Below are 144,179 nucleotides of genomic sequence, written 5' to 3' on the forward strand. Positions count from 1 at the left end.
TGCCGATGGGCTGCTGCTGTGGCCAGGGATTGCACAGCCACAGGTGGGGGTCCTGCTACACAGGCCCCACTTACACCTATGGAAAACTTCCTTGCTAACCTTGGGGTACCCACCACACAACAACAGCAGAGTCAAGACACCTACATTGTGGAGGTGGGTGGCACCCAGACAAAAGGTGAGGAGTGTGCAGGTAAGGTCCCAGTGGACATCAGTCTACTAGTGAAGCAGCCATACTGGCATCTGTAGAATATCTAGATATATATGTCAGGTTAAAACACAGTTGTGGGTGGGGTTTTGTAATGCACAAAAGTGCACATCTATGGTGAAGGACAGCAAATTGTTTAGTATTGGAGCTTGTACTGTGCAAGTGCAAAAAAGCAATGCCAGATGTGAGTCTGCTGACAATACCTTTCTTCCACAACTACATAGGTCCTTCTCATCTGGATGTGGGACAACAGCCTGAAGCTGGTGAGTATGGAATTGTCCTGTTGTGGCTCACCAATACCCCAGGCATGTTAATGGCATGCATTTTACGATGCACACAACTGTCACTCTAAGCCATATTGTGATATGTGCATGCTCACTTATGGTGGGGTTAACTGCATTGCATCACAGTGGTCATCACAGGGGCCTATTTGCAGGAGATGTAACATATCTGTAGTTATACCTCACAACCTGTTAGTGCAAGAAATCTGAACAAAGGCTGACAAAATGCGGGGACAAAGGCCCAAAACTAGGGACATATTTTAAATATTACTCTTATACAGTGGGTAGAAAAGGTGTACGCACCCCTGTTAAAATGGCAGTTTTTTGTGATATACAAAAGTGAGACCACAATAAATCATTTCAAAACTCTTCCCACCTTTTATGTGACCTATAACCTGTACAATTCAATTGAAACCAAACAAATCTGTTAGGGGAACAAATATGAAAAATAAAAAACATACAATAAGCTGGATGCATAAGTTTGCACAGCCTTAAACTAATACTTTATTGAAGCACCTTTTGATCTAATTACAGCATTCAGTCTTTTTGGGTACACCCATGCCATCAATTAAAGAGACTCTGATTAACGCCAAATAACGGTCAGCTGTCCTAGTAGGATTTCTCTGACATTTACTCAGTTGCCTGCTACAACAAAAGTCATGAGTCACAAGAGACCTTACAAAGCATCAAAGGGATCTCATTCTTGAAAGATAACAGCTAGGAAAAAGGTACAAAAACATTTCCACAGCATTGCATGTATCATGGAACACAGTGAAGACAGTCATCAAAAAGGGGAGAAAATATGGGACAACAGTGATGTTGCAAAGAACTGGACGTCCCTCCAAATCTGATGAAAAGACAAGACAAAAACTGGTCAGGGAGGCTACCACAGCAACACTGCAGAAATCTCTGTCAAGTACTGGTTGTGTACTACATGTGACAACAATCTCCTGTATTCTCCGTATGTTAGGCCTATGGGGTAGGGTTGGAAGACGAAAGCCTTTTCTCACACAGAACAACATCCAGGCCTGGCTAAAATGTGAAAACAATACGTCAAGTTCCTCCAAAACACATGGAAAAATGTGTTATGGTCTAATGAGACCAAGCTTGAACTGTTTGGCCACAATTCCAAAAGATACATTTGGCATGGTGGTGGCAGTGTCCTGCCTTGGGGTTGCTGTTCATAAGCTGGAACTGGGGCTTTAGTAAAGGTGGAGGGGTTTATGACCAGTTACAAATACCAGTCACTTTTGTCCAAAAACTTTCAGGGGTCTGCTAGAAAGCTGAAGATGAAGAGGACCTTCACCTGTCAACATAACAATGACTCGAAGGGTCTATATTATATCATCGAACGCTTAAAAAAGTGAATGCTGATTGATCGACCTAACTTAAGCGAAAGCTTACAATCTCGAACTGTCAAATCAGCGATTTTTTTCCCAGGGAAAAAAATTGCTGATCCAAAACACATACACACAACACAAGCACACCAAACAAACAGAAATCCACACACATACACCTAAAATCTGATACCTAACCCTACACTAAACTATGCACACACCACTAACTACCCACTTACCTTAACCCAAACCCTAACCCTAAGGTCCATCACTATCGCACACTCACCTCACCCGCTCCCTAACCCTAACTCACTTAAATCCGCCCTAACCCTCATGTCCACTCAATCGCACACACACCTAACCCGAGCCCTAACCCTAACTCACCTAAATCACCCTAACACTCACATCCACAGAATCGCACACTTACCTGAATCCGACCGGTAACTTTCCACCATAACACTGAAAATACCGAAGCAACAGAAACGGACAGCCAAATTCTTTCCTTAGGAAAAAATTCGAGTTTCTGCTGCTTCGATATTTTGCAGTTTCGCAAAAATAAGTTTGATCAATCAGCGTTCGCTTTTTTTAAGTGTTCGAGGATATAATATAGACCCGACTCGAAGCATACATCCAACTCAACAAATGAATGGCTTCACCAGAAGACAGTCAAAGTTTTGGAATGGCCCAGCCAGAGCCCAGACATAAATCCAATAGAAAATCTGTGTGGTGACCTAAAGAGGGCTGCACACAAGAGATGCCCTTGCAATCTGACAGAGTTGGAGGGCGTTAGCAAGGAAGAGTGGGCAAATATTGCCAAGTCAAGATGTGCCAAGCTGATAACACTCCTTCCCAAGAAGACTGAATGCTTTAATTAAATCAAAAGGTGCTTCATCAAAATATTAGTTTAAGGGTGTGCAGACTTAGGCAACCAGCCTATCGTACATATTTCATTTGCTATATTTTAACCCTAACAGATTTGCTTGTTTTTCAATTGGATTGCACAGATTATAGGTCACATTAAAGGTGGGAAGGTTTTGAAATGATTTATTGTGGTCTCATTTTATATCTCACAAAAACCTGGCATGTTAACAGGGGTGTGTACACTTATTATATCCATTGTAAGCTTAGAAAGTTGTTACAGTAACCAGATTTGTTTTAAGATAGATTTATTGCAGGCTTTGAAATCTGAAACTAAAATCGTTGTCATTAATTAGTGACGTCAATCCTTAGATCATCCCAGTAATGTGTCAGACAAACACAGGATTTATGTGGAACAGACCAAAATTATGAGCCAAACATCTAGACATTCTGCAAAAGTCTGTACATTTGAGAGGTATGATCTACAGGAGTTGCCACTGTGCTATATAGGTGAACAGCAATAATGTGTACATGGGTGCAGTGTGTGCTAGGTGAAGGTCCATCACCTACTAATATACTCACATATCTCAGAGGTATATACTAGTAGTAACATTAAGTGGATATGGCTGCACTGAATGATGTTGAGGGCCTCTCCAGAGTGTGTATGTTGTGGTCTGACTGTGTGTCATGCATGTCACCATTTGGATATTGTGAGGTCTGTGTAATGCCTTTGTGCCACCTCACCTGTATGTGTTTGTGTGTGTGTCCGTGTGTGCATGTGTGTCAATGTGTGCATGTGTGTGCGTGTGTGTGTGTGTGTGTGTGTGTGTGTGTGTGTGTGCGTCTGTGTACCAGCACACCTGATAGTGCAGGTATTAATTTAAATATGTTGTCTTCCCCTCACAGGTGGACATGGTGGTCATGGTCCCTCCTGCTCAGAACCTTATGTCAGTGTCTCTGCAGACTCTGACGATGATGGTAGTCATAGTGAGGCACAGGTGGGGTTGTCAGGGGCTGAATCTGTGCCATAGGTTGGCATCCCATTGTTGTCCACAATGTCCCTACACACAGTCACAATGCCCACATATACCCTGTCCCCAGCGGCTGCAGATAATGGACAGTTGCCGGTTGGTGGCATGGAACAGGCTAGTGTTGACTATGGCAAGCGAGATTGTAGACACTAGCCATAGCCAGAGTGCAGTCGAGGTCCCACACAGGTGGATGGACAGGGGTGCTAGAAGGAGGACTGCTGCCTGTCAAGCCCCTGTCTCAAGTGCAACAGGTGTCATCGGACACATGTTTCGGTCTGTCATAGAGGCACAGGCATGTACTGAAAGCAACATCAGACAAATACTCAGGGTCTTGGATACAACTCTTCCTGGCATCTGTGACGACCTTCATGACCTTGTGGAGGCCACACATCACAGTATTGAGGTCATGAATAGATGGTGGGAGTGAGACCTTGGCAATCCTCGACTATGGAATGTCTGTTCTGGAGCGTGTGGTGGGGAATGGGAGTTTGCCACATGGACACAGGTCAGCACCAAGATCAGCTGAGAGTCTACGGAGCCGTGCACCTTCACACTCCTATAGTGGCAGTACCACCAGCACTACCGAAGGGGCAGTGATGTCCACACTCCATCGGAGCAGGCCATGGGCATGTGGTCCTGGCCGGTCCCATCAGGGACACGGATCCAGCAGACAGCAGTCACCATTGGGGAGTAGTACTGTATCTGGCCTTGGGCTTGGTCGTGCCAGTGATTCCCCAGGCAGGACAATTTCCCATGTCTGTGGACAGAGACAGTGAACTGTACATCCTGCCATGTGCAGTCTACAGCTGTCCAACATACCCCTGTGTAGGGCAGCCTCATGGCTTGACTGTGTGCATACAAACACACACATACATCTCTATCACACGCAGGTCACATCCAGACACACACAGCACCTCTGCACAGCCCATTACTAGAACACCCCTCCAAACACACACAGACATGATGTCAATCGTATGGCCCAGCCTAGGCCTCTGGCAAACCCACACCACACCCTCTGCATATGATGATACCTGTGCCACATCCCTGTCATCCATACCATTGATGCAGGGACATGCTAATATGGGTCTGATGCACAGGGTGAATATAGTACAGTGTAGCTATGTAATGCTGTGTAAGGTGCTGTCTGCTTGCATTTGTTATTGGTACACTTCAAAGTGTATGTAACTTATTAGCAATAATGGATTATTAGTGTTAGTACCGCTGACTGAATGTACTCTGACATGCTGCATTTTGTTTGTGTTCCAGGTGTGTGTGTGTGTGTGTGTGTGTGTGTGTGTGTCTGCGGGCTGTGGCCCTGCAGACATCACCAGCATAGAGTGTGGAAGAGTGGAAACATATCACCAAGGTACAGCTGTATATGTACATGTTTACCAGGTGTGTATGCATGCAACAGTGTGTGAAGATTAGTGTTGGCAGACAGTGTGACCTTGCATACATACTCCTTGTCACAGACAGCTAGCCTTCATAGATGTCACCTCAGTGTTCTGTAGTACCACAGGCTCATACATACAGAGGAGGTTACTAGAGTACTGGCACTAGGTTCCTCACAAGCCTAGCCATGATCTTAACCCCAACAGATTCACCTATCTTGTGGCACACAGTAGTCACAGGGCCTTCTCATGTCTACATATTGCACACACATAGGCAACATGCAATGTGTGTGTGACATTAACAGTTGTGGAGTGTGGGACACAAGTTGTAGTAATGTGACAGTTGGCAGCACATAGCATGCCCATGGCAAGTGCAACACCCAGGATGTCATCTGGTATGCTAGTATGACACCTTCTTTGTGTGACATTACCTTCACTTACAGTATTTCTTATGACATTAAGGTGCTTTTGATGTGCAATCACATCTCTATGCAATCAGTACAGAGCTGTATGACATGTTTCTTGCCCCACAGTTCTGGGACCACTTTTAACTGTTTCAGTTGTCAGCACAGGTTGCGCCCTGCCAAACATGGACTGCAACCTACAGGGTGGTTCAGACATACCTCTCAACTGTACAGTTTACACAGACTGTCCTGATGCATGCCACATATCAGTAGTAAAATTTCTCATACACCTGTGTCTGTCTGGCACATTGTTGCCAAAACCATTGCAGGCTGCAGTCATAACATAATGGCAGACATTATGAATTGCGCACTTCATACCATTCAGACCATCTCTGCTAATGCAAATCCTGTTATGCTATCACTGTTATATGTTTGTAGGAGCAATATTTGACAAGTGTCCCTATTATGTGTCTTTTGTCACCCCATTGTATATGGCATTGTGAGCAGTCCTTGCTCCAACAGCTTGGGAGGTATGAGTACAGATGCTGGCCATACATCTGACCTCTGTATATGTGTGCAGATTGTCCAGATCTTTGCCACATGATTTCTTCACACTGGTCATGTACATGTGGTTTTCTGGGCAACATCTGGTAAAACCATGACAGACTGACACTGTAGGTTAATGACAGCTATTGTCATGTAACAACACATACCCTTTGGAAGGTGCATTCAATTGCATGACCTGCTCTGCTATCCATTTCCCATGTGTGTCATAGCAATATGTGCTGGGTGTGCCCATTGTTTGCTGTTTGCCCTAGCTTCACATATGGTGTTCACCTGATGCCTTAATGTAGACTGCTGCAAAGTGATGTGATACAGTGATAGGGTAACAGTCTATTGGCATTATGTTTCTGACAGGTACGAGGTTTCCTGCTGCCATGTCTGGCACTACAGTGACTGTGACAGTTTGACAATATGCCTCATAAATGCCCATTGTTCGGTGTCACAGACAAAATATTGGTTGCAAAAATCAGGGTATTCCATATACATATGTACAGATGGTGGGTATGGGCTGTACAGTTTAACATGTTGCATGTACAGCAGATGTCATTAACTGGCTCTGCAGGTCTATATGAGAAAATTGAATATTTAACAATTTGAATCACTAAAGGTTGACCTTTAGTGATTGAACTGTTAAAACATCGAATGTTCAGAAAAAAAATAAAAACAACAAAAAAAAAAAAACCTAAATGGTGTAGGCAGGGGGGCAAGCCCCCCTGCACCCCCCCACATGGAGGGCTGTACCCTCACACTGCCCCGGTATTTAAATATATCAACTCCGAGACTGCACTACATTGATATAAATGGAAATCTCCCCTTACGGAGATTTCCGTTTACTTGTTTGATGTTCAGCAGTTTCGCTATTCTCATGTCAACAATGTCAGATTCAACATTGTTGGCTTTCAAGAATCTAATATAGACTCAGCTCTGCAAAGTAATGCCATGGTGAGGGAGTCAACAGGCCTTAAAATGGTATACCGTTACACACAATAGTCACAGAGAATATGCTTCTCAGACACACACACACACACACAGTATCCCAGTTGCCAGTATTGAGTTTAGAACCCCTACCAATCAAGTTGTTGGTATTACAGTCTTATGCAGTTATCGCATGAGCCACAGAGGTTATAGGTTTGAAGAGTGTCCCACGGTACTTCTAAGGTATATAACATCACCATCCCTTGTACAGTATGGTAATGGGGAAGTGTACTAGGAGGGAAAGTTCTCAAAATACTGTATCCTACAAATATATACACTTACACCCACACTTACACCCACGCTCGCGCACACACACACACACACACACGCACACACACACACACACACACACGCACACACACACACACAGTATCACAGTTGCCAGTATTGAGTTTTAACCCCCTACCTATCTAGTTGTTGGTACTACAGTGTTATGCAGTTATTGGATGTGCCACGGAGCATATAGGGTTGAAGAGCTGCAAGGTACTTCTAAGGTGTATAACATCATCAGCCATTGTACTGTATGGCAATGGGGAAGTGTACTGGGAGGGAAAGGCCTCAAAATACTGTATCCTACAAACATGTTTCTTTTTTTTACTTGTTAACCAGGAAAGTCCGACTTGGAACAAAGCCAATTTTCATTGGAGGCCTGGGAAAAAATGCTCCAGATGCATGTCTTTGTAACATGGGAGGAAAACAGAGCACCCGGAGGAACCCACACGAACACAGGGAGGAAATGCAGACTCCACACAGAAGGAACCCCAGCTAAGAATCAAACCGGAAAACATCTTACTGTGAGGTGACAACAGCACTGCTACACCACTGCGCCGTCATACACACTTACAAACACTTACACGCACACTTCCATTTGACAGGAATGAGATTAGAACTCCTACCTATCTAGTTATTTGTACTATACTTTTCCATGGTTATTGCACATGCCATAGTGCTTATAGAGCAAAGGGTTGTCCAATAGTACTTTTAAGGTGAATGACATCAACAGCCCTTGTAAAGTAGGGCACTGGGACATGTTGTGGATGGGAAGGTCCGCAAAACACTTTATCCTACAAACCTACACACACACACACACACACACACACACACACACACACACACACACACACACACACACACACACACACACACACATTTGCTAGTACTGAGAGTGGAACCCCTGGCTATCTCGTTATTCTTACTGTAGTGTTATCCAATTATCGCATGCGCCACAGAGCTTATCGGGCTGAGGCCACTCCAAAGGTACTTCTAAGGTGAATGACATCAGCAGATATTGTAAAGTAGGGAAAGCTTTACAGGATTTAAGTGAGAACAAAAATATAACTATAAAGATGGCTGACAAGGGGGGAGCGGTGGTACTGATGGATACCACTTTTTATCAGCATAAGCTTAGTGAGTTACTATCAGATAAAGACACATACATTCCTATCAATCCACTGATTGTTAGACAAACTACAGAAAAGGTACATAATACCCTTACACTACTTTTACATGATATGATTATAGATGAGGATCTTTATACATTTTTAAGGGTAGATGGAGTGGTTACCCCCATTTTCAAAAGCTTACCCAAAATACATAAGTCATTTGTAGACCCACCACTGCGTCCAATAGTCTCTGGGAGGAATTGGGTTACTGAAAACATTTCAATTTGGTTAGAATGTTTACTCAAACCCTATGTGGAGAAGATTGATAACATCTTGATAGATACTGGAGACTTTCTGAAGGCATTGGGTGAAGTTATAAGGACTGGTCTTAGCAATGATTTTTACTTAATGGTAACGCTCGATGTTCAGAACCTGTTCACTGTTATTAATAATAATTATGGCATAGCGGCCATAGGTCAACTGTTGAAGGATATGAATGTTACTTGCCAAAAGGTAGAGTTAGTACAAATTATGCTAACCATGGTTCTGGAAAATAACTTATTTTTGGGCTTACAACAGGTTTACAGACAAGCACAGGGTGTTGCCATGGGCACACCCTGTGCTAATACATACGCTAATTTAGTATTTTATTTTTGGGAAAAGGAATTCATTTTTAACAATACGAGATGGATGTCACATATCAGATTATATAAACAATTTGTGGATGACGTCTTTATTTTATGGAGGGGGAGTGAGCCTGAGCTGACAGAGTTTATTAGTTATTTACACTCCACTACCACATTTTTTAGATTTACTCATAACACTTCTCAAGCCAGGTTGGACTTTTTAGATGTTTGTATAGAGCAAAGCATTGAAGGCTTTTCAACTAGCCTTTATAGAAAACAATGCTGAAAGAACACACTGCTGTCGTATGACAGTATGCATACTCGCTATACTTTTCCTAGTGTGGTGCAGGGACAGTTGGGGAGGATCTCTAGGATTTGTACAGATGAGCCTACTTTTGAATATGAGGTGGATAGGCTAAAAGGCCTCTTTCTTGAGAGAGGCTATCAAGCCAAGATGGTGAATGATGTGATTGATAGTAACAAAAGTAGGAGGAAACATCGTTATAAACCCTGGTTGCATCACAGTGAGGATGACTCTAGTACATCTCATAGTAAGGGTAGTAACAATAATAAACAAAAGGTCATGCTTACTTATAGTAGTAATGTTAAAGATATCAGTGAGATAGTTAGATAAAATTGGAATGTCTTAGTCAGTGATGATAAGATTAAGCACATAGTAGGTTCACACCCCATTTTTGGATACAGGAAAAATAAGAACTTAAAAGACATCTTATGTGCTGGGAACACTGTCACTAAATCAATGCTCAAAACTCAAGTAGGAAGTGTACCTTGTGGAACATGCAAAGCCTGTACCTATGTTAATAAGGATGTCACTTTTGTACATCCTGTTACTGGTAGAACCTTCCTTATGAAAGCTAGGGCCACTTGTAGAACTAAAGACATAGTCTATTTGGCCAACTGTGGATCTTGCAGCTGCTTTTATGTTGGGAAAACTAACAACATGTTCAAAGTAAGGATTTTGCAACATCTTTCTGCCATTAGGAATCAAGATGTACATAATGCTCTTTTTAGACACATAGAGCATAATCCTACTCACAATTTCATGTCTAGGGCAATTGCTAATGCTAAACTCAACACTAGAGGGGGTGATATTAAACAACTCACTGAGTTAATAGAGTCAAAGTGGATCATTGAACTAATGGCCCATAGGGCACCTGGCTTGAATGATGTCATACCTATGAGACCAACACTAAAGAAAAGGCGGGCATTTTACTGATGTTCTATTGGTGGGTTTTTATTTAAATTCATGATGCTTTTATTGTACTTTTATCTGAAGAAGGGTCTAGTACCCGAAAGCGCTTATTTTTCTACATTTTATGTGTTCTATTGGAGAATAAACTTATTTTGGATTTACAGCGGTGTTTCCACCAAGGACTTCTTTGTTTCAAAGTAGAGAAATGGGAAGTGTACTGGGTGGGAAAGGCCTCCTAATATGTAAACCTACAGACACACACATGCACACACACACACACACACACACACACACACACACACACACACACACACACACACACACACAGGTGATGTGATATTACAACCCCCAACTCAGTACTGTCACACAATGGATCTCACCGTCATGCTGGAGCATGTAACCAGTTACAACTGGTATGCAACTGTCTGCAGCAGGACATCACTCTATGCCATTCAGGCTATCCCTGTGTATGACTTACCGTGTGTGTGTGTCTCCCTGTGTGTGTCTCTCTCTCTCTCTCTCTATCACTGTCTGTCTCTCTCTTCCTCATGTCTATGGGTGTGTATGGTTGACATATTGTAATATATTGCCCATAAATATGTGTGTGTGTATCACACACAACAGATGCAGATATACCACATATGAGTCACCTACAGCTGGCTGTGGGTAATCCTGTCTGATGGGTGTGTGTGGAGACAGTTAAAGTGTACATAGCTGTGTGTATGCAAAGACACCTGCACAATACAGATATACAGTCCTATGTGGTTTCCAACATGGGCTTTACTTCTCTAAGTGTAGGAGCGTGCCCAGTATGACCTTCTATAGTAAGTGTGGGACTCCATTCCAGAGATTGTTTTACTCCAGTCTGGGGGTTTGTGTGCTACAGCCATACCTCTCAACCTGTTAGTGCAAGATATCTGGAGATAGCCTGCCAAAATGGGGAGACAATGGTCCAAACATAGGGAGATACTGTTAACTATTTCTCTTATTAATGTATGAGTTGCTAGAGTTACAGGGTTTGTTTTAGCAGACATTTTCTGATATATGAGATGTTTGACATTGTTATGTAGTGTGTCATTACCTACTGACAGGAGTCTTCATATCACAGTGATTTACAGAGAAATACAAGATGGATGATGCACAGACCAATATTACGAACAAAACGCTAGATAGTCTTGCACAATCTGGCTAGTTGAGAGGTGTGGCTACAGCCAATTGACTGATTAAGCTGTGTAAACAGTCCAGCACCTTGGTGATATACTAATTGGGGATCTCCTTCTTGTGTGGTATTCTTCTTACCTGGAAGATCATATCCTGGTGAAGGCATACTTCTCAACTGTACAGGTTTGTTCAGATTGTCCAGATGTTTGTCCATTATTTATCCATGTGTCATATACCTGTGGTTTCCTGGTAGGTTGGTACATATACTTAAAGAGTGAGAATTAGGAAAATAATAATGGAACATTTGTGTTTCAGACTTCATAACTTTCAGCCAATACATGCTAATGCAAAACCTGTTATTCTACCAACTTTCTAAGTTTGTAAGGGCAATATTTAAAACACAAGACTATCACTGGGCCTTTGTCGCACTTTTATTTATGACCTTGTCCAGACTTCTTGCTGTAGAAGGTTGAGAGGCATGGGTGTGGGTACAGAGTCCATTCTACTTGCAGAGATGTCCAGTCTATGTGTGGTATGTTCCACATAGCACTGATTTCCAGGTACATCAGTGGCAGAGCAGTACAGAGTAATGTGGGGAGCCACTGACAGACATCTGTGTATAGGTTGATATGAAGTTAGCAGGCTATTGGCCCTGAAGCCCTTATAACACTCGCAGATGAGAGTGTAGCCCAGGGTAAGACATGTCAGCAAGCAAAGCCCCTGTCCAGCAGGGACACGGGTGGAATCACTGGACTGTATGTTCTGTTTCCCATGCACTTATACAGGGAGCACTGCTGTGCCTACAGGTAGAGCTAGTGGGCCTTGAATTCCAGATGTGCAACAGTTCCATCAAGGCTGGGTCTGGACTGATTTGTATGCCAGACAGGGGTCACCTCTGCAGAGTCTGTATGGAACTGAATAGAGGGACAGTGCTGTTAAAGCCCATCTGTGTACTGTAGGTTTTTGTGATCCTGCATTCTCCCAGTGAGGAACCTATGTGGTCTCTCTGGTTGCTGCATGTGCTTTGTGATGTACATGCCGAAGGGGGCATTGAACAAAATAATTGGCCTTATAATGTTAGCATACATGGATCTTATGACCTCATTGTCTCTGGATGGACAACCCTTAATGTCTGAGTTGTCCCATCTATGAATCTTCCTGTACAATGGAGGCAACATGGTGCTCAGACTTCAGGTTGCTATCCACCTGGGTATCCAAATGCCTCACTACTGATTGTGTATGTAGGACATTGTTGTTAATGTGATACTATGTGGGGCCATCAGTCTCCCCAAAGGGGATGCTGATTCATCTGCAGACATTCAGCTTGAGGCAATGTTTCTGGCATCAGTCATTTGTTTTGCTGAGACCCTGTTGTAGGACATCCACATCACTTTGGGTATTGATGTCTGTTCTCAGCTTGCAGTCATCTGCCTACTTGGTCAGCCATAGGCCATTGTGTTTGGCCTGCACCTCAGGGATGTATATCCCATATACCAAGGCCCCCCAGAACGATCCCTGGGGTATGCCACTCACTACAGCTGTACTGTTTCAGTTGGCTACTCCTATTATAATTATGTGCATTCTATCAATGCTCTGATTTGCTACCCATCCGGTAATATATGGATTGCTGCCTAGTTGACAGAGTTCATGTACTATGGCCAAGTGGGGAATAATGTGCAAGGCTTTGGCCAGGTCAAGGTGGCTAGAGTGCACCATCTTTCCCTCATCCATGCCTTTGTTGGCTGCCTCAGGGAAGTCATCCAGAGTTCACTGACATACTCTCCTGAGAATGGCAGATTGTGTAGGGTAATGTATTTGGATTTTGCCAATATCCCTGTTAATGTGATCCATGATAATCCATTGCATGGCCTTGCAGATCAGACTAGTTAGGCTGATGGGTCTTTCATTTACTGGATCGGTGAACAGTCCACCTTGTTGTGAAGGGATGACAGTGGTTGTCTGCCACTTAGCTGTGACAAAGACAATACTCAGGGTTTGGGTGTGTAGGGTGCATAATGATGGTGCCAGTTCATGCCTGAGTTCCTGTAGGTTGCAGTCTGGGATGTTTTCAGGTCTCATGGAGGCTGTTTTCTTGACTTTGAGAGGGCAGTAATGCCCTGTTCCATAGTGATGAGGGTTGGGCGTTCAGGTACTGGGGATGTCCTGCTTCCATGATGGGGGTACAGGTAAGACATTTCCACTAATTCTGCCAACCAGTGGATTGGCTATTTCTATGACATTTGTGTATGTGGTGTCCTTGACCACCAGTTCTGCACAGATCTGGGAGCTTCCTTTGGGAATGCTGACTTATGTGAGGAAGGCCTCACTATTGTCTGTCTTAGATGTGGGCAACTTGGACTCGGTTTTGCCTTTAGTGGATTTTACTGGTGCTCTTCTTTGTTTGTTCAAGCTAAGGGGTAATTACTTCCAATTGTGCACCTGCTCATTCTTGGTTCTGTTCAGCAATGGTATCCTTGTGTTAGATAGTTCCTTTATTGCAGATGTTTGTGGACAGGTTTACTCTCCCTTGCGGATGGTGATGTTGTCCTGTCAGGTGTTCCTGATTTTGTGCATCTCTAAATATATGCTGGCATAGTCATTTTGTGTACATTTGTAAGTTGGTGCCTGTTCCTCTGGTGGGGTAGTGGGCTGTTCAGCTGTTTATACCATCCCACAGGTGGTTGTGATCAGCTTGTGGGACATCTCCCTTTTACCAAGGCTAGAGGGGGTCAGAGGTGACAGTGATATGACATGTAACCACTTTTCTGTCGGATCTTGCCAGGGGGGATGATACCATAGGGGTGCTGCAGTGGTTGATCATGTTGTTTACTGCCAAGTCTTGACATAGGTATCACAACCTGTGGGGGTATCAAGTGGCTGTCCTAAGGATGTAGCATTGCTAAGATGGGGGAATCTCTGCATTTCTGTTCTGTTATGGTTGGATTTCCAATCCATGGTTGGGTAATGTAAGTTAGGCAGGATTAAGGTGACGGGTGGAATCCTGATAGATTTGTAGAGGGCCAGATATGTGAGGTGGGTGTCTTGAGTCAGATATGTTGGCCTGAAACCGACCTATAATTTGCATAGGGGTCTTGTCAATGGTTGACTACACTTGTAGTGTCTCTTGTGTACCAGACTGCTTGACCAGCCTAGAGGTGTGTGTCTGTCTAAGATATACTTATACTCCACCTCCTTTGGCTTTGCTGCCCAGGTCTGGCTGTGTGATGGGATGAGTGATCAGGTAAGGATGTGTTTCTCTCCATGGCTGTGGGTCAGGTTTCTGTGAGTACAGACATGTCACCATCTTCCAGGGTTACAACTGCCTATAATGAGTGCATTTCCCTGTTTAGACTCCTAGCCGTACCTCTCAATCGTTCAGATTTTCACAGAATGTCCAGATTCATGCCTCATATATCTGATTAGTTTCCCATAATATTGTGGTTTTCAAACAGGTTTATTGTAAATCACTCAGGGTTGAAGTCAGGACATAATGACAGAGACATTTGAGCTTCAGACTTCATAGCCGTTTGAAAATCCATGCTAATACAAACCCTGTTATTCTATCAATTTTCTAACATTATAAGTGCAATATTTAAAAAGTATCCCTATATTTGGGCCTTTATCCCCACATTATTTATGGCTTTGTCCAGATTTCTTGATCTACGAGGTTGAGAGGTATGCTCCTAGCATTTAGCAGCATGGCCTTTCATTTGCGTTTTGTGGACTTTGTTATGTTGATAGTATGGACCCCATGACATTCTGTACAAAGGCACTATGGGTGAGGCATGGGCATTTGCCAGAGGCCTGTAGGCCAGGTGAGACAGATGCAAGGCAGCCCGTTCTGTTGATCATATGTTCCCAGGCTGCCAGGTTGTGGATCCCCCTGGGATGACACCAGTAAGTGAGCCAAGTGTTACTGACATTGCTTTCTGTTTGTATTGAGCCATCACTCTGTGTGATGGCAGGATGCTGTTTAAGGCCAGGGTCATACCTGCATGGGACACATATTCAGCAGGCTGAATCATGTCTGTCTTCCTATAGTCTGGGAGGTACATCTGACATCATTCACACCATCATGGACCAAGCCAGAGTGATACCTGTACTTGTTGTGGGGTGACTTCAGTGCATGTGTGATATGGCAAATTGTGGCACCTGACAAACAAGTAACTGTGACTTTCTCCTTATCCTGCCTGGTGTGTGGCACATCTGTGTGTCTCACAGTGGAGTCTTCCATGAGTAATATGGTGGGTGTATGGTAAGGCCTTAGTGTTTGCAAGAACCTGGTGTGTGGACTATGCGTGGTCTGTGGTGTGTAGGTTTGTGGAGTTCTCATGTATGTTTGCCTCTGAGGTGTCCTTTGCTTGGGGTTTTGAGTTGTTGGGGACCTCCACTTATGTGGGTGTGTGTTGTGTATTTGCAGGTTATGTTTACTGACTCCATACAATGCAGGGCATCTATGTTACTGCAAAACTTGTTCTGGTGTGCACGTTCTCCATTTGTCTGGCCAGTGGTTCCCCTGCCCCTTATGTGTGTCCCTTTGACCTTCTGTAGTCAAGTCACAGGCTTTGGCCACAGTGGCTGCTGTTAGGTATTTGTAATTCTGATGTGAGCGGGGTAAATGCTGTAACATCACACACAGGGTTGTGGACTTCACACCTCTGAGTGTACCTATTTAGCAGGTTGTCCATCATTGCACAACTTTATTTGCTGTGGTCCTTAGATGGTTTGTGCTGCTATATGATATTAGGAGGCTACATGTGGGCCTAGCTGTCACAGGTTGACATTTGGACAGGCCCATATATGACAGTCAGGCAAAGGTCCACATATGGGGACAGGGTGTTCATAATGTTCTGCCAAACATATACAGTTGGGAGACCAGTTTGGTAATTGCTGGCTTTCTCTTATGGGTATGACGTCTGCTTCTCCACTGTCTGCCATCGCTGTTTTGACATGAACCTTTCTTGTTTTGTAAATAGTTGACAGGCGAATGCAATGTTAGGACAAGCAGGGCAGATATACAAGGCATACTTGTGCTCCTTTTGTGACAACCTCTGTCATTCCAGTGACATGTTGTCAGAGCTGACACAGAAAGGTGGCAGGCTTTCATAACCTGGCAGTAGTCAAAGTCAAAGAAAACTTTATTGTCATTCAGAACTACACAGCAGTGTAGCTGAACGAAATTACAATGCTTCATTCTCAATGCAGGAAACAGTTGCACATATAGACAGAGAAAAATTAATAAAATATCACAGCAGAATTTTAATGAGTAGCAATTTGTAAGTAAAGTAGGACAGCAGTGACCCACACTCATCCCAGAACAGGAGACAAGGAAGATAAGGAACAATATAAAGATAATATTGTCAAAGTAAAATTGAAACAATAGCAGCATATCCATGAATAGACTGAATTATTGCACAGTTTGTATATTGCACTTTACAGTCCTTCAGTGTGTAAGTGAGCTACCTTGGTATTGCCCTTAGTTATTGCACATCCATAAAATAAGCTCTCTGACTTATATGGTAAGCAGCTTTAGTGCCATTATGACGTCTTGTGGCACCCTGTTGGTCACCTTCAGCTCTCCTGAAACCGCCCTTAAGCTACTGTCTGCTTCCTGCCTGACAGTAAACACATAGTCACCCCTGACAGTAAACACATAGTCACACCAACACTATTATTACACTAGCTTCTGCAACTACTTTGTGTGTTGCACAGTGCTAAAGGTCTTGCTAAAATACAAGGATACCGTACTTGTGGGTTTTCACTTTCTAATGCAGAAGATCGAAAAAATGAAATAAATGAGTGATTGATGCTGCATGAAGCAGCATTGACACTCATTTCTATAATCACTGCTGTGCAAGAACTCCACAAGTATTTTTTTTTTTTGCAATATCTCCTTTATTTACTGAGAGTGAAGCTGTCTGCCACTTTATAAATGTTTTTTAAGTTTTTTGAAGTAGAACAACAACAAAGTGGTTGAGCTCTTCCAGTCATGTGTCACCATGATTAAGTTAATCCATGCCTTGCATATTAGTGGCTTGTAATTCTATAGATTCTAAGTTCCATTTTTGTGACCACTCTGTTTATTTGTAACTGCTTTGTTCCATCCCATTCCCACATATTGGTCCTCGCACTCCTTTTTTCTGTGAAAACTAAGATATAAAAATTATTACGGATTCGAACTAGATCCTATGCCCCTAATTGATGTAATTCATCTGTTCTTCATCTTTATCTCAGTATTTGACTTAATGTACTCCATTCACCAATAAACAAGAATAAACTGTTCTTCATTTTCCTGTTTCCATTCTCCATTCCTGCTTTCATTTTTTTAAAGGCTCTTCTTTTGCACTGTAATGAGGTTACATTTTTACTTCATCAACATAGCCTGTATCCTAGGGATAATTTCCTCTTTCGTCGTCTTTTGGATATTTGTGTTCATCTCTTTGATCACTCCCTTCCTGATGCATCCAGATTCTCCACTATATCCAATCATTTCTTTCCTTGAATGTTTTCCTTCACTCACTTGGCAGTGTGTCAAAGTCTTCTACTTTGTACTCCAATCCAAGTATCCTTTCTAGTTGTCCTATACTCGTTCATATCTGCATCCTCAAATTACAGCATAGCCTTGCCACTGATGTTCAGTGGCTCCTTCACTGTGGCATCTCTTATTCTGTTTGGTTTTCTCATGACCACATCCATGCTATTTTCTTTCTTGGTTGCATCTGTGACTCAAACTTATTTTTTCTAATCTGGTAAAGCACAACGTGTGACAAAGTGGTAATTCCGAACTAGTAAAACACCAAAACCACTCTGAGACAAAACCCTTCAGCGTAGAATATGTCAAATAATGAATCTTTGTAACACCGATTGTGTAAAAGTTCCTTTTATTCATAAAACCAATGCAAAACATCCATAGATTCCAAGACAGAATTCGGTAAGCGCTTCTGTCTGTCCAAGTACAGACTTTATCAAAACCAATAAAAACTGATAGTAAAACATTTAAAGAGTTCCATCCTTTAAGACATCATTAAAATTAAAGTGATAACTTGCAAATACCTATACCTTCCTAAAGAACTAAGGCTTTTTCTATTAAAATTGGTTTTAAAGAAATATAGGCTAGAGGCTACCCCTTCCACCTGGTCACACAGACAAGAGAAGAGATTTTAGCGGAATGGGGGACAAAATACACACCCTTGTTAGGATTAAGTGAGATTAACCCTCCGTCTAGTGGTACCAATTCAAACAATAAGAACGCTACTTTAGATAATCAAAAAGAAGTGTATACTATGGTTGTCCAATATGGGTCCTTTGGACACAAAGTGAGAGAGATCATAAAGAAGAATTGGGTTATTTTGGAAACCAACAAATAGATCATTGCTAAGTTACGGAAGGGTCCAAATTTCACATTCAAGGTTGGTAACATTAAACATCTATTAGAGCACCCCTTTAGGAAAAACACTGGTAGAGGTACAAAACCGTGTGGTACATGTTCTTATTGTGCTTTTGTCATGGAGAGTAATGAGGTTTGGATAGGGGAACCTGTTAGGAAAATTCAACTTGCAAAAGGTAGTTGTTACAGTAGTGGCTTAGTATATTTGTGTGTGTGTAAAGGGTGCAATGCATTTTATATAGTGAAGACAGAGAGAGCCTTAGAAAAAGAATTTATGAACACACATAGACTATTGACACTCAAAACACTAACAATGCATTGTATAGGCACACTACTACCTGTTCTAACTATTTAGGATTTCATTTTGGCATTTTAGAAATTATTTTAAAGGAAGCAAGTAGGGGTAATTGGTCTAACAGAATTGAAGAGTGAGTTGCAATGGCAACTTCGACTGAATGCCTGTCAAGCCCAAGGCATGAACTATATTTCTTTAAAACCAATTTTAATGGAAAAAGCCTCAGTTCTTTAGGAAGGTATAGGTATTTGCAAGTTGTTATCACTTTAATTTTTAATGATGTCTTAAAAGATGGAACTATTTAAATGTTTTACTATCAGTTTTTATTGGTTTTGATAAAGTCTGCACTTGGACAGACAAAAGCGCTTACCAAATTTTGTCTTGGAATCTATGGATGTTTTATGAATAAAAGGAACTTTTACACAACCGGTGTTACAAAGATTCACTATTTGACATATTCTACGTTCAGGTGTTTTGTCTCAGAGTGGTTTTGGTGTTTTACTATTTTTTCTAATCTGTTTTTATTTGTTTTGTTTTATTTTATTTGATCTCTATATGCTTTTTGTCCCACACCTGCCAATCATTAAGCCTCCCCCATCAAACCTGAGACCATTTGCTCGCCAGTGGTACAGATCACCTCAAGATGCATGCTACAGCAAGAGCCATCCTGGGAGGAGCAGTGTTAGGTAGCAACAAAGATTGCCTTCATCCTTTGTGGCATCCAAGCAATGAGGGCATTTACAAAACTCCTCCACTGAACAGGGGAACATGTGCCCTGCATCACTGTGGAAGCAACAACACTTTATGCAACTGCACACTCTAGAAAACTAGATCAACACAAAGTACTACATTTAATTAGCTTGGTGGATCACATACATGTCCCTAAGTCAGGGTCCACTCCATCCTCCAAAAAACTGCTACAACCTGTGATTGCCTCCATTCCTCTCCCCAGGATAGTTATACCTATCTTCCCTGCCAGCTTCATTAAACAGTAATTGAACTCTGCTCTCCTGTGCCATAGTCAGGGTTGTATCCATATACACCAGTGCAGATGATTTCTGACTTTTAACATCTAATGTGCTTGCATTACTAACCCTTCACCATCTCTTTCTCTCATAATTGATAAAGTGGGAATCCATTATTTCAACCATGGATGATTTGAGTCTCACAATTCTCTTTTACTTCTCCATTTTGCTCAAGCATTAACATTCTTCTGAGGTTATCATCTTTATCCTGTACATCAAGTGATAATTAAATGGAAAGTGGTTAAGTTAATAAGTGGACAAAGCAGTTGTCAGTCAGGGATGATGCCTGACCTAGTGAGCTCTACCCTAAGTGTAAGACTTTTGACATTGCTATAGCTGTGCCTGCAAGATGATTTATTAATATGTCACTTTGCAGTGGTCCTCTTTTCCCACAGTCAAAAGTACTGGGAAGTGCCATCTTCTCCCATTTCGTCTCATATCTAAAGGCATATGTTCTCCTCTACACATAGATTTTGCTATGTTGAAAAGTTTATCAATTTGGGATTTGCTAGCTCTATGGGGGAGGACAATATTTAAACCAATATTCGAAAGCCTAGATGGGACAGGTGCAGACCATTTTTGGCAAAGCACCATTGTTTGTTAACCATGTCCTCCCACAATGGTAAATATTGTGTCTCCCTAAAATGACACCAAAAACTAAGTCAGTTATTAAAGTTAATCACCTTCTTTTCATATTGTGGCATCATCGTTGGAGAAGGTAGAATGCTGCTCAATGACATGTACATACAGGTTGTGACACATAGTCCGAGAGCTCCATAATGGCTCTCTTAATATAGTCTATGGAGGTATGTCTCAGGTAATTTACACCTACATGGACTATGAATTGTACTGGTACTTGTGGTGCAATGCAGTGCATTCATAACTTGACAGATCCTGGCTTGTGATGACAACTAACAGTTATTTTATCCTTGTTCAGCCTGGTGAATAGGGCATCTGTACGTCATTCAATGGAGTCCCGCATGACTAGAGTTCTCCTGAGTAGTGTTGTGGCTTGCCTTATGGGCTTGGTATTTGAGGGTCCACTGGATGTGGCTGTATATGATAGGTGTTATTTCTGTCGAGTGCTTTCATGTAATGCTGAGGATGATTTTTGCAGGTGGTATGTCTGGGAGATTTTTGAGATTTGGGAAGATAGTGTTTAAGTGCCTCAGGATAAGTAGGTCTATGTGTGGGGTGCATACTATTTGTGGTATGTGTAGCATGTGTGTTTTTGACAACCAGATTGTTACTATGAGTGGTTGTAAGCAAGAGCTTTGCCCCAGAGATATTGTGGATATACATCTCTCTTATACTATATTTGTTTCTTAGTGGATTAAGTGGTTGTCAGTGAACATCAGGCAATTATTATGTCTTCGGAATAAACCCATATCCACCAAAATGGTTGCAGAGAAATTGCGAATGTGCATAACCAAGATGTCAGGTGCTTTATTAGATGAGCTACAAGGGTGTGGTACATATGGGGTTGATAGTGGCATGACTAAGGGACTTTTAAAGAGACTAGTTTATATAATGCTAAACTCAAGGAGAAGTGCTCCCCAACATGCAAACTAACTGCTCTGGGCTACTCAACATGCAGAGTAGTTGCTCTACACTCACCAAGTTACTGATACAGTTTTAGAGGTGGTTTTATGGGGAAAATTTGATTTTTCTGTGTCTGTGTCTACGCAAGGCACTAGTAACCATCACTGCATGATGGGCAGCAGATCATAGATGCTACAAATGTATACAGGTACTTATCACACAGGAAACTCGCTTCCAAGTCTTCAGGCCAATAAAACAACTACAATTACATTTTTATGTCTCCCAACTCAGATATACCAGGCTATGGCCTACTGCCACTAAATGGATTATCCCAGTCCTCTTAGTGTAAAAACACAAAAAAGATTGGTTCAGAGTATAATGCTAACACAAAACAGTTTAAACAAACTACCTGGACAAGGCAATTTGCAAGGATTAGGGGCCTTTAAAATGATTTAATGAACAAAATAAACAAAGCAAAAATGAAACAGTAACACTCTAAAGCAGTTAACTGATGTGCAAAATAATAAATAAATCTGTTATCTGTCAGAATTAATTCAGGACCCTCTCAGAGTATGGCAAGGGTACAAAGCACTGGGAGTTCTGGGAAAATGAGCAGCAGACAACATCTAGTAAAAGAGGTTTACTCGACAACAATATTGGTTTGCTGGGTGGGCACGAAGTACTATGGATCTATGGAAAACAATGGGTGGGAAGAGTACATAAAAATACAACAGTCAGTAGCAATGAAAGAGGGGAAGAGGGACTTTAGAAGTCAGATTTTCATAAGGTACAGAGGCCTGAGCCAGAGGCACAACCTTCTAAAACCACAATAGGAAAAGAGTGGTATGGATGTGAAAAAAATTGAAGCTGCAAGAAACTGATCAATTAAAGCCAGTATTGGAGCTCTAGTCCTACGGCTTTGAGCTACAGGTCAATGACTCCAGGTAGGTTAGAATTTCAGAAACTTTAGCTTAATGTCTCAGTTTGTGGGGGTGGCCAAACACAAAGAACATGGGAAGAGAAAGGCACAGATGGAAATGTTTAGCAAGTAAATTATAAGCAGAATATAAGACTCTAGAAGCAAAACTAGAATATAAAGAAATATCAAAGAACTGAAGCACCAGTCCTGGAGCAGAAAATACAATACTCTCACTACTGCAATTCTACTACTGTTTAGGGCACTGGACTAGGCAGAAATTTACCAGTAACACTGTTTATGGACAAATGCAGTAGTAAGTGACTAAATGAGGCTCAAATCTGGCAGTAATTCATAGTTCTGCCACAGCTGCAAATGAATCTAGAAAACTAAGTCCCTAAACATCGTTAAACGTACAAACAGGTAGCTTTTAAAAGTAATTTTACTTAAGGAGATAGAAGTGCAGTATAATGTATAAACACAATCTTCCCACAACTTTAAATGAAACTACAAGGCTAAGATCCTAGAATAAACTAAAAATTGCAAACATATGACTTTTGTCTAAAACATAGAACCCTCCCCCAGAAAAGTACAAAAGTATCACCCCATAGGTCAGTATAAATGCAACTTAAAATATTTAGCAGAAGTGAAATAAAAGCCTTTTGTCTTTCCTTTTTTATGAAAAGCTTGTTTCTCACATTTCAGGACTCTCCACACCTCTCTGAGTATTGCAAACAAGTTAGATAAGGATAGAAAAAAATAACACAGAAAGAAGTGAACATAAGCATGAAATTGAGAATAAAAAAATAAAGGATAAAGAGATCAAAGCATACTTACAGGGAATAATGGAAATCAGAGTAATGGGACAAGAAGGATAAGTGTAATGTTGTGAGCCAGCATTAATGAGATGTACAATGAGACAATAACCTCGAAGGAGGCTTCATAGTGATTTCTGAGAGAATTAAGACCAGTGAAATGAGATGACTAAAATATTTAATTATTCAACATTTGTTGTTGCAGTCAGGAATTGGAGATAAGTGCTGCTTAAGCTCCATGCTGACTGAAGAAGAAGTAGGATGAGTACACATTGTGTGGGGGATGGTATTCCAAGTTGTTGGATTGATGAGGGTGAAGACACTATGATTGGAGGCAATAGATTAATCGTGTACTTTAGTATACTGACTGTTGGAAATGAGGGATCTTCAAGGAAGGTCTAGCGATAAGGAAGTTTTGAGGGACAGGTAGTTGTTTTGGTTACGCATTCTGCAGATGAGAAAGACAAGAATCACGGTACTCACATGGTCAATTGGTAGACAATTTGTGGGTAGTTTTCATAGTCCAGGAGTTTGCAGCTATCTAGGGGTTATTAACAAGGAATGTCACTGTGCATATATGCAAATAAATTAGGCACAGGTTATTCTGTCTGAATAAGGAAAAGTGAAGGTGTTTTGAAAAACATGCCCACTCAGGGCAAAAATGTAAAGTACCTAAATCAAGCATTAAGTGCATATCCAATATTCCATGAAAGCCATAGGCTTTGTATAACTTCTTATGCATTCAGATATTGCAGACAGATGTGGTTATGCTTAGTCATGCTTGAAATACGTACGTCAAGAACTGGACATCACAGCTGTTATTAATATTTAAAAAAAAATAAAGAGGTTTATAGGTTTTATATAGGGGTATCCTTATATTGATGCCCCATTCTTTTTTTTTAAAGAATGGAAACGTGGAGATATGAAAGACTGAAAAAAGGGAGACACAACAAAGAGAGAAACACAGTAGTAATCGGTACTAACCCTAATGATGCCCCTTCCCCCAACACTAACCCTACACCTTAGTGTCATTAAAACCTTCCCATAATACTGCCACTATTCAGACATGTTTAAGGTTAGTGTTACAGGGGCTTTTAGTTTTAATATTGGGAGAGGAAATAGATTTCCTCTGTTGATATTATTGTTTTACATTTTGTTTGTGTTCACTATTGTATATGATCAAACTTATTTTGTCAATGTTTTACATTCAACATTAGGGTAGTTTGGTCATACACAACAAGCTCATATATACTTATTCATGTTTACTAGCATCTTCAACCCGTGTGGTTGTTTGTTTTTCTGCTCTCTCCTGTTATGGAAGATTTCTTTCTCAGCCACAAAGAGAAGACACAAGACAATTTTTACCTGCATTTCATGTTTTTTCCCTAACATTACTTATATGACTATTAGATATTTACAAGACATTCCATTCACTGCTGTATTTGCTTAGTAATACATATTTCAACAAACACATACTATCTGAATTCATATACTTTGCCAATCTTCCCTTTAATGCAAGTTATAAGAACAATGATAGATTTTTGGTGCACTTTTTAAATATTATGCTTTGCATGTAAGAGTGTCTGGATTGTATTCAGCCAGAAGATGTATATGCACAGAAAATTGTAGCAAGTCATGGAAATTTTCAGTTTCTTCGCCATACAAAAATGTGCGCTTTCATAGTTTTGTTCCTTAAGAATTCTAAGTATATAAAGGGATGATTTAAAATGTATACAGAAATAATACAAAAGTAATAATGATGGCCATTTCTCAGTAAAGTATGTGCTGGACATACTGTTGATACTGCAGCTCCACCTCCTCCCTCAATCTCTGGTCTGACTAGGGTGTAGTGCCTGACTGAATTCAGTCATTTTGTAAGTGCAATTAATATTGTGGAACAAATTACTATTTTTTTACCTTAATTATACTAATAAATAATTTTATGTCCAACAGAAACTGTCTGCATATGATTTAACTATTACCCATGGAAATGCAAACATGTTTTTTTTTGTTTTTTTGCATTTTGTATAAATACATAAACTAATAATTGTAACTGTACTCATGCAGATGTGTATGTGTGTGTGTATATATATATATATTGATAGATATATATATATATATTGATAGATATATATATATATATATATATATATATATATGATTTACAGTTTTATATATATATATATATATATATATATATATATATATATATATATTCAGATTATTATTTTACTCACTCATTTTATACATTTGTGCTTATATAATTATGTTAGCACATAAATATTCCATATAATTGTATAGTGATGCTGTCCTGTGTACAGATATGTTTATGCTTCCTTTTGCATTATATTATTAACATTACAGATGCATTTTTGCAGGTACACACATTTCTTCTAGCAAATTATGCAACCTTCTTATAGTTTATTTTTTAACCTATGTTTAATATGAGTTCCCCCCACCAAAAAAAATATTTAATACTTATGATAGATCTCTTACCTTCCTACCACTGCCTAGTCAGTACACATAGCCAGATAGTCAGGTCTACAGTTCTGTAGGTCATCATATCTGTGGTGGCACTTTTGGCCAGAGCGAATGAGCCCTGTCAAGGCTGACAGGTGCTCACCTAACTCCTGCCAGATGTGAATCTTTGTTTTCATTCACTTTTTCTTGTGCACATCTGAATCTTATCCAGATATGACTCCCTAAGAAAGTGGATTATTATCAAAGTCTCCTTGTCTGACTAACTTGGAGGGCTGCTTCATGCTTTTACAGGAACTGTCATCATTCAAAGTGCCAGATGCAGAATGAAGAAAGTATGATCAGGGCTGTCATTCACTGGTTTAGAACCACTCCTTATGGGGTGTGTCACCAACTTAACCAAACCCAGATAACAAGAAGAGACATTACACCAAGTACTGTTATTATTGGCAAGTTTATTCAACCAAAAATGCTTTGTCACATGCATTTTTTAAAGGAATACATTCACATTTTATTTATATGGTGCATAGAAAACAGTATGCAATCATCAATTTTCTTTATATTACTTACAATTGCTACTGCTGCTGTATATTGGTGTCGGTACCTTTTTTCCTTTTTTAAAATGTTATACCTCAGTGTTATTTATTTCTGCAGTAGAGCAGCTGTAGTATATACACACACACACACACACACACACACACACACACACACACACACACACACACACACACACACATACATACTTTTCAGGGGTTGCAAAAATATATATTCCTATGTGCGTGATTATCAACTTTTACTAAGTGTTGAGTGGTTTGAGATAAGAAGATATGCCAGATAACATTAGATGTGCAGAGATTACACTTTATGGTTGTGCAAACTGTCATACATATGACTCCATTTTGTTTTTTGTTTCTATATATATTCAGCTTTGACCATATTTGAGGCTATCTACATACTCCCCTAGCATCATGGGGATTGCTGAGGACTGCTGTGGACTTTGCTTCTTTCTTCAGTGCATTCATATGAACTGAGGCCTCATTCCTGAGCAGCCAAAAATGAATTACATGCATAAGTACTTTTAAAAGTTCAAGTATTAATACAATGCATAACTGGACCAGAATGTAATTGAAATAGTTTAACACCACAATATTAACTTACAATTTTTCTAGTTAGGTGACAGATCAGTTGGCATAATGGTTAAGGTCTTTACCTCCCATGCACAATGTTCAATCCTGACCTCTGGTCATTTCCTGTTTGGAGTTAGCATGTTCTCCCTGTGTCTCTGTGGGGTTCCTGCCACCTCTGAAAAAAACATGCTGAGTGCTTCCATCTCAGACTCACCAATGAATGGAGCTGTGGGCAGCAGCACAGACTCTACATGGTGCCCTATAGGGGGAAGAGTTGTACAGATTAATCACTTTGGGCATCTATTGTGGTGTGTAGTATCCTCAAGATAGGAGAATACAGATCACGGACTGTGCACAGTGGCAGGGCTCATTGATTTGATGGTATAATAGGAGAACACAGATCACAGACTGTGCGCAGTGGCAGGGCTCATTCACTTGATGGTATAATAGGAGAACACAGATCACAGACTGTGCGCAGTGGCAGGACTAATTCACTCAACAGTGTAAAATATGGTGTTGACTAATGTCGCCAAAATGGGTATGGGTAGTTACCAACCAGTGATGAGTGGGTTGAGGACCCAACCTACAGCAGGGACCTATGCTACTGGTGGAAGGGGTGTATGTGCCCCTACTGGCCAGTTTGTGCCTGCCATAAAGCCCAGCACCCCTGGGTCAATAAGCTCTTAGCTGGATGGTGTCTAGTTGCCCAGCCTGGATTACCTGGAATAGCTCTGTTGAGCAAAAGCTGGCCGTAAAACCAAACAATCAACCTGCCAAACATGAAATGAGAATTGCTGCACTTAATGTAGGCACTGACAGGAGCGACATGATGATACGGAAGAGGCTGAACATCCTATGCAGGAGACAAGATGGAAGGGCAGTGCAGCCTCTTGGCTTGGGATCCAGACTCAGGAGGGGACAGGCTAGAAAGCGTGGAAATTGTGGTGAGAGAGGATTCAGAAGGAAGTGAGGATATGATCAGAATTAGTCAGACTCATGACAATCAGACACCAGTGTAATGATAGGGCAGTATTCATAATCTCAGCTATGCCCCACAGCAGAGTTGTGATAGTGAGGAAAGAGAGCATATAAAGCAGTTGCAAGACCTATGAATTGGTGGTGAAAAAAGGCCATTCTAGACTTCGGTCTGACAGTAGCCAAGAGACAGTCACAAGATCTAATACAAGAGTGGCTAACATGAAACTCAGGTAAACTTCCTCCTAATAAGGAAAAGGCAGTGGGTTAGATTCAAGTCATCCTCAGTAAAACAACTGGCCCACAGCATAAACCACTGGTTGCCACAATCAACTGCAGTCAGTGATCACAGAAAGCTTTAAGGTCAACAGAGACCACGAGAAGACCTGGAAGCTGACTGGAGAGAAAAGTACAACAGTTCAAGGTCAGGACTCTAGCACCCAAGAAAGGAAGAAGTAGGTGGAGTTGAAGAAGAAAAAGGCTGGTGGTGGAATGTCCTAAAGTTTAATTAAAATTTATTTTAACGGTTTTTTTTCCCCGAAATTTTTTAAAAGGGACCCCTTTTTTTAAAATGCCCCCTAATTGATGTAATTCATCTGTTCTTCATCTTTATCTCAGTATTTGACTTAATGTACTCCATTCACCAATAAACAAGAATAAAGTGTTCTTCATTTTCCTGTTTCCATTCTCCATTCCTGCTTTCATTTTTTTAAAGGCTCTTCTTTTGCACTGTAATGAGGTTACATTTTTACTTCATCAACATAGCCTGTATCCTAGGGATAATTTCCTCTTTAAATCGTCTTTTGGATATTTGTGTTCATCTCTTTGATCACTCCCTTCCTGATGCATCCAGATTCTCCACTATATCCAATCATTTCTTTCCTTGAATGTTTTCCTTCACTCACTTGGCAGTGTGTCAAAGTCTTCTACTTTGTACTCCAATCCAAGTATCCTTTCTAGTTGTCCTATACTCGTTCATATCTGCATCCTCAAATTACAGCATAGCCTTGCCACTGATGTTCAGTGGCTCCTTCACTGTGGCATCTCTTATTCTGTTTGGTTTTCTCATGACCACATCCATGCTATTTTCTTTCTTGGTTGCATCTGTGACTCAAACTTATTTTTTCTAATCTGGTAAAGCACAACGTGTGACAAAGTGGTAATTCCGAACTAGTAAAACACCAAAACCACTCTGAGACAAAACCCTTCAGCGTAGAATATGTCAAATAATGAATCTTTGTAACACCGATTGTGTAAAAGTTCCTTTTATTCATAAAACCAATGCAAAACATCCATAGATTCCAAGACAGAATTCGGTAAGCGCTTCTGTCTGTCCAAGTACAGACTTTATCAAAACCAATAAAAACTGATAGTAAAACATTTAAAGAGTTCCATCCTTTAAGACATCATTAAAATTAAAGTGATAACTTGCAAATACCTATACCTTCCTAAAGAACTAAGGCTTTTTCTATTAAAATTGGTTTTAAAGAAATATAGGCTAGAGGCTACCCCTTCCACCTGGTCACACAGACAAGAGAAGAGATTTTAGCGGAATGGGGGACAAAATACACACCCTTGTTAGGATTAAGTGAGATTAACCCTCTGTCTAGTGGTACCAATTCAAACAATAAGAACGCTACTTTAGATAATCAAAAAGAAGTGTATACTATGGTTGTCCAATATGGGTCCTTTGGACACAAAGTGAGAGAGATCATAAAGAAGAATTGGGTTATTTTGGAAACCAACAAATAGATCATTGCTAAGTTACGGAAGGGTCCAAATTTCACATTCAAGGTTGGTAACATTAAACATCTATTAGAGCACCCCTTTAGGAAAAACACTGGTAGAGGTACAAAACCGTGTGGTACATGTTCTTATTGTGCTTTTGTCATGGAGAGTAATGAGGTTTGGATAGGGGAACCTGTTAGGAAAATTCAACTTGCAAAAGGTAGTTGTTACAGTAGTGGCTTAGTATATTTGTGTGTGTGTAAAGGGTGCAATGCATTTTATATAGTGAAGACAGAGAGAGCCTTAGAAAAAGAATTTATGAACACACATAGACTATTGACACTCAAAACACTAACAATGCATTGTATAGGCACACTACTACCTGTTCTAACTATTTAGGATTTCATTTTGGCATTTTAGAAATTATTTCAAAGGAAGCAAGTAGGGGTAATTGGTCTAACAGAATTGAAGAGTGAGTTGCAATGGCAACTTCGACTGAATGCCTGTCAAGCCCAAGGCATGAACTATATTTCTTTAAAACCAATTTTAATGGAAAAAGCCTCAGTTCTTTAGGAAGGTATAGGTATTTGCAAGTTGTTATCACTTTAATTTTTAATGATGTCTTAAAAGATGGAACTATTTAAATGTTTTACTATCAGTTTTATTGGTTTTGATAAAGTCTGCACTTGGACAGACAAAAGCGCTTACCAAATTTTGTCTTGGAATCTATGGATGTTTTATGAATAAAAGGAACTTTTACACAACCGGTGTTACAAAGATTCACTATTTGACATATTCTACGTTCAGGTGTTTTGTCTCAGAGTGGTTTTGGTGTTTTACTATTTTTTTCTAATCTGTTTTTATTTGTTTTTGTTTTATTTTATTTGATCTCTATATGCTTTTTGTCCCACACCTGCCAATCATTAAGCCTCCCCCATCAAACCTGAGACCATTTGCTCGCCAGTGGTACAGATCACCTCAAGATGCATGCTACAGCAAGAGCCATCCTGGGAGGAGCAGTGTTAGGTAGCAACAAAGATTGCCTTCATCCTTTGTGGCATCCAAGCAATGAGGGCATTTACAAAACTCCTCCACTGAACAGGGAACATGTGCCCTGCATCACTGTGGAAGCAACAACACTTTATGCAACTGCACACTCTAGAAAACTAGATCAACACAAAGTACTACATTTAATTAGCTTGGTGGATCACATACATGTCCCTAAGTCAGGGTCCACTCCATCCTCCAAAAAACTGCTACAACCTGTGATTGCCTCCATTCCTCTCCCCAGGATAGTTATACCTATCTTCCCTGCCAGCTTCATTAAACAGTAATTGAACTCTGCTCTCCTGTGCCATAGTCAGGGTTGTATCCATATACACCAGTGCAGATGATTTCTGACTTTTAACATCTAATGTGCTTGCATTACTAACCCTTCACCATCTCTTTCTCTCATAATTGATAAAGTGGGAATCCATTATTTCAACCATGGATGATTTGAGTCTCACAATTCTCTTTACTTCTCCATTTTGCTCAAGCATTAACATTCTTCTGAGGTTATCATCTTTATCCTGTACATCAAGTGATAATTAAATGGAAAGTGGTTAAGTTAATAAGTGGACAAAGCAGTTGTCAGTCAGGGATGATGCCTGACCTAGTGAGCTCTACCCTAAATGTTTTAAGACTTTTGACATTGCTATAGCTGTGCCTGCAAGATGATTTATTAATATGTCACTTTGCAGTGGTCCTCTTTTCCCACAGTCAAAAGTACTGGGAAGTGCCATCTTCTCCCATTTCGTCTCATATCTAAAGGCATATGTTCTCCTCTACACATAGATTTTGCTATGTTGAAAAGTTTATCAATTTGGGATTTGCTAGCTCTATGGGGGAGGACAATATTTAAACCAATATTCGAAAGCCTAGATGGGACAGGTGCAGACCATTTTTGGCAAAGCACCATTGTTTGTTAACCATGTCCTCCCACAATGGTAAATATTGTGTCTCCCTAAAATGACACCAAAAACTAAGTCAGTTATTAAAGTTAATCACCTTCTTTTCATATTGTGGCATCATCGTTGGAGAAGGTAGAATGCTGCTCAATGACATGTACATACCAGCTTGTGACACATAGTCCGAGAGCTCCATAATGGCTCTCTTAATATAGTCTATGGAGGTATGTCTCAGGTAATTTACACCTACATGGACTATGAATTGTACTGGTACTTGTGGTGCAATGCAGTGCATTCATAACTTGACAGATCCTGGCTTGTGATGACAACTAACAGTTATTTTATCCTTGTTCAGCCTGGTGAATAGGGCATCTGTACGTCATTCAATGGAGTCCCGCATGACTAGAGTTCTCCTGAGTAGTGTTGTGGCTTGCCTTATGGGCTTGGTATTTGAGGGTCCACTGGATGTGGCTGTATATGATAGGTGTTATTTCTGTCGAGTGCTTTCATGTAATGCTGAGGATGATTTTTGCAGGTGGTATGTCTGGGAGATTTTTGAGATTTGAAGATAGTGTTTAAGTGCCTCAGGATAAGTAGGTCTATGTGTGGGGTGCATACTATTTGTGGTATGTGTAGCATGTGTGTTTCTGACAACCAGATTGTTACTATGAGTGGTTGTAAGCAAGAGCTTTGCCCCAGAGATATTGTGGATATACATCTCTCTTATACTATATTTGTTTCTTAGTGGATTAAGTGGTTGTCAGTGAACATCAGGCAATTATTATGTCTTGGAATAAACCCATATCCACCAAAATGGTTGCAGAGAAATTGCGAATGTGCATAACCAAGATGTCAGGTGCTTTATTAGATGAGCTACAAGGGTGTGGTACATATGGGGTTGATAGTGGCATGACTAAGGGACTTTTAAAGAGACTAGTTTATATAATGCTAAACTCAAGGAGAAGTGCTCCCCAACATGCAAACTAACTGCTCTGGGCTACTCAACATGCAGAGTAGTTGCTCTACACTCACCAAGTTACTGATACAGTTTTAGAGGTGGTTTTATGGGGAAAATTTGATTTTCTGTGTCTGTGTCTCATGAGGCACTAGTAACCATCACTGCATGATGGGCAGCAGATCATAGATGCTACAAATGTATACAGGTACTTATCACACAGGAAACTCGCTTCCAAGTCTTCAGGCCAATAAAACAACTACAATTACATTTTATGTCTCCCAACTCAGATATACCAGGCTATGGCCTACTGCCACTAAATGGATTATCCCAGTCCTCTTAGTGTAAAAACACAAAAAAGATTGGTTCAGAGTATAATGCTAACACAAAACAGTTTAAACAAACTACCTGGACAAGGCAATTTGCAAGGATTAGGGGCCTTTAAAATGATTTAATGAACAAAATAAACAAAGCAAAAATGAAACAGTAACACTCTAAAGCAGTTAACTGATGTGCAAAATAATAAATAAATCTGTTATCTGTCAGAATTAATTCAGGACCCTCTCAGAGTATGGCAAGGGTACAAAGCACTGGGAGTTCTGGGAAAATGAGCAGCAGACAACATCTAGTAAAAGAGGTTTACTCGACAACAATATTGGTTTGCTGGGTGGGCACGAAGTACTATGGATCTATGGAAAACAATGGGTGGGAAGAGTACATAAAAATACAACAGTCAGTAGCAATGAAAGAGGGAAGAGGGACTTTAGAAGTCAGATTTTCATAAGGTACAGAGGCCTGAGCCAGAGGCACAACCTTCTAAAACCACAATAGGAAAAGAGTGGTATGGATGTGAAAAAAATTGAAGCTGCAAGAAACTGATCAATTAAAGCCAGTATTGGAGCTCTAGTCCTACGGCTTTGAGCTACAGGTCAATGACTCCAGGTAGGTTAGAATTTCAGAAACTTTAGCTTAATGTCTCAGTTTGTGGGGGTGGCCAAACACAAAGAACATGGGAAGAAAGGCACAGATGGAAATGTTTAGCAAGTAAATTATAAGCAGAATATAAGACTCTAGAAGCAAAACTAGAATATAAAGAAATATCAAAGAACTGAAGCACCAGTCCTGGAGCAGAAAATACAATACTCTCACTACTGCAATTCTACTACTGTTTAGGGCACTGGACTAGGCAGAAATTTACCAGTAACACTGTTTATGGACAAATGCAGTAGTAAGTGACTAAATGAGGCTCAAATCTGGCAGTAATTCATAGTTCTGCCACAGCTGCAAATGAATCTAGAAAACTAAGTCCCTAAACATCGTTAAACGTACAAACAGGTAGCTTTTAAAAGTAATTTTACTTAAGGAGATAGAAGTGCAGTATAATGTATAAACACAATCTTCCCACAACTTTAAATGAAACTACAAGGCTAAGATCCTAGAATAAACTAAAAATTGCAAACATATGACTTTTTGTCTAAAACATAGAACCCCCCTCCCCCCCAGAAAAGTACAAAGAAGTATCACCCCATAGGTCAGTATAAATGCAACTTAAAATATTTAGCAGAAGTGAAATAAAAGCCTTTTTGTCTTTCCTTTTTTATGAAAAGCTTGTTTCTCACATTTCAGGACTCTCCACACCTCTCTGAGTATTGCAAACAAGTTAGATAAGGATAGAAAAAAATAACACAGAAAGAAGTGAACATAAGCATGAAATTGAGAATAAAAAAATAAAGGATAAAGAGATCAAAGCATACTTACAGGGAATAATGGAAATCAGAGTAATGGGACAAGAAGGATAAGTGTAATGTTGTGAGCCAGCATTAATGAGATGTACAATGAGACAATAACCTCGAAGGAGGCTTCATAGTGATTTCTGAGAGAATTAAGACCAGTGAAATGAGATGACTAAAATATTTAATTATTCAACATTTGTTGTTGCAGTCAGGAATTGGAGATAAGTGCTGCTTAAGCTCCATGCTGACTGAAGAAGAAGTAGGATGAGTACACATTGTGTGGGGGATGGTATTCCAAGTTGTTGGATTGATGAGGGTGAAGACACTATGATTGGAGGCAATAGATTAATCGTGTACTTTAGTATACTGACTGTTGGAAATGAGGGATCTTCAAGGAAGGTCTAGCGATAAGGAAGTTTTGAGGGACAGGTAGTTGTTTTGGTTACGCATTCTGCAGATGAGAAAGACAAGAATCACGGTACTCACATGGTCAATTGGTAGACAATTTGTGGGTAGTTTTCATAGTCCAGGAGTTTGCAGCTATCTAGGGGTTATTAACAAGGAATGTCACTGTGCATATATGCAAATAAATTAGGCACAGGTTATTCTGTCTGAATAAGGAAAAGTGAAGGTGTTTTGAAAAACATGCCCACTCAGGGCAAAAATGTAAAGTACCTAAATCAAGCATTAAGTGCATATCCAATATTCCATGAAAGCCATAGGCTTTGTATAACTTCTTATGCATTCAGATATTGCAGACAGATGTGGTTATGCTTAGTCATGCTTGAAATACGTACGTCAAGAACTGGACATCACAGCTGTTATTAATATTTAAAAAAAAATAAAGAGGTTTATAGGTTTTATATAGGGGTATCCTTATATTGATGCCCCATTCTTTTTTTTTAAAGAATGGAAACGTGGAGATATGAAAGACTGAAAAAAGGGAGACACAACAAAGAGAGAAACACAGTAGTAATCGGTACTAACCCTAATGATGCCCCTTCCCCCAACACTAACCCTACACCTTAGTGTCATTAAAACCTTCCCATAATACTGCCACTATTCAGACATGTTTAAGGTTAGTGTTACAGGGGCTTTTAGTTTTAATATTGGGAGAGGAAATAGATTTCCTCTGTTGATATTATTGTTTTACATTTTGTTTGTGTTCACTATTGTATATGATCAAACTTATTTTGTCAATGTTTTACATTCAACATTAGGGTAGTTTGGTCATACACAACAAGCTCATATATACTTATTCATGTTTACTAGCATCTTCAACCCGTGTGGTTGTTTGTTTTTTCTGCTCTCTCCTGTTATGGAAGATTTCTTTCTCAGCCACAAAGAGAAGACACAAGACAATTTTTTACCTGCATTTCATGTTTTTTCCCTAACATTACTTATATGACTATTAGATATTTACAAGACATTCCATTCACTGCTGTATTTGCTTAGTAATACATATTTCAACAAACACATACTATCTGAATTCATATACTTTGCCAATCTTCCCTTTAATGCAAGTTATAAGAACAATGATAGATTTTTGGTGCACTTTTTAAATATTATGCTTTGCATGTAAGAGTGTCTGGATTGTATTCAGCCAGAAGATGTATATGCACAGAAAATTGTAGCAAGTCATGGAAATTTTCAGTTTCTTCCATACAAAACTGTGTGCTTTAATAGCTTTGTTCCTTAAGAATTCTAATCATATAAAGGGATGATTTAAAATGTATACAGAAATAATACAAAAGTAATAATGATGGCCATTTCTCAGTAAAGTATGTGCTGGACATACTGTTGATACTGCAGCTCCACCTCCTCCCTCAATCTCTGGTCTGACTAGGGTGTAGTGCCTGACTGAATTCAGTCATTTTGTAAGTGCAATTAATATTGTGGAACAAATTACTATTTTTTTACCTTAATTATACTAATAAATAATTTTATGTCCAACAGAAACTGTCTGCATATGATTTAACTATTACCCATGGAAATGCAAACATGTTTTTTTTTGTTTTTTTGCATTTTGTATAAATACATAAACTAATAATTGTAACTGTACTCATGCAGATGTGTATGTGTGTGTATATATATATATATATATATATATATATATATATATATATATATATATATATATATATATATATATATATATGATTTATATATATATATATATATATATATATATATATATATATATATATTCAGATTATTATTTTACTCACTCATTTTATACATTTGTGCTTATATAATTATGTTAGCACATAAATATTCCATATAATTGTATAGTGATGCTGTCCTGTGTACAGATATGTTTATGCTTCCTTTTGCATTATATTATTAACATTACAGATGCATTTTGCAGGTACACACATTTCTTCTAGCAAATTATGCAACCTTCTTATAGTTTATTTTTAACCTATGTTTAATATGAGTTCCCCCACCAAAAAATATTTAATACTTATGATAGATCTCTTACCTTCCTACCACTGCCTAGTCAGTACACATAGCCAGATAGTCAGGTCTACAGTTCTGTAGGTCATCATATCTGTGGTGGCACTTTTGGCCAGAGCGAATGAGCCCTGTCAAGGCTGACAGGTGCTCACCTAACTCCTGCCAGATGTGAATCTTTGTTTTCATTCACTTTTTCTTGTGCACATCTGAATCTTATCCAGATATGACTCCCTAAGAAAGTGGATTATTATCAAAGTCTCCTTGTCTGACTAACTTGGAGGGCTGCTTCATGCTTTTACAGGAACTGTCATCATTCAAAGTGCCAGATGCAGAATGAAGAAAGTATGATCAGGGCTGTCATTCACTGGTTTAGAACCACTCCTTATGGGGTGTGTCACCAACTTAACCAAACCCAGATAACAAGAAGAGACATTACACCAAGTACTGTTATTATTGGCAAGTTTGGTTCAACCAAAAAATGCTTTGTCACATGCATTTTTTAAAGGAATACATTCACATTTTATTTATATGGTGCATAGAAAACAGTATGCAATCATCAATTTTCTTTATATTACTTACAATTGCTACTGCTGCTGTATATTGGTGTCGGTACCTTTTTTCCTTTTTTAAAATGTTATACCTCAGTGTTATTTATTTCTGCAGTAGAGCAGCTGTAGTATATACACACACACACACACACACACACACACACACACACACACACACACACACACACACACACATACATACTTTTCAGGGGTTGCAAAAATATATATTCCTATGTGCGTGATTATCAACTTTTACTAAGTGTTGAGTGGTTTGAGATAAGAAGATATGCCAGATAACATTAGATGTGCAGAGATTACACTTTATGGTTGTGCAAACTGTCATACATATGACTCCATTTTGTTTTTTGTTTCTATATATATTCAGCTTTGACCATATTTGAGGCTATCTACATACTCCCCTAGCATCATGGGGATTGCTGAGGACTGCTGTGGACTTTGCTTCTTTCTTCAGTGCATTCATATGAACTGAGGCCTCATTCCTGAGCAGCCAAAAATGAATTACATGCATAAGTACTTTTAAAAGTTCAAGTATTAATACAATGCATAACTGGACCAGAATGTAATTGAAATAGTTTAACACCACAATATTAACTTACAATTTTCTAGTTAGGTGACAGATCAGTTGGCATAATGGTTAAGGTCTTTACCTCCCATGCACAATGTTCAATCCTGACCTCTGGTCATTTCCTGTTTGGAGTTAGCATGTTCTCCCTGTGTCTCTGTGGGGTTCCTGCCACCTCTGAAAGAAAGATGCTGAGTGCTTCCATCTCAGACTCACCAATGAATGGAGCTGTGGGCAGCAGCACAGACTCTACATGGTGCCCTATAGGGGGAAGAGTTGTACAGATTAATCACTTTGGGCATCTATTGTGGTGTGTAGTATCCTCAAGATAGGAGAATACAGATCACGGACTGTGCACAGTGGCAGGGCTCATTGATTTGATGGTATAATAGGAGAACACAGATCACAGACTGTGCGCAGTGGCAGGGCTCATTCACTTGATGGTATAATAGGAGAACACAGATCACAGACTGTGCGCAGTGGCAGGACTAATTCACTCAACAGTGTAAAATATGGTGTTGACTAATGTCGCCAAAATGGGTATGGGTAGTTACCAACCAGTGATGAGTGGGTTGAGGACCCAACCTACAGCAGGGACCTATGCTACTGGTGGAAGGGGTGTATGTGCCCCTACTGGCCAGTTTGTGCCTGCCATAAAGCCCAGCACCCCTGGGTCAATAAGCTCTTAGCTGGATGGTGTCTAGTTGCCCAGCCTGGATTACCTGGAATAGCTCTGTTGAGCAAAAGCTGGACGTAAAACCAAACAATCAACCTGCCAAACATGAAATGAGAATTGCTGCACTTAATGTAGGCACTGACAGGAGACGACATGATGATACGGAAGAGGCTGAACATCCTATGCAGGAGACAAGATGGAAGGGCAGTGCAGCCTCTTGGCTTGGGATCCAGACTCAGGAGGGGACAGGCTAGAAAGCGTGGAAATTGTGGTGAGAGAGAGGATTCAGAAGGAAGTGAGGGATATGATCAGAATTAGTCAGACTCATGACAATCAGACACCAGTGTAATGATAGGGCAGTATTCATAATCTCAGCTATGCCCCACAGCAGAGTTGTGATAGTGAGGAAAAGAGAGCATATAAAGCAGTTGCAAGACCTATGAATTGGTGTTGAAAAAAGGCCATTCTAGACTTCGGTCTGACAGTAGCCAAGAGACAGTCACAAGATCTAATACAAGAGTGGCTAACATGAAACTCAGGTAAACTTCCTCCTAATAAGGAAAAGGCAGTGGGTTAGATTCAAGTCATCCTCAGTAAAACAGCTGGCCCACAGCATAAACCACTGGTTGCCACAATCAACTGCAGTCAGTGATCACAGAAAGCTTTAAGGTCAACAGAGACCACGCAGAAGACCTGGAAGCTGACTGGAGAGAAAGTACAACAGTTCAAGGTCAGGACTCTAGCACCCCAAGAAAAGGAAGAAGTAGGTGGAGTTGAAGAAGAATGGCAGTATGTGTGAGGACTACAGAACTAATATATGGCTGAACCAGGCTGGTGGTGGAATGCAGAAGTCCAGAAAGTCATCAAAAGAAAGAAGGAGTGCATGAAAAAAGTGCAGACTAGGAAGGAATACTAGTTAGCTAACAAAGAAGGTAAGAAAGGAGTTGCAGTAGCAAAGAAGAGGGCATCAGAGGCACTCTACCACCTTCTGTGCTGCAAAGAAACTATAATCAGGTTGCAAGACAAAGACAGAAAGATAAAGAAGATAGACACCCTTCATAAGGGATACCAGGAACAACCTGCTTACCTGTCCACAGGACATCAAAGATAGATGGAAAGAGTATTTACAGCAATTTCTGAATGAAAAAAAAACCCACCAGAAACAGCCTAAAATCAGAGAAGAAGAGGAGCTCACCCTAGAAGAAGTAAGAATAGCACTAAGAAAAATGAAGTCAGGGAAAGCAGTAGGCTCAGATGAGGTCACAGAAAATATTATACAGATGTTGGGTGGGATAGGGGAGAAATGGCTCCTCAGGATACTCATAGCAGTGCGGAGAAAAAGGCATATCCCAGATGACTGGAGAATAAGCATACTCGTGTCAATGTATAAGAACAAAGGGACATCCACAACTGCGGGCAGTACAGAGGCATCAAACTAATATTACATTGCATGAGAGTTCTGGAGAGGGTGATTGATAAATGGATACGCAGTGTAGTAGAATGTAAGATGGGAGATGAGCAGTTCAGATTCAGATCAGGATGCAGCACAAGTGATCTGATGTTTACAGTGAGACAGATAACTGAGAAAAAGCTTTAGATGAGGAAAGAGTCCAATTGGGCTTTCCTAATCTGGGAGAAAGCATATGACAAGGTCCCAAGAAAGCTGATCTGGGCAGTAATGCAGTAGTTTAAAGTCCCAGAAACAGTGGCAGAATTAGTGCTGGCTATGTACAAGGACTCAAGTATGAACACTGTTTGGCCTCACATAGGGATTCCCAGTGGGAGTAGGTGTACACCAGGGTTCAGATCCGAGCCCACTGCTATTCATACTGGTCATGGACTACATTAGCAAGCAGGTTGGAGAGGACAGATTAACAAAGTTGCTGTATGCAGATGATGTGGCACTACAGGCAGACTCTGAGCAAGAACTTCAACAAAAGATAGGGGAATGGAATGCAAAACTGAAGGCACATGGGATGAAACTAAGCACATATACGACAGTGGTAATTGCAGCAAACTGGGGAGATCAGAAGAAGCTGAGAATTGAGAGAGAAGTGAAGATAATGAAACAGGTAAAAAGATTGAAGTATCTGGTAGGGTTGGTTGGGGAGAAGGGAAGTCTGAATGAAGAGGTCAAAGCTGTGGAATGCAGCCGACTGGCTTAGTGGTGTAGTATATGACAGAAGAATGCCAAAGAAGCTGAAAACTAAGGTGTACAAGACAGTAGTGTGACCAGTACTATTACATATTACAGATACCCGGGCAGTAAAGGAAGACCAGATGAAGAAGCTAGAGGTGATGGAAATGAAGTGCCTGAGAAGAGTGGTAGGATGCACACTATGGGAGAGATGAGGAAACGAGAACATAAGCACAGAAGCCAAAGTAGCTTCAGTTGCTGAAAAGATCAAAGAGAACAGATTACTGCTGTTCAGACAAGTGCAGATAAGCAGAAGACAATTTGGTGAAGATTTGGGACAGACAGGAAGAAGGTAAGGTGAAACAAGGATGCCAAGCAAAGAGGTGGATGGATTGTGTGAAAGAAGATCTGTGACAGTCAGGCATGAGCGTCAAAGAAGGCAAGAGTGTGGCATTGAATCGAGAGATGGTGACAGCATGGTACACCATCCCCATGTAGAAAATGGAAAAAAGGGGGCTAATGATGATGAATTACTCGCGTTAGGTGACAAATGACTTAGGAAACCACAGACTTCATAAAGTAAGACAAAATAATAAAAATATTGAAAATTAACATGAATCACTTCAGAATTATGTAAAATGAGTGAGTTACCATGAAGAAATGTTTATTTTACTGATATGACGGGTGTATTTTCATGGCTTTAGTAAACATTGCAAAAATATCATCTATAAATGGAAAATCATGACAGCAGCAATGGGAAATGATTAGTGATCACTGAGAAAATCATCTACTTTGGTGTCATTTAGTGATTTGTGCATACATATATGTTTTAATTGTGGAATACTAAAGTAAAAAAGATGTGTTGTTGGCTGAACATACATGTGTCCTTACTTGAAGATTTTTCAAGTGTTACTGAAGAATGAAAAATGACAGTATTATGAAAAAAAAGAGTAGTAGGAACATGGAAAAGGATGAATCTGTTTTAAAAAAGTGATTGATTTACTTTTCTGAATGTATTTGTGACACTTCAAATATTAGTATAGTACAGCTTTATTTGGCTGGACTGAGATTTTGCGTGTGTATATAATTACGGGGTTTATGTTAACATTTTTTTATAGGAGTGCATGACTGTGGCCTTTTTTATGTGTGGCAATGATACAAAAGTGATCAAGGCAGAGAAACAACAAATTCAGCTATTTGGAAAATCACATCCTTACAGCAGCCTTTAAGACATATGGGAAACATCTGTTTAGTAAAGAAGGGCCCAAAGAAGCTGAGAGGACAAAAGCCTAAAATCAAGCTGTCCTAGACATTAATGCAATGGGTGGCAAAAACTGCATATCAATACAGTGCAAGAGAAGGGCAGATGATATGGTAGGATGTGCTTGAAGTAAGAAGAGGCAGAATGAAATTGCCCTATAATGGGGGTGGCTCCAACAATTATACCATTAATACTAATTGAGGAATACCTCCTCTCCATCTGTGGGGATGACTGTGACACAGCCAATAATGGCACTGGAATAATCTGAAGTGGTGTAGACACTGGATATTACCTATGTCTGCAGCAGCAATACTCATCTGCTCAGTAAGGTTGGTTTAAAACTATATTATCCATCTATTTATATAGACAATTGAATGCTGACATGTAATGATTACATTGCATACAAAGCATTTACTATTAACAAGTGAACCTTCCTGATCTGAACAGAATGACAATGAAGGCAGACTGTATGGTAAGTATCACCTGCATTTCCTTAATAAGCATACAGTAGTGTATGCTATTTCTTTATTACTAATATTTCAAATCATCTTTTACAAGGCCAGCAGTAGAAACAAACAGTTCCACTATACCAATAAATTTGGGGCATATCAGCTGAGGAATGGCTGTCGAATATGATGATGATGATGATAACACAGTTGTATTTATGAAGCAGCCTGAGAAAAGTGGCCCACTGTCCACAGGTTTAATGTTAGTAACTCTGCAGGAAGTAATAATGCATAACAAAGTCAACCATGTGCTGACATTAAACTCATACTTGTACAGGAATAGGATCCATGCACCCCTACTCCAGTATCTCAAAACCCAGACTTTCAGGATGCTGGTAGCCATTCAGAGGTAACAATGTCCATAGTTACATCTTTACAAAGGGAAGCCAGGTACAAAAATTTGTAACAGCTACCCTAGGAAACATGGAAAGCATTGGCTGCCCAGCAGCATATGTGCCATGATACTGTTCATAGGTTCATAGGTTTATACTAGGCTATCTGCCCTAAGGCATTTATAAGCCTAGCCAAAATTATTGTGGCTTACGCCACCCCTTATATGAAAAAATACTGTGCCCATTAGTTTGTTGTGCCTCTGTCCAGCAGTGACACAGAGATGATTCCTGGGGTAAACCCACGATCTCCCATCCACAGGTCTAGATTTCTCTTGAACAGAGTCAGCGAGGTGCTCTGCCTCACATGGACCGGGATTTTATTCCACAGCATAGGGAGTCTCTGAGTGATAAATCTATCCCTCCAGCACGTCCTATTTATATCCGTGCTAAGGTTTAAGTCGCTTGCTCTAGTGGTTTTGGTGGATTTGGATTTTTTGAGGTGGAGCATGTCCATTAATTCTGGGTTGGACATGGCCTTGTATGTCAGGCACATGTCACCTCTGAGCAGACGGTATGTGACTGAATAGAGCTGGAGTTTCTTCAATCTGGCAGCATATGACAGATTTTGGAGTCCCTTTATCCTTTTGGTGAGGAACTTTTGGGGTCTCTCCAATTGCTGCAGATGTCGGGTGAGATACATCCTGAATGGGGCATTGTACTCGATCATTGGTCTGATAAGTGAAGAGTACAGGGAACAATGACCTCACTAGATCTGGATGTGAATCCCTTCATGATCAGGTGGGCAATGTAGAAGGTCTTTCTAACCACTTTAGCAATGTGAGTGTCAAAAGAAAGGCCACTGTCAACCTGGGTCCCCAGGTCCCTGATAACCTCTTCTGTGCTTAGTGGATTGCCACCTATATGGTAGCTTGGGGTTACCTTGTTTTTCCCGAAGGGTATGACTATACATTTTTGGCGTTTAACTTCAGGCCATGGCTCTGGCACCAGCTATCTGTTTCCGTGAGTCCCTTCTGAAGGATATCCGTGTCCGATGCACTTTCCACTATGGCGCCCAGTTTGCAGTCGTCTGCAAACTTTGTCAGCCAAAGTCCTCCCATGTTGGCCTGTACTTCTGAGAAGTAGATGCCAAACAATAGGGGCCAAGGACCGAGCCCTGTGGGACACCACTTGTGACCGGCTTGGAGTCTGACACAGCGCCAGCAACTCTAACCCTGTGGGTTCTGTCCTTAAGCCAGTTTGCAACCCATCTTGTGACATATGGGTTTACATTTAAGCTGGTACGTTTTTCTACAATACCCGAGTGGGGTATTGTGTCGAAAGCCTTTGCAAGGTCAAGGTAGGCTGTATGGACTGCCTTTCCTCATCAATGGCCTTGGTGACTGTTTCAAGAAGTCAACCAAGTTCAAAAGGCATGATCTTCCCTTGACAAAGCCAAACTGGGTCGGGTCCAATGTCTGCAAGTCCCCTATATCTTTGTTTATGAGCTCCATTATGATCCTCTCCATAGCTTTGCAGACTAGACTTGTTAAGCTTATGGGGCGGTAATTACCAGGGTCCGTGAGGCACCGCCTTTGTGGAGTGGGACCACAGTTGCCGTCGCCACTCCTTGGGCACGTATCCTGTGGTAAGGCTGAGATTAAACAGCTGCCTTATGTGCGGGTTTAATTCCTCATTTAGCTCGTGTAGCACACAGCCGGGGACACCATCCGGTCCCATTGATGCTGTGTTTTTAGCTTTAGAGAGCAGCTTTCACCTGCGCATTTGAGATGTCCGGGAGGCTACACTCGGCTGGGATAGTTATCTCTCCTTTAGGGGAGAGGGGTGAAGTTTGCACTGAACCTGTCTGCCAGTATGTTGGCAATGTCTGTGGGTTCAGTGATTTTTGTATCATTTTGGACTAATTCTGAGCATATCTGGGAGTTTCCACCCAGGTTCCCAACATATCTGAAAAAGGCCTTATGATTGTCCTTTGAATCCATGGCAATTTTTCTCAAAATTGGCCTTAGTTGATTTTATGAGTGCTCGTATTTTTTTACTAATAATGATCAGGGGTGACTTCCCTTTTATGGATTTTGTTCTATCATGTAATAGCTTTCTCCTCTTATTGTAAAGTTTGTTAATGGCTGGGGTCCACCAGACTGGACGTTTGCCCTTTGTGGAAAGAGTCTTGGTTTTATTTGGGATTGCCTGATCCATGCAGTCCTGGAGGTGTTCATAGAAGGCATTTGTAAGGGCTTCCGCAGCTTGGGTTGTGGTTTCCTCTGGCTCAGGGGCCTTGAAAGATACCACACCAGTCTTGAGTAGTGTGAAGTTTGCTTTAGAGAAGTTCTTCACTATGGTCTTTTTTGCTTGGGGTGGGGGCGGATGTGGATTTCCAGTGAGATTAGTTTATGATCAGATCTCACCAATGAGGGATATACTTCGGTGTGGAGCATTTTGTCCCCATGTTTGTGACAATGAGATCTAGTATATTTTCTCCTCTCGTGGGAACAGTGACTAGCTGTTCCATGGCATTTGAATTTATGAACTCCAGGAACCGTTGGGCTAGAAAGTTAGGGCATGAGTAATGTTCCCAGTCTATATTCGGGTAGTTGAAGTCACCCAATATGATGGTGTTTGGAGATACATTTATACCCTCCAGTGTCTTCAGGAAGGCTGTGTGGGGTTCCTGAGTTTGAGAGGGTGGCCTGTAGCATGCTACAATTTGTAGAGCAGTTTTGCCTATGGTTAGTTGCACCTGGATGGTTTCCGAAGCTTGATGCGTTGCCACCAACCTGGAGGTGTGAGTATCCTTTATGAATATGGATACACCCCTCCTTTTGTGGTGTGGTCCGGGTTTTGGGGCCGGAACGCATGATATGAGGTAAAACCTAATAGTGCCGGGTGCTCTAAGGAGCCTTGAACCAGGTTTCAGTTACAGCACAGACATCGATGTTCTCCATACTGAGAAGGGCCTCGAGTGCGTGCATTTTGAGATTTAGACTTCTGGCATTGAGCAGCATTACCCTCAGTTTCTTCCCATTTTTGTTTTCTAGGGTGGTAGGTTTAGAATTTGAGCCTTGCCTAAAAAAGGCACTATGGGGATGGCAAGAGCCTTAGCCAATATCCGGAATCCCAGGGGTGACAGGTGCAAGCTGTCCCTTGTGAAGCAGCATGGCTTGTCAAGCATGTCATCCCAGGCAGACAGACACTGGATCCCCTTTGAATGACACCAGACATTAAGCCAATTGTTAAAGCTGATCATCTTGTCTCTATATTGTGGCATCATTCTTGGTGAAGGAAGGATACTGCTCAGGGTTAGGGTCATACCTGCCTGGGCTACATAATCAGAGAGCTCCTCTATGTCTCTTTTCATGTAGTCCAGGGAGGTACGTCTCAGGTCGTTCACACCAGCATGGACAATGACTGTGTCATATTTGTACTTGCCATGGAGTGACCAGTGCTTGTGTTATGTGGCGGATTCTAGCGCCCGATAGGCAGCTTACTGTGACCCTCTCCTTGTTCAGCCTGGTGAGTGGGACGTCAGTGTGTCTGACTATGGAGTCACCTATGACAAGTATGTTTGGTGTTGTATTTGGCCTTAAGGGCTGTGACTGCTTTGCACACTGCTTTTGTGGTTTATGTGTTGCTTGTGGGGTGTCTTGAGGTAGCAGTTGTTTGGGTGTCTGCTTTGGAGGCCTCTGCTGTTTAGGTAAATTTTACTCAGAGCCTCCGAGTATGTCTTTGTGTGTTTATGTGTTTGATTCAGTGGAGTGGTAGCATTATGTGAGGCTGGTTTTGTGGTGTGTGTAGTTGCCTTCTCCTCCTGTCTGGTCTTGCCAGTCCTGAGTTGAGAGAGCTCAGCCTCCAGTTTGGCTAAATAGCTGCATCTCTCGCAAGTATTTGTGTTATGTGGGAGGAGGAGAGGGTTGTCTGTGTACATGAGGCAGTTATAACATTGCCTCAAGATTCCCAGATTCACCAGCTGGACCGGAGAGGAGATTGACAACTGACCTTTGGACATGCTAGAATAATATTGGGAAATCCTTAATTGAAAACAAGGGCCAGTGGGGAGTGAGGGTGTAGTGCTTTTAATTTTTAGTGCTGACATATAATTGCTTTAGTGAGCAAGTGCCAGGTAACTTGAGTGCAATGTGTTACAAGTAACTAAAATGCAAAAATGACAAACAGTAACTTTCTTTCAAGTGAAACAAGGAAATAAGTACAGTAAGCAATGCAGATATCACTAGTGATCCACAGAAGCGCTGAGAAGTTGCGTATTAGGTGGAATTAGCTTCCAGGGAAATAACAAGCAAACAAACAACAAGCATATAAACAAAGCTAGATTCAGTAGGCCTGGATCTAGTCTATGCTAGAGCAAACAAGGTGAACCAATTTCAGTAAGATACAGTTCAAATATTCAGGCACTATAAACCTTTAACCAGAAAATTCCCAGCTCAGAAGGGCAGAGTCCAGCCTCTTCTCCCACAAGAGTGCAGACCACGAACCTTCTTAATGTAAAATAACTGGCCTGAAGCCCAAGTGCCTAAACCAGAACTAATACACTTGGACACTGGGCTCTCAATCAGCAGTTCCCAACTTAGAAGGATGAAAGCTACCTGTCCTGCCACCACAGTGCTTGCCACAAACCTTCCTAATGTAAAACAACTGTTCTGAAGCCCAAGTGCTTAATCCAAAAGACTTGAATGATAGCTACACTTTAATCAAGTTACAACCAAGCAGTAATAAATACCATTGAATACTTTAGAGAATGTCTGGATTAGTGCTCAAGTTACACAAACAAAGCTAGATCCAGCAGGCCCGAATCCAGTCTATGCCACAGCAAACAAGGCGCACCAACTTCAGTAAGGAACAGTTCAGATATGCATGCACTATAAGCCTTTAACCAGAAATTCCCAGCTCAGAAGGGCAGAGTCCAGCCTCTCCTCCCACAAGAGTGCAGACCACGAACCCTCTTAATGTAAAATAACTGGCTTGAAAGCCCAAGTGCTTAAACCAGAATTAATACACTTTTAGAATAACAGACACTGAGCCCTCAATCAGCAGTTCTCAACCTAGAAGGATGTAAGCTACCTGTTCTGCCACAACAGTGCAGACCACAAACCCTCTCAGTGCAAAACAACTAACTGGTCCGAAGCCCAAGTGTTTAAACCAAAAGGCTTAGAATGAGTTACGCCAAGCAGTAATAAATACAATTGAGTATTTTAAGATGATGCAAAAGTAAAAAGAAGTAGGTAAAAACACAAGTACAGTAAAAGCAGATGAAATTTTTTTTTTTTTTTTTTTTTTCTGAACAAGTGCTGAGATCAAAGAAACAGATTTGAGTGCTGAAACTAGAAAACTGGCTAGTTATAAGAAATAAACAAGCTAGAAGGCTTCCCTCAAACACAGAAGGGCTTGGGGGCTCAGAAGCCTACAAATAGTCTGTACCACTTAACAAGAAGGGCAGGAAATAAGCTTAATTTTTTTTTTTTTTTTTTTTTTTTTTTATTTCCCAGATGCTCTCTTTGTACACAGTAGGAGTGCCTGAAATCAGAATATGATCTCACTGCACTCAGTTGAGTGAGCAAATGAGATGGGCCCAGAGGCAGGCTGAGGGGCGGGCAGTTTCAATGCCACTAAGATTAACACCAAAACAAAAACCGGGTGGGTGGGAATAACTGAAGAGCAGAATAACTTCAGATAAAAATTCCTTCAACACTCCTTCATACACAGTTTAAATCAATTTAAATACTGTATTTTTTGAAAAAAAAGTGCAGAAAAAGGTACTTAAATTCTCTTATACGTCCAGTTGAATATAACCAAGTTTTTAGCTGGCCAAGCTGAAGTTTTAAAGCAGGAATTATTTCACATGCACCAGTTTAAATATGCAAGGACAGGAAATCAAAGAATGTGGCTACCCCCACACCTGTAATTACTAGCAAATAACAAAATTCAGCCAACACTAGCTTTAGTTCAAGTTACTGAAGAGCAGAATAACTTCAGATAAAAATTCCTTCAACACTCCTTCATACACAGTTTAAATCAATTTAAATACTGTATTTTTGAAAAAAAGTGCAGAAAAAGGTACTTAAATTCTCTTATACGTCCAGTTGAATATAACCAAGTTTTTAGCTGGCCAAGCTGAAGTTTTAAAGCAGGAATTATTTCACATGCACCAGTTTAAATATGCAAGGACAGGAAATCAAAGAATGTGGCTACCCCCACACCTGTAATTACTAGCAAATAACAAAATTCAGCCAACACTAGCTTTAGTTCAAGTTACTGAAGAGCAGAATAACTTCAGATAAAAATTCCTTCAACACTCCTTCATACACAGTTTAAATCAATTTAAATACTGTATTTTTTTGAAAAAAGTGCAGAAAAAGGTACTTAAATTCTCTTATACGTCCAGTTGAATATAACCAAGTTTTAGCTGGCCAAGCTGAAGTTTTAAAGCAGGAATTATTTCACATGCACCAGTTTAAATATGCAAGGACAGGAAATCAAAGAATGTGGCTACCCCCACGCCTGTAATTACTAGCAAATAACAAAATTCAGCCAACACTAGCTTTAGTTCAAGTTACTGAAGAGCAGAATAACTTCAGATAAAAATTCCTTCAACACTCCTTCATACACAGTTTAAATCAATTTAAATACTGTATTTTTTGAAAAAAAGTGCAGAAAAAGGTACTTAAATTCTCTTATACGTCCAGTTGAATATAACCAAGTTTTTAGCTGGCCAAGCTGAAGTTTTAAAGCAGGAATTATTTCACATGCACCAGTTTAAATATGCAAGGACAGGAAATCAAAGAATGTGGCTACCCCCACACCTGTAATTACTAGCAAATAACAAAATTCAGCCAACACTAGCTTTAGTTCAAGTTACTGAAGAGCAGAATAACTTCAGATAAAAATTCCTTCAACACTCCTTCATACACAGTTTAAATCAATTTAAATACTGTATTTTTTGAAAAAAAGTGCAGAAAAAGGTACTTAAATTCTCTTATACGTCCAGTTGAATATAACCAAGTTTTTAGCTGGCCAAGCTGAAGTTTTAAAGCAGGAATTATTTCACATGCACCAGTTTAAATATGCAAGGACAGGAAATCAAAGAATGTGGCTACCCCCACGCCTGTAATTACTAGCAAATAACAAAATTCAGCCAACACTAGCTTTAGTTCAAGTTACTGAAGAGCAGAATAACTTCAGATAAAAATTCCTTCAACACTCCTTCATACACAGTTTAAATCAATTTAAATACTGTATTTTTTGAAAAAAGTGCAGAAAAAGGTACTTAAATTCTCTTATACATCCAGTTGAATATAACCAAGTTTTAGCTGGCCAAGCTGAAGTTTTAAAGCAGGAATTATTTCACATGCACCAGTTTAAATATGCAAGGACAGGAAATCAAAGAATGTGGCTACCCCCACACCTGTAATTACTAGCAAATAACAAAATTCAGCCAACACTAGCTTTAGTTCAAGTTACTGAAGAGCAGAATAACTTCAGATAAAAATTCCTTCAACACTCCTTCATACACAGTTTAAATCAATTTAAATACTGTATTTTTGAAAAAAAAGTGCAGAAAAAGGTACTTAAATTCTCTTATACGTCCAGTTGAATATAACCAAGTTTTTAGCTGGCCAAGCTGAAGTTTTAAAGCAGGAATTATTTCACATGCACCAGTTTAAATATGCAAGGACAGGAAATCAAAGAATGTGGCTACCCCCACACCTGTAATTACTAGCAAATAACAAAATTCAGCCAACACTAGCTTTAGTTCAAGTTACTGAAGAGCAGAATAACTTCAGATAAAAATTCCTTCAACACTCCTTCATACACAGTTTAAATCAATTTAAATACTGTATTTTTGAAAAAAAGTGCAGAAAAAGGTACTTAAATTCTCTTATACGTCCAGTTGAATATAACCAAGTTTTTAGCTGGCCAAGCTGAAGTTTTAAAGCAGGAATTATTTCACATGCACCAGTTTAAATATGCAAGGACAGGAAATCAAAGAATGTGGCTACCCCCACACCTGTAATTACTAGCAAATAACAAAATTCAGCCAACACTAGCTTTAGTTCAAGTTACTGAAGAGCAGAATAACTTCAGATAAAAATTCCTTCAACACTCCTTCATACACAGTTTAAATCAATTTAAATACTGTATTTTTTAAGAAAAAAGTGCAGAAAAAGGTACTTAAATTCTCTTATACGTCCAGTTGAATATAACCAAGTTTTTAGCTGGCCAAGCTGAAGTTTTAAAGCAGGAATTATTTCACATGCACCAGTTTAAATATGCAAGGACAGGAAATCAAAGAATGTGGCTACCCCCACACCTGTAATTACTAGCAAATAACAAAATTCAGCCAACACTAGCTTTAGTTCAAGTTACTGAAGAGCAGAATAACTTCAGATAAAAATTCCTTCAACACTCCTTCATACACAGTTTAAATCAATTTAAATACTGTATTTTTTGAAAAAAAAGTGCAGAAAAAGGTACTTAAATTCTCTTATACGTCCAGTTGAATATAACCAAGTTTTTAGCTGGCCAAGCTGAAGTTTTAAAGAAGTACGGCAGCAGAAAACTGGAATTGGTTAGTGTCCTTCAGAGTATGTGTGAGAATTTTCAGTAGTACCTGGAAATGGCACAGAGTAGGGATAATGTCATGATCACACTGATGTGTAGTATGGTGGCACACCAAGCATCTGTAGCCTTTTCCATTTGCCCACTATTTAGGACTTACCAGACTCAAGCAGGAGTCAGTCTTGGAAAGGGAAGAGGAAATAGTACTATTCAAACATGTGGGGGCAGATCACATGACACAATAAGTGCTTCTAAAGAAAGTACTGTAGTTGGGGGGACAAGCACAACAGATTTTATGCAGGCCACATCCCCATTCATCTGCATATATGTCCCGATCATGTTCCCTGAGCTCTGTCAGATCGGTATCTGCAAGATCACCTATATCAAGTAGGTTACAACATTGTACCAACTCACCATTCAGCTCTCATGACAGTTCCTAACCTATCTTTAGGAGATGTGTATGACTCATTTGACCTTAACCTATTGTGATTCAAGTGTGACATTTCTGTTACTTACAATTTGATCTTCACAAACACAGGTCAATGTTTAACTCAAAAAGGAATAAGTTATTAAAACAATGGCAGTAGAGGGTGATTAGGATACTTTCCAACTGTTTGCATTTCACTGATATAATGGTACTGCTTAAAACCTCAGGGAACTATAAAAAATATATCTGTATGTCATAATATAAGACTGTAGTCATTAACACCAATGCTTTATGCATTATCATTCTTACAGCTGGCAGTTACCTACAACTTAAAAGTAGTTATACACAAGTTTTTTATGGAAACACAGTAATAAGAAAATTGCAAATTATAATGAGTATGCTGTCATGTAAATAAACACTGCTGCTACTTCACCCTCACCACTGCACACATGATATTTTTTGTCTCTCAAGCCAGAAATTATTGTGCATAACAAAATAAAATAACCCAATGTGCAGTACCTCAATGAGCATCATACTTTAAAATGAAAATACAGTACATAATATAAATAACAATATGAGATACATTTTCAATCAAATGCAAGGCATGAACTCCTGTTAAATACTGAATTAATCATTTTTACTAATTGTACTACTTGAGGGCATTCGATACTTGCATATGCAGGAAAACCACCTCACTAGAATTTATTGTGCAAAACAGTTAAAAACGTGATTATTGCTTATATAATGCTTTACAACATCACTGAACAGGAATGAGTGAGCACTCAGGCATGACTTTTACAAAAAAAAATAATATGACTACATGGTCTAAAAGAAAAAAATATTATAAATATCAGATGAACATCATAGCCCACAGATATCACCACATGCATCTGTTATGCTCTATGTATTTTTTTACAAGAAATGAAATACTAACCAGAATGTCATAGTCCATATTTCTGTACTAGACTCTGCCTCCATACCTGTGCAGCCATATACTGTGCATGAGCCTGTCACATCGGTCCCTTACTACTCCTGCTGGCTGATTATTATTATCAGTAAATTGACTGGAACTAGGAGCCTGTGTGACAACATGGGTAACTTCACCTCAAGACCTATGCATGATCATGTCGTGCAGAATGCAGATAAAGTAAATATTCTGCATGCAGTAGCTGGGTCATACTTAAGGGTCCCCCAGACTCAGCTAGGCACCTAAACTGACTTGTCAGGAGGCTGAAGATCTTCTTAATAACCGTATGGGTCTGGGACGGGGATGTGTTGTAGGTGTCTTCTGCAGCTGCACTTGGATTTCTCATTGATGTCATCAGCCATGTCTCCAGTGGATAGCTAGCATCACCAGAAAGACAAAGACAGAGTGAGAGAGAGAGAGAAAGAAAAGGAGGGGAAGACAAAACAAAGGAAAAATCATTTAGTATTCAGCAATGCATTTTGCCATGACTAACTAGTTAAATACAACAGAAAAAAAGAACATATTTTTTCACTTACCAACAAGATGACCACTGGGCATCCTATCATGCAGAAACAAGCTTGTGAGCTTGTGTGCCAGATATGAAAATCATAGGCACTGCCAGGATACTGAATATGTTGGTGATGCACTCTCATTCATCATGCATTACCTGGAAGTTGATGGAGTAGTAGCCCTTCCATTTGTGGTACTGCTCTCCAGCAGACCATAAGGGGCCCTAATTGCAACACGGGTGCAGTTTATCTCACCAAGTACCTCAGGGAAATGTGCCACCCATAAAAGGCATGTATAGTCTTGACTCAGTCCTGAGGTGATATCAGGAAATAGTTGTACTGATCTACACATGCCAAGAGTATATCCTGGAAATGCTAGCTGTGGTATCCTAGAGGCAGAAGCCTGTGAGATACCAAACATGTCTCTGAAAGGTCCCTGTGCAAATATAGTGAGGGTTATACATACCTTAGTATCCTTAGGGATGATAGGAAGTCATGCATTCCTCAAATACCGCTATGAGGGTCATACATGCATACTCACTAAGATCCTTATAATGTCTGTGTCCACTCTGAACCTATCAAGTATCTCCTAATTATCAAAGTTATAAAGCATTTTTTTCTGTCTATATCTCTGCCTTCTTGGCTGGGGAGCACTCGGCTAGCAGCAAATGACAGCATTTTTGTGGACTGCAAAGTAGCTAGGTTAAGTGAGACTCGTCTTCGTATAACATACATGCAGACGGTGCTGAAGAGCAGGAAAATTCCACTATAAATTGCAAACAAGTGACTGAAAGCTTCATTAGCATACACTGGGTTACATCATTCCTCATTTACATTTCATTATGAGTTTATTTGCTTATGCTCATTCACAGCCATCTTGTAAATGGAAGTGGCCTCTGAATCACAGCTTAGCTGCACTTATTTGTGGACAGCTCAAATAGCTTTATTAATACATCTACATAATAGCTGTGAATACTACCATGTTTCTTTTAGGACCTGACAGTACTGTTTCATTTGGAGTGCATATAATGTATTATGATTAGAGATGTTTGAAGGTTGATTTCTTAGTGTCTGTTTGGATGAGTAGTGAAAGGCCATATTTCATAACAGGCACGATGGTGCCTTCAGCAAATACTAGTCAAACGCCTTTGGTGATGGGTGTGGTCATGTAGTAACAACTCTTTAGCATGGTAGATATCTTGTTTTGGATATCAGTGTGGGCATTAAACAACAAATAAATCATTTAAAATGATACCAACAAATGTAAAGGTTTTACAATCTCGTTAATAGCTTTTGTCAGATGCTTATTTATGAACCAGGAGAAAATGGAGGATAAGTCTGCTTCTACATCAAATATATCTGAGAATTTGTTGGAACAGCAAGTTCAGATGATGTCACGACAGATATGATTGAGGTGTTGTGGTAGGTAGGGAAGAAATGGCTCCTGAGACTTGAGGGTACTCATATAAGTATGGAGAAAAAGGCATATTTCAAATGACTGGAGAATAAGCATTCTAGTGCCAGGCTACAAGACAAAGGGGCATTCACAACTGTGGACAGTACCAAGGTATCAAACTCCTGTCCTACTGCATGAAAACCCTGGAGAAGGTGACAGATAAAATAGATATGCAGAACAATAGAAAGTAAGATGGGAGATGAGTGGTTTGGATTCAGATCAGGATGCAGCATAACTGATGTGATGTTTGCAGTGAGAGGATAGTGGAGAAGAAGCAGAAGAAGAGGAAAGAGCAGAATTGGGCATCCTTAGACTTGGAGAAAGCATATGACAAGATCCCAACAAAGCTGATTTGGGCAGTACTACAATTGCTTGAAATCTCTGAAACATTTGTAGAATGAGTACAGGCTATGCATAAGGACTCACTAACATAAATACAGACTGGGTTTGGACCCACAGTAGCATTCTTAGAGTGGGTTTGCATCAGTGTTCATCTCTGAGCCCACTGTTGCTCATACTGATGATGGTGATGGACTACACTAGCAAACAGGTGAGAAGCGGCAGATCAACCAAAGCTTCTATATGCAAATGATGTTGCTCTACAAGCAGATTCTAAAAAGGAACTCCAGCAACTGGTAGGATACCATGTATGTAAAACTGAAGGCGCATAGGATGAAACCGAGTACAGACAAGGCAGTTGTCATGTCAGCGAATGGATAGCATAAAAATAAGGTAAACATTGAGGCAGAAGAGAAAATAGTGGAATATGCTGACAGCTTAATGTATCTGGGAGTGACAGCTGAGGAGAAAGGAATTCTGAATGAGGGAGTCAAAGTGAGAATCAGGGGGGCTGCAGTCAATTGGTACAGAGTGTCAGGGGTATGACAGAATGCCAAAGAAGCAGAAATTAGGGTATATAAAACAGTGATGTGACCAGTGCTTCTGTATGACACAGAAATTTGGGCAATGAAGTCAGAGCAACTGAGCAAGTATGAAGTGATGGAGAAGTGCCTGAGACAGTTGATAGGATGTAAGTTGTGGGGCAGACAGTGAACTGAGGGCATCAGAGCTGAAGCCAAAGTACCTCAAATGCAGAGAAGTTCAAGAAGAACAGATTACATTAGTTTGATCACATGTGCAGGAAAGTGGAAGATGATTTGTTGAAGAAATTTGGGAGAGACAGGATGATGGCAAGTGAAAACAAGGACATCCAGCAAAGAAATGGATGAGTTGCATGCAAGAAGACTTGCGACAGTCAGCATGATGGTTGAAGAAGGTTGGAGGGTAGCACTGAATCGAGTGGTGTGGTGTCATAGGTTCATAGGTTCATAGGTTCATACTAGGCTATCTGCCCAAGGGCATTTATAAGCCTAGCCCATAGTTATGTGGCTTTCGCCACCCCTTTAGTTTGAATAAAAACTATGCCTATCATTTTGCTGTGCCTCTGTCAAGCAGTGACACTAAAGTAATCCCTGGGGTATATCTGCGATCTCCCATCCATTGGTCAAGATTCCTCTTGAACAAGGCCAGAGAGGTGCTCTGCCTCACATGTACCGGGATTTTGTTCCACAGCATAGGGAGTCTCTGGGTGATGAATCTGTCCCTCCAGCACGTTCTATTTATAACTGTGTCAAGGTTTAAGTCTCCCGCCCTTGTGGTTCTGAGGGATCTAGATTTTTTGAGGTGAAGCATATTCATCAAATCTGGGTTTGACATGGCCTTATATGTCAGGCACAGGTCACCTCTGAGCAAGCGGTATGAGACTGAATAGAGCTGGAGTTCTTTCAGTCGAGCAGCATAAGACATATTTTTGAGACCCTTTATCCTTTTGGTGAGGAACTTTTGGGGCCTTTCAAGCTGCAGCAGGTGTCTGGTCAGATACATTCCGAACGGGGCATTGTACTCAATCATAGGTCTAATGAGTGATGAGTACAGGGGGACGATGTCCTCCCTTGATCTAGATGTGAATCCCTTCATGATCAGGTGGGCGATATAGAAGGTTTTCCTAACTACTTTAGCAACATGAGTGTCAAACGAAAGGCTACTGTCAACCTGGGTCCTCAGATCCCTGATGACTTTTTCTGTGACACCTCACCCCATGTAGAAAAATGGGCGAAAGGATATGGTAATGATGATGATCTGCTGAAACTTACAAAGACCATGTCATCAGCACAGCAAGTAATGTTTTCCAGTTTGTAGAAGCTAAGCCACTGTTTATTAATATAGTAATGAGGAGTTACCCAAGCATAAAAAGGAGTTGGGCAGAGTTTAGTTAATATAAACCCTCGCTGATATTTTTTATGCAGCTGTTAAACCAGCATAGGCTATTTGTACTAACCTCATGATCACATAACTCATGGAATAAGAGGTGACAGGGCAAAGAATCAAAGGCTTCACTGAATTCTACAAATACTGCTTCAGGAAAACCTCTGTTCTCCATGGGAGCTTTTTTAAACATTGCTGTTAAATCACATTTTAAATGAGAACATAGGCACACAGACATTAATAGAAAACAAACCATAGTAGCATTTTTTTTTCATTTGACAGGAATAGTATAACTAATTAGGTTACAGATCCATATCTTAGGGCAGAAAGTAAGGCAATGCGAAGGAGGTTGGAAGAACTGCTACCATTAGGTGATTTGAAAATTAGGATACAGTGCCCTGATTAAGTGGTGCTTGATGTTTCTTTATGAACCCAGACTCCTGGATTAATATGTGTGTATACCCATATGTGTATCTATATGTGGGTCTATATTATTCCAGTGAAGATGCTTTTGTGCGAATGTGAAAAGGGTGACACAAATGCATCGAAATGCATTTGAGTGTTTTGATGTATTTGTCATAGGACAAGGAGGTAATTGGCCAAATTACCTTGAGTTGCCCTTTCTGTTGCTATAGTGCGATCTCAGAGTTGGTATATTTAGTTGGCGGGGTGTGGGGGGCACAGCTCCCCACATATTTATGCTTTTAATTTAGGTTTTTTTTTTTGTGAACAGCCGCATGAATTTCTCCCCTAGGAAAAAAATTGATTTCGTGGCCGTTCGTGATTTCCAGCATTCGTGCATTATGTGGCGACTTTTATGTAATCGCACATATGCACTTTCACTGCAATAATATAGACCCATATATGTATATCTATCTCTATATCTATCTTGTATGCACATATATATGTATAGTAAAAATATTCTCAAGAAACACTAACTGTTTAAAGTCACAGCTATAATAAAACAAAGCAGATAGTTCACAACAAAGTGAACAATTTAATAGACACAAGTTTTCACGTATAAATTTCACTTTTTAAAACAAATGTGTGTGTATATGTATATATATATATATATATGTATATATATATATATATATATATATATATATATATATATATATATATACATAAAATCTCTCTGTCTGTATATATGTATATATATATATATATATATATCAGCATACAGACATACACACACACACACACACACACACACACACACACACACACACACACACACACACACACAGATATTTATTTTACATTTGTTAACCGGGGGTGTCTCAGCCAAAAAGGCCCTTTTTCAGCAGAGGCCCGGGGAGAAAAACTCCACATAGAAACATTACAGATATATTTAGATATTTAGACATGTTTGTATACACACAAATTACAATAGACATGTTTTTACAGTGGTATGCAGCACATCAACAGTTACAGTGGAGAGAGCAAACAAGAAAATATTAATTTAAAAATAAAGGTAATTAATAGATTTGTTGTGTACAGCTGAAATTGGAACATAGGGCGAATACATACATAGTACACAGGTACAGTACATACATTGTACATTAGCCAATGGTTGTGAGTAAGAGTGAAAACTATTATCAAGTACTCTAGGTTTAGTATGTGTACCTTATCCGCTTTCACTAGCCTGGGGAGCAGTCATGGCACTGCCAACTTTGCTTGAGATGTTGCCTAATGAGATTTTTAAAGGAGGCTTTGGACAATGTGTTTTGTATGCTAGTGGGGAAAGAGTTCCATTTTTTAGCCACTGAACTACTATATAGTGTGTCTCCAAAGCTATTGTAGCTGCTGGTGACTTCTAGTAGTAGTTTGCTTGATGATCTAAGAAGCCTTTTGGCTGAGTGATGTTGTACTGGATTTTTGAGGGCAGGACACTTATTGGGGAGGTAATAGAATGACAGAGGCGGTGCTGATTGTAGGTTAGGTGTTTGGACAGTTCAAGCCAGTGGAGCTGTCTCAAAGCAGTACAGTGATGAGTTCTATATGAGCAATTTTCAGCAAAGCGGGCAATTCTGTTATAGCAGGCTTCCATTTTGCTTAGTTCAGTTTTGTTGAGATTATTCAGAATGGGAGATGCATAGAGTAGGGTGGATAGAAGTTGGGAGAGAGCAATGGCTGATCTTGTGTTGTTGGTAAGAAATGGTTTGATACTGTAGAGTGATCCCAGTTTGGCATGTACATTTTTTTAACAGTTAAGTTGAGATGACTATCAAGTTTTAGGTGGGAGTCTATGGTTATTCACAATAGCTTAGCCTGTGCCACTGGAGTGATTGGAGTAGCATTTGTGGAGTAGATAGTGAATGGACTGTTATCAATGTTTTTGTTAGAACTGGTTATAATCATAAGCTGAGTTTTCTTTGGATTGAGGATACATTGGGCTTTGATAAGGTAGTTTTCAATGTCAGAGAATGCTAGTTGAGTTGTTTGCAGGAGGGTGGGAATGTTTTGTGCAGCACAGATTAAGGTAATATCATCTGCATACTGAATGATAGATGCATGCTGTGTGGAGGTATGGAGGTCATTTGTGAAGATTGTGAATAGTAGTGGTCCTAAGATAGAACCCTGTGGAACTCCTATAGTTATGGGTAGCTCAGAAGAGAGAGTTTTCCCTTTCACAGCTTGGTAAGTGTCCATTTTCAGGACAGACCCGGAAGTACAGAGGGTGGAAAGAATCCATCCCTGAACCCTGGATACAGGGAGCTGCTAAGTAAAAAGTAAGAGCCTTGGTTCTCTGTTGTAACTGTCAGTTTAGTCAGATGCAGCTTTCCTTTGATGTGATTATTTTTTCCCTGCTTTTGCCCCATTCAGAATTTCAGCAGGACAAAGTACCTGAAAGTGACTGCAATTTTTTTTTACATGATAACACAGATGCAGCTTGCATTAAATCCTTTAATTAAATAAAGGTATATAATTTATTGCTTGTCATGACCTCTGACTGTCTGGGACTCCTATTTCCTCATTTTCTGAGTTATCCTTTCCTGCTCCTTCTGGGTTTTGTATGAACTTAATAAAAATCATTAAAGTCATTGCTTGTGAATAATAGCAGGAAAGAATGAATGAATGAATGAATGAATGAATGAATGAATGAATGAATGAATGAATGGATAAATCAGTACAATATCATTCTGAGATAGTGTGTGTATATCTGTGTGTGCTTATGTAAATGTGCATGTGCATGCATGTTTTTGTGTGTTTGTGTATGTGTGTATCCATGTGTTTGTGTGAATGTGCACTTGCGTGCATGTTTGTGTGTGGGGGAGGTGGGTGTGGGTCTGGAGCAATTTGTCTGTGTCTGTATGTGTTGATGTATATCTATGCCTGTGTAGCATGTATTGGGAAATGGGTGTGGGTGAGTGTGTGTGTGTGTGTGTGTGGTTCATTTGTTTGTGTGTATGTGTTCATTTGTTTGTGTGAACGTGGATGTGTGCGCATGATTTTGTATGTTTGTGTGTGTGTGTGTGTGTGTGTGTGTGTGGGTCTGTGACCACGTGTCTGTGTCTCTGTGTGTCAGTCTATGTCCATGCCTGTGTAGCATATTTTGGGTAGTGGGTGTGGCTGTGGATCTGTAGCCACGTGTCTATGTCTCCGTGTGTTGGTGTATGTCTATGCCTTTGTAGCATGTTTTGAGGAGTGGGCGTGTGTCTGTAGCCATGTTTCTGTGCATCTGTGTGTCAGTGTATATCTGTGCCTGTGTAACATGTTTTGGGGAGTGGGTGTAGGTGAGTTTGTGGGAGGATTGTAAACTGGCCATAATCTAGGCTTTACTAATATGTTCTTTTAATGACTGTTACCAACTTGGTCTCACCAGTCTTCAAGGTCTGAAAAGTGCTGCAGTCTAAATCTATAACTGTCAATTTCTTAAAATAAAATCCTGATGGGATCGTAATACTGTCACACTTTGTAATCTTTTGAATGTTCTTAGGAAAATAAGTGCATGCCCTGCAGTCACGTAATGTCAAACCACATCTTTTTGATAACCATAAGCAATCTGTATTGCTTAACAGGGGTATCATCTTTTTTGCTTTTCCACAGCATTATCTTCATAGTACAGCTTTGAAAACAACTATTTTCACTGTTGCCATGTCTCTGCACAGGATGAGATATCAGATTAACCTCCAGTGGTTATCTCCAATGTCTAGTAATGATCAGCCATCCCTTCTTTCTCCCCACCCGCACAGAGAAATGTTTCCTTCAGTATTAAGTGCATGTACCAAACTGTGTAACAATGCAACACTTGTTAAACAAAACCTTAGTGTATATTTTCAGGGCAATTTCTATTCCAACAAAGCTATAACGCATAAAAATCACTACTTTCTATTAACCCAGATAACTGTCTTCAAGTGACTGTTGGGGGTTTTGAACAAAATAGCTAACATTCAGCTGTAAACTAGTTGAACAGTTAGCATAAGTTACCAGGGAATAAGTTCCATCATGCATCAGTACTCTGTAAGCTATTGTCAGCAGTTACCGACTTTTCACTGGAAAAAAAAACATGTAGGTCATCAGAAAATGATTTCTTACGTAAATGAAAACAAAGAACAATGATTCTGAATATTGCATGTGTATTAGTTTAAGCATACCCTCTTATATGCTGAATAATACTTTGCCAGTACTAAATGTAGGCAAGGGTATAGCCAATGTTTTTTTTTTTTTTTTTTTTTGGAACAGTAGAGTAACTTACATAACACAGTATACTGACTTCTGAATGTAGCCTCTCACCTGAAGTGTAGGACATCTGTTCACCCTTGACAGCAAATGTTCCTCAAAACTGTACTTAAGCAGACTATTTTTTTCTAAACAGCACTGCAGTTAATCAACAAATTAAAAATTTGACAGCAGAATCCTTGTTAAATAATTACAGCTACAATTGCTCAGTTAGGATACTAGAAAATGTCTTTGTGACCTATTTTTTGTATGCCAGACTGTGTGTTTGTACTTGTTAGTTCTACATTCCTGAAAGGATTTTATTAAAATAGCAAAAGACAGTACCATTATTGCTGGATTTTTACTAACAACAACATGGAGTGGGACCCTGATCTCTTTATTATTCAAGCTATAAATTATTAATGTTAGGATCCCAGTCTTTTCCTTATTGATGCCCACAATTAATTTATGTGGTATTCTAAATTGCTTGTCTACTGAAATTTCTGAATCAAGCTACTAATTTACTATTTTAAGTTTTATTTTCCTTTACAGAAATGTAAATCGATATTATATTACATTAAAATACAGGAAAAGTCTGTCATCTGAGGAATTAGATGAAGTTAATAAGAATTTCTTGCTGAAGGCATCAGATTTAACAATCGCTTCAACATTTTGGAAGATATTTACTGGGATTCAGAAAGACTTACCTTGAGTGTGAAGTATTAACATGGCCATATCTCCAATTGCAGTAAGCTTTCCTGATTCTTAGACGTCTCTACTGCTGAGGTTTCCCACTGGGAGAGCCTCAACACAGAGGGCAGTCCCTCTGGCAGAGGTGCAAATGAATGTGGCAGTCCAGGAGAGTGGCTAATGCTAGTTGTGTGCTGATGCGTCATTCAGCGAATCACGCAGCTCAGTAAACTTCCACTGCTGGACTGAAAAGTGAATGTCATCTAAAGACAGTCATTCCTATGGAAACAGCTGTGATGCAAGTAAGTTTAACGAAAACATGGGGGTGAGAGGGGTGTTAGTATGTGTGTATTTACATAGAGTGTGTGTGTGTGTGTGTGTGTGTGTGTGTGTATGTGTGCATGTGTATGTTTATAAAGGCATAAATGAAACTGGATTTGTGTGTGTGTGTGTGTGTGTGTGTGTGTGTGTGTGTGTGTGTGTGTGTGCATTTTTTTGTGCACACACATGTGTGTTGGAATGTGGGTATGAATGAATGTGAAAATGTGTCCATGAGTATGATCAGCTATGTGAGGGCTTGTTTAATGATGTGTGGATGTGTGCGTGTGTGTGGGGGTGCATTCATGGTTGTGTGTGTGTGTGTGTGTGTGTGTGTGTGTGTACGCACACGTGCTCACATGTGTGTGTGTGTGTGTGGGGGGGCGTGCCTTTCTCAACGTGATGCATGAGCCACCGGGGTAAACATTACCCCTGTCATGTCTGGCAGCACTAGTGCTAGCTAGCATGAGATTCAGAGATATGTGAATGATCCAGTAATAGCTTAATAATGTTTTTGTTTTTTAACCACTGAGTTAATTTATATGAGCAGTGATTAACTTTCTGAATCCTAAGAATTCTCATGAAAATTTATACATAGGTCATTCCTCATTTTATATGTGTTAGGTGAAATATATAATAGCCAAACATATGACTGGTGGAGATGTGGTGAACAAGTGAGGGATGACAGGAACATGCTTTTTTACAGTTGGGAACATCTTAGAGAGCCTTCGACAAAAATAGAAGATTCTGTGAAAACATTGTAGTCTGAGAACTTTTATGTAAACAAACCATTAATTTTATGTAATGCTCCTATTCCCAAATGTATTTGGAAACATGAATATGTTTTTCTATGGAGTTTATTATTAATAGCTACGAAAATCATTGACAGAAACTGGAAAAGTAGTATAAGATGACCACTTTTAACCACTGATCTGTGTCAAGAATAAATAAGTGAAAAAATGAATTAAAAAAAACGCAGACATTTGATCAGTTAATTTCATTAACCACTAATCTGTACCAGAAAGAAATAAGTGATTCACTCCCTCCCTGATTATTTTTGTTGAAAATCTGAGGGCTGTAATTTTGGTTCTTAGAAGTGCAAAACTTGAAGTGCAAATTAAAGCGAATACATTTTTAGTCCATGATTATGGTAACTTGGAGCATTTTTCTAAGATACGGCAATCTCAGAGTTGATATGTATATAAATAGCTGAGGTATGGCGGTGCAGGAGCCAAACCTTTCCTGTAAAAATGTTAAGCTATAACAGTGAGACTCAGAATTTGCTGTTTTTGCAATTTAATTTTCAAAGTATCAGGATTCACACTGTCTTGTTATGTACGTTATATTAAGCACCATTCCTGATTCATGATTTCCCTTTCGCATAATTCTTTGTCAAAGATCACCATCCCTTGCCTCCTAATCCACATTCAGTCTCTAACCTGAAGTGGGTACACATTCACCTTCATTAACTCTTTTGTGATCCATAACAAGTCTCTCAGAAACTAATACAAACACCAACAGCAAATTCCACAGCAGAGAAACGACAGGCTGCAGCAAACTGAGTTTGAAGACTTTTAATAACCTTTAAAATCCAAAAAAACATCAAATATCTCAAGCGCTTTCGCCTGGTTCCTACCAGGCTTTATCAAGATACAAACATAAAAAAGTAATGTCCTTAAATACAATAACCATTGGTCACATGGTGTTTTTTAATTGCTTCAATTTAAGTTAATTAATCAGTCAGAATTACTTCAATTGAATTCCTTTAAAAAATGAATGTTAAAAACCTCCCCCACATTTTTGCATTGCAAAATGTTTAACAAGCCATATACTTACAAAAAAACAATACAGTAATACCAAAATACTTCCAAACACATTGTTCACTATTAAAAAAACATTCTTTCAACCATATTATGTTAATGTTCTATCTATAAAATTCTAAAATAATATATAATATATATATATATAAAACCATATATAACACTACAGTTTCGCTTTATGTAGTTTGAGCACACTTGAAATACTAATACTGTCATTTAAACCTGGGGACCTAGCTGCGTCTAATTTTAATTGCCATATAAGTTCTCTATATTCCAGGAATGTTTCCCAGTCTCCTCCCCTAGGGTCCTGTGCAACCTGCTCCAGTACCATAAATTTAAGTTTCATGTCAGGGCACTGTATATAGTGCTTATAAAAGGCATTTGTGTCTTTCTTTTTAGAGATGTCATTTACATGTTCATAAATTCTTCGCCTTAAAGGCCTTTGTCTTCCCTATATAAAAACTCCAACATAGAACACAGATCCTCATGTAAACCACACCCTTGGTTGCACAATTATAGTATCCAGTTGTATGGACCTTAAAGTTCCTTGAAGGTATATATACACTACTATCATTAATAATCAGAGAACACTGTCTACAGGCACCACATTTATGTGTGCCTATTTTCGAAACCACAGCAAAATTAGTTGAAAGATGATTTTTACTTTCAAAAAGACCCTTCAAATTCATGTCCCTCTTTTTTACAAAACTTGGTTTCTCTGGAATAATGTCATGAAAATTCTCCTGAAGGGTCAAAACAGGCCAGTATTTAAAAAAATTTGTTCCAACTGCTCAGCGTCCCTAGTATAGGTGTAGACAAAGCTACTATGCCCATTAAACTGTTTTTCCTGCCTACCCTGCACATTGGGTAACAAATCCGTGCCCAGTAGAGGGGAATACATTAACCCTCTGTTAGCCATCACTTCTTTTTGTAGATTATTCACCAGCTTTATAGGGTACCCCCTTTCTGCAAAAAGTTCTTGTAAAAAGTCCACCTCTTTCAAAAACAATTCATCCGTGCTCGACATTCTCGACGCCCGGATGAATTGTCCTTTCACTATTCCTTTCTTTTGGAAAAAGGGATGACCACTCTCAAAGTGTAAATAAGAGTTGGAAAAAGTTGCCTTCCTATAAATCTTTGATTGAAAAATACCCCTTGTAAGATCCTTAACCAGAGTTACATCTAGATAATTAAGAACTTCATCACTCACAGTGTGCGTAAAAGAAAGAAAATGTGTCGAAGCATTAATATAGGACATGAATTCTAAGAAATTTTCATAATTACCTTCCCATAAAATGCAAATATCATCCAAAAATCGTTTATAATGCACAGTATGTTTTGCCCAAGCAGTTGAAAATATAAATTTGTTTTCCCAGTAATGTAACACTATGTTGGCAAAAGCTGAAGCACATGGGGTGCCCATCGCCACGCCCCTTCTTTGTCTGTAGACCTCACCATTAAAATAAATAAAGTTATTTTTGAGAATAACTTCCATAAATTCTACCAATAACATCACTATATTAGCACTCAACCCTGATTGTGTAGCCAGCACTTCATTGAACCATTCAATCCCCGTTAAATGTGGGATACTTGGAAATAATTCCACAATGTCAATAGAAACCATTAGACAAGCGTTTAAAGAAATTCTGATCCAAACCTTTTAAAAATTCCCAGGAGTCTTTGCAGACATGTTCCAAGGACATGACAAATTTTTTAACAGTCTGGTCAATGAATTTCCCTAGTGGCTCTGTAATACTACCGGCCCCTGCCACAACTGGTCTAAATCTTAATGGGTCCAAACCCTTATGGACCTTAGGTATACCGAATATTATCGGTGTCTTAGGTTTATCCACATTCAAAAAGTTATATAATTTTTCATTGATAGCTCCTTGCATTAATAAGTCAAACAAATCATATTTAATTTTGGCATATGCTATGTTGACTTCGTTTCTAGAGACTAACTCATATTGTGCACTATCTTGCAACATGCTAAGAATCTGCGTCTCATACGCACAATTATACATTAAAACTATCCCTCCACCTTTGTCAGGTTTCATTACTCTTATGCCTTCATCCTTGAGCAAATAAATCAGCCGCTGCTGGTCAAAAGATAAATTAGGGGATGTTGAACGTGTATTAATAGCATGCTGCTTCCTTGGGTCGAGTTCCACTAATTCTTCAAATACTTTTAAAATTGGGTGAGTAGAGGGATTGAAGGTACTTGCTCTGTCAAATTGTTCATTCACTGTACCTGGCCTACCTAGTTCCAGAGATAAGTTCAACCATCTAACAAAAAGTTTCAGATCTATTAATGTACTGGGTAAATTAAATGTACGTGAAGGTATGTAATGCAGACCCCTTATGAACAGTTCAAAAAAGTCACCTGTAACATTCATGTCCGTAAAATTGTAAATGTTGAAATTGTTATTAGTTACTACCTCATATTTGTCCTTTGGTAGCCCATCCAAAACGTAACCTATGTCAGCAACTTCTATGCAGTTCAAATCCTTTATCTGCGTGGTCTGTTCCACCCTTGCTGGTAATAGGTTGTGCTTCTCACCCCCGGTCTGCCCTGGGGAAACTGAAAACCCTGCTGGATGTTTCTATTATCTTTTGGGGCTAGACGCTCACTTCTCCTAGGAAGTTCAGGGGTATGCACATCCATATTGTTGTTGTTATTAACATTACCAACTGGGTGAGTACCCGTACCTTCAAGGTTGTTACCCCTTCCCCTGTTTTTACCCGGAGGTGGGTAGGCCACCCCATCCCTGTATTCAACCAAATCCCGTTCAAGTTTTCTAATCTTACGATTAACTATTTTTACACAGTGCAGCTCAACTTCCTCAAACACACCATCATAATCTTTTTTAATACCAAGAAAATGTTTATCTTTAACAATACAGTCATTCAGTTTGTTGACATCATCTAACAAATTTACAGCTTTTGCTTCATAGTCCTTGATTAAAAAATTCAACATCTCTAAACCAGTTTTGTCAAACAATTTTACTAAATCATTGTATAAATCCGTTCCTGGTAGAGCACTGTTGGGAAATTTGAAACAGCATAGCCCTTTTGGTACTCGGCGTACCCTCACACATTCTTTCAAATAGTCAATCTCAAGCTGTAATGTTTTGTAAGCATACAGCTTATCGCTCAGTTTTTTAAATTCTTGGTCTGCACCCCCACTCTGGTTAGAAAAGGCTGAATGTATTAGTTTCTGAGAGACTTGTTAAGGTTTTTATTCATGGCAGAGAGTGCGGACTGTGTTGAGTTTCAGAACACACCTGCTTTACTTCAGGATGTACCAGATGACGCTCCGGTTACCAGGGGGGAATTCAAACAAGTTTTGTCTTTATTAACTCAGTTGAGTAATAATATGCTGAATTTAAGTGCTGCTAATTTATCCTCTACAATTCCTGGTAACCAAATACTAGGTCTGCACAGAAAAGTGCTTCCAGTACCAACACAAATACAGAACGGATGCGACTGGGTGGAACCTCCTGATGAGATTATATTGGTACAATCCGATCTACAGGAGCAGCCTGGGAGAAAACAAGTTGACCGTTGTTACGGACCAAGCTCACAAACGAGTGGTTTTAACTTCAATGCATGGATTGAGCAACAGTTTTCGTTTCAAAAAGGTACTGTTTCAGTCTTTTCTAACCAGAGTGGGGGTGCAGACCAAAAATTTAAAAAAACTGAGCGATAAGCTGTATGCTTACAAAACATTACAGCTTGAGATTGACTATTTGAAAGAATGTGTGAGGGTACGCCGAGTACCAAAAGGGCTACGCTGTTTCAAATTTCCCAACAGTGCTCTACCAGGAATGGATTTATACAATGATTTAGTAAAATTGTTTGACAAAACTGGTTTAGAGATGTTGAATTTTTTAATCAAGGACTATGAAGCAAAAGCTGTAAATTTGTTAGATGATGTCAACAAGTTGAATGACTGTATTGTTAAAGATATAAATTTTCTTGGTATTAAAAAAGATTATGATGGTGTGTTTGAGGAAGTTGACCTGCACTGTGTAAAAATAGTTAATCGTAAGATTAGAAAACTTGAATGGGATTTGGTTGAATACAGGGATGGGGTGGCCTACCCACCTCCGGGTAAAAACAGGGGAAGGGGTAACAACCTTGAAGGTACGGGTACTCACCCAGTTGGTAATGTTAATAACAACAACAATATGGATGTGTATACCCCTGAACTTCCTAGAAGAAGCGAGCGTCTAGCCCAAAAAGATAATAGAAACATCCAGCAGGGTTTTCAGTTTCCCCAGGGCAGACCGGGGGTGAGAAGCACAACCTATTACCAGCAAGGGTGGAACAGACCACGCAGATAAAGGATATGAACTGCATAGAAGTTGCTGACATAGGTTACATTTTGGATGGGCTACCAAAGGACAAATATGAGGTAGTAACTAATAACAATTTCAACATTTACAGTTTTACGGACATGAATGGTACAGGTGACTTTTTTGAACTGTTCATAAGGGGTCTGCATTACATACCTTCATGTACATTTAATTTACCCAGTACATTAATAGATCTGAAACTTTTTGTTAGATGGTTGAACTTATCTCTGGAACTAGGTAGGCCAGGTACAGTGAATGAACAATTTGTCAGAGCAAGTACCTTCAATCCCCCTACTCACCCAATTTTAAAAGTATTTGAAGAATTAGTGGAACTGGACCCAAGGAAGCAGCATGCTATTAATACACGTTCAACATCCCCTAATTTATCTTTTGACCAGCAGCGGCTTATTTATTTGTTCAAGGATGAAGGCATAAGAGTAATGAAACCTGACAAAGGTGGAGGGATAGTTTTAATGTATAATTGTGCGTATGAGACGCAGATTCTTAGCATGTTTCAAGATAGTGCACAATATGAGTTAGTATCTAGAAATAAAGTCAACATAGCATATGCCAAAATTAAATATGATTTGTTTGACTTATTAATGCAAGGAGCTATCAATGAAAAATTATATAACTTTTTGAATGTGGATAAACCTAAGACACCGATAATATTCGATATACCTAAGGTCCATAAGGGTTTGGACCCATTAAGATTTAGACCAATTGTGGCAGGGGCCAGTAGTATTACAGAGCCACTAGGGAAATTCATTGACCAGACTGTTAAAAACTTTGTCATGTCCTTGGAACATGTCTGCAAAGACTCCTGGGAATTTTTAAAAGGTTTGGATCAGAATTTCTTTAAACGTACTTGTCTAATGGTTTCTATTGACATTCTGGAATTATTTCCAAGTATCCCACATTTAACAGGGATTGAATGGTTCAATGAAGTGCTGGCTACACAATCAGGGTTGAGTGCTAATATAGTGATGTTATTGGTAGAATTTATGGAAGTTATTCTCAAAAATAACTTTATTTATTTTAATGGTGAGGTCTACAGACAAAGAAGGGGCGTGGCGATGGGCACCCCATGTGCTTCAGCTTTTGCCAACATAGTGTTACATTACTGGGAAAACAAATTTATATTTTCAGCTGCTTGGGCAAAACATATTGTGCATTATAAATGATTTTTGGATGATATTTGCATTTTATGGGAAGGTAATTATGAACATTTCTTAGAATTCATGTCCTATATTAATGCTTCGACACATTTTCTTTCTTTTACGCACACTGTGAGTGATGAAGTTCTTAATTATCTAGATGTAACTCTGGTTAAGGATCTTACAAGGGGTATTTTTCAATCAAAGATTTATAGGAAGGCAACTTTTTCCAACTCTTATTTACACTTTGAGAGTGGTCATCCCTTTTTCCAAAAGAAAGGAATAGTGAAAGGACAATTCATTCGGGCGTCGAGAATGTCAAGCATGGATGAATTGTTTTTGAAAGAGGTGGACTTTTTACAAGAACTTTTTGCAGAAAGGGGGTACCCTATAAAGCTGGTGAATAATCTACAAAAAGAAGTGATGGCTAACAGAGGGTTAATGTATTCCCCTCTACTGGGCACGGATTTGTTACCCAATGTGCAGGGTAGGCAGGAAAAACAGTTTAATGGGCATAGTAGCTTTGTCTACACCTATACTAGGGACGCTGAGCAGTTGGAACAAATTTTTTTAAATACTGGCCTGTTTTGACCCTTCAGGAGAATTTTCATGACATTATTCCAGAGAAACCAAGTTTTGTAAAAAAGAGGGACATGAATTTGAAGGGTCTTTTTGAAAGTAAAAATCATCTTTCAACTAATTTTGCTGTGGTTTCGAAAATAGGCACACATAAATGTGGTGCCTGTAGACAGTGTTCTCTGATTATTAATGATAGTAGTGTATATATACCTTCAAGGAACTTTAAGGTCCATACAACTGGATACTATAATTGTGCAACCAAGGGTGTGGTTTACATGAGGATCTGTGTTCTATGTTGGAGTTTTTATATAGGGAAGACAAAGGCCTTTAAGGCGAAGAATTTATGAACATGTAAATGACATCTCTAAAAAGAAAGACACAAATGCCTTTTATAAGCACTATATACAGTGCCCTGACATGAAACTTAAATTTATGGTACTGGAGCAGGTTGCACAGGACCCTAGGGGAGGAGACTGGGAAACATTCCTGGAATATAGAGAACTTATATGGCAATTAAAATTAGACGCAGCTAGGTCCCCAGGTTTAAATGACAGTATTAGTATTTCAAGTGTGCTCAAACTACATAAAGCGAAACTGTAGTGTTATATATGGTTATATATATATATATTATATATATTATTTTAGAATTTTATAGATAGAACATTAACATAATATGGTTGAAAGAATGTTTTTTTAATAGTGAACAATGTGTTTGGAAGTATTTTGGTATTAATGTATTGTTTTTTTGTAAGTATATGGCTTGTTAAACATTTTGCAATGCAAAAATGTGGGGGAGGTTTTTAACATTAATTTTTTAAAGGAATTCAACTGAAGTAATTCTGACTGATTAATTAACTTAAATTGAAGCAATTAAAAAACACCATGTGACCAATGGTTATTGTATTTAAGGGCATTACTTTTTTATGTTTGTATCTTGATAAAGCCTGGTAGGAACCAGGCGAAAGCGCTTGAGATATTTGATGTCTTTTGTGATCCACCATATCAGAAGCATGGCTAAAATCTAACAACATAGCATTCACCTCTATCCCTTCACCTATAGTCTCAGACTAATTACAAAGGTTATACTGTTGGATATGGTAGAAGGACAATATACATATGCATGTTGTTTCCAGCGTATAACTACAATCTCTTTACTGAATTATTTATATCATACAATATTAATCATTCCATCTCTTTACAAACACCGCTTATAAATGTGATAGATCTATAATTATTACATTTGTTTTCTACTCCTTTCTCTTTATGTATTTTTTTTACTCCACAAGTAGCTATCCCATTATTAGACAACCTTTGTATAAATTGATTAAGATTAGAACCAGTTCATCACTGAATTATTGCACTGAATGTTTAACAGTTTGTTAAGGTTAAGGTTCTATAATAACTTTCCTGCCATTGTTGTTTTTCAAAACCACCCTATACACCATACGGATGACTTAAGTATTATTCATATAATATTGCTCTTTCTTTGTAATGATGAATTATCTAAAATCATTAAGTCAGCAATAGTAAGATTAACCTTATTGCTTTATCTGTCACCCAAAACAATAATTTCTATTGTTTATTTTTTAATGTAAGTTCTCCTTAAAATGTATAAATGTATAGTAGCTACTGATATTGCTTTTTCCCATTATATGGTATTATAATGTTTCTCTGGCAATCCTTTTAGTCTCTAAATGGATTTGTATGTCCCATCTTAGTGTACCATACTTCTCAAGGAATTGCAATATTTTTCTTTCCTGTTCCTGTATATTTCATTTTTCATTAATATCATCTTTAAGTATCTTATTTATTACAGTGTGTTTTTGTTTACAGAGAAAACACACTTAGTTTTGCTTCTAAATCCTTACTTTTTCTTAATTTCTCCAGTTTGTGCTTCAAGGTTTCATCAGCATGATCCAGATAGTTTCCTTACATCTCTCTAATCACTACTGACTCTTTTAGTTCACCATTCATTTGCACCCCCCCCAACCCAGCTTTGCATAGTAATTCAGCTAACTGTCAGCTTCTTGGTATTGCGTCATCTGTTCCTACCTTAATTGTCAATGATTTTACCCACAGGGCTGTTACAACAGTGGCTGTTAGCACTTGGGAAGGGGGAAAGGAATAGCAGTAACCCAGCAACATAATAACATTTTCTGCTTATTTCATTCAGCTGCATTTGTGATACAGTGTACAGGCCCTACATTATACCCCTTCTTTATTTCAAATATCAGCACATATCTTTAGAATATCAAGTGATTAACTAATCATTCCAAAGGTGTCAATATATGATTTTTAAAAAACATAATATCCTAAATTTCTGATTTTCTAATTGAGAAGTCTGATAATTTTGCCAAAATGTTGCACTAAATAAAAAATCTAGAACATCTTTTCTCCAATGTCCCATGCTGTAAAAAATTCTGCTGGGTAAATTTAAGTCATGCAGAAATATATCTGGCTTCTTTCTAATTTTGGCTGGGGAAGTGTCTTCTTTTCAACCAAGCCTTTAATGAAAGTGATGGTAAAAGCAGGGTACTTGGGTGATGGGACAAGGCCTTAGATTAATCAATTCCAAATTTAGTTGCTGTGTTGTCATTGTGGAGATATTTTAGTTGGCTATGGTTGGTGCACTGTTTTTTTCCGTTTCCCTTCTAGGCTTGTCTGTATATTCCCTAGCATGTTCCTAAATCACTGGAAAAATGAAAAGACGAGGAGGAATTAGCAGTCTGGAAACATATTTCAGGTGTGCCTCTCACACCATCCCTTTATTACTGAATTACAGGAGAGGTTTTAGATGGTTTATCATGCAAGGCTTCTTCCTAAGATGTTCTTCTTTTCTGTACCACAAGGGCATTGTTGAAGTTATTCATATAAAGATAAGCTAGACTGCTGGTTTAGGCCAAAAAGTGAGCATCAGAAAGGGGGGATGTAAGTACAATGGGTGATGTAGCACATTTAATAATAAATATAAAAAATAAAAACATATATAAAGTTTGAAGAAAGAGCAAGCCCTGCCAGACTTTCCTGGAGGACCTTTATACAAGATGGGTCAAATGGGATTTGAGTGCAGTTCAGAATCATTTTGAGTACCAGAGTTTTTCTTAGACAGTCATTCACAGAGGTATGTCTCTGTTCCCAAGGAGTATCATGGCATTTGTAAATTATGAGCTGACACAAAATGCCAGACTTGGTAGAGGGAGAGCATGGGCATACATCCATGGAGCATGTTTGGAAAAGGAAAATGCAGATTTTGGTGATTTTTAAACAGCAAAAAAGACTTATTCAACAAGAGATGGGTATATACAGGATAATAGTGTTGCAATGGCCTTTTAATCTGAATTTCAATACCTGCATTTTTCCATTTGCTGTTTTTATATTATATAGAAGCAAACTAGTTGGATGCATGATAAAATAATACATTAAAAAGCACATATGTTTTATCTGTTTCTATTTCATTAGTCATTACTAACTTGTATATGTGAGAAATTCATTTTTAAGAATGTTCTACTTACAGAACTTATTGGATAACATATAATGACACAAACCACCTACTGCTACTATTTATTCATTATAAATGATAGATTGAAAAGTTGACATCAATATTTCTTGTTAGAACATTAAAAAGCCATGTTATAAATTGGATTATCAATAACTCAGAAATATAAAGCTCCTTCCACTAGATTCAAAGATGACTCTCTCTCCCCTTACAACTGTGCAAATCTTTTTCCCCCATTTTCTGACACTTTATAGGTTATCCAGACTATCCTCATTCCATTATCCTAACTTTTCTAATAGCTTCTGCAGCCATTTGATATCTACTTTTAATTCTCAGATCCAGTGATATATTCTACAGTCCTCTTCACATCACACATTCTCATTATGCAGCAAAAGCCCACTCACGGGACACCACCACCACAATTTCTGTTAGTACAAATTCCTTTTTCACCTTCCACTTTTCCTTTTGCTATCTGCTTCCTTCCTCAGTTATTCTGAGAGCTACTCTTTTCTTGACAAACTGCAGTACAGCATTTATGATTGCAAACTTCCATTTCTGCAGTCAGCAATGAAAAGGGTTTTTGGGCTTGATAGTCTGGTATGTCCCTTTCAGCGAATCTCATTAGAGTATATTCTTCTGTAGCCTTCAGCATTTGTGGCCTGGTTAAATAACTGTCTCAGTGTTATACAGTATATATACAGCAATGGAGGGATACAAATCCTGGACTATAGGGTGAAGTTCGTTACCATATCTCTCTCTGTGCTGCACTGCAATGGCACAGTAAGTGTATGAAGCCTAAAAATACAAGAGTTGGAGAGGCAGTAGAATGCTAAGACACCCAAAAGTACAGATGTTTGTCCCATTTCCCAAGACAGTATAATATAATATAGTATAATATAGTACAATACAATACAATACAATACAATACAATACAATACAATACAATACAATACAATATACTTCTAGAGCAAATCAATACGATGACCTTGGTGCTGAGCCAGAAAGAGGGCTCTAGGACACAAGCTGAGGGTGCCAACAAAATAGAGGAGAAAATATAAAAAAAGGAATGCTCAAAAGACTGCAAGAGCGGGTGATTAATGTCCATAAGGAGAGAAGATCCTGGAGGAAGAAGCAACTAACATGCAGTGATAATTTAATGGAGGCATGCAAGTTACTCATTATTCTAGGAACAGTACAAGCATGATGTGAAAGTTCATATTATTTCATATTATGGAATGGTTGAAGTAATCAGCTCTTTATTGGTAGGGTAATAGAGATGAGGAGGTAGTTAAAAGAGAATTTTCCAGAGAGAGAAGAGATACTATGAGAATGATAACATTTAGTCTCTTCTTCTTGCTGAAAATAAGAAAATACCCTGCCCAACCCTCTTTCCCTTCTTGCCATGACAGAGCTGTACTTTTTCTCTATTAAAAGAATTGGTTATCACTCATGAGGAAGCGTGAGGCTTATGGTAGGATATGGTGCCCTGTAAGAAAGGGAAGTCAGGTAATATGAGGATAGTCAAGCTGCAGTAAAACAAGGATACTGGTTAAGGTTTAGACTATTACAAGGCAGGAAAGAAGCTTAAAGAGATAGTTAGAATGGGGAAGTGATAAGTGAACTGACGAGGAATTAATTATGTCAGAGGCATGTTACATAGATCTGGAGGTTCCTCTGGGAGGCTTCTGGAGATGTAACAAAGTAAAGACAAATACAGCATAGAGGTATGTGGGTGGCTTTATTATGCACAGCAGAGGATGGCAGTTATGCAATTGTTAAGGAAGAAAGGAGTGAAGGGTTGGGAGGAAGGTGTAGGAGAATATATGAATAGTTTGGATGGAAAAGGAGATCAAGCTAAAATATATAAACATTGAGCAATTTACAAAGAGTAAAACAGACATAAGTACAAGAAGGAAATTGAGAAGTTTCAAATCAAGATGGGCAAAAAATGAGAAGGTAGTGCTTTTCTAATTAACATAAAATGAGTGCTTGAAAAGAGTAGAGTAATGAGGTGGAAAGTGCTCCCAATAACTTGTGACCAATATATGTTGTGGCTGTATAGATAATTTAGGACACTGAGGCAGAATTTGCAGGAATGGTAGATGGGATAATCCAGAAGGAGGTAACCTTAATAGGCTTTGGAAAAAGTGATACTTAAGCAACTTTGAGGGGCTGATATAGAAGAATGGAGGAAGATATTTGGGATACAAGTTCTTAGCACATGACAGTTTTGCCTGTTATTAATGATGCAGAGAACATGGTTGGAAGGAATTCATAAAAATTCAAATACTATTTTAAGATGGCTGGGTAATAATCTTAATAGCAAAATGATGAAAGGGTGGTCTAGAATAGAAGAGGGAAAAGTGGGAACCGATAATATATGATTGCCTATTATGTGTACCAGAAGACAGGGCAGGACAAAAGATGGTTAGGACAGAGTCACAAACAGTGAGGCTATATTACAATATGAGTGTAAGCATGGAGTTTGTAACACTTTGGGGTTAAATGAAAGGTATAGCTATGGATGGCAACTCCTGAGGGGGTAAACAGGATGAGGGGGATTGTTTAAATTTTGAACAATAATGAATATGTCATAGTGTTTTATATTGTAACTTGAATGTGAAATAATGTCTATGTTAGCCTGCATCTTATATGATGGTGTGTATTGAATGGTATTGTATTCAAATGTTTATGCTATAAAACTTCAATAAAACATATATGGAAAAATGTGATAACTGAATGAAAATCATTCAAGTGAGAGAATTCAGAAAAGCAGGAGTGACGTTTCTTATTTGCTTAGTAAGACCTTCAGGGAAAGACTGGGTATTTATCCTTCCTGAAGACAGGATAACAATGAGAAACTAGATGCATTGCAGCGTATATAAGTAATGGCAAAATTAATTAGATAAGAACATCCATATGGTCTGTGTTGAGAAAGGGAGGATCTAAAGTGCGCCTTTTTTTGCTTTCCTTTTTTCTTTTTTTATTTATCTGTGTAATAACCTTTTGTGATTTTCCATCAGGTCTTCTTTCAGACAGTAAGCTTATTTATTCCCTACTGAGCAAGAGTCAGGTGACCAGGCAGCCATCAGGGATGATTTGCAGTTTTTTCTTTTTTTCCCTTGCCCAAGCTAAGTGCACTGTTGGCATTGTGCTGAAACAGGGACATGCAACAGACTATCTGTGATACATACCCTTCACTTCTTCAAAAGGCATGTCTTCCAAGCAGCCATGCTCTTTCCTCACAGTAGTGATAATGGACTCTTCAGTGTCCACTAGGTATACAACACCACACTGTGTACCTTCAACCATACCCTCCTCCTTGGAGAGATGAGCTGACAACATCACTCTACCCCCCCCCACCCTTGCCTGCCTCCTACAATGCTGTTCCCTTTGATGATGAGGCAAACTTGAACAACAAGCCAAAGCATGATGGGAAAGTGAAGACAAGACTGAGGGTAGACTGGGTGAATGAGGATATGAAACTGAGGTTTCATATGCTGACATAATGAAAGGAAGATAAATAAGGGAATTTCTGGATTCTATAATCCTCCCCCCGAATGTTACTAGAGGTATGGTTGTGACTGAATGGTGTAAAAAAATACAAGTATGGATGTTATATGTCTATTAGAAATGAGATGCATGAAGGAAGATAAAGGTAAAAAAATTGAGGTAGTATGGGGTAAAAAAAGTATATGGCCAGTTGAGAGTGATATGCGTGCAGGAACTGGATTTTTTTAAAGCAAAGAGATAAAAATACTGGATGTGACTGTATTTGTACCTAAAAGACTAGTAATATGTGATTTAAGGAAAAGGGAAAAGTATGTAAAGATAATTGTAATTTATGCATACACCAATATGACAGAAAGGAAAAAAAACGAGGACCTTAAAATCTTTGTCCTATTAAATATGTTGTTTATTATAATGGGAGATTTTAACTATAATTTGATAATGGAGAAAGAAAATAACACAAGATATTAAAGAAGTAAGTGGAGTTGGACGGTGCAGTGGTTTGCATTGTTGCCTGTCAGTAGGAGGTTCTCCATTTCATTTCTTGGCTGGGATGCCTATGTAGAGTCTGCATGCCCTTCCTATGTTCATATGGGCTTTCTCTGGGTGATCCGGTTTCCTACCACATTACAAAGACATGCATCTGAAGTGTTTCTCCCTGTGCCTCCACTGAAAATTGTCTCATTCCAAGTCGGACTTTGCCGGTAGACAAATGTTAAATAAAAAATAAATAAATAAAAATAAGACATGGAGGCTTGAAAATAGGACAAAATCAAGAATGGTCATATAAAAGGGGGACTTTGAGAACCAAAAAAAATGATGAGGTATATTCAAAAGATACGAAAGCAATAGCAGCTAGGGTAGGAATGGCTGAATTGTCAAATCATAGAATAAGAGATGCTAGAGAAGTAATAAAAGAAGGGAAACAAAAAGATTGAGAGAAGAGATTGCTAAAACAGATGAGATGAAAGGGAACTTAAAAGTTTTATGGGAGTGAGATATGACAATGAGAGTATATTATGAAAACTGGACAGTTAGGTAGAGTGCTTACAAATAAAATAAAAAACATACTTTTATTGTAGAAAACTGAGTGAAACAAAGGAATAGCAGAGTATATAATGAAATCAGACAAAATGAATGAAAAAATAGCACAATTTGAAGGCAGAATAAGAGAAATCGAAAGACAGCTGCATGAAAAAATACAGAAAAAATAAAATATGCTGTTTTGACAAATATTTTTTAAAAAGAAAAAGAAGTTCTGTCTTTTTTGGGAAAAGAAGTAGAAGTAAGAGAAGAAAGAATAGATGTAATGTGTAATGAAAATGGAAATATTAGATATAGGCAGAGAGAAATAATGGAAATTGTGGAAATGTTTGTGGGTAGAACATATGAAAACAAAATATTACAAGGAGTATTGTAAAAAGTATCTTATAATGTTAAATCTCTCTAGAAAACGAGAGTACTGTGAGAGAAATGGAAAAAACAATGAATGAATGAAGGGAAGATGAAGGGAAGAATCAGTACCAGAAACAGATAGAATAGGTTATGACTTTTTTAAAGAGATGACTGAAAATGAGAAATGAATATGATATAAGATATTAAATGAATGGATATAGAAAAGAAAGCAGATGAATGGATTTGTGATGGAGTAATTAAGGATATATGGATGAAAAATAAAAGAACAGAGATAAAAATTGGGGAATAATATTATCAGGAATACTGATTATAAAATATTTAGGAAAATAATATAAAAATGATGAAGAAGGTTTCATACGAAATAATAGGAGATGAGTTTTCAACATCAAATGGAGAGGGTTGAAGGAAATGTTAATTATAGCAAAAGAAGCAACAGACGTGAATTTGAAAGAAAATAAGGAAGTAAGACCAGTGACATGATGTGGCAAAGTTATTTGATAAGATTAGTCATAAGGCAATATGAAAGATTATAGCAATATATGGAAAAGGAGAAAATAAATTATATTATACAAATATGCTATAGAATGTCATCAGTGAAAGTTATGGTAAAATTATGTATGGGAGAAAAGATAAAAATTAGGAGGGGAGTTAAACAAGATTTCCATCAAGTGTCTGTTTTTACTGGTAATGAATGCAGTAATTCAAAATATGTATAGGTGAAATGAAAGAAGCAAAAATGGGAAATGGGAAAATGAGTTACAGTACTGATTTGTCAGTCGTATGCAGATGATTTTGTGAATTTGGCTAAAAATAAAATGGAAAAGGAACTGGTTTTACAAGTGAACATTTAGAAAATAATGCTGGGTTATAGTTAAATAAGGCAAAAACTAAAGCGTTTGGGGAAACTAAAAAATAAATGGGAAATACTATACAAAGAATGAAATATGTATAGTAGGAGTGAAATCTGGAGAATATGAAAATGTAATGGAACAGTAGAAAATAATGTTGGAAAAAATAAACAATTTGTTAACATTGTGAATAAGATTTACTCTATCATTTAACAAAAATGTATATCTATATATATATATATATATATATATATAGATATGTATATGTGTGTGTGTATATATATATATATATATATATATATATATATATATATATATATATATATATACATATATATGTGTGTAAATATATATATATATATATATATATATATATATATATATATATATATATATATATAATTATAGTGTACATATTAGGAAACTAGCTATTTGTGTGGTATACATGCTTCCAGCTAAAATGGAGAAAGAGATGTTAGAAATACATTTTTAATTTTATTGGGGGATCAAAAGTGGATCTAATGAAAAGGGGGGGTGATATACAAAGAAAAGAAAGAAGGGAGTCTGAATCAACTTGTATATTTAGCATATATACATTTTTTCAGCAAATACAGAAGATAAAAGAGAGAGAGAGTTGCAAACAATGAGGAAAATGTTACATGTAAGGTTTGACGACAGACATATGGAAGTATGAAGGAGGGAAATAATTCATTAACAAAATGCAATAATAACACAAAATTGCTGAAAGTAAAAATAGAGATTGATGAAAACAGAAAATTATATATTATACATTATATAGTATATCCCTGAAAGGAATTAAAAGAAGATGCAAAAAATGCTATAAAGAATAAAGAAAAAAGTTTGAGAATTTTTATGAAGCAGATTTCCTGTGGAGAATTTTGCTGGATAAGCTACCAGCTAAAAGTAATATGAAATATAAGGTGCTGGAAGAAAGTAAATTTTACGAGTGTAGTGAGGAAGAAAGAAAATGTTTTTAGAATGCAAAAATGAACACTTTTGGAGAAGTTGTTAAAATGCGAAGAATTTATAAATACAACAATAAATGTGATACTATATAGAAAGTATGAGAAAGAAAAATGTGAAATTGAAACATTTTACTAAATATTATTTGTAACTATGTGGAGATTATGGAAAAGATGATGTGACAGATTATTGAGTAATAAAAATAGAGACAATAAAAATGTGCTAGATGAAAGAAAAAGATGGTTATGGAAGAAAAGATGGGGATAGATAAACAATTTAGAACAAAATAACTGATGCTGGCTTAGAAAATACATTTTTGTTATTTATTTATTTATTTTTGGTTTGTTTTTCCTGAAATGCTGAATTAAAGTTTTGGAAAATGTAAAGAAATGGCATGATATTTCTTATGAATGTTAATGTATAAATAATGTAAATGAGTGCAAATAATGAAAAAATGTAATTAAATAAATAAAGCAGTCCTTACTCTTTTCAATGATTGCTACAGGATCTTTTACAACCACTTGAGCTGCTACCAACTCAGGCAAATGGGGCCTTGGTTTTATATCTCATATGAAATAAAAGTGAGAGCAGAAGATTATCATGTAACACTATATCCATTGAGGGACAAGTAAATGAGGAAAATCATAACCCATTATGGGCAGCATACTAAGATGATAGACCATATGCATAAGGATGGGGGAGGTGGAGAGATCTCTGAATCAAAACATGTCAGAATGAAAGATAGTATGCTTTCTCAAGGAACAGCAGTCTGAAAGCTATCAGGATAGACTGATTTAGGTTAGAAATGAGGTAAGAAAATATGGTTCAAGATAGTACTGGCATTAGATGAAGTGGTATAAGATCATACATCTCTGGTTTGGCAAGTGGGACATTGTGCTAGTTGTGCTAGAAAAGTTGAAGGGGAATTGACTCTGGTGGGAATGAAAGTACCAGGAAAAACAAAAATAAATATAAGACTGAGTAAAGAGAAGGTCACAGTAAGCTGCCTGCCAGGCGCTAGAATCCGCCACATAACGCAAGCACTCAGGTCTCTCAACAGCAGGTACAAGTACGACTCAGTCATTGTCCACGCTGGTGTCAACGACCTGAGACATACCTCCTTGGACTACATGAAAAGGGACATCGAGGAGCTCTCTGATTATGTAGCCCAGGCAGGTATGACCCTGACCTTGAGCAGTATCCTACCTTCACCTAGAATGATGCCACAATACAGTGATAAGATGATCAGCTTTAATAATTGGCTTAAATTCTGGTGTCATTCAAAGGGGATCCAATGTCTGTCTGCCTGGGATGACATGCTGGACAAGCCACGCTGCTTCAAGGGCGGCTTGCACCTGTCACCCTGGGCTTCGGATATTGGCAAAGGCTCTTGCCACCCCATAGTGCCTTTTTAGGCAAGGCTCAAATTCTAAACCTACCACCCTAGAACACCAAAAGGAAAAAAACTAAGGGTAATGCTGCTCAATGCCAGAAGTCTCAATCTCAAGATGCACGCACTCGAGGCCCTTCTCAATATGGAGAACATCGATGTCTGTGCTGTGACAGAAACCTGGTTCAAGGCTCCTGAGAGCACCCCAGCACTAACAGGTTTCACCTCATATCATGCATTCCGGCCCCAAAATCCGGACAACACCAAGAAAGGAGGGTGACCATATTCATAAAGGACACCCACACCTCAAGGTTGGTGGCAACGCATGATGCATCGGAGACCATCCAGGTGCAATTAACCATAGGCAAGACTGCTCTGCAATTTGTAGCATGTTACAGGCCACCATCTCAAACTCAGGAACCTCACATGGCCTTCCTGAAAACATTGGAGGATAAATGTATCTCCAAACACCATCATACTAGGTGACTTTAACTACCCTAATATAGACTGGGAACACTACTCAAGCCCGAACACTCTAACCCAAAGATTCCTGGAGTTCATAAACTCAAATGCCATGGAACAACTAGTCACCATCCCCACAAGAGGAGAAAACATACTTGATCTCATCATCACGAACATGGGATCAAAATGTTCAACACCGGAAGTATACCCCTCACTGGTGAGATCAGATCATAAACTAATCTCGCTGGAGGTCCTCATCCCACCCCACCTGAAACAAAAAAGACCACAGTGAAAAACTTCTCAAAAGCCGATTTCACACTTCTAAAAACTAGTGTGGTCTCCTTTAAGGCCCCTGAGCCAGTGGTAAACATTACTCAAACCGCTGAGTCACTTACAAATGCCTTCTACCAGCACCTACAGGACTGCATGGATCAGGCAATCCCAAACAAAACTAAGACTCTCTGTACCAAAGGCAAGCGTCCAGTCTGGTGGACCCCAGCCATAAACAAGCTCTACAACAAAAGGAGGAAGCTACTACAAGATAGAGCAAAATCCTTGAAAGGTAAGACACCTTTGATCATTATAAGTAAAAAACTAAGAGCTCTCATAAAATCATCCAAGGCAAATTTTGAGAGAAAAATCGCCAAGGACTCTAAAGAGAATCATAAGGCCTTCTTTAGCTATGTTAGAAACCTAGGAGGAAACTCCCAGATATGCTCAGAATTAGTTCAAAATGATGTGAAAATTACTGAACCTACACACATTGCCAACATACTGGCTGACAGGTTCAGTGCAAACTTCTCCCAAAGGAGAGATATCTATTCCAGAGGATTGTAGCCGCCCAAACATCTCCAGCGCCCAGGTGAGAACTGCCCTCACTAAGGCAAAAAACACAGCATCCATGGGACCGGATGGTGTCCCCGGCTGTGTGCTTCATGAACTCAATGAGGAATTAAACCCACAGTTAGGACAGCTGTTTAATCTTAGCCTCACCTCAGGATACGTACCCAAGGAGTGGCGCCGCGACTGTGGTCCCACTTCATAAGGGCGGTGCCTCCACAGACCCTGGAAATTACCGCCCCATTAGCTTGACAAGCCTTATCTGCAAAGCCATGGAGAGGATCATAATGGAACTCATAAATAAAGACATAGGAACTTGCAGACTTTGGATCCAACTCAGTTTGGCTTTGTCAAAGGCAGATCCTGCCTCTTAAACTTGGTTGACTTTTCGAGACAGTCACCAAGGCCATTGATGAGGGAAAGGCAGTCCATACAGCCTACCTCGACCTGGCAAAGGCTTCGACACAATACCCCACTCAGGTATCATCGAAAAACTCTTCAGCTTGAATGTAAACCCATACATCACAAGATGGGTTGCAAACTGGCTAAGTGACAGAACCCACAGGGTCAGAGTTGCTGGAGCCATGTCAGACTCAAAGCCTGTCACAAGTGGTGTCCCACAGGGCTCAGTCCTGGGTCCACTCTTGTTCGGCATCTACTTTTCTGAAGTACAAGCAAACACAGGAGGGTTATGGCTGACAAAGTTTGCAGATGACTGCAAACTGGGCGCCATAGTCGAAAACACATCTGACACAGATATCCTCCAGAAGGGCCTCACAGAAATGGATAACTGGTGCCAGAGCCATGGCCTGAAGTTAAACGCCAAAAAATGCATAGTGTTACCCTTTGGGAAAAACAAGGCTACCCCTAGCTACCATATAGGTGGCAATCCACTGAGCACAGAAAAAGTCATCAGAGATCTGGGGACCCAGGTTGACAGTAGCCTTTCGTTTGACACTCATGTTGCTAAAGTAGTTAGGAAAACCTTCTATATCACCCACCTGATCATGAAGGGATTCACATCTAGATCAAGGGAGGTCATCGTCCCCCTGTACTCATCACTTATTAGACCTATGATTGAGTACAATGCCCCGTTCGGAATGTATCTGACCAGACACCTGCTGCAGCTTGAAAGGCCCCAAAAGTTCCTCACCAAAAGGATAAAGGGTCTCAAAAATATGTCTTATGCTGCCCGACTGAAAGAACTCCAGCTCTATTCAGTCTCATACCGCTTGCTCAGAGGTGACCTGTGCCTGACATATAAGGCCATGTCAAACCCAGATTTGATGAATATGCTTCACCTCAAAAATCTAGATCCCTCAGAACCACAAGGGCGGAGACTTAAACCTTGACACGGTTATAAATAGAACGTGCTGGAGGGACAGATTCATCACCCAGAGACTCCCTATGCTGTGGAACAAAATCCCGGTACATGTGAGGCAGAGCACCTCTCTGGTCTTGTTCAAGAGGAATCTTGACCAATGGATGGGAGATTGCAGATATACCCCAGGGATTACTTCAGCGTCACTGCTTGACAGAGGCACAGCAAAATGATAGGCATAGTTTTTATTCAAACTAAAGGGGTGGCGAAAGCCACATAACTATGGGCTAGGCTTATAAATGCCCTTGGGCAGATAGCCTAGTATGAACCTATGAACCTATGAACCTATAATGGGAGAAGATCTGAAGGAAGGGAAAGGAACATTCAGTGGTGGGTCAGGGTGGAAGTTGCAATCATTGTGAAGATTCTACATATTATCCAAACTGTTGCCATCAACTATTTAGGGTGGATCCAGCAATATAGGTTTTGACTCCCACCAGTGGTACCTGTTAAAATATAAAGGACAGTTGGCCTTAAAAATATATGGTAAATATGCACAGTTGCCTTGGGAACTATCCAAGTTATGCATCATCCAAATAAGTCCCATACTGCCATGCTACTAGTCAATTATAATCACAGGTTCCCATGGATTCTACCCACCTCAGTTTACACCCAGTGCCTTTTAGTGCATCCTTAGCAGCAATTGAAGCTCAACCAGAAATATTTTACACACACACACACACACACACACACACACACACACACACACACACACACACACACCACACACACACACACACACCTCTTTCAAAATGGGGCTAACTGCTGACTGTCTAGCACCAACTTCCTCCTGCCCAGGCTTTAACATATGTTGCCAGCAGTAGTCAAAACCAACAAAACAAAAACTTACCTTACTGTATACCCCTAAAATAAGACAGCCTTTTATTTTTAAATGGTAGCAAACTGCTCTAGACAGTCATCACTCAAAAGCAGAAACCAAACAGTTTCATACAGAGGTAAATGCATATCCCTTAGCAGTAAATAAACCACCAGCCCCAAGCAGTTAAACTTGGTTAGTAAGGTACTTCATTTGAAATAAATACTGTAAGTTATTTCCAAACACATATGGAAACAGTAAAAGCTTGCACCAGAAACTGAAAATAAAACATTTAATTTGGTAAAAGATAGTAGGGAAAATCTCTTTAACATTTAAACTACAATATTTCTGCTTATCTCTAAAATAGACCTTACTGTTTCAGACATTTTAATTCAGCATTGCAAATTATTTAACAAATGTAGAATTATATTAACTACAAATAATTTTACTATTTTTTCTTACTGCTCTTTTTCTGGCAATATAGAAAAGTGCATTAACAGCTACATATCCTCTGTTACTTCTATTAATTTGTATATTGTGATTATTTTCCTCACATGGGCTGTGACTGCAGTAACACAGTTTTGATCAGTAAACTACCCCAGTAAACAAAATAAAAAAAATAAATAAATAAAATAACATAACATAGAATGTTCTGATCCTAACAAACTATTAAAAAAATTCATCCGACGGTTCCTGTTAACTAAGCCTAACAATTCTGTTTATTAGTCCCCAAACAGGATTTTCTTTGGATGTAATTTGAATTTTATTAGATACCATTTTTGTTATCATAGTAACATATCCAAAGAGGGAAGGATAAGAGTTGCCAAGTCATAACCCAAATAAGGAATCATCATTTGTCTTGCCATAACAACCTCCAAGCAGCACACTCTACAGTACTACACATACCTTTGTACAGTTTGGAAACAAAGCTTAGAACTGCAATATATGTCCACAGTAGTTATATTCCACATTCCACGTTTGTCTTTAATGCTAGTCTTTACAGAAAAGCCAAATAGACTGCAGCTTATTTTCACTGTTTAATCTGTTAAAGAAGTATCTGCTCACATTACTTTTAAATTCATAATACTCAAATACATCTTTACATCATAAGTATTTTTCCTTTTGAAAAAACAATGAATTAACTTTTCCTACTTTATTACAATCTGCTTTATAGGTACAGTATCAAAAGAATAAGTGGGGAGGGAAAGAAGAAAGGGAGAAGCAAAAAGATAAGCAGCAGGGAAAGAAACTGAAAAGGATACAAAATATTATGGGAAGGAGGGAGGATAATGAAAAGAAGTGGATAATTTAGTACGGAAGGAGTTCAAGTTGATATTTATTATATTGCTTAAAATCTAAACAGTAGTGCAGCAGAAAAATAAATCAGGGGCACAAGACAGAGCTAGTCATTTATAAATGAGTCAAAACATAGCAGCAGATAAAGGCAGAGTAAACTTAAATGTGAAATAAAAAAGACAAAGTCATAGAGAAACAGTACTATGATTTATTAAAAGACAAATAAAATAAATGTGTTCTTTTGGGACCACTTAAAACCACAGAGCACTGGGGCATATAAAAGTCACAGCAGAAGTAACTTTCAAGGGAGCAGACTTGGAATGCTGAGAAATGAGTCTGAGATGATTAAAACCACAATTCTGGACCAGCCAACAGCCCTGCATGTGGCAAAGTAGTGGACAATGATAGCATAGTATGGTTTGAGCTGCTTTCCCAAGTAGGGCTGCAAAAATTGAGGCTAGAACCTTATAAATGATGTCAGACTGAACTGGCAGCCAAAATGGTCTCAGAAGAACTGGTATAATGTGATGGTAAGGTGACATATCTGTTAATAACCTGGAATTTGAGGTTTGAATGAGCTGCAGGTGGCTAAGTTCACTTTTTGGAAGGACAGGACATAGTGAGTTACAGTAGTCCAGGTGCAATAAACTCAGAGCATGTATAACCAAGCAATATGGCAATAAGGACACCCAGATAGTTTCATTAGTAGAAGTACTAAGTCCAAGAAGAATTGGACTATGATACTTGTAAAAAACACTGATTTATTCAATAATTCCAACAAATCTAAATATTAGCCCACATCGCTTTGCAGTTTCAAATGAAATTAACAGTACCTTAGCTATAGGTTAGTACTAAACTAACTGCCCTTGCAAGCCTAGCCAATTGTCCCTTGTGAGGGTCAAACCCTGCACCTTGCATTTGTAAGGCAAACACCTTAACCATTAGGCCAACCTCCCAACCTTATTTCTAAGTAACAATGTTTATCCACACAGTGCCTGCAAGAAACAGGTGATCTTTTAGCAAAGGAAAAGTCCAAGGTTGCAGATCTCTCCCAGGCCCAACTTGTAGCTCAAAAAATACACACATCTACATGTATGACCCACAAATAGCCATAATTGGTCTGTCACAGCACACTTACATGGTCTTCCTTCAGATAAGCCTTCATGACTGTTCAACATGTTAAATGGTCAACACACAAATGGACAACCAAAACATGCTAAACATTTATTCCACTGCCAACACAAATACTTGAAAACTGATAGACCAAAAGAGGAAAAGAGTTTTCTTTTCCAGTATACAAACCAGACCCTACCAAAACACTCATATCAACTTTGTCTGAATATGGGAAGTGTTATGGAAAGAGTTCTTCTAAGGTAATATACATGGCTGGGGCAGGCATACCTCTCAACTATCAGGATTATAGCAGAATATTCACATTTTTGCCTGATACTTTTTGCCTGTTCCTGGTAAAACATGTGATTTTCTAGAAAATGATTGATGATAGAAGTCACTAAATCATGACAAGACAGTGGAGTTTCTGACTTCATATCCTTCAGAAAATGCATACTACTCTAATGCAAAACCTGTTATTATATCAACTTTCTAAGTTTATAAGAGCAATAATTAAAATCTGCCCTGATAGGAGCCTTTTTCCCCCAGTATTTTTCTTTTTTCCAGATTTCTTATTATAAGAGGTTTAGAGGTAGAGGAACAGGGCAGGGCCGGGTTAGGGATAAGATTACAACACATACTGTGGTGGGTAAAAGGCTTCATCCCCTTTCTTCACTTCAGTAATGTGTGCTAACCCAAACCTAACCAAAGACCTTACTGTAACCATGCACCCTACATTAGAAAAACTTGTGCTGTAACACTGCCACTACACAAGACAGCTCCGACACTTACCATGTACACATATACGCACACACACACACACACACACACACACACACACACACACACACACACACACACACACACACACATGTTATTTTACTGAACCCATAAAATAACATTAATCCACAAAACTCACACGTGTACTACATCTATATCCTTAGTTAACCATTACTGTAACCACAAGCACTCATACATACCCTTACCTAAACCTTCCTCTAACCCTAACATATACAGACTCACACATACATACACTAAACCTATACTCTGATCTAACTCCTAAGGTAACCCTAACCCACATACACACTCTCACTCCAAATACATACCTCCTTAGCTTTGCCAACAAAATATAACAATTGACTAAAAGGTGATCTCTCAATCTGCCATTCGTACAAGTTAATGTGCACTGACCCAGGAAGTATTCAAAACATGTAATCCACTATATATATATATATATATATATATATATATATATATATATATATATATATATATATATATAAATATACATATACATATATAGGGATCTGTATCAGGTAATGGAGTTTTCAGAAACTTGAAATTCATATGGTTGAAACTCATGTGATGGAGTTTTTAAAAAATCAAAGATTTTGAATTGAGATTGTGGTACAGGGATCAGGAAATGTACCCTTTTTGTCACTGTAGTGCAATCTCGGTGTTGGTATATATAATTTACAGGGGGTGAGGGGGGTGCAGGGGGGCTTGGCCCCCTGCATCAACATAAAAAAATAGATTTATTTATTTATTTTTGTTTTTATATTTGAGTTTTCAGAAACTTGATCATATGGTCTCGTTCATATAGGTTCATAGGTTGGTACTAGGCTATCAAGCATAGGGCCTATACAAGCCTAGCCATAACAATTCCCTGGCTATTTCTTCCCAGAATATTTACTTCCCTGGTCCCCTGTCTAGCAGGGCGACTGACTTGGTCCCCGGGGTGAATTTCCTATCTCCCATCCAATCATCAAGGTTCCTTTTGAAGAAGGCTAAAGAGGCGCTCAGCTTGACATGTATGGGCAGTCTTTTCCAGAGTCTGGGGAGTCTCTGGGTCAGGAACCTATCCCTCCAGCATGTTTTGTTCATTGTGGTGACCAGGTTTAGATCCCTGAAGTGTGTGGCTCTGAGGGATTGGGATTTCTTTAAGTGTACTATGTCCTGCAGCTCTGAGTTTGACATGGCCTTGTATGTTAAGCAGAGATCGCCTCTGAGTAGGTGATATGCGACACAGTATAGCTGGAGTTTTTTTAGATGGTTAGCATAGGGCATCTGCTTTAGGTTTGTGATTCTTTTAGTGAGGTATTTCTGTGGCCTTTCCATTTGTTGCAGATGTCTTGTGAGGTGCATACCAAACGAGGCATTGTACTCTATAATGGGTCTAATGAGGGATGAGTACAGTGTGACAATGACCTCCTTTTATCTGAATGAAAAGCCCTTAGTTATGAGATGTGCCACATAGAAGGATTTCCTGACTGTTGTGGTATTGTGGTTATCAAAGGTGAGACCATTGTCCACCTGTGTCCCTAGGTCCCTTATCACACTTTCGGTGTTTAGTGTACTGCCACTTATGTGGTAATTCATGGGTACATGTTTTTTTCCTAAAGGGGATAACTATACATTTCTTGGCATTGAGCTTGAGCCCATGACTCTTTCACCAAGCTTCTGTTTCTGTAAGCCTCTTTTGTAGAATATCCACATCATTTGGGGATTCAATAATGGCTCTCAGTTTGCAGTCATCTGTGAACTTTGTTAGCCAGAGCCCCTTAGTGCTGGCCTGTACTTCAGAGAAGCAGATGCCAAACAAGAGCTGTCCCAGGACTGAACCCTGAGGTACTCCACTTGTCACTTGTCTGGAGCTGGATTTTGAGTCGGATACTTTTACAGTGTGGGTTCTGTCAGTAAGCTAGTCGGCAACCCATCGAGTGATGTAGGGATTAATGCCCAGCTTAGTAAGTTTATCTATGATTCCAGAGTGGGGGAATGGTGTTGAAGGCCTTGCGAGATCCAGATAGGCTGTGTGGACTGCCTTGCCTTCATCCATGGCTCTGGAGACTGATTTGAAGAAGTCAATCAGGTTGAGGAGACAAGATCGGCCCTTTACGAAACCAAACTGGGTGGGGACCAGTGTTTGAAGGTTGCCAATGTCTTTGTTTATAAGTTCCATGATAATGGGTTCCATGACTTTGCAGATCAGGCTCGTCAGACTGATGAGACTATAATTCCCATGATCCAAGGTGGATTCCCCCTTGTGGAGTGGGATAACTGTAGCTGTGCACCACTCATTGGGCACAAAGCCTGAGGTGAGGCTATGATTAAACATGACACTTAGTTGAGGTGCCAGTACATTTTGTAGTTCATGTAGTACACAGCCTGGGATGTTATCTGGTCCCATGGATGCTTTATTCTTAGCTTTGGAGAGTGTGTTTTTTACCTGTGTGGCCATGATTACCGGAATTTGGCAATCTTTTGGTATTGAGATGGGCCCATTAGGGGGTGTGGGGGGTGAAGTTGGCACTGAATCGAGCTGCCAGGATATTGGCAATACCCTTGAGATCAGTATATTTAATGCCTTTCTGTTGTAGCTCAGAGCAGATTTGAGCATTGTCATTTAGATTCTTGACATAACTATAGAATGCCTTGTGGTTGTCCTTGGAATCTTTGGCAATTTTATTTTCGTAACTAGCTTTGGAATATTTTATGAGGGATCTCATCTTCTTACTGAGGTGGGTAAGTTAGTATATTGCATCGTGGGATTTTCATCTTTTCTGCAATAGTGTCTTCCTTCTGTTGTATAGTTTGTTTATGGTAGGGGACCACCAAATTGACTTCCTTTTTCTGGAGGAAAGCATCTTGGTTCTATTTGAGATGGCACGATTCATGCACAAGTGGATGTGCTCGTACAGTGCCTTAGTGTTGGATTCAGCAGTTGAACTTTCAGTTCCCATCTGCATGGGTGTCATGAAGTTTGTCACTTCTGACTTGAGTAGCATGAAGTTAGCTTTGGATAAGTTTTTTATGGAGGTTTCCCTACTGGGGGGGTGGGTGTGGGATGTGGACCTCAAGGGAGATTAGCTTATGGTCAGACCTGACCAATGAGGGAGTGACCACTGGTGTGGAGCATCGATCTCTCATGTTGGTAATGACCAGGTCTAGGATATTTGAGCCCCTGGTGGGACTATGGATTAGTTAATCCAGGACATTGGAAGACAGTTGGGCAAAGGTGTTGGTACCCGAGTAGTTTTACAAATTAATGGCAGTGTCATTGAAATCACCCAGTATTAGGGTGTTTGGTTGTATCTTAATATTTTCCAGTATGTTTAGAAAGGTGTAGTGAGAATCTTGGGGCATGGTGGGGGATCTGTAGCAAGCTACAATTTGGATTGCAGTCTTACCTAGTGTTAGTTGCAGCTGTAGAATTTCAGATGTATTGTGTTGGGCAACTAGCCTGGATGTGTGAATATGCTTGGTGAATATGGACACTCCTCCACCTTTAGTGTTTTGGTCCTGGTTGAGTGGCCGAAAAGTGTGGTAAGAGTTGTAGCCTGGTACTGCAGGGGTGCTCTCTGGAGCCTTGAACCAGGTCTCAGTTACTGCATAGATATAGATGTTCGCCATTTTTAGGAGTGCCTCGAGACAGTGCATTTTGAGGTTTAGACTTCTAGCATTGAGTAGCATTACCTTCAGATTTTGCATGATTATATCTGTTACAGTGGTGGTTTTGTCCTTTGAGCCTTGCCTAAAAAAGGCACTATAGGGGTGGCAAGAGCCTTAGCCAGTAACCTGGATCCCAGGGTTGACAGGTGCAGACCATCTCTGGCAAAGCATCGTGGTTTGTCGATCATGTCATCCCAGGCAGACAGATACTGGATCCCCTTTGAATGACACCAGAAACTTAGCCAATTGTTGAAGTCACTCATTTTGTCCTTATACTGTGGTATCATTCTGGACAAAGGCAGGATGCTACTCAGGGCTTGGGTCATATCTGCCTGGGCCACATGATCTGAGAGCTCTTCCATGTCTCTTTTCATGTAGTCCAGGGAGGTACATCTCGAGTCATTTACTCCAACATGGACAATGACAGAGTCATATTTGTACTTGTGGAGTGACATGAGTGCATGCGTGATGTGGTGGATCCTGGCACCTGACAGGCAGTTGACTGTTATTTTATCCTTGTTCAGCATGGTGAGTGGGACATCAGTGTGTCTGACTATAGAGTTACCTATGACTAAAGTGTTGGGTACATTGTCTTGCCTTAGGGGCTGTTGTTGGGTGGCACACTGGTGTAGTGAGCTATATGACACTTTGGTTGTGATTGGTGTTTGTTTGTATTTCAGCTTCAGAGGTCCTTGTTGCTTGGGCAGGTTAATGTTAAGGGCCTCCACATAAGTGAGTTTAGTGCTACTATGTGCGGATGTTGGTGGTGTGAGTTTTTGAAGGGCTATGTGTTGCTTGAGGTGTAGTGCAGGTGTTAACCTTCTCCTCTTGACTGTCTCGCACAGACTTGAGTGGAGAGAGCTTTGCTTTTAGTTTGGCTATGTAAGTGCATCTCTCGCAGGTTGTAGTGCTTGAGTGGTAAGAGGAGAGGGTTGCCTGTGTAGATGAGGCAATTGCTGCATTGACCCAGTATGCCCAGATTCACCAGGTGGACAGGAGAAATCACCGGAAGCTGACCCTTGGACATGCCTGGTTTGGTGTTTCTTTTGTAAAGTACAAGAGCTGTTTTCCCTTACCTTAACAAGGTACTTTGTAGTTATAGGCTGTTTAGTGCCTACGATTAATTGCTCCTTATTAACAAGGAGAGTTGAGTGCCTGTATCAGTTTAAGGCTTCTTTTGCTTTCAAGCAGGTTTTAGAGCAAGCGCACGTCATAGGGATTAAGATTTTAGTGCTACTACTGAGAAACCAGCTAGATGTTCATCGTGCTATGCTGCTGCAGTCATCACACTTGGGTTATGCTGCCCTCAGGCGGACCCACAGTCGGCCCGAATTCCAAAGTCTCGGTCCAGCATCGGTTGCCGTCGCCTCTTCCCTGACGTCAGAGCGGCAGGGGTACAAAAGAGGCAGCCAACGCCATTTTCTTCAGTCTTTCTTGCCGCGCAGTGCCCGAAGCAGAAGCAGTTCGCAAGTGCCGGTCGGCCAGCTCCTGAGATTTCCAAACAGAATTTCAGACTGAAGTCTTCTAAAAAGCTAAGTACCCCATTGATGAAACTTTTCTTGCCTCACTCCGATGTCAGTCATCACACTTGTGGGAAGCAAATACCTCATAAGGATTTTCATTCTTACTGTATTCCTTGCCTAGGCCCAGACCACGACGTCTCCGGTTGTCGGTTTTGCGCTAGGTTCAATAAACGCACTATTAAGCGTAGGGCTGATACCGCCCGACATTATTTTGGTAGAAGATTCAATTATATTATGTCGTCGGATCCACTGACATCAGTCATGTTTAAAAAATGCAAGGACAAAGACAGGCAGCCTAGGCCTAGACCTGATACCGAGGACGTAGTTAGGCCTTCCTCTGGATCCCCGGTACTCGGAGAGGCGCCTACGCAGCCCCTGACTACCGCAGATTCGGATCTTGCTGCTGCCTCACAAACAGAGTCAACCGGGCCTTTGGAGCCTGATCCTCCTCTACACGTGTACGCCAGTCCAGCTGGCAACCCAGTTACTAGAGATAGGCCTTCGGTTTCCGAAGGAGTTTTTAAACCGACGTCGCTCTCAGTTAAATCCTACACAAAACTTAAGGCTATGACCACGGCCAAAAAACCTGGCCCACAGACTTCCACGCAGGCCCCTATGCCTAAAAAAACAGATGCTCAAAATGGCGGAGGATCTGATCACCCTCATCAAGGGCTCCCAGCCCCCTCCTGACAAAAGGCCTAGACTGGAGGAAGATTTCCCTCCTTCTGATCAGGAATCCATTTCCTCAGCAGACTCTCAGGAACAGGATTACTCCTTCCCAGCTTACGAGGACTCAGATGCTGAAGAGTCCATTCCCTCTATTTCTCCTCCAGAGGATTTCTCCTTTGGGGAAACCCTTCACACCATGAGAGAACATTTCCAGTGGGAAGGCCAGGATTACTCAGACTCCAAGAAGAGACTACGTGAGTTTCTTCTTCTTCCACAGCATAGACCCTTAGCTATCCCTCCAGTGTTGGACATTCTGGATGATGTTTACAATGAATCTAGTCTGAATGCAGACTCCTTACCCCCAGCACCAGTAAAGCCAGACAGATATTATAGGGTGCCTGATTCCCACAAGTTTTTGTACAAAAGCCCCCCAGCAGACCCAGAAACCATTTCACAGGGTCCCAAAGGGGTCAAGGCCTCTACAGCTAAGAATCCACTATCTGCTGAAAGGGATTCCAGGGCACTAGAGAGATGGAGGAAAATGGTATACACATCCACCACTTTGGCCATGAGGGCTTTCAATTGCTAATTCCATATGGTCAAGTACCAGCAGTACCTATTTACTCAGTTAAGACAGAAATTGAATCTGCAAACAGAACAGACGGATTACAAAGGAATGCTAGATTTGTTACATGCAGCAGAACAGGTGGGCAAACATACCCTACAATGTGGTTTTGATTCTTTGGAGGCCTCTTGCAAAGCAGCAGTTACAGGGTCTGTGATACGTAGACATGCTTGGCTAAAAGAGCAAACTTTACCAGAACAGGTCAAGGCAAAGCTATTAGATACTCCTCTACAAAAGGATACATTATTTGGTATCAAGGCAGAGGAGGTTTTAAAGTAGATGGAAGAAAAGGCCAAATCAATGCAAACAGTTAAAGATTTTTTGCAGGTACAACCTCCGCGCTTCAGTAGAAACTGGCCAGCAAAGAACTGTTCCTTTCCGGCTTCAAACAGACCTCAAAGGGGCAGTTACAAACGTCCTAGAGGCAGAGGCCAAGCTCAAGGCCCATTCAGGTCCAGACAATGGCAAGCAACAATTCAAAAAGGGGGAGATGAAAGATCTCAACCCTTCAGAAAACAAGCACAATGACTTTCCTCTCAGCCTGCCAAACTTAAGTGCACGGGCAGCACCTATAGGAGGAAAACTGGCTCTTTTTACACAAAACTGGCACATCACTACAAAAGACAAATGAGTTCTGGATATTATAACCCGAGGATACAGATTTCATTTTACACACCTTACCTCGGATGAGAGGCATGCCAAACCTGCCAACAAACCAATGGGCAGAGGCTCAAAGACAAGTTCCAGCACTCATGGATATGAAAGCAATTCAAAAGGTACCTACCAAAGAGCAAGGCCAAGGTTTTTACTCAAGACTATTTCTAGTACCAAGAAAGGACAAAGCCTGGAGACCCATCTTAGACCTCTCAATTTTAAACACTTACTTGGAAATTCGCAAATTCAAAATGCTCACACTACAGCAGCTTCTTCCCATGCTGGGCAAGGAGTCTTGGCTGGTAACGTTGGACCTCCAGGAGGCATACCTGCATGTCCCTATCAGACAAGATTGCAGAAGATACCTCAGATATTTGGCTGGTACAACACATTATCAATTCTCTGCATTGCCCTTTGGCTTATCTACTGTGCCCAGAGTATTCATAAAATGCCTGGCATCAGTAATTGCATACTGCAGACAACGAGGAATACAAATGTATCCATATCTGAACGACTGCCTGATCCAAGCGGACAGCAAAAGCGTACTACTAAGACATCTGGCGTTTTTAGTAAAGTTGCTAACTTGCTTAGGGTATACAGTAAACAAAAAGAAGTCAAAACTAATACCCTCACAACAAATCATTTTCCTGAGTGCCAGCTTGAATACAACGGCCCAGATGGCTTATCTCACGCCAGACAAACAAACACAACTGGTTCAGTACTTCAGACAGATGGCAACCTTTCCACGGCTCACTGCAAGGAAATTCCTGCAGGCATTGGGGTACATGGCATCCTGCATTCAACTAATTGCATATGCAAAGCTGCATATGAGAAAACTACAATGGTACCTAAAAAGTGTATGGTCCCAGCACAGTCACAGCCTCAAAGCAAGTATACCTCTCATTCCTTGCCTGAAGAAAGAGTTCCTATGGTGGGCTCAGACATGCCAAGCAAACAAAGGACTACCTTTGTTCTTACCTCCAGCAAAACAAACCTTGACAACAGATTCGTCAGACTACGCCTGGGGTGCTCACATGGCAGAGAAATGCATTCAGGGCAGATGGCCTGCAAACCACAGACACCTGCACATCAATCAAAAGGAGATGCTAGCAGTACAAAATGCACTAACAGCCTTCAAGGACCTCTTACACCCAGGGCAGCTCCTAATAAAGACGGACAACACCACAGTAATGTGGTACATAAACAAGCAAGGCGGGACACATTCCTACCCATTATGCAGACAGGCAATGGCCTTATGGAACATAGCATTGAATTGCCAAGTACAATTACAAGCACAATTCCTGCCTGGAAAGGAAAACATGTTGGCAGACGAATTAAGCAGGAACTTAACAGACCCTCACGAGTGGAGACTGCACCCTCAAGTGTTTGTAAGGATAATACAGAGATGGGGTCTGCCATACATAGATCTGTTTGCCTCAACCAGCAACAAACAACTACAAAAATTTTGCGCAAGGGCTTACCATCCCCTGGCATGGAGAGTGGATGCCCTTTCATTCAGCTGGACAACATTGTCAGTATATGCCTTCCCTCCTCTGCCTCTACTGACCAAGGTGCTTCTGAAAGTCAGGTCAGACAAACCACAAATGATACTAATTGCTCCGGACAGGCCATGTCAGCACTGGTACCCACTTCTTCGAACCCTGACTCACAGTCCACCATGGATCTTGCCTCTATTCCCCGAACTCTTGACTCAGCCAACCTCTCAGATCCTTCACAATCAACTCAGGACCTTAAACCTAGCTGCATGGAAGATTCCTTGAATAACCCATCAGCACTCCTCTCTAAGGACGTGTTGGATGTCATCCTGGAGGCCAGGAGGCCTAGCACCAGAAAAACTTATTCAGACAAATGGAAATGTTTCTACGCATGGAACCAGGCCAGAGGTCTAGACCCTGGCATCCCAAGCATTCCACAAATACTCCAATATTTAACAGAGATGCTGCACAAAGGACTTTCCTTTTCATCTATAAAGATCCATGTTTCAGCAATTTCAGCTCAATATGACAAGGACCCCCCCCCCCTTTTCTCTCACCCTCTGCTAAGGCAGTTTCTCAGAGGGGCAAAAAATATAAGACCACCCAGAAAGCCACCTACTCCATCTTGGGACTTAAATTTTGTGCTGGAGAAACTAACACTGCCTCCATTTGAACCACCCTTTTCAGCAGATCTACAATACCTATCATGGAAAACAGCTCTTCCACTAGCTATCACCTCAGCATGCAGGGTCTCAGAACTGCAGGCTCTCATGGCAGTGGAACCCTTCCTCATTTTCCACCAGGACAGAATGTCACTCCGAACCAACCCTTCCTTCATGCCAAAGGTGATTTCCAGTGTGGCTCTCAATCAGACCATACACTTGCCCACCTTTTATCCAAACCCACAGAATAAAGGGGAAAGACTCCTCCACTCCCTGGATATTCATAGGCAGTTACGTTACTACCTGGACAGGGCAAAGCCCTTCAGGAAATCTGACCAGCTTTTCATATCCTATGCAGCAGATTCAGAGGGAAAACCTATTTCCAAACAAACCATCTCCAAATGGATAGCTCATTGTATCCGCTTTTGCTACTCACAACATGGGAAAACAGTGCCTGCTAATATTAGGTCTCATTCCACCAGGGCTACAGCTACCTCAGCAGCCTTCCTCCGAGGAGTCCCAACTAAGGACATTCTGGAAGCAGCTACCTGGAGTTCAGTGCACACCTTCACCAAGCATTACCACCTTCCACTGTACTCTAAATCCAGGGCTGGCTTTGCCACTGCTGTTCTGCAGGGCATTTTAGCTGCACCGAGTCCAAACTAGCTCCTACCACCCAACCATAGCTTTGGGATTCTACCAAAGTGTGATGACTGCAGCAGCATAGCACGATGAACATGGTACAGTTTTGTACCTACCATAAATGTAGATGTTCAAGTGCAGATGCTGCTGCAGTCCAGGTTACCCTCCCTCCATCCCCACAGGGACCTTCCTTTTCTCTCTCTCTCTCTCTTAAACTCATCAGCCTTCCAGAGGTGTATCTGTATGGGGTATTTGCCTACTTATCCCACTTTTGTTTATTCTTCTCTGGGGGTAAGGCTTACAAGCCACCTATTATTTGCCTTATTACTTTAGGGCACCTGACATCTGGGGCAAGAAAAACTGAAGAAAATGGCGTCGGCTGCCTCTTTTTTACCCCTGCCGCTCTGACATCAGGGAAGAGGCGATGGCAACCGACGCTGGACCGAGACTTTGGAATTCGGACCAACTGCGGGTGCGTCTGATGGCAGGATAACCCAAGTGTGATGACTGCAGCAGCATCTGCATTCGAACATCTACATTTATGGTAGGTACAAAACTGTACTTTCTAAGGGAAAGTTTGAAGAGCAGACTTTCTGGCTCCAAGAATAGTTTAAAGTGCTAGACTAATAAGCTAATAAAAGTGCAGGAGAGCAGAGAATTAGCAGATCTAAGGGAAAAAATTGAAGAGCACTGCTCAGAAGCTTATAAAAGTCCTCGATACAGTAAATCTTTATCTGGGCTACACTAGTGCCAGGAAAGGTGGGAAACAGTGTTTTTTTTTTTTTTTTTTTTTTTTTTAGTAGAAAGTGAAGAGGCAGAAGATAATGAGATAATTCAGTATGCAGAAGCTAAAGGGGTGGGCCTTTGCTAAGTTCTCACTATTAACAGTAGAATGAGCTGATGTAATGCGACTGGGGGGGAGTGTCCAGTATCGACTTTATAACAGAGGCGGGCAAGTCAAAGCCACCAAGACAAAAAGACCACAACAAGACCTGGGAGGGTGGGTGGAAAAAAGCAGTTGCACAGATTACAGAGATATTAAATAAATCAAAAGTGCAGACAATAAATGAGAATAAATTCTTATCTTTTCTCAATATCGCAGCTGGCAGTAGGTCAGTCTCTCTGCAGCAGCCTGAGCAACAGGTATATCTGATTTAAGACACTGGTTATTTAAGGCACAGGACAGAAACCAGACCAATTATCTAAACAATAACAGATGCAGGAATACTGTGGCTAGATAAAACCAGTTCTGTAAACTTTCTCTCACTAAGAAAACAGTTAGGCCTCTAGACAAAGGATTTCACTACAAACTGAGGTCAACACTAAGAGATATTCAGCTATATCACACAAGAAGGAGAGTAAAAACAGTTGTACAGATTACAGAGACAGTAAATCAAAAGTGCAGACAATAAATGAGAATAAACTCTTTTCTCAATATCTGAAAACTCGATAAGCTAACATAGATCCTACGTATATATATATATATATATATATAGATATGTAGGAGCCGAACAATTTCTCAATGTGAATGAACATTGTCATGGATATTAGTAACCTTAGATGGTCAAAGTAGAAAACATCAGTCATTAAAGGATCAAAACCAAGCACTAAATCAGAGTTTTTGTAGGAGGTGAAAGCCCCCATGCACCACCCATTCTTCCTGTTAATTATATATCTCTGAGACTACACCACAGTGGGGAAAGGGCAAATTCTCCACTTCCTACTATACTGTAATATCAGTGTGAAAAAGCCAGTAAGGTTCAATAAACTGATTTTTGATCAGATGTACCAGCTTTCTCACCCATCAACAAAAGAGAACTTCAGTGTTAGAGTATGACAGGGTCTTGTATATATGGTATATTAAATATCTTGTACTGCAGGCTTGGGAACTGAGTTTCAAACCAAATTGCAAAGCCAGAAGACTTGGGCTAAGTTATTTAGTCCGATAGTACAACATGCTTTTTATCATGCAAACCAGATCTCTTATCAGTTTCGTCTTAATAATCTTTTTCTGTATTTTTTAAGGTTACAGTAGAGTTTCCTGCTGACTTCAGTGGGCTGTGTTAATTGCCTGTGTTTATACTGAATAGTTTGTACTGGTAGTTTGGGTATATTTTATGATTGGGAAGGTCTTGCAGGTGGATTACTGATGTAGTCCATAAGATATTTTTAATCTTTCTTTTTTTTAAGTGTCATTTCAGTTTAGTTGCAAAATGAGGTAATGCTAATATTTGTAAGCCTTATAGTTTAGTTATACTTTTACTTAGTTTAAATTCTTAGAATGAAGTCCCTTTTACTAATAAAGCCATTTTCTAATTGACTAGCTGCAATCAATGTTGTATATTTTATTGTTCTGTTTTTGCATTTGCTATACTAATGTGCTGCATTTTATTTCTAGGGTGTTGAATTTGGTTGCAATACTATTTCTTAAGGGGGATGTGTGTATGCAATTTGCGGATCTAGTTACTTTTTTATACATTGAAGTGAAAAGAAAATGCAACAATTTCTGTTTTATTATTTCAGGTTTAGCAGGTTGTTTTAGATGTGAAAGAGTGTTTAGGGGTGGATGCATCTGTTATTTGAGTGTACAATGTCACAACTTTTGTTCTTAGCAAGTAACATAAATATTGTCAGTATAGTATACTTGGAACAGCTTTATTGGCTTAATATGGGTATAGATAAACTTTTGATGCACCAAGTTTGTCGATATACAGAAAGTATCTGCACAGAATATCAAATGCTTATCACTGTTTATCTGAGGTCAGCAATTAGGATTTGTCTATCTGTCTATTTATGTATCAATCTGTCATCTATTTATCTATAATTTGTTGATCAGATTAGCACCACGTGCCCAGCAACCACTTCAGTGGAGAACTAAGATGATATTAATACTGACATGGGGAAATGTGGCCAGGGGTACTGGGGAACTTTACTCTTTTCAGAAAGTGAAAGAATCTTTTACATCTTCCAGGACTACCACCAAAGCTACCACTAATTCAGACAGATGGGAACTTGGTTTAATATCATATCCAAAGGATTGCAATCTCAGGAGTTCAGCCACCCTGTTACCCATTTTTGCTGCACTGCACTGAGTTTAATGTTAAATTCATTTATGCATCAAGGGTAGGAATAGAACCCAGCCCAAGGGGGTCTACCTGCTGAGCCAGTGACACAGAACTACCATGTATATGTAATAATATTTAGACAAGGAGTTCATTTTGATATAGGAAATTTCATAAAGATTTTTAAAGTATTTAATCCATTAGGTATCACATTTTTGATTTTCCTGTGACAAAGTACAGATGATTTGCGTATTTACAAAGTCTTTGCAACACTAGTACTACATTATATTTTAATTTGTTTAATAACCCGAATGGGGAATACAGACTATTCTTCTTCTTCTTCTTCTTCGTCTTATTATTATCACTATTATTATTACTTCTTCTATTTTTAAAAACACACAAAAAAACTAGAATGCCTCAAAAGGGTTTGGGGATTCAGATGGCTCCATATTGTAATTCAAGATTCATAACTGTGAGTTCCAAAATTACAAAAAAAGTGTAAAATTGGACAACAGCGAATGTCATACATCGCTGTTTTCCCTGTAAAGTTTTTTTTCCCCAGGGGACAAGCTCCCCTGCACCCACCAAGATGGTGGTGGGGTCTAGCTCTCACACCCTTAGAACTTATGTATACCAGCTTTAAGACTGCCATACCTTAGAAGAAAGTGAAAACTCAGAGAAACAGCTATCTTTGAATGGGTATGCGTATTTGCTTAATGAGTCTTTTCTATTCTAGGACTCTAAACTATGAGTCTCAGAATATCAAACTGTCATTTATTTAAATATGTTTACCAGGTCATAACACTGATCAAATAATGACTGATCACAGGCTCACTTACCAGTTCAGAAACATCATCTACAATCCTGTAAAAGGGATGTGCATAGTGCTGGTCATGTGCAGTTGTGACAGTAGCATGATTCATAAAAATAAGCAGTTCTACTGTTAGAACATGCAGACAGATTCTACAATTGCATACTATGGATATGGTCTGCATAGTGAAAGCATATTTCCAACAACCCTGAGTGTAGATATAGCATCTTATGTATTACATTGCTTGTATTCCTTAGCTAGTTAAGTATACACGCATGCATGACGAGAAGGGGGCAACAACAGCCTGGATAGCTTCAAACAGTTCCTGGTAATGTCAGGTTTAGGTAGAAGGGGACCAGTGAATGCATCACACAATTGTCTTGACCACCTTCTAACTGTTTCTAGCCCTTGCTTTTGTTCTTAATGGCATGTTTGAAGGTCAACAGGAAAATATAAGGCTAGAATTATTAAAGATATACAAATGATGACTCCTATGTGCAGCTTCATTGATTTGTTAGGAAATGAAAATCTCAAGGACTTCAAAACATATCTTTTTGGAATTATTTACAGTTACAGAGTTAAACACAGATCTGCAAAAGAGCTGTATTGCATATTTTTTAAAGTTGAGGATATATTATAAAAAATAACTCTAAAATGACTCCTAATGTGTTAATCACTTCAGAATATGCCATTGCAGTTCATAGGTTCATAGGTTCGTAGGAGATTACTAGGCTAGCAGCCCTAGAGACCTTACAAGCTTAGCCATGTTAGTTATGAGTTGCCTCAAGTGTCCTTGGTTAGATGAACGTAATTCAATGAGCAAGTCTATGATAAACACTGACTACCCCTGTACATGAGGGACATGGGTGCCACCCCCAGGGTGACCTTGCAGTCTCCCATGCCAGATTTGCAAAACAGATGAGCACTATGATAGTAAGCTTGTCACATGGTCTTATGCTCTGAGAGCCTAATCCCTACACATTTTATGATTAACATTATAAGAGTTACAAGACAAAGATCTTTGCATACTTCACAGGTCTTGGCTATAAATATAAATCAATCTAATTCACTGACAGCAAAATTTCAGTACCAATAATCTAAGGATAACAGGGGTTATTTCCTAAGTTGTGAGCACTGCAGTCAAGAGGTGTGATGTATATTTTACTTTTCCCCATAAATGAGGCATCCATACTATTGCAGGAGTCCTGACCTGTAGTCATATCACATGAGTGTAATGCACATAATACTGAGTATGTTAATATCCATGTGTCAAGTATTGACTAGTGGTATAGCACAAAGGGAAGTGACGCACCATATCTCTTTCCTGCTTTACTGTTATGAAACAGGGTGGTTCACAGAAGTTTCAGCCTCTTTGGCCATGACAGCAAAACAGGTTTTATTTGCCTATAATATAACTGATGAGATCTGGCTCTGCACGTGTTCTGATTGTCAGGAGCTATGCTTTGCCACCATATGTGGAGGACCATATGCGGGAAAAATAAAGTCTAGCAGTTATACCGTGCTGCCATGATTTATGTGACTTGTAGTTTAGATAGCTATGTGGCTCTGAAAATTATACATTTCAAAGCCTTATTCAGTGTTTTTTTTTGCTGACATTGTAGCTCAGCAAGTCTTCTGAGTGCAATGTCCGTTTGTCAGCATCATTGACTATATAACTTTACTTTTCTGATGTGGTTTGTCACCTCTGAGTCCTATAGTTTCCAGCCCCCTCTTCACAATACACTGCATGATTTGCATATTTGTGAATCACAAATAATAGTGGGGGATTTAATTTGAATAACTAGGGAGTTTTCCAGGTATGTAGTGTGAAGTATAGGTATATTCTAAAGGATCATCAGAACTTTTGTGAACTGTGCAGAACGCTGGTGTGTGTTTTGTACCGTATACCACCCCTGTGCACTTGTGCATCATTTGGTCAAAAAAAAAAATCCACAGACTGAACACTAGGGAGGCACATTTGTGCAGATGAGTCATTTATTTTGCTCAATGGAAGATTTAGTTTCCAGCAGTACATTTTACTGAAAATGTTTCATTTGGCAGAAATACTTATGGGCCAAGTTAAAACTGAGACAGTAATAGCTCTGGAGGATATGTATAAAACTGTTTTGGCTTGAAGAGAAGTCTATGGCAAAGGAAAAAAGCATCTCAGACAAACCTGTAACAGGGTTAACCACAGACTATCTACAGAAAGTACAGTTGTGTACACTTACCATAAATGTAGATGTTCGAGTGTATTCACTGTTACAGTCATCACACCTGGGTTATCTGCCTGCAGGTAGGCCTCAGTCAGCCTGAATACCAGAGTCTCAGTATTTCTGCATCAGATGCTGTCGCTTCTTCCATGACGTCAGGTTGTCAGGGGTATAAAACAGGCCGCCGATGCCATTACATCAGTTTTTCTTGCCCCAAATGTCAGGACCCCCCCCAAATAGGGAGCTGGTATATGGTGAGGAAACCACCAGTAAAAAGTAAATACCAATGCCATAAGGAATGGCCATAGAGAGGAGAGATAAAAAGATAGAGCAAACCAGGGGGCTGTAGTGAGGGAAACCAGGACTACAACAGTGAATACACTCGAACATCTACATTTATGGTAAGTGTACACAACTGTACTATGTTGTTCATGTTTCACTGTTGCAGTCATCATACTTGGGTTGATTCCCAAAGCTGAGGAAGGGTGGAGGCAGTCAAGAAGTGTTAGGGCTGGCTAGTAGGCCTTGCAAGACTGCTGTAGCAAATCCAGCCCTGGATATAGAAACGAGAGGTAAGTGGTAATGCTTGGTGAAAGTGTGTACAGAACTCCAGGTTGCAGCTTTCAGAATGTGCCTGGTAGGGACTCCCCTGAGAAATACTGTAGAGGTGGAAGTAGCCCTAGTGGAATGTGGTCTGATCCCCTGTGGGGTAGGTTTACCATGGTGCTTGTAGCAGAAATGGATGCAGTGTGCTATCCATTTGGAAATAGTTTGTTTTGAAATTACCTTGCCCTCTTACCCTGTAGCAAAGCTGACTAGCAGCTGGTCAGATTTTTTGAAAGGCTTAGTCCTGTCAAGGTAGAACCTGAGCTGTCTGTGCATGTCCAAGGAGTGCAGGATCCTTTCCCCTTTATTCTAAGGGTTAGGGAAGAAAGTTGGTAAATGGATGGATTGGTTAAGAGCCACACTATACACCACCTTAGGCATAAAGGACGGGTTAGTCCTGAGGGAACCCTGTCAGCATGGAAAATAACGAAGGGTTCCACAGCCATTAGTGCCTGTAACTCAGACACTCTTCTTGCTGATGTCATGGCTAAAAGCAAGGCTGTTTTCCAAGAGAGGAATTTTATCTCTGCTGAGGCAGCAGGTTCAAAAGGAGGAAGTGTGAGCTTTTCCAGTACAAAGTTAAGGTCCCAGGCAGGGGTGGGTGCTCTCCTAGTGGGGCCTTAAATTGTTAGCCCTTCTCAGGAACTGCTTGATGAGAGGGTGGGAAAATAGAGATGGCTCAGTATTATAATGAGCTGAGATGGCAGAGGCATGAATCTTAATGGAGGAGAAGGATAGGCCTCTGTGGAGTAGCTCTGCTAGGTAATCCAAGATTAGATGTAAGGAGGGCACTACTGTGTCCTTTTCTTGCGACTGTTCCAAGAACAATATCTTTTCCACTTTTCAGCATAGGATTTCCTAGTACTAGGCCTTCTGGCTTCAAGAATGACGTCCAGCACCTGTTTGCTGAGGGCTGCTGGTGGGGTGTTCAAGGGATAAGCCAGGCTGCAAGCTTTAGGGTTTGCAATTGTGGATAAAAATCTGTCCCTTCTGCTGAGACAGCAGGGTAGGAGTCTGGTGAAGGTGCCAATGTGGCACTGTTGTCAGGCTGCGTAAGAGTGGGTACCATTGCTGGTGTGGCCAGTCTGGGGCAATAAGGATTGCCCTTGGCCTGTCCTGTTTTATCTTGAGTAGTACTCTTGAGAGAAGGGGCAGAGGGGGAAAGGCATAAATGGAGAGGTTTTCCCATTGAAAAAAATAGAGCATTCACCTTCCAGGCCCTGCTGTGAGGGTTCCTGGTGAAGAATTTGCTCAACTGGTGGTTCTCGGGGGGAGGCAAAGAGGTCCACCTCCGGTGTCCCCCACCGCTGGATCAGAAGGTTGAAGGTGTTGGGCTCCAATTTCCACTCATGTGGGACTAGGAGATTTCTGCTTAAGCCATCTGCCAGTGAATTTTGTTTGCCTGACAGGAATTGAGCTTGTTGATACACTTGATTGCTCAAGGCTGTGTTCCACATGGCCATGGCTAACCTGCAGAGTGGGTAAGAATGGGTTCCCCCTGCCTGTTTATGTACCACATAACTGTGGTGTTGTCTGTTTTTATAAGCTGTTGTCCTGGAAGGATGAGGTATTTGAAGGCTGTCAGAGCATTCTGTACAGCTAGCATCTATTCTTGATTGACATGGCCCTGAATGCATTTGCCTGCCATGTGAGCCCCCCACGCATAGTTTGATGCATCTGTTGTCAGGGTTTGGGTGGCAAGGGGTTGAGTAAAAAGCAGTCCCTTGTTGTGGTTGCATGCTTCTGCCCACCAAAGGAACCCTTCCCTTAGACAAGGTAATGATAGGAATGACTGTTTCCAGGTCCTGAGAATGCTTGCACCAAAGACTTTTTAAGTACCATTGAAGTTTCCTCATATGCAGTCTTGCATATAGAATCAGCAGAATACATGAAGCCATGATCCCTAGGGCTTGCAGAATTTTCCTTGCAGATAGTTGGGTTCTGGTGGCCATTTGTTTGAAGTAATTTGTCAGATAGACCTGTTTTCCTGAAGTGAGAAATGCCATCTGGGAAGTTGTGTCCAAGCTTGCTCCCAGGAGTACAATTTTTTGACTGGGCACCAGTTGTGATATCTTTTTGTTGATGGTGTACCCCAATGAAGTGAGAAGGCTTTTTACAAATGCCAGATGCTGAAGTATCAATTCCTGACTGTCCGTCTGAATCAGGCAGTCGTCCAAGTATGGGTAAATTTGGATATTTCTCTGTCTGCAGTATGCAATGGCTGGAGCCAGGCAGTTTGTGAATACTCTGGGCACAGTTGATAAGCCAAAGGGAAGTGCAGAGAACTAATACTGCATAGAACCTGCCCTGAAACATAGATATTTCCTGCATGACTCCATTATGGGGATGTGCAGATAAGCTTCTTTTAAGTCTACAGTGACTAACCAGGCATCCTTGACTAGCATAGGGAGAAGCTGTTGCAGGGTAAGCATCTTGAATTTTGAGACCACCAGAAAGGTGTTGAGAATTGAAAGATCCAGGATTGGGCACCAAGAGCTCTCTTTTCTGGGCACCAGGAAAAGTCTGGAGTAGAAACCCTGACCCCTTTGGTCTACTGGAACAGGTTGAATAGCTCTGATACTGAGCAGGGAAAGTACTTGCTTTTGAGCCTCTGCCCACTGGTTTGGAGGAAGGTCTGGAAACCTGCTTGGGGTTGGCAGTGAATGGAAGTAGAATTTGTATCCCTGGGATACAATGTTTAGGACCCATCGGTCCTGAGTAATGGACATCCAGTTTTTTGCATGAAGGGCAAGTTTTCCTCCTAGGGGCACAGGTAATTGGGCAGGGCTGGGAAGGATAATTGAGAAGTCATTGTGAACTTTTTCCATAAGGGGATGGCTTACCACTCCCTTTTTTGAGACGGGGCCACTCCATTGTTTAGATCACTGCATACCCTGAGACCGTAGTCTGGGTGGCCTGTTTCCCTGGGTCTGGTCTGGGAAGGCCTGTGAAGGGCTGGAAAGGACCAGTTTTTTGAAGGCCAATGCCTACTGAATCTAGGAGGTTGCACTTGTAAGAATTCTTTGACAGTTTGCATAGATTTAGCTTTTTCTTCCATCTTTTTAAGAACTTCTGCTTTGGAGCCAAATAAACGGTCTTTATTTAAAGGAGTGTCTAGTAATTTTGATTTGACATAATCTGGCAAGGATTGTTCCCTCAGCCAAGCATGCCTTCTCAGTACAGACCCAGTGACTGCAGCCCTGCAAGATGCTTCTAGGGTATCAAAGCCACACTGCAAAGTATGTTTACTAACTTGGTTAAGCAGAATGCATTAGCTCTTGTAATTCTTTATTTTCTGCACAGTCTGGCAATAATACCATTTTTTGTTTAGTTCCATAATATGTTGCTGATACTTCAACATGTGAAACTGGCAATTCAATGCCATGATGGCAAGAATTGCAGAGGTATATACTTTCTTACTCCATCTGTCTAAAGCTCTGGAAACCCTGTCCAAAGGGGTAGGATTTTTGGCAGTAGTAGACTTAATACCTTTAGGTCCCTGGAAAATGGTCTCTGGATCCGAAGTGGATTCTTGATGAGAAATTTGTGGGGATCAGGTACTCTGTAGTACCTGTCAGGTTTCCTAGGGGCCGGGGGTAATGTATCTGGAGTAAGACTGGATTCCATAAAAACATCATCTACAACATCCAGGGCATGGGGTATAGCCAGAGGCCTGTGCTGAGCCAACTCTAAAAATCGTCTGAGTCTCTTTTTGGACTGAGGCTAGTCTTGGCATTTCCAGTGGAAATGCTCTCTTAAAGTATGCAAAGTTTTACCAAAAGAAAAATCCTCTGGAGGGGAGGCAGAGGGAATGGATTCCTCTGCATCTAAATCCTCATAGGCTGATAAAGGCATGTCCTGATAATCAGAAGGGTCAGAGTTATTGGGCTCCTGGTCTGTAGAATCAGTAGGAAACTCAAATCTTTGTCTCTTAGCAGGGGAAGGCTGGCTTCCCCTAATTAGGGTAATAAGGTCTTCAGCCATTCTAAGCATTTGTTTTTGTGGCATGGAAGCGTGAGCATGTGGTTTGGTCCGTCAGTTTTCTAGGAGTAGTGCATAGTCTGTCCCTAAGAAACGCGGTAGTTTTTGCTAAAAATGAAGTCGCCGGTTTGATTTGAACATTGGTAGGCTGGAATACACCCTCAGAAGCCGGTGCCTGCACAGCGGCTCTGGACCCATCCAGGGTAGAGACATACGCAGGTTCCATAGTCGAAGAAGCATCTCGTGGCATACAGGACTATGAATGGGTCTCAGCAGAGGCCTGCGAATCCATAGAAGTGGGTATCAGGGGCTGCAAAGGTGCCTCACTGAGTATTGGAGAAATGGTGACTAGCTTAATGGAAGCGTCGTCGGCAGTTTTGGACCTATACCGTCTGTCTCTGTCTGTCTTTACATTTTTTTCGGAAGATTGGTAGTCAAATGGCTTATTGAAGCCATTTCAGAATACGGAGAATGAGAGCGAAAGAATTTAACAACAAAGATAGCCCAATGGCGAATGGTTCGGGCATTAAACAAAGTACAAAACCGACAGGGAGGGACGTCGTGGTCTGGGCCTAAACAGGTGGCACATTTAGAATGAAAATGTTTGTGAGGTATTTGCTTTCCACAGGCAAGACAATTGTTTACTTTTTCTGACATTGGTTAGAGCAAGAAAAAAGGATCCCCAACGGGGTACTTAGCTTTAGAAGACTTCAGGATTACAAACTCAAAAATGAAAATTTCAGGTAGCAGCCGACTGGCACTTGCGAACTGCTTCTGCTTTGGGCTCCCACTCGGCAAGAAAGACTGATTAAATGGCATTGGCTGCCTGTTTTATACCCCTGACGACATGACGTCAAGGAAGAAGTGACAGCATCTGACGCAGAAATACTAAGACTCTGGTATTCGGGCTGACTGAGGGCTACCTGCAGGCAGATAACCTAAGTGTGATGACTGCAACAGTGAAACACGAAGAACATTGTTTGTTTTAGACTCTTCTTTGGAAACTATTTGTTATGTTTTCTGACAGATTGTATTGCAGCCTAAAACGTGTTATTTCGGGTCTATATTATATCATCGAATGCTTAAAAAAGCGAACGCTGATTGATCGACCTAACTTAAGCGAAAGCTTACAATCTCGAACTGTCAGATCAGCGATTTTTTTCCCAGGGAAAAAAAATCGCTGATCCAAAACACATACACACAACACAAGCACACCAAACAAACAGAAATCCACACACATACACCTAAAATCTGATACCTAACCCTACAATAAACTATGCTCACACCACTAACTACCCACTTACCTTAACCCAAACCCTAACCCTAAGGTCTGTCACTATTGCACACTCACCTCACCCGCTCCCTCACCCTAACTCACTTAAATCCACCCTAACCCTCATGTCCACTCAATCGCACACACACCTAACCCAAGCCCTAACCCTAACTCACCTAAATCACCCTAACACTCACATCCACACAATCGCACACTTACCTGAATCCGACCGGTAACTTTCCACCATAACACTGAAAATACCAAAGCAACAGAAACGGAAAACCAAATTCTTTCCCTAGGAAAAAATTGAGTTTCTGCTGCTTCGATATTTTGCAGTTTTGCGAAAATAAGTTCGATCAATCAGCGTTCGCTTTTTTAAGCATTCAAGGATGTAATATAGACCCGTTCTATCTATAGTACCTACAGGTAGAATTCTCTGGAATGGTAACTTTGACAAGGGCAGATTTGCTAACATTACCACATTACTAGGATGGAAATGCATATACTAGAGACAGCATTTTTTTTTGAAAAAGTTGACAAAATGTGACGCATAATGCTAAGCATCATCATTCTCCTCCTTCAGTGTGTATATACTTATCACCATAAACTGATCATATGGGGCACAAGGCACAGGGCCAGTTTGTAGCTCAGCCTTGATGCTGGCTTCTTATACAGCAGAAGGAGAGGTAGAATTTATATTACTCATCAGATGTTCAGAAACTAAGAGTATAAATAGGAATTGCTTGTCAGAAGAAAGCGAGTCATGAAGCAGAAGATAATGCTGAAGTAGGGAAGAGGTGGTTTGAGAAACTGAGGGGTTGTAGAGTATTTTGTGTGTTAATAGCAGCTGATTAAATGTAAGCAGGTGGAGGAGTTCAAACCAATTTAGAGTTTTTAGTGAAGAACAGTGGTGTGATTTGAGGGGTTGACCAGTAGCAGTTTTGTCAATTTAATTATAACATTGATCCATTTTTACTTGAGCTAAGATTGAATGTTAGTTAGAATAGGGGAAGCAGAAAGAAGGGATGGTAAGAGATAAGTGGTGGCAAGAGTTACTTTTATGGAGTTATTGAGGAATTTTTTAGCCCTATACACCATACCAAGTTTTTGATGAGCCTTTTTGATGTTAATAATATGGAAGTCAAACTTAAGATTTTCATCAATTTTTATACCTAATAATTTGGTGCATGAAACAGCATCAATTACAGCATTGTGTAGTGAAGTAATTGTAAAACTGGATTTATTAAAGGCATGTTGTTTAGGAAAGAATGACAGAAGTTTGGTTTTCTTAGGACTGAGTAGGAGTTGAATGTTGGTAAGCCAAGCCTCAATGGAATGGAATGCATCTTGTGTTACAATTTGCAGTTTGGTAAGATTGTTATTGGAGCAGATTAAAATAGTGTTGTCAGCATATTTGATAAGATTGTTATTGGAGAAGATTAAAATAGTGTTGTCAGCATATTGTATAAGGGTTGCTTGTTTAGAGGAAGCATAAAGATTGTTAATAAAGATGTAGAGGAGTGGACCCAGTATTGAGCCCTGTGGAACCCCAGTACTGACTGGTAAATAGGGAGAGGAATTGGAATTTTGTTTAACTGGTAGTTTCCATTGAGCCAGGACAAGATAGTTGTGACAAGAGAGTGGGATGAGAGACAATTTTAAAAGCTTTAGAATAAATTAAAAACAGAGATGAAACAAAGTTACCTGTATCTCAAGCTTTGCTGATAGTGATAGTGAAAAGTAAGTAAAGGAGCAATGGTGGTGCTGTGTGCAGGCCTGAATCCATGTTGAGTAGGAGAAAGAAATTTATTGTATAGTAAGTATTGAACAAATTAATTGTGGATGCAGCATTCTAAAAATGTGGAAAGAGGCGACAATATTGCAATGACCCTACAGTTAGATATATCTGTGGAATTCCTACCTTTGTAGAGAGGAACAATGAAAAACTTTTTCTAGAAGGAGGGGACATGACTATAGAAACTGGGTAGGCTATAGAGTCAGCAGACATTTTTGGGTATTCATTAGGAAGATTATCAGCAGAAGGGGAGCAAAGCTTGAGTTTCTCAGTAAGGTCTTAAAGAATGTAAGAACTGGTTATAGGGAAAACGTGGAGAGGCAGGCAATAGGAGGATGTGAGAAAGTAGTAGGTGTAGCAAACGAATTGTTGGTAATGGATGCTATGTTACTGATAAAATATGAGTTAAATTGAGATGCTATATCAGAAGAGGTACCATCAGTGGAGGGTTGTGGAATGAATTAATTCCAGGGTGTAAAAATTTTACTAACTGATTGCCAAACGTTCTTTGGTTTAGTTTTATGTTGATCTTGTAGATTTGAGTAGAATTGTTTTTTTTTTCATCTTTGTTTACTTGTTTTTTTTACAAGTTTACACAATTCTCCAAAATGTTGTAGTTTTTTTGTGACTTCTGTTTTAAATAGCGTGTCCAGGCCTTATCTTTGTTTAGCATAAGGTATCCAGTATTGGCAGATAGTCAACAGAGAGAAAGTGGTTTTGATTCTTTTCCTTCTGAGAGATGCTAAGCTATTTAAAGTGTTTAGGAATCTAGAGCTGAATTTGTTGACTGCTTCATCAAGGGCTATGTATTTAAGGAAAGAATAATTAATAGAATTTAATATATTTGTAAAGGTAAGTGGATTGAAATGGGTTATTATACGCAGAGTTTTGTAAGTACGTTGTTTAATAGGATGAGTGACGAGTCTGGTTGTACAGGTAGGGTGGTAATCGCTAATTGAATCTGGGAAGTATTCCTGATTGGATAAAGTTAATAGGGTGGGAGACTAAAATCCAATCTATAATAAAATCAGTTTGGTGTGAGTTATGAGCTGTGAAAAGTCATAAAGAATAATGCTATTTGTAGGGAACTGTGAGGTAATGTGGGGTAAGTTTCTGCTAATCGATGTTGATATCACCTAAGATTATAGTTTTGAGAGAAATGTTGGCTGGGACCTAAGATAAGATATCTTCAAGGGTTGATAGACTGTTGCCAGGGGCTATGTACAAGGCAATAATACAGACTATTTTATAATATTTTAAGTTGAGATAAGAGATAAGTTTGGCTTTGCCAAAGGAATGTGCAGGATGATTATAGGGGGTAAGAGAGGAGGAATCTGGATTGAGTATTGCTACACCACCTGTTTTTCTTTTGAGTCAGTCAGCTCTGAGCATATTCAATCCAGGGGTAAGTAATTCAGAATCTTTAATGTGTGGAGTGAGAGATTATATGCATATCAGGGGAGTGCAGGGTAAAAAAAAGCATTTAACTGAGTCACTTTATTGCATAGACTACATATATTTATAGAGATAAATTTAAGCCTCTTGTGTGATGCTGGAGTTTGGCTTGAGGATTGGAAAGGTGTGTAATTATGACCAGGATTAGGGCATATGTATGAAGAAGGTTTGAAATTGGGACCAGGATTAGGGCATATGTATGGGGAGAGTGTGTAACTGGGACCTGGAATAGGGCGTATGTACTGGGAGAGTGAGTGAGACCAGGATTAGGGCATATGTGTGGGGAGAGTGTGTAATTGGGACCAGGATTAGGGCATATGTATGGGGAGAGTGTGTAATTGGGACCAGGATTAGGGCATATGTATGGTGAGAGTGTGTAAGTGGGACCAGGATTAGGGCATATGTATGGGGGGAAGTGCGTAATTGGGACCAGGATTAGGGCGTATAGGTTCATAGGTTCATAGGTAGGTATTAGGCTATTGGCCCTAGGGCCCATACAAGCCTAGCCAAAAAATGTACCCTGGCTTTCGCCACCCAAGAAAATTATTTTCCTGTGCCCCTGTCGAGCAGAGCCACAGAAGTGATCCCCGCGGTGAATTTCCCATTTCCCATCCAATCTTGAAGAGTGCTAATGAGGAGCTCTGTTTGACATAGATAGGTAGTCTGTTCCAGAGTATGGGAAGTCTCTGGGACAGGAATCTATCCCTCCAGCATGTTCTGTTTATTGCGGTGACAAGGTTAAGGTCCCTAGAGCATGTAGGACCAGGATTAGGGGGAATGTCACTACAGAGTGACAGAATATTAAGAATAAACAGTATAAGATGGATTTAATGTTGGATATATTTTTAGTATGGCTGATGTATGGGGAGAGTGTGTAATTGGGACCAGGATTAGGGCATATGTATGGGGAGAGTATGGAATTTTGACCAGGGTTAGGACATATGTATGGTGAGAGTATTTTTGGACCAGGATTAGGGGGACTGTCACTACAGAGTGACAGAATATTAAGAATAAACAGTATAAGATGGATTTAATTTTGGATATATTTTTAGTATGGCTGATGTTAGATAAATATAAGGGTGAGGAATACACATTAAATCTAACAAAGAATAGGAGAGATGTGGAAAACATGAGGAATGATAGGTAGGGAGTAGTGATGTGTGAAGTGGAAGGAAGAGAGGGCTAGTAGAACAGAGGACTCTGGGTGAAATTGGTGTAAGATATGATGTAAGTGAAGAAAAAGAGAAAAGGATTACCATAAGGAGACTGAGGAAAATATTACAAAATATGTAGGGAAGGAATGGAAAGGTAGAAAAGAGACTAAGTAAAGAAGGTTGTAGTGATAGAGTTTGGCAGAAATGTTGTGGAAGAAAGAAGGTAGATAGGTGAACTGAGCCAAACTGGGCTAAAGGCTAAGATGAAGAAGTAGAGGCATGATTACACAGTTAGACAGTTGAGTAAGTAGGTGTGTTATTGAAAGTTAGGGAGAGGGAGGTATATTAGATATACAGTAGAGTGATTAGTAAGTAGAAGAGTAGTAGAAAGTAAGGCAAGGGTAGAACAGGTGTATATAAGAGAAAAAAAGAGTGATGAGTACGTTGGGATGAATAGGTGTGAGATGATTGTAGAAACAAGCTGATTGGTTGAAAAGGTGGAGCAGAAGGGATGCTAAGGAGGAGAAACTAAAAGGAGGGGAGTGGTTTTGTGTGTTATAAATTAAGAGACAGATGGGGATGGGTGGGAACTGGGAGTAGGGAAGGGGAGCAAAGTGAGCCTGAGTTAAGTGACGGCGAACAGAGTGGGATGAGACCCCAAGTGGTTAAGTCACAAAAAACAATCAATGAAGTAGCAGATACTGAATTAGCTAAAAGACTAAATGGAGCCATTTTGAGTAGGGTAGAATTCCTCCCATAAGCAAGGTACCAAATTAGAGCACAGTAAATTAAACAATAAAGCAAACTGTAAGTTTGTAATCAAGGGATAGAAGGGATAGCTAAACAGGGATAGTAAGATGAACTTTAAAGTACATAAAAATAAAATAAAGAATGCACTCCAAAGTTAAAAGAGGCAACCTTATATTCTTGTTTTGTATGTATTTCTTTTAAAATAAGGTAAGATATGGCTATACAAAGTGGCAATGCATGAGCAGAATACAAAGATAGCTAAGACACTCATTTTTTTAAGTTAATGGGCAAACTAAACAGAGATGAAACGTTACCATTCTTAGGGGAGAGTGCACACTATAGCTTTTCTATCTTCATTTATAAAACTTAAAATCAATATCAAAACAACCACTCCAGAGGAAGAAAGTATAAACATTATGCTTAACAGAGTTAGTACTATGTGTAAAAGACACTTACACAGTTAATTATGAATTATTAAAGCAGCTGCCAACCTCAACCTTTGAAGTAGAGGAATCACATTTTCTGATACTTTCTGGGAAATTATTAGACTCCACACATGAGTGTGATTGTGCAGGGCCATCTTGGCACAAGGATGCTAGGTGGTATAAGAGGGCTGTGGAAAATATAAGGTAGATGTTAGAGCATTTGGAAGAGATTATTATAACATTCATAAGATAAGTAAAGGTGCTGGAGACAAATTAAATATAATACTATAGATAAGACCAACATGTCCAGTTACAACAAGAAATAGGAACAATTAGTGTTAGTTGCTAAACAATCAAATTGTCCATTATTATATTATGTCCTTTTCTTTGTGCCCCCCCCTAGGTTGACAGTATTTAGTTTAGTGGTAACAATTAAAGAAACTAGGAGCAAAATAGCATAAAAGGTATAGCTTACTTGCCAGCTATTATATGTCAGTAGCACAGCTCTCTGTAGCAAGTATAGTGTTCATAACAAGCACAGTGTATAGGAAAGACTTAAAAAATACTGGAAAAACAGAACATGCTAAGATGCCCATTTTTTAAACAAATAAATTCACTTACAGATGGGCAAGCTAAAGAGAGATAAAAGGTTACCATTCTTAGGGGAGTGTGCATGCTATAGTTTTTCTATCTTCATTTATAAAACTAAAATCAATATCAAAACAATCACACCAAAGGAGGAATGCATAAACAGTATGCCTAACAGAATTAGTTCTATGTATAAAAAAACACATACACAATTAATTAATTAAAGCGGCTGGAATAGCAAACAAACGAGCAACTAGAAGAATGACAGGCTTCACGACTTAAAAGCTGAAATATTTATTATGCTGTGCAGTCCATTCAACTCAGCACAATCAAAACAACTCCAAAGGCTAAAAAACAGCTCAAAAACACCAAAATTCACAGGAACTCATAAAAATGCTAAAATGTCCATACAGAAAACAATGAATTGGTAGTAATAAAATATATACACTCATAACTTAGGTGTATTGAGTTGAAATGGAATCAGAAATAAAACATACATCTGTTTAGCCACGTAGGTGACACTTATATTCAATATAATATGCTAGCTAAAGAAACCCATTATTGGGAAGGGTAAATTGTTGTCCAGTTTCAGGATGGAACTGTATATCAGCATTTTTACACTAGAAACGAAAATGTAAGTACAGTACCAAATTCACCACCCAGACATATTTGCCATCAGTATTTATTATAAAATATAATAAAATAGGATGACGCAGTGGTGCAGTGGTAGCATTGTTGCCTCACAGCAAGAGGTTATCCGATTCGATTCTCGGCTGGGGTGCCTTCTGTGCGGAGTCTGCATGTCCTCCCAGCATTCATGTGGGTTTCCTCCAGGTGCTCCGGTTTCCTCCCATGTTACAAAGACATGCATCTGGAGCGTTTCTCCCTGGGCCTTCACTGAAAATTGTCTTTGTTCCAAGTCGGATTTTCCCAGTTAACAAATGTAAATAAATAAAAAAGCTATACAGTTCCTGAGAAATAGCTTTGTATGAGTGCACATGCAGGTATTTATGGACATATCATTCTGCCAGACTGCATTATATGTTGTTTACTATCAGGTGGGTATATACACCTTATATTCAAAATATATGTGAAATGAATTGCCATAATATCATAAAACATATCATATATAGTTACCCAGAACAGAGATCTTTAGTGTCACTAAAAGGATTCTACCACAAAAACTACCTGTACTCTATGTGGTGGTATGGATATACCAGCTTCACTGCTGAGGTGTAGATACATCAAGTATGAAATGGAAAACTTCCATATATTTTGTATCCGACTGTTAAAGTATAGGTACATAAAAATTATGCTATGAACTGTCAAAGGATATTAAGATATTACCTGCTACACATAAGTACCAAACAAACAGTTTTACAAGCATTTCATTGTTACATTTGCATTGTACTCATTTCCCACTGCAATGGAGGTATGATATCCTTTCATGACATGGAAAGTAATACATGCCCAGAATATACCCCTGCTGAGTTTTCATTAGTTCTGAAATAAAAATCATATATATTTTTTCCAGAATAACAATCCTTTCTGTGACTAGATAAATGCTACCGCCAAAACTTTCTGTGCCGACCACGACAATATGGTAGAGCTAACTTCATCATTAAGCTGCATTTAAGTTATTTTTATTTGTATATTTATTTTGGTTTCCATAGTTGATTATCAGTTTGCCCCAGGTCCTTTCCTCATTCACCAGTTCTACTGAACCTGTCTTAGCCTCTCCTGGCTCTCCCTGACCCACATCTGCAGCTGATGAGGAGACTGAAGAACTTCATGCAGGGTCATAATGCTGCCACAAGTGCTTTGGGTATTTTTTTAACCCATAACCTTCTCTTTTACACATGCTCACTTGTGTTATCTCAGGATGTACATACAGTGGAGCACACTGGTGTATTGTCCTGTCTCCATGGTGCCTCAGCAAATACAAAACATACAGCAAAGTTTGTTTTAGTCTACATACCTGAGTGTGTCCCCAGTCTCCACTAGAGATCGAACATGAGGTGCACATGGTTGAACACATGCCCCCCAAAGGATAGGAGTACTCATCCTCCCACAACAGAACCTCCGTTGCCTTAGCCACTAATCAAATGCAGATCACTTGAGTTGTAATTAGAGCTGTGACTATCTCTTCCATGATGCTGGAATAAGCTGCATTTGCATTATTAAAGAAGAAATTAAAATATTAGGCTAATTTTAACATTCATGTCCTAATATAATTTCCCAATTGTTTTTCTAAAAACTAATAAAGAGGGATTGAAATAAGACCCATTATACAGTGGCACCACCTGCATGTTTTTACATGCATTTCACCGTGACAGTATCCTTATTCTTAGTTTCTTTGCGTGATGGTTATATCATTTCTCATCAGTGCGTGGAATGTAACTTTTATATCATGCATATCTACATTGATCCCCAGTATATTACATCTTAAGTAAATATTATATATATTTCTTCGGAATAATCACCTTTTCTCTCAATAGATTTATGCTTCCCTTCTAAATTTAGATTTGAAATCAGTGACATGATTAAAGATAAAGCTGTCTGTGTATCATAATGCCTATAATAACCAATTAAGAAGACTTGTAGATGTGAGTTGTTATGTACTTTAAATAAAACTTTGCTGAAAAAATTTAAATAGTTGATGAATATGTTACTTTTTCTAAGGTTATGCAGTTTGTATCTCATTGTTTCATAGCTTCTAAAAATGTATAAAAGATAAAAATCATTATAACACAGGCTCCTTAAGGTATAGACATTAGAACCACTCTAAAAATATAAATAATTCTTATATAAATCTGATGAATCAGTTTGTCTATTCTGTAATGACAATCTGTTCCAGGATCGTACTCTGCTTTGATTCATACATTTTGTTCTTGACCAAGTTCTACATCTTGCTGTTTGAAAAGTATAATTTCATCCACATTATATCCAATTTGATTGCAGCTACTCAAGATTTAACAGAAGCTCTACTTCTCAAAAATGAAGTGAATGGTATGTTAGGTAAAGTCTACCACATAGCCACTAACTTATAGAAAATAAATGGAGTCTTTCTAGACATTCTTGATATGAAAGGCTGTTACAATCTTTAATTATTTTAGAAAACTTTCTTTGAACGTTTTCTATAAGTTAAAGATCTTCTCCTGAATAAGAAGAAGATAATGATTTATATTCACTTATGGGCCTAACATAAATTGGTACAGAACTCATCATAATGTTTTGTCAAAAGTAGTCCCATGACATGCATAACCTTTGCTTTAACAGCACATGCATTTTTCTTGAATGTTAGATTAGAGCTTATATGTACACCAAAGTCCTTATAGTCAGTCACTTCCTGTATAACATACTTACTTATCCAGTTTAAAAACGTGTTCTGTTCTTAAAGAAGCAAAATACATTATTCCATTTTTTATGGATTAATATTAAGACTAAATTTGCTGAGCCAATTAAAAAGGTCAGACACATATGAATTGAATGCAAAATAATCAGATGTTGATGCTAATAATGCACAAATGTTGATATCATATTCATATATAGGTTCATAGGTTCATAGGTAGGTACTAGGCTATCTGCCCTAGGGCATTTATAAGCCTAGTCAGAATGTGTTGGCTTTCGCCTCCCTTTTAGACTAGATTCTTGAGCCTCAGTCCAGCAGGGCCATAGAAGTGATCCTAGGAGCAGATTTACATATGCCCATCCACTAAGTACTATTAGCTGACAAGAATGAAAATACAAAATTAAACAATACAGACCCCCTCAACGGCACCAGTAGTAACCTCAAACCATTGGCTTCTATGTCTTATCCAACATCTTACCATTCTATGATATGCAAATTGCTATCCTGCTTTATTAGGGAGTTTATTATCACATATAAAATGCTGTTGAATGTTTTCACCATATCTAAGTATCCAAACCCCACACTAAGTCATTGTCTAGGGATTTATTTATTTTTTATTCATTTACTATTTGATAACTGAGAAGGAGGACTGGTCCAAAGATCCTTTTCAGCCACAACTCAGGCTATCATTAGCACTAGCGTCTTCATAAAATTGTACTAAGTTGATAAAAGTATATTGTCTTCTTATGAAGTTTTGTTGATTTACCCTGAGTAGCATCCTGCCATCACCTAGAATGATACCACAGTACAAGGACAAAATTACTGACTTCAACAATTGGCTAAGCTCTTGGTGTCATTCTATGGGGATCCAGTATCTGTCTGCCTGGGATGACATGATCGACAGACCACAATGCTTTACCAGAGATGGTCTGCATCTGTCGCCCTTGGGATTCCAGATACCGGCTAAGGCTCTTTCCATCCCCATAGTGCCTTTTTTAGGCAAGGTTCAAATGACAAATTCACCACCGTAACTGGTACAAGCAAGCAAAATCTGAGGGTAGTGCTACTCAATGCTAGAAGTCTAAACCTCAAAATGCACTCACTCGAGGCACTACTTAAAATGAAAAACATTGACATCTGTGCAGTGACAGAGACCTGGTTTAAGGCTCCTGAGAACACCCCTGCATTACCAGGCTATAATTCATACAAAACCTTTCAGCCACCTAACCTGGACCGAAACACTAAACCTGGAGGCGTGTCCATATTCATTAAGGATATCCACACCTCCAGGCTAGTTGCTCAGCATAATGCATCTAAGATTATCCAAGTGCAACTAACTCTGGACAAGACAGCAATCCAAATTGTAGCTTGCTACTGATCCCCCACCATGCCCCAGGATTCTCACTCCTCATTTCTTGATACACTAGAAAATATTAAGGTACAACCCAACACCCTAATAATGGGTGAGTTCAACTACCCCACCATTAACTGGGAAAACTGCTCATGTACCAACTCTTTTGCTCAATGCTTTCTGGAATTCATAAATTCCAACATCTTGGATCAACTTATCCACACCCCCACCAGGGGCAGCAATATCCTAGACCTGGTCATTACCAACATGGGCAACCGGTGTTACACACCAGAGATCAGTTCCCCGTTGGTCAGATCCGACCACAAGCTAATCACCCTAGACATCCACATCCCAGCCCCCCACCCCACCCCCATTAGGGAAACCACAGCAAACAATTTCTCCAAAACCAACTTCACACTTCTTAAGACAGAAGTGGCAAACTTCACGACACCCATACATACGGACAATAGAGGTATGACTGTTGAATCCTACACAAATGCACTTTATAAGCACTTACATGAGGGCATGGATCATGCTATCCCTAACAGAACCAAGATGCTATCCTCCAAAACAAGGAAGCCAAGCTGGTGGTCCCCTGCCATAAACAAACTCTACAACAGAAGAAAGAAACTATTACAAAAAAGAGTAACATCCCATGATTGGAGGAACTCCCTGGTCAGCCTCAGTAAGAAGCTGAGATCCCACATAAAATCCTCCAAAGCTAGTTATGAAAACAAAATCACCACTGATTCTAAAGACAACCACAAAGCATTCTATAACTATGTCAAGAATCCCAATGGCAACACTCCGATCTGCTCTGAGTTACAGCACAATGGCACTAAATATGCACAACCAACTGATATTGCCAACATCCTGGCAGACAAGTTCAGTGCTAACTTTACCCCCAGCCTCACCCCCTAAAGGGCCCATCTCTATACCGGAAGAATGCAAAGTTCCTGTAATCACAGCTGCACAGGTAAAAACCACACTCTCCAAAGCCAAGAACACAGCATCCATGGGACCTGACAACATACCAGGCTGCGTTCTACATGAACTACAGAATGAACTGGCACCGTGCCTAAGTACCTTGTTCAATCATAGCCTCACCTCAGGCTTTGTGCCCACTGAATGGTGCACAGTGATGGTTATCCCACTCCACAAAGGTGGAGCCACCATGGACTCCAGGAACTACTGCCCCATTAGCCTGATGAGCCTGGTCTGCAAGGCCATGGAACGTATCATCATGGAACTTATAAACAAAGATATTAATAATCTCCAAACTCTGGACCTCACCCAGTTCGGGTTTGTAAAAGGCAGATCATGTCTCCTTAACCTGATAGACTTCTTTGAAGCAGGCACCAAAGCCATAGACGAGGGTAAGGTGGTTCACACAGCCTATCTAGATCTTGCCAAGGCTTTCAACACCATCCCCCACTCTGGAATTATAGATAAATTCACTAAACTAGGTATAAATCCCTATGTCACAAGATGGGTTGCCAACTGGCTCACTGACAGAACCCACATTGTGAAAGTAGTAGACTCCAAATCTGACTTCAGACCAGTGACAAGTGGAGTACCACAGGGTTCAGTCCTGGGTCCTCTCCTGTTTGTTATCTACTTCTCTGAAGTACAGGCTAACACAGGTCTTTGGCTAATGAAGTTCACAGATGACTGCAAACTAGGAGCCATAATCAAAACTCCTAACGATGTGGACATCCTACAAAAGGGCTTCTCTGAGACAGATGCCTGGCATCAAAGAAATGGCCTCAAGCTCAATGCCAAAAAGTGCATTGTCATACCCTTTGGTAAAAACTCTGTACCCATGAACTACCACATAGGTGGTAGTCTACTTAATATTGAAAGTATGATAAGAGACCTTGGGACACAGGTGGACAGTAGTCTCTCCTTTGGTAATCATATTGCCACAGTAGTCAGGAAATCCTTCTACATGGCAGACCTCATCACAAAAGGTTTCCCATCCAGGAAAACTTATTAGACCCATTATAGAGTACAATGCCCCTTTAGTATGTACCTCACAAGACATCTACAACAACAGGAAAGTCCGCAGAAATACCTCACAGAAAGGATTATTGGCCTCAAACAGATGCCCTATGCAGACTGTCTCAAAAAACTCCAGCTTTACTCCGTTGCATATCATCTGTGATCTCTGCCTAACATACAAAGCTTTGTCAAACCCACAGCTGTTGGACATGCTCCACTTAAAGAAATCCCAGTCCCTCCGAGCTACACACTCTAGGGACCTAAACCTTGTAACCACAATAAACAGAACATACTGACAGGATAGATTCCTTTTCCAGAGACTTCCCATACTCTGGAACAAAGTACCAGTCTATATCAAATAAAGCTTCTCATTAGCACTCTTCAAGAAAAATCTTGATAATTAGATGGGAAATAGGAAATTCACCCCGGGGATCACTTCTGTGGCTCTGTTCGACAGGGGCACAGGAAAATAATTTTCTTAGGTGGCAAAAGTCAGGGTACCTTTTTGGCTAGGCTTATATAGGCCCTAGGGCCAATAGCCTAGTACCTACCTATGAACCTATGTAAATACAGTCTCTGCAATACTTAGTAAAGATAGTAGCACCTCTCAAAGCACTTGCTCAAAAGTGATGTGAGGCTAATCAGGGATAATTATTTCTAACACCAAGGGATTCATTGTTTTGTATTGGCACAATATTTGCTAACCCACAGGTGTCAGGGACAATACTGTTTATTAAAAGGAAAACTAAAGGTACACAACAATGTGAAACCCTCAGTCCCCAGCCTCCTCACAAGGTCTATGGTCTGCCTCTCCTACAAACAGGTCTATGTCAAAGTATTGAATGGCCACATTGTTGAGCCTACCATCTTATTAACAATGCAGGCTGTCAAACCATTCTGACTGAGATCACATTACAGTAGGGATCAGGAAATTTGCCCCGTTCTCCACTGTAGTGTGATCTTGGAGTTGGTATATATAAATATATATATATATAAATATATATATATAAACTATTATTCTGGGTGACTTTAATATAGATTGGAATATTATTAATAGTGAAAATCCCTCCAGTCATATAAACCTACATGGTTTTACTCAATCCATTACCACTACAACAAGGCTAAATAAACCAAATAAGAAACAGAGTATCTTAGACTGGATACTTATAAACAAAGTTAATGTCTCATACAAAGTAGGAACTATGCCTGATGACCTCAGTGACCACTCCCTAACCTATATCTCTAGAGAAAAGATTGACTATCAAAACCTCCCTAACATTAGAATAATACGCTCAACCAAAAACTTTAATAGTGACTTATTTCAAAATGATCTCAAAATATGCAACTGGAACCTCTTGAAATCACTTCCTCTAAATGATGCAGTATCATTCTTTAACTCAACCTTCCTTTCAATTTTAGATAAACATGCCCCTACACGCTCTATTAGAATGAAATCTAATATAGCCCCTTGGCTCACAAAGGAAACAAAGAAATTAATTCATAGCAAAAATAAGATTTGGGCCAAATGGAGACAACATAGAACCACCTCTGATTTTCTTCACTTTTGCCAACTTAGAAATCTTACAAAGAAAGCTATAATCTCAGACAAAAAGAACTACTATTGTGAACTTCAGGAAAACCATTTATATAAACCCAAACAATTCTGGTCTTCGATCAACAAACTCCTTTCACCTGGTACAGCGAAAACTCCCTCCCCAATAAACGCAGACCCAGGAACTCCTATCCATACTGCAAACACCTTTAACACCTTTTTTATTGATACCATCCAATCACTTGCTAAACAAATGAACACCATTAACTTTTACCCTCCAGATAATCATGTTGATTCCCCCTATAACTTCACTCTTCACCCTATCTCTACCTCCTTCATCTACAAGCTTATTCTTAAACTGAAACCCTGTACTCCCTCTGCTGACAAACTCCCCTCTCTCTTTCTTCAAAAGGCTGCTAAGCAGATAGCATACCCTATATCGATACTCATTAATAGGACTATCCAAGAGGGAACCATACCAGATGTATGGAAAATATCTCATATCATCCCACTACACAAAGGTGGTAACTCTATTGAATATACTAACTTTAGACCTATTGCCCTTCTCTCTCCACTAGCTAAGATCATGGAGAAATGCATCCACCAGCAACTCATACAATATCTCTCTGCACACAACATAATAGCCAACTGTCAACATGGCTTTAGACCCCACCATAGCACCTCCACTGCCCTCCTTTCCTTCGTTGATACTATCAACAACTTTCACAACTCAAATCTTCTCTCCTCTGCTCTATTCATTGACCTCTCTAAAGCTTTTGACATGGTGAACCACTCTTCCCTTATTAACATCCTTAAATCCCTCTCATTTGATAACCTGGCTATTAAATGGTTTACATCTTATCTAAGCAACAGACATCAAGCCGTTCTTTGGGACAATCATATCTCTTCACTACTGCCTGTTTCTATTGGAGTCCCACAGGGCTCTATTCTTGGACCACTTCTCTTCTCCCTTTACATAAACGATCTCAACACTATCATCCCACAAGCTACCTGCATCCAATATGCTGACGACTCCACAATTATTTGCTCAGCATCTACCTCCTCAGAGCTACTCACTCTAACTCAAACCACCTTCAACACTGTAGAAACTTGGTTCACTAGACGGCACCTCCTTCTCAATGCTAAAAAAACAAAACTTCTCCTTTTCAATCCTACCACTCGAGGGTCCCCATTAAACTTCAACATTTTATCTAATGACACCACTGTTATCTCTCCTGACACATCAACTAAACTGCTAGGAATAACCATCGATAACAATCTCACTTTCGATCAACACATCAATAACATCATCAAAACTGTTAATAAAAAAATTGGATCATTATACCGTATCAAACCTTTTCTCACACCTTCTACCAGAGCTACCATTGCCCATTCCCATCTGATTTCTACCCTCTTTTATGCCTCACCTATCTTCACTAACCTTAAGAAGGCCAACCTAAATAAACTAGCAACTTGTTACAATAGCATTGCCCGCTTTGCCACCAGTAACCCTTTCAGAACACATCACTGTCAAAACCTAAAACTCCTAGGCTGGCTGGAGCTGCAAAACTGTCTTTTGATATCCCAACTTACCATTGCTCACAAGATACTGTACCAACCTTATAATACCCCTATACTTTCTCAACTTTTAATCCCTTACAATAATCTTACCTCCCTTCGATCTTCTTCTAAACTCATGACCAAATCTGTAAAGTCCCATAACTTAGCCGGTGACTCTCTGTTCCCTAATACTGTAGGAAGGATATGGAATCAGCTACCCACTGATATCACTCTAATCCCCTCCTTACCACTCTTCAAACAAAAAATCAAACTGTACTTCCAAAATCACTGGCTCTGCTCCTGCAGGACTCCTGACTGATCTTCTTCCTTCCCCCTATACTACTAATATCTTTACACTATACTTATTTACTTTACTTTGTCCTTCTTCCTATTGCCCTGCTACTCTCCTCCTATCCTCCTACCCTCTCCTCCTTTTTCTCTCCCCCCTCCTCTTTTCCATCACAATACTCTTTTCCACTCTACACTTTTGCCTCTTCCTCTCTTCTGCCTTTGTATTTCTTCTGTAATTCCTTTCTGAGTCTTCCATTCTACTTTTTTCTCTCCAACGGATTATCAAATATATGTTGCTAATCGTAATGTTTTGCAATGTTTTACTGAATAATAATATTTTGAGTGTGTTCCTTAGAAATTTAGTTTTTTTTTTTGTGTTACTAAACGTATATTCTTTTTGTACTGAATTTATTTTATAATTTGTCTCCTTGTAATGTAGTATCTGTGGAGCTTTTCTCCCCGGGCCTCTACTGAAATTGGACATATATCCAGCTAGACTAGCCCGGTTAACAAATGTAAAATAAAAATAAAAAATATATATATATATATATATATGTGTGTGTGTGTGTGTGTGTGTGTGTGTGTGTGTGTGTGTGTGTCTGGCACATCTCATTACCATGGGTTTTGCATCCAGGAAGAAAGAGGTCATCACCTCTCTCTACTCTTCCCTCATTAGATCAATCATCGAATATAATGCCCCATTTGGCATGTACCTCACTAGAGACCTGCAACAGCTGGAGAGGCCACAAAAGTACCTCACAAAGAGGATCCTAGGCCTTAAACACATGTTTTACATGGACAGACTCAAAAAACTCCAACTATTCTCTGTCTCATATTGTCTACTAAACTTACAAAGCCATGTCTGACCCAGATCTGTAAGAAATGCTACAGCTAAAGAAATCCCAATCCCTCTGCACCACATGCTCCAGAGACCTCAACCTCATTACTACAATCAACAGAACATGCTGGAGGGACAGCCTCATAACCCAGAGACTGCCCATGCTCTGGAATTGACTTCCCATATATGTCAAGCAGAGCACCTCACTGGCACTCTTTAAGAGAAATCTTGATGAGTGGATGGGAAATAGAAAGTTCGCCCCGGGATCACTCCAGTGGCTCTACTCAATAGAGGCACTGGGAACTGACGTCGGGCGGCACGATGCCAGGGCAATTCTATGGGCTAGACTTGTAAAGGCTCCAGGGCAATAGCCTAGTACACACCTATGAACCTATGAACTTGCAGATATATATATAAAGAATCAAATTGTGGCAAAATAGCCATTAGAAATTATTTGCAAAATATTCAGTTTAAAATAAAAGCTAGCTACATTTTATTCATGGTAATAAATACATAAGTTTGCAAATATGAATATAAAATGTTGCTGTGAACTTATGCCTGAGAAGACTGATTTTGTGTACATATTGACCTCTTCATTCCTTTAAACTGCTGACATAAAATGATATTAACTGTATATATATATATATATATATATATATATATATATATATATATATATATATATTTATTTATTTATTTATGTATTTATTGAAATAGTATGCCATGGTAGATTACTCATCAGCTTTGACCAATTTCAGTCTCAGCCTGAGGTTAATAATATGGCCACTCATACAGACTTCATAAAATAACAAAAGGCATGATGTGAATAAAATGCAAAAGAAATGTGTGATACAAGAAATTCAAAAGTACATAAAGAAGTAAAGTGAGATGATAAATTTACACTATCAATATACGTTAAAGTACAAAGCTTGTTTTATATTTAGGAAGATAGAGCAATGCATATATGCTTGGTATATAGAAGTCTGGTCTGAGATGAGAGAATTGAAGCAATGGAAACTAGTAAAGCAGTTAGAAGAGAGAAGACATTAGTTGATTTAGGTTCGGTGGTCTGTCAAATCAGAAATGTCTTGACCAAAATTTGGAACATTATTCAGGACAGTCAAGAATTATCCCAAGTGTTAGGCAAAGGGCCTAGCTTTTGTTACAAAAAGACCAAAACATTAAAATTGGTTTTTGAACATCATGACAATACCTTATATTATGTTTTTGAACCTTACAACTATTGTAAAAGAGGTGTGTTTAAATATGGGAATTGCATCAATGTACTAGCTACACTTTTAAAAACTCTAAATACAGAGTTGATATTTCCGGATATTTTAATTGTAACACCAGTCATGTGGTTTATTTAGGGTTTCACAATTTTTGTTTCAATTTTTATGTATTTAAGACTGCTCAGAAATTCTCACTGAATAAAAGAACATTGTTTAGCCATTAAAATTACTATCATAGGTTCATAGGTGTGTACTAGGCTAATGTGGTGGTCGAAGGAGAGGTTGTTGTCAACCTGTGTCCCCAAATCTCTTATAACGCCTTCAGTGTTCAGTGGGCTCCCATCAATGTGAAAATTAGTGGGAACTGAGTTTTTTCCAAAGGGGATGACGATGCATTTTTTGTCATTAAGCTTAAGGCCATGGTTTCAACACCAGTCGTTTGTCTCAGTGAGGCCTTTCTTTAGGATGTCTACATGACTTGGAAAGTTAATAATGGCTCCCAGCTTGCAGTCGTCTGTGAACTTGGTCAGCCAGAGTCCCTCCGTGTTGGCCTGGAATTCTGAAAAGTAGATACCGAACAGGAGAGGACCCAGGACCGATCCCTGTGGGACTCCACTTGTGACTGGTTGGCAGTCTGACTTGAGTCCACTACTTTCATACCGTGGGTTCTATCTGTGAGCCAATTTGCAACCCGCTTAGTTTTATGGGGTTGATTCCTAGTTTGTTGAGTTTATCAATAATTCCTGAGTGGGGAATGGTACCAAAGGCCTTGGCCAAATTGCGGTAGGCTGTATAAACTACCTTGCCCTCATCCGCAACTCTGGTGACTGACTTAGAGAAGTCAACCAGGTTGGGCAATCATGATCTACCTTTCACAAAACCAAATTGCGTGGGATCTAGAGTTTGGAGATTCTCTATATCCATGTTAATTAGGTCCATGATGATGTTCTCCATAGCCTTACATATCAGACTTGTCAAGCTAATGGGGCATTAATTTCCAGGGTCTGTAGTTGCTTCTCCTTTAGGGAGAGTGATGACTTTAGCAGTACACCATTCGATAGGGACAAAGCCTGAGGTGAGGCTGTGATTGAACAGGATACACCGATGTGGTGCCAGTTCACTTTGTAGTTCATGTAGAACACATCTAGGGATATTGTCGGGTCCCATGGAAGCTGTATTCATGGCCTTGGGAAATGCAGCTTTAACCTGTGCTGCAGTAATGCTGGGTGCTTGGCATTCCTCCATTATTGTGATTGGTCCTTTAGGGGGGAGAGGGGAAAAGTTGGCACTGAATCTGTCGGCCAGTATGTTGACAATATCTGTTGGCTCAGTATAGGAGGTACCATTGTGCAGTAACTCAGAGCAAACCTGGGTATTGCCATGGAAATTCTTGATATAGCTATAGAAGGCTTTGTGGTTGTTTTTAGTGTCTGCCTCAATTCTGCCTTCATAGCTGCCTTTAGAGGTTTTGATGAGGGATCTCAACTTTTTGTTGAGGCTAATAAGGGAGTTTTTCCAGTCTTGGGACTTCACCTTTTTCTGCAACAGTTTCTTTCTTTTGTTGTAGAGTTTATTAATGGCAGGGGCCACCAGATTTGCTTCCTTTTTTTGGAGGAGAGTATCTTGGTTCTTTTGGGTATGGTTAGTTCCTTGCATTTATGTACGTGTTCAACAGTGCATCGGTGTATGATTCAGCAGTCATGCATCTATTTTCCATTGACATGGGTGCCGTGAAGTTAGCTGCCTCTGTTTTTAGGAGCCCAAAGTCAGCTTTGGAGAAGTTTTTCATGGTGGTTACCTTTGTGGGGGTGGGGGTGGGGGGGTGAGATGTGGATCTCCATGGTGATTAGTTTGTGGTCAGATCTAACCAGGGAGGAATTGACTACTGGTGTAGAGCAATGATTGCCCATGTTAGTAATAACCAGGTCAAGGATGATGCTTCCTCTAGTAGGGCAAGAATGAGCTGGTCCAGGGCATTGAAACTGATGAATTCCGGGAAGCAGTGTATTGGTGCATGAGTAGTTTTCCTAGTTGATGGAGGGGTAGTTGAAGTCACCTAGTATGATAGTGTTGGGTTGGACCCTAATAGTTTCCAGGGTGCTTAGGAATGTGGAGTGAGAGTCTTGGGACATGGTTGGGGATCTACAGCAGGCTATTACCTGAATTGCCATCTTACCCAATATTAGTTGTACCTGAAGCATCTCAGATGCGTTATGCTGGACTACTAGTCTGGAGGTGTGCGTATGCTTTATGAATATGGAGACACCACCTCCTTTGCAGCTTCATTCCATGTTCTGGGGCAGAAAAGTGTGGAATGAGTTATAGCCTGGTAGCCCAGGGATGCTTTCTATTGCTTTAAACCAGGTCTGAGTTACAGCACAAATATCGATGTTCTCCATTTTGAGGAGTGCTATGAGCAAGTGCATCTTGATATTTAGACTTCTAGCACTGAGTAGCATGACCCTCAGATTGCATTTATTTATAGCTGTTACAGTGGTAATTTGGTCTTTGGATCATCACCTAAAAAGGGCACTATAGGGGTGGCAAGAGCTTTAGCCAGTATCCGGAAACCCAGGGGTGACAGATGTAGGCCATCTCTGGCAAAGCATCGAGGTCTGTCGAGTCATGTCATCCGAAGCAGAAAAATACTGGATCCCCTTTGAATGACACCAGAAACTTAGCCAATCGTTGAAGTCAATCATTTTCTGCTTGCACTGCGGTATCATTCTGAGTGACGGTAGGATGCTGCTGAGGGCTAGGGTCATACCTGCCTGGGCCACATAATCCAAGAGCTCCTCCATGTCTCTTTTCATGTAGTCCAGGGAGGTGTGCCTCAGGTCATTCACACCCACATGGACAGTGACAGAGTCATACTCGTACTTGTCGTGGAAAGACCTGAGTGCGTGTATTATGTGTCAGATTCTGGCACCTGATAGACAGCTCACTGTTAACTTCTCCTTCTTCAACCTAGTGAGTGAGACATCAGTGTGCCTCACTATCGAGTCATCTATGATTAGTGTATTGGGCAAGCTGTTTTGCCATAGGGGCTTAGGTTGAGGGGCACACTGTGTAGGTGAGCTATGTGTCTTGTGTTTTGTGCTGTGTTGTGGTGGTCGAGTGCGTTTCTGCCTTGGAGGTCTCTGCTGTTTGGGTAGATTTGTATTAAGAACCTCCGTGAAGGTGAGGGTGTGGTTTGTGTTTTTATGTGAGGGCTGTGATGGTGGGTGTTCTGGATGGCTATGTGTTGCATGGGGTGTGGTGCAGGTGTTGACCTTCGCTTCTTGACCAGCTATTCTGGACTTGGCTTGAGAGTGCATGGCTTCCATTTTGGATATATAAGTGCATCTCTCACAAGTCTGAGTGTTGGGAGGTAAGAGGAGAGGCTTGTCTGTGTACATGAGGCAGTTGCTACGCTACCTCAGAATGCCCAAGTTCACCAGGTTAATAGGAGAAAGCACAGGGAACTGACCTTTAGACATGCCAGGAGGGATGGTCATTATTGCTAAGTACTGGAGCTGTTTCCTTATATATTCCATTTACAGGAAAAATGTCACTCAAGGTGTCCGAGTCTGTACAGAGTACTGCCAAACACTTGAGAGGAAACTAATACGTAGATTCTGAAAATTTAGGGATGAATTATTTAGGCAAATATTCTGAAGCTAGAAAGAAATCAAGCAGTACTTACTGAAAAATAAGGAATTAGCTTGTCAAGAATAATAAGTGGGGAATCGCATAAATGGCTACTGCCTGGCTACTACTAATGCTGGTCACAGCACAGCTTCACTCTGCTGGGATACAATACTATCAGAAAAATGTTTTAACCAAGCACAGTTTAAATTGCCCTGGATTTAAATGTTTTAAGTTTTTTTTTGTTTTGGAACATGTGTCAGATTTTGTATGTGATGTTGACTTAAAGTTGCAGCTGCTTTTGAACACTGACATCCTTCTGGGTCTTAATAATCATTTAAATATAAAATGTTCATTAAGATGGTTTCATTAGTAAGTGACATAAGCTTTTTTGAATCTTTAGTTTTTTTTTACTATTGGCTGTCATGTAGTATAAATAGAGGTATGAATTTTATTGTTTGTTTCTGAAAAAGTTCAAATAATAAACTGAACAAAAGCACTTTTATTTGCTGGTGTCATTCATTCTTCCAGTAATTTGAGAAGTTGTTTTATTCTATATTTATATATACATACATACAAAGAGATAAATAGGTATGCATTTGTGTGTATATTATCTATAAATGCAACTTTATGTGCTTGATATCATTACAGAATTCCTCTACAATTCCTTATCAAACTGTTCTGCTTAGCAATGACTATGACATTTTAAGGTAAAAGTCATCTAGCAGTAGCAAGCATGCACATTTTTCTAATTTATTGTGGTGATTTCCAGATGATTCATTTGGTCACATAATGGCTGATATCAGGTGCCCAACACACCCAAGGTGGAAGGAGGGGAGAGATGACTAGCACTTGTCTAAACTGCAGAGTATACATTGCAAATTCACTTCATGCATACTGCAGTGTTGTTTAAATCATTACATGTTCTGTAGTCCTATCTCGCCTTTATTCTTACACATGGGTTCGGAGACGATCCTCGGCTTTGACTCTGCCTATTAGCAAGCTCAAAGTCTTCTGGTTGGCTCGTGGCTAGGTAGGTATCCCATGGTGCACCAGTATATTCCCCAGATCTCGTTTGCTGCATTGACGAGTTCAGATGTGCTTCCTGGCTGTGGCTAAGTTTAACACTTTTTGCTATTTTTGTTGTACTATTGTTAGAGTAGTTTTAGTCTTGCTGAAATACTTTTTCTTCAATTTAGTTAATTATAGTTGAGAACTGGTTGGCCGTTGGCCTTGTTGCTCTCCTTGGTATCCTGTGTGCCAGTGTGTTCTATTTGACGGGCATTTTGCCCATAGTTGTTATTTGCTGTGCTAGATTAGCTTAGAGAATTTGGCAGTTCATAAGTTTGATAATTAGTGCTTGCTGTTAAGGTGCATGTTTGCACTCAATTTAACCTTCTGTATGCAGTGTTCTTTAGCATGTGGTGTTATTAGTTTAGCTAGTTAGTTTTTAGAGTAATCCGGTTAGATATTAGTCGGATATCTAGCTTTAGTTGACAAGGGTTTTTGATTTTTCAACCCTTTTGGTTCTATGGCATAGATTTTGAATAAAAGTTCCTCTAGTAGGATTTTTTTCTGGTTAGAGGACCTAGTTCTTGTGGTTGTGTGACTGTTAGTGTGGTAAGGGCTAGGCCTGTTTAAGTTAGAGGACTTAGTCCTAGTGGTGTGTTTGGCTTGTTTCTTTTTGCTGCATCCCAGTGCCATGTCTAAAGAGGCAAAGGATCATAAACCCTCGGGGTTTAGGAAATATGTGAAATGCTCGCAGAATATGTCTATTACCAATGGCCACTGTAACTGTGTATTGCCTCGGAGCCATCCATCTGCAAGAAACATGTTTGTTTTGCCATTCATTCAGTGCCATGGTCTTACAGAAGTGGAAGAACAAACTAATATTAAAAGGTCTCCTTAAGCCTTCCTTTGAGGAAGACTTGGCCAGTTTGTCTTCCTCCTCAAAATCTCATGGATTTAAAAAGGAAAAGGCTAAACCTTCCAAGAGGTATTCCCCGGCGCCATCCAGTACCTCAGAACTGCCTTCCAAAATGTTGAAACCAGACAAGTCTTCTCCCTCCTCGGCTCCACTGATTTCGGAACCTGTCGAGGTTGTTGCTACTATAATTCCAGTGTCAGCCCCATGCATTTCAGAGCTGACTACTGATAGCAGACATCGGAGCCTGTCCAGAGATCCATTACCGGTCTCTCCAACTTTAAGGTCCTCTATCATACAGAGGTCTAGATCTCCCACACTGTCTTCCAGATCTTCCAGGAGCTATCATAAGAGGATGTGGAGAGAGCAGTGCTGAGACTCCTGAAGTCATCTGCCTTACCAAAAATGCTGTTGGCTCTGACCCAGTCAGTCCCTGAGCCACTTGAGTCCATTTCCCCTTCTGTGGTTCCTCCTCCGAGCCGTGCTGGGCTTTCGGAGCTGGAGTGCTCAGTACCGCTGGTTGTGGAACCCTCGGTTCCATCTCCCCCTGCGGCTGTCTCAGAGCCGAGTTCTGATCAGACACCTTCATGCCATCCAGGGTGTCTAGGAACCGAAGCTCTCCAGTTGGCTCTGACAGGGACGCTTGGACCTGGACCTCCTTGGTTCAGAGTCTCCCTCTCGGTGCGTTGGCTAGGGTGAGCTCGGACTGTACATCCATCTCAGAGCTGATGGCTCTGGAACTGATGACTTCCTCCGTCCCCTCGGATCCAGGGAGTTCTTCGGAGCTGGAGAGGTCAGCCTTCGAGATGATGCAGAGTGTGCTGTCCCGATCATCAGCTCCGCCCAGGGGTAACAAGACTCTTCCCCCTCAGGCACCAACCTCCATCTCAGCACCTACTCCCCCCTATCTGGACAGTAGAGCCCCACAGCCTCAGCAGCCCCAGCTGGTTTCCCCCACTCTTCTGAGACCTCTCTGTTATATCCTTCTCAGGAGTGCCCTCGGAAGAGGACATGCAAGAGGAAGCATGTAGACTCCCATGATGAGTCTCTTACCTCTGACACTGACCTCAAGGAGTCAGAAGGTTCCCCCAAGTCATCCTCTGATGATGTCTCCTTTGTTGACATCTTAGAGATCCTTAAGCAGCGGTGTGGCTGGCCCTCTGTTACCCCTTCTGATAAGGAGTCGGTGTACCTAAAGGCTTTCGGGTCTCAACTTTCAACCTCTTGGGTGTCTTCTTTTGATGAACTTTTAGACCTTGTTAGTCAAAAGGTGTGGGAGACTCCTGCTGTCATGGAGCCAGTCCCCAGGAGACCCAATAAATTTTTGTCAGGACCCAGGGAGAAGGAATTTTTGTCCAAGGGCATTCCTGTAGACGCCATGGTGGTGGCGGTGGCCACTAAGAAGGAACTAGTGGAGACTTCTTCATCTTTCCATCTGCCGAACAAGAAGTCTTGAATGATGGACAGGTACTGGAAGCATATCTTTTCATCAGCGGCATTCACACTCAGATTGCTGAACTACCTAACACATTTTACAAGGCTTCAGAGAGATCTCCTTAAGGAGTTGGGAGAGACTCTACAAGGTACATCTATTGAAGGAGTCCTGATAAGGTGTCTGCTCAGTTGTCCACCTTGAATTCCATTGTTAACTCGTCCATGAGGCTGATTTCTTATGCAGCCAATGGAATGAGCAGGGCAGCGGGTTCAGGAGTTTCCCTTAAGAGGCACTCCTGGATGCACTTGTGTAATTTTGCAGAGCCGTTCAAGTCTACTTTTACCAATGCCCCCTTTGACGGTTCTCCCTTGTTTGGACCTAAGTTAAAAGACACACTCACCAGGTGCAAGCAAGAAGAGAAAACACTCTCTGCCATGGGAGTATGTTTTACCGTCCCCTCTAGACCATAACCCAAGGGTCAGAGAGGTGGTAAAATGTGGTTCAAGAAATCTCAGAGGTTTCTTCCAGGATGCACAGGGTGACTCCTCCTTCAGAGGCAGAGGAGGAGGAGCAAATGATAGACATCTAGCTAGAGGCAGGAGTGGACCGCAAAACCAGGGAGGCCGCTATTCGTTTAGAGGCCAGCCCTATCAGTGCTCCTGATGTGGGGTCCAACTGTGCTTCTCTGGAGCCGGTCGGGGGTTGCATTTCTTTGTATCCAGAAGCCTGGCTAAGCATCACCCGAGACAAATGGGTACAAAGAATTATCACCAGAGGTTACTCCATACCCTTTTCTCTTCTACCTCATGTTCCCAAGAGGATCCCGGATGTTTCACCCAATCACAGGGATCAAGCAACTGTAAAAGTGAACAAGTTGCTCGCAAACAGAGTCATCCAAACCATCTCCACAGTCCAGGTAGGATTCGGAACTTGCTTCAGATTCTTTTTAGTGCCAAAACGTACAGGGACTGGAGGTTCATCCTGGACCTCAGCAAATTAAACAAATCCATAAAGAAGGACAAGTTCCAGATGGTGACATGGCAGTTTATACTCCCTCTATTAGGGAAAGACACTTGGATGTGCTCAATAGACCTCCAAGATGTGTACTACCACATAAAAATGGACAGAGCGTTGAGGAGCCATCTACACTTCTGGCTGGGAGCCAGTCACTTTCAGTTTTGTGCTCTGCCCTTTGGTCTCACCACAGCCCCCAGGGTGTTGACCAAATGTTGGCAGTAGTGATAGCTCACCTGAGATGTCTAGGATTCCAAGTGTTTCTGTATTTGGACGACTGGCTCCTGACCGTCTCCACCAGGCATCTACTTCTTCAAACCAGAGACTCCACTATCCAACTTTGTGCCCAGTTGAGGATTACTATAAGTTGGGAAGTCTGCCATATCGTCCTCTCAGTTTGTGACTTTTATAGGTGCAGAAATAGACACAGTCACCATGTTGGCTTTTCTTCCAGCAGAAAGACCACAGAATCTCATACAAGTCCTTCATCTACTCCACCTCTAGAAAGTCAAGACAAAGACAGTGCTGAAACTTCTAGGGACCATGGCCTCCACCATATTACTAGTCCCTCTTGCCAGACTACATATGCAGATTCTTCAATGGCTTCTATTGTTCCAGTGGTCCTTCCAACAACTGCCTCTATTCCACCACATCCTTTTAACAGAGTTTTGCCAAAAGGACCTGTGTTGGTGGATCCAACCCAACCAGTTAATGACAGGCACTCCATTCCTTCCTTGCCAACCCGTTGCTACTGTGACCAAGTATGCCTCACAGATAGGGTGGGTGGGGAGCATTATCTAGGCAGAACTGTCCAAGGCACATGGCAAGATCATGAGGCCCACCTGCATATCAATGTCCTAGAGATGAGGACGGTGCTTCTGGCCGTGCAAGCACTCCATGACCTTCTTCCTCTTGGGATGATAGCAATACAATCAGACAACATGTCGGTAGTATGGTATCTCAACAAACAAGGCAGAACCAAATCGTATCCACTCTGTCGAGAGCCTGTTCATGCTTGGAAATGGGCGATATCTTCCCAGCACTTTCTAGAGGCAATGCACATCCTGAGGACAACCAACGTGGTAGCCAACAAACTCAGCCAGGCAATCTTGATGCCTCACAAGTGGTATCTGAAGCAGGAAATAGTGGAATGGATTTTCCTCAGATGGGGACAGCCTTGTTGCGATCTTTTCACCAGTCCGATCAACTCCAAATGCAGAGAGATGCACTTGTTCACGATTGGCCCTTGGGTCTCCTTTATGCTTTCCCGCCCTTTCCTCTCATATCCAAGGTGATTCAGAAAGTGAAACTGTTGGGAAGCAAATTGATCCTCATCACTCCTTACTGGCCTCATCAGGTTTGGTTCCCCTTTCTCGGTCCTCATCTATTTGACGACCCATGGACTGTGGACGCAGTGCCAGATCTATTAACACACATTAGGCTCTCTTCATCCACACCCTCAGTTTGACAGCTTGGCTGCTCCTGTTCCATCCCTAGTCAGGCTTCATGATTTCTCACCCGCTGTGACCCACATTCTTACATCTTCTCACAAACCCTCCACTAGAAAGTTATATACTAGCAAATGGAGAAGGTTTTCTATCTGGGCTGAGAAAAGGAATATTGACCTTTATACCACATACATTCCAGTGGTATTGGAATTCTAGTCTGAACTTTTTCACCAGGGTTCTGCTGCTGCCACAATTAGGATTCAGTTGGCAGCAATATCAAATTTTCATTTGGGTCAGCATGAGTTCAGTCTGATTTCACGCAGATTGTGTAAAACTTTTCTTAAAGGTGCTACTTTGTTGAGACCTCCCTTTCAGGAACTGGGAGCTTCATGGGATCTAAACTTCATCCTATCCAAATTAACATATTCACCGTTTGAACCAGCTTAATGTGAGAGTGTTCAATCTCGCCGTTTGTTCTTACACAAGGGTTCGGAGCTGATCCTCGGCTCCGAGTCGGCCGCATAGCAAAGCTCTGCATCTTAGAGAAGCTAAAGGCCAGGCTATATCCCACAATCCTCCCTGCCATTACTCAGATCTAGTTTGCCACTGCAACGGATCACATCGACGAGAGCTCGGACCAGAGAAAATTTTGTTATATTCAGATAAGATTAATATATTTTTACTTTAAAAAGTTCTTATAGTTATTGGGAATTTAGTTTTTGATTAGTACTAAAGTGTGTGTGTGTGTTATTGTAGTTAGTCCTGTCATTTTTTCATAGGTTTCCCTTTGGGGCCTACCTCTTCTAATCACTTATAGCAATATATATATATATATATATATATATATATATATATATTTTTTTTTTTTTTCTTATAGTTATAGCTAGTGTTTTAAACCTTTTCACAGTAAAGTGTCTTACTGCTGGTTATGTCTGAAAAAGCCAAATCCGGTTTTAAAAGATGTCAGTGTGGGCAGAAAATGTCCATCACTGACAATCACACTTCCTGCATCTACTGTCTTGGCCCTCTCCACTTGCAAGAGGATTGCTCTATTCCTTCAGTGGGAGGGTCATGACAGATAGACGCAGGAAACTTATAGATAGGGGACTACTTAAGCCTGCCTTCCAGGAGGCTTTGGACAAGTCGGACCAGGCTTCTAAGTCCTCGAAGGGGTCGAAGATGTCAGAGCCCATGTCATCAGCTCCGAGTTCATCTTCGAAAGTTCATTTGCCGGTTCCACAGACTTCGGGGCCGAGCATATAACATTTATCTTTCACTGAGCCCCAGATCTTGGAACCGGTGTCGGAGCTACCGCCACCTTCCATTCTTCGGTCAGTACCATCTTCGGCCCCTTCGACCCGATCTTCCAGACCGTTATCTGATACAGATGTGGATCGTGTCATGCAGAAACTTATGGAGATCACGGCCCTTTCCAAGTTGATTGCAGTTTCCTCCCAATTGGTGTCAAAACTAGAAGGCCTATCTTTATCTCCAACAGGTCCTCCTTCGAGACCCATCCAGTCTTCGAAGCCGGGAGAGGATGAGCTGATGATAGTGGAGCCTTCGGTGCCGAAACCGTCCATTGCACGATCGACACCATTGACTTTGACTCCTTCGGAACCTGTAGGTGAGTCCCGGAGTCGCGGAGTCGACGATCTCTCCTCGGTTCCGGGACCGAGAGTCGTACCGACCTTTCGGTGCCGACTCTTCCTCTCGGGGCCTCGGCGCAGATTGGCTCGGCTCCGTCCTCGGGGTTGAGGCCCACAGGCCCCGTGTCTGGGATTCTTCCATGTTCTTCAGAGCCGGAGGAGTCCTCGGCCCGAGGTTCAGGGGTTTTTGACCTTATGAGGAAGGTTTTGTCTACACAGACAACCACTTCATCGGAGGCGTCTTCTCCCTGCCCTAAGGAGCCGCTCTCTGTTTCTGTTCCCATGACACATCCAAAGCGTAGAGCACCATTGCCTCAGCCACCCCCAGAGGGTGCCCCCTGTTCCTCGGAGGCCTCACCGGAAGCCCCCTCTGATGAGGTTCCGAGGAAAAGACTGTGCAAGAGGAGGCACTTGGATTCCCCATAGGAACCTCTAACATCTGACACTGACTTGGATGAGGCAGAGGGGTCCCCAAAATCCCCCTCTGAGGATGTCTCATTTGCGGACATCTTGGAGCTCTTAAGACAGAGGGGTGATTGGCATTCCCTAGCCCCCACTGAGGACAAGTCGGTGTTGCTGAAGGCTTTTGGTGTTCAACCTTCTACCTCCTGGGTTACTCTGCCCTTCGATGAATTAATGGATTTAATTGCTCAAAGGGAGTGGGAGACACTGGACACAGTGGAACCGGTCCCTCGAAAACCAAGCAAGTTTATCACTGCTCCCCAGGACAAGGCTTATCTCACCAAGGGAGTCCCGGTCGATGCTATGGTGGTGGCTGCAGCCACTAAAAAGGAGGTGTCTGAGTCTTCCTCTTCTGTTCATCCTCCTAATAAGGATTCTAGGACTATGGACAGATATGGGAAGCGCGTTTTTAGTTCAGCGACTTTTTTTATGCGTTCGCTAAACTATTTGACACATTTTACACGTCTACAGAGGGATCTCATCAAGGAGCTAGGAGATACCCTCCAGGGTAGCACAGATGCTGCTGTTTCAGATAAGGTAACAGCACAGCTTAACACCCTTACCTCCATAGTGAACTCATCCATGAGGCTCATCTCGTATGCGGCTGAAGGATCGAGTAGAGCTGCAGCTTCAGCGATTGCTCTACGAAGACAATCCTGGATGCGGCTGTGCTCATTTGTGGAAGCCTTCAAGTCTTCCTTCGCCAATGCCCCCTTTGATGGTGCCACTCTTTTTGGGCCCAAAGTGAAAGAGACACTAACTCAGTGTGAGCAAGAAGGAAAGACTCTGTCTGCTGTCGGAGTCCGTTTTTCCGCTCCATCTAGACCATACCCCAAAGGGCAATGAGGCGGAAAAATGTGGTTCCGTAAAACTCAGGGATCTTTCCAGGCCACACAGAGTGACCCCCCCCCCAGAGGCAGAGGGGGGGGCAGAAATGGAAGACGTCACCCCGGCGGCAGAGGGGGTCCGCAGAACCAAGGCGACAGGAATCCTATCCCTGGTAAGCCTTTCCAGCACTCCTGAACGGGGGCCCGACTGTCCTGCTCTGGAGGCAGTCGGGGGTCGCTTGGCTTTATACCCACAGGCCTGACTAACTCTCACCTCGGACTCTTGGGTAAAAAGCATTGTAACCATAGGATACAAAATCCCCTTCATGTCAACTCCACCCCAACAAAGAAGGTTTCCAGATGTGCCACCCCATCTGCGAGGCCCAGCAGCAATAGAAATTTCAAAGCTGCTCAAAAAAAGAGTCATTCAGCCAGTCCCGGCAGACCAAAAAGGATCTGGAACTTACTCAAGGTTCTTTTTAGTTCCAAAAAAGACAGGGGACTGGAGACCGATTTTGGATCTCAGCAATCTCAATACCTTCGTGAAGAAGGAAAAGTTCCGGATGGTCACGCTTCAATCGATCCTTCCATTTTTACAGAAGGACGACTGGATGTGCTCGATAGATCTCAAGGACACGTACTACCACATCAAGATGGCCAGACCGTCCAGAGATCACCTGCGCTTCCGGCTGGGAGCCAGTCACTTTCAGTTTTGAGCCCTGCCCTTTGGGCTCACCTCAGCCCCCAGGGTATTCACCAAATGCATGGCAGTGGTAGCGTCTCACTTGAGACGTCTAGGATTCCGGGTGTTTCCCTATCTGGACGACTGTCTCCTCACCGCCACCACCGAGCGTCGCCTCATACAAGCCAGAGACTACACAGTCAACCTTTGTTCCCACCTAGGGATTTCCATAAACTTCGAAAAATCTGCCTTACTGCCCTCACAGCATATTTCATTCATCGGAGCAGACCTAGATACGCGTTTAACACTGGTAAAGCTCCCCCAATAAGGGCTTCATCCCTCAAGGAACAGGTTCTTCTTCTACTGCAAAGCAGGAAAGCCCTGGCCAAACTAGTGTTGAAGGTTTTGGGACTCATGGCAACGTCCCTGATTGCAGTTCCTATGGGAAGATTGCGCATGAGGCTCCTCCAATGGCTGCTGTTCATGCAGCGGTCATTCCAGCAGTTACCCCTAGCGCACAAGATTCTGATAACAGATTCTTGCAAACGAGACCTCTCATGATGGGTGTACAGTCAGGATCTCACTATGGGTCGTCCATTTGTTCTACCCAATCCGACGGCCACGATAACCACAGACGCTTCTCTGATAGGGTGGGGGGGACTATTTCAGGGAAGAACAGTCCAAGGGGGAATGGTCCAACATGGAGTACAACCTGCACATAAATGTTCTGGAAATGAGGGCAGTGTTCCTGGCGTTGCAACACTTTCAAACCCTCCTACCTCTAGGAACAGTAGCAGTTCAGACAGACAGCATGCCTGTAGTCTGGTACATAAACAAACAGGGGGGAACCAGATCTTACCCATTATGCAGAGAGGCCATGAGAATTTGGCAATGGGCAGAGTCCACGGGTCGCTTTCTGATAGCAACGCACATCCCGGGGTCATCCAACGTCATTGCGGACAGGTTGAGCAGAGCCATCCTGTTTCCTCACGAGTGGTCCCTCAAGCTACAGGTGGCGGAAAGAATTTTCCGCAGATGGGGCCAGCCTTGCTGCGATCTATTTGCCTCCCCGATGAATACCAAATGCAGAAGCTATTTTGCCCTTCTACCCCCTCCAGGGGATGTCCCCAGGGACGCACTGATATACGATAGGCCCCCGGGTCTCCTATATGCATTTCCACCTACCCCCTTGATTCCCAAATTTCTTCAGAAAGCCAGGAACCTGAAAAGGACAATTATACTCATAGCCCCATTCTGGCCTCGACAGATATGGTTCCCCTTTCTTCGAGCCCATCAAACAGAGGAACCGTGGATCCTGGACCCAGTACCAGATCTACTGACCCATTCATCGGGAGTTCCTCACCCGTCTCTTCTCTCCCTCAAACTAGCAGCTTGGCTGCTCCACTTCCCTGCCTAGCCAGGTCTGATCTACTTTCTCCGGCAGTTCAACGCATTTTGGTTGCCTCTCAAAAGGCTTCCACTACAAAACTCTACAGGAGTAAATGGAAACGCTTTGTATACTGGGCATCTAGCCAACACTTGGACCCCCTGGTAGCTCCTTTACATAAAGTTCTAGAATTTCTATCCATCCTTTTTCACAAAGGAGCCTCTACTTCCACACTAAGAGTACAGTTGGCGGCCATATCCAACTACCATGTTGGTGAGGACGGTTCTTCTATTATGTCCCACAGGCTTTGTAAAGCTTTTATGAAAGGATCCTTCCATCTTCGACCGCCCGTCAGAGACCCTTTATTCCCATGGAATTTAAATTTGTTATTGTCGCGACTAATGTTGCCACCCTTTGAACCAGCCTCTTCTTGTCTCCTAAAGTTTTTGTCGTGGAAGACACTTTTTCTTGTAGCTGTTACTTCAGCTCGAAGAGTTTCAGAGCTGCA

This window comes from Protopterus annectens, chromosome 3.part1 (assembly GCF_019279795.1).
Source record: "Protopterus annectens isolate FY-2018-M chromosome 3.part1, PAN1.0, whole genome shotgun sequence".
NCBI lineage: Eukaryota > Metazoa > Chordata > Ceratodontiformes > Protopteridae > Protopterus > Protopterus annectens.